We start from the raw sequence: 123441 nt of genomic DNA on the forward strand, positions 1-123441 counted from the left end.
TAGGGAATGTAAAACAGCTCCTTGAGAGAAGATTCTTTTTAAACTGATGCTGTTGGTTAAAGCAAATATTTAAATTCTGTCTGAAAATACTCATTTAATTGGACTTTGCATAAAGCTATTTTGAGACCTCTGAGATAGCACAGACGAGCTGTCTGATGCTGAAAACTGATATGCAAGTTCAAGTTCACATTATTTTGCATGATGTGTTTTAGCTCATGCCAAGAATTATCTTATCTTCTGAAAGAAAGGATTAAAGAGGGAGCTGGTAGCAACTTTTAAAGCTGTTTTACACTTCCCTCTATAAAACATTATCAAAATTCATTAGGATTATGACATACTAGGTGAAAGTAACAAAGATCTCTTTGCACAGCAGAGCTTTGAAATGTGGCAGGTAGCAGCATTTAGTTTCAAAAAGGTGCCTTTCCCTTGTCTTTGCAGATTACACTCTGGCTACACTGAGTTCTGTGCTGTCTGTTTCTCTCTATGAGGTAATGACTTCTCTGTTTGATGTTAAACCTGTGCAGTAAAGTGGGCAGAGGGCAAGCCTGCTGCTGTGCTTCCTAGACTAGGTTAGTTCCCCTGAGGGTGATCAGAAGATAATTCTTAGCATAACACATGTACAATTTCTGCTGCCAAGCCAAACCCTCTGTAGTTAAGAAGTAACAGATAGAAATGCATGTTTACTACCTTTAATCTGTTTCCTTGCTATATGTGTTATTGCCTTGATATGGACGTGAGCAGACAGCTCATGCTTGCGGCCCAGAAGGCAAATCATATCCTGGGCTGCACCAAAAGAGGTGTGACCAACAGAGATAGAGAGGGGATTCTGCCATTTTGCTCTGGTTAGATCTCACCTGGAGTGCTGCATCCAGTTCTGGAGTCCTCATTATAGGAAGAACATGGACTTGATGGAGCGGGTCCAGAGGAGGGCCATGAAAATGATCAGAGGGTTGGAGCAGCTCTGCTATGAGGACAGGCTGAGGGAGCTGGGGGTGTTCAACCTGGAGAGGAGGAGACTTCAGGGGGACCTAATAGCAGCCTGACAGTGCCTGAAGGAAGCCTACAGAAGGGATGGAGAGAAGCTGTTTACAAAGGTCTGAAGTGATAGGACGAGGGGCAATGGGCTCAAGCTTGAGAAAAGCAGATTTAGATGGGATGTAAGGAAGAAGCTCCTTACTATGAGGGTGATGGAGCACTGGAACAGGTTGCCCAGGGAGATGGTCGAGGAGACATTCAAGTGATTGGAGCCCTGGTTAACCAGGGCTAGAGGGGATGTCTCTGCTGACTGCAGGGGGGTCAGACTAGATGACCTCTAGAGGTCCCTTCCAGCCTGGAGCATTCAGTGATTCTATGATAGTGATTAGTTTACTGAATTCTATTCTCCACCCTCTAGCCCCAGTATCTCCACCACACTGTTTTTAAATTCCTTCAGGGGTTTAGATCCCATCAAATGACAGCAAAACACATTGAAGGCAATCACTGATCATCCTAGCAGGAGATATGAGCTGAAAACTGACTTTCAGAGCTCTGAACAAGTAATTTTAAGTGAGTCCCCCTTACCCTGTGTGAGGAGGACTTAATTTTACCAGGGTCTTTAAGTTGTGACGTTTCAAGAAGTCAGACCACAAACAGCTTCCATGGAAATAGAAAATCTCATCAGAGAGCACTGTGTCCACTTCTGGGCTCCTCAACTCAAGAGAGATGTTGAGATGCTGGAAGGTGTCCAGAGAAGGGCAGCAAGGCTGGGGAGGGGCCTGGAGCACAGCCCTGTGAGGAGAGGCTGAGGGAGCTGGGGGGGTGCAGCCTGCAGAAGAGGAGGCTCAGGGCAGAGCTCATTGCTGTCTAAAACTCCCTGCAGGGAGGCTGTAGCCAGGTGGGGTTGGGCTCTTCTCCCAGACAGCCAGCAACAGAAGAAGGGGACACAGTCTCGAGTTGTGCCAGGGGAGGTCTAGGCTGGATGTTAGGAGGAAGTTGTTGTCAGAGAGAGTGATTGGCATTGGAATGGGCTACCCAGGGAGATGCTGGAGTCACCGTCCCTGGAGGTGTTGAAGCCAAGCCTGGCTTGGGCACTTAGTGCCATGGTCTGGTTGATTGGCTAGGGCTGGGTGCTAGGTTGGACTGGATGATCTTGGAGGTCTCTTCCAACCTGCTTGATTCTATGATTCTATGATGCCCTGGTTTGGTCCTGAAGATGCCATCCATGGGCTGCAATCCCTTATTGGGCAGTTGCCCTGGCTGCTCCTCCCCACAGCTGCCACCTCTGCGTTCCTGCCCCCAAAGTGGAGCACAAGTGGAGAACATTTGCAAGGCCTTGCAATGCAGAAGTAATTGACCTGTCTCTTCAAATGAAGAAGAACACTTGTGTACAGTTTAATAAAAAGCATCTCTCCTAAAGATGATGTCCTGCACAGTGTGGGAATTGTGCAAGCACAGACAAGCCAGATTAATTGCAATAAACAGAAATTGTCACTAAAGCTCTCAGCTTATACCATCTAATACTGTGTGAATAAATTTCATTTTCTAATATTATGAAACAGCCCAGAGTATAATAAATCATCTACCTAAGTCCTCTGAGAATTTTTGCATAATTTGCCAAAACAAATTGATTTGAGCAGAAAAGCTCCTAATTTGCATGGGGAGGAATGGTTTTCTTAGTGTGATGAATTTAATTTCAATTTCCCTGTTTGCATGAATTCAGCCCAGCAATTTATCACTGCTAGAATTAAACTACAGTCATGTTTCAGTTGAGCAGGCACATAACTTACACCTGAATGACAATAAAATGCTTTTGAAAGGTAAGGTGTGACATTTGCAAAGGTACCCAGTGAAAAATTGTTGGGGTTCTACCTATCAAAAATAGAAAAAATAAGATGTTTAAATATTAAATATTTAGAGAATTTGTTGTCACAGTATCACAGTATCACAGTATCATCAAGGTCAGAAGAGACCTCACAGATCATCAAGTCCAACCCTTTACCACAGAGCTCAAGGCCAGACCATGGCACCAAGTGCCACGTCCAATCCTGCCTTGAACAGCTCCAGGGACGGCGACTCCACCACCTCCCCGGGCAGCCCATTCCAGTGTCCAATGACTCTCTCAGTGAAGAACTTTCTCCTCACCTCCAGCCTAAATTTCCCCTGGCACAGCCTGAGGCTGTGTCCTCTTGTTCTGGTGCTGGCCACCTGAGAGAAGAGAGCAACCTCCTCCTGGCCACAACCACCCCTCAGGTAGTTGTAGACAGCAATAAGGTCACCTCTTCTCCAGGCTAAGCAATCCCAGTCAATTTTACATTCCTGAGGTCTAACCTTTCTAATAATTCACAGGTTTTTTTAGCCATGATAGGATACTTTCTCATGAAAGAACAGATGTGTAAAAGAGATGAGATTTAACAAGGCCAAGTGCAGGGTTCTGCACTTTGGCAACAACAACCCCAAGCAGTGCTACAGGCTGGGGACAGAGTGGCTGAGAGCAGCCAGGAAAAAAGGGACCTGGGGGTGCTGGTAGAGAGTAGCTGAAAATGAGCCAGAAGTGTGCCCAGGTGGGCAGCAGAGCCAATGGCATGCTGGGCTGGATCAGGAGCAGTGTGGTCAGCAGGACAAGGGAGGTTATTCTGCCCCTGTACTCAGCACTGCTCAGGCCACACCTTGAGTGCTGTGTCCAGTTCTGGGCCCCTCAATTCAAGAGAGATGTTGAGGTGCTGGAAGGTGTCCAGAGAAGGGCAGCAAGGCTGGGGAGGAGCCTGGAACACAAACCCTATGAGGAGAGGCTGAGGGAGCTGGGGGTGTGCAGCCTGGAGAAGAGGAGGCTCATGACAGAGCTCATTGCTGTCTACGACTCCCTGAAGGGAGGCTGTAGCCAGGTGAGGTTGGTCTCTTCTCCCAGGCAACCAGCAACAGAAGAAGGGGACACAATCCCAAGTTGTGCCAAGGGAGGTCTAGGCTGGATGTTAGGAGGAAGTTCTTCACAGAGAGAGTGCTTGGCATTGGAATGGGCTGCCCAGGGAGGTGGTGGAGTCACCATCCCTGGAGATGTTGAAGCAGTGAAGAATGTATTTGCTTTAGCTGTTTTGCTAAATGGGCTACTTTTCAGCTTTTAACTTCCCTTCTTTCTAAGTTGTCCACTAGGATGAAAAGCAGAATACCTCATTGCCATGATCAAGAACTGATTTAATCAGGAGGCCACCCACTTGAGTATTTATAGATGTGTACCCATGTTAAAGTACAGTCATGTACTAAACAGTTAGCTAAAGACAGCATTTAGAATGCAAGTATTTCTCCACCCTATACAAAGCACTTGAAAGGAGAGTTGACACCCTCTCTGCTTAGCATATGCAACGTGGAAATGAATGTCATAGAAAGTAGCTTACTTCTCAGAGGGGAAAGATCCCTACATATATTTATAGTTGATTTGCTTAGTTCTTTTCATCAGCATTGAATAGGATGATGCTGCAGCAGTCTGTATTTACTTAATACTGAACCTGTAAAGAACTCTTCATTTGCATAGCCTTCTCAAAAGCACCAGATGCACGTTCTTAAAGTTATAAATGGCAGTGCCAAGACTTCATTCTTTTAACAAAAAATGAGAGGCATATTATATGGTACAGACCAGGCCTCTATTTCACTTTCCAGACTTTTATATGCTTGACAAGTGCAAAACTCTGTAAACATTCTCAGTTTGAATAAGGAAGTTGAATCTTCGCTTGAAAATGAAATGCACTTTTTTTTGTTTGTGCAGTCTCTCTGCAGTCAAAACATTTGATTTACATATGTTATCTGCAATTATTCTACATAAAAGTATTCTAAGTAAAACTAAAAACTGAAGGCAATCATTTTTACTTCCAACCACCCACTCTGCTTTGCCCAGGCAAGATCTGTATCTGCGCACTGTACGCATTGCAAATGCTTGCGCTGCACGGTGAAATATTCCCTGCCTTTTCTCCCAAAAATAAATGCTTCAAAAATGAAAGGCAAAGGGAAGAGAAAGAAGAAAAGATGAAGAGATTATTTTGTTGAGGAAGCTCAACACAACCTCGAGAGCCTTCTAAAGTGCATTCCTTTTAAAACAAGACTTTTAACTCATTGATTATGCAGGTTGCATTTACCTTTTAGCTCTTTCCTCCCACAGAGTGATTTGGAACTATATGGTCTGTGGCATGCAAGAAGCATGACACTCAAAAGTAGAACTTCTTTATCAAGAAACTGAGCTTCCCTTTAATTAGAAAAGCATGAGAGTCTCATACCTCAGGTTTTAGCAAGTAGAGGCAAAACTCAGCACAAGGAGACCAAATGATAAGGAAATTATCCTGTACTCAGCACTGGTCAGGACACATCTTGAGTACTGTGTCCAGTTCTGGGCACCTCAATTCAAGAAAGGTGTTGAGGTGCTGGAACATGTCCAGAGAAGGGCAACAAAGCTGGTGAGGGGCCTGGAGCACAAATCCTATGAGGAGAGGCTGAGAGAGCTGGGCCTGTTTAGCCTGGAGAAGAGGAGGCTCAGGGGTGATCTTATTACTGTCTACAACTACCTGAAGGGGCATTGTAGCCAGGTGGGGGGTGGCCTCTTCTCCCAGGCAACCAGCAATAGAACAAGGGGACAAGTCTCAAGTTGTGCCAGGGTAGGTCTAGGCTGGATATTAGGAAGAAGTTCTTCACAGAGAGAGTGATTTCCCATTGGAATGGGCTGCCCAGGGAGGTGGTGGAGGCACCGTCCCTGGGAGTCTTCAAGAAAAGCCTGGATGAGGCACTTAGTGCCATGGTCTAGTTGATTGGTTAGGGCTGGGTGCTAGGTTGGACTGGATGATCTTGGAGGTCTCTTCCAACCTGCTTGATTGTATGATTCTATGATTCTATGATTATCAGCTTGGTGTATACACCAAGGATTACAACTTTCCCCTCTGCAACATCGTCTCACTGTGATGACTCCATAAACCTCTAACAAAGTTGGAGCAACGGAACAGGGAGGTTTGGGATTTGGTTTTCTTCATCGTCAGTTCACTGTAGAAAAAAGGTGGACCTGTGAGAATATCTCATTTCCTCCCCTTCACGTAGTTGATTGCACTCCTCCACGATATCTTCGGCACACATCACCAATCAAGACTGCTTGCAGTCTCACCACCAACACATACAAAACATCACTTGAAATCTGTTTGTTTTATGGGCAAATGCTTAAGTCTGAAGTAAGATTTTCTAAATCATGACCTGTTAACTTTAACAGTCGTGTTCTTTGCTTCATCTTGAATGCCTGCTAAATGGATGCATTATTGCCACAGCTTTCATCACCAGCTCCCGCAGTAATCCGTCTGTTTAATGACCCTGATTTAAAAATCGTTACAGTTAACAACTACTGATATTTTACTTTGAGCATTTTGGCATTCAGAACTGCTTAAATGAAACAGTTCAATCTTCTATGTGACAATAATAGTTCTCATTACACTAACCTGCAGGACTTGTATTCTGTTACATTTTGATGTATGATAGCCTACCCTGCTATAATCATTAGCATAGCATTAAAAATACACTTAATCCTTGCCAGAAAGCTCATCAAATATTGAATTTTTTTTGTTTGTAAATGTAGCTTTTATTCCTGGGAATCACTCTTCCTCTCCCCATGTTGGGCATGGGCTGCTGTCTAGTTTGCAATCTGAAGGTCTGACTCCATCATTCTGTTATTGGCAGTGTGTCTGACAGTGTACTAAAACTGCCAATTGCTAGCCTAATCCATGAACTCTACAGATCACACTGTCTTTTGGGAAGCTCTCAGCAGCCTTTCAAACCAGTTCTTTAAAGAATGATGGTAGCAGTGCAACATTTGAAAGTCTCAACCTAAGTGATCCTTAAATTTCTAAGAAGTGATGATTCATTTTACTTGTGTTTACTGCTTATTGATACAAAAGGTGATGCCTCTAACATTACTGAGAGATTAGAAACTATCATGGAATCATAGAATCAGCCAGGTTGGAAGAGACCTCCAAGCTCAGCCAGACCAACCTAGCACCCAGGCCTGGCCAGTCAACTAGACCATGGCACTAAGTGCCTCATCCAGGCTTTTCTTGAACACCTCCAGCACAGTGACTCCACCACCTCCCTGGGCAGCCCATTCCAATGCCAATCACTCTCTCTGACAACAATTTCCTCCTAACATCCAGCCTAGACTTCCCTCAGCACAACTTGAGACTGTGTCCCCTTGTTCTGTCCCTGGGTGCCTGGCAGAAGAGCCCAACCCCACCTGGCTACAGCCTCCCTTCAGGGAGTTGTAGACAGCAATGAGCTCTGCCCTGAGCCTCCTCTTCTGCAGGCTGCACACCCTCAGCTCCCTCAGCCTCTGCTCACAGGGTTTGTGTTCCAGGCCTTTCACCAGCTTTGTCACCCTTCTCTGGACACCTTCCAGCACCTCAACATCTCTCTTGTGTTCTATTTACTTCATTTTCCTATTGTATTTCATACTTATTTATACATAACTTGTTTCATTCCTCTATTTTATTTAATTTTCTACTTAAATCAGGAGGATGGAAAGATTGTTTAGAAGCTGTATTGGAAATCTTACTACATGTGATTATTTTATGTGATGTGAGATAGGAATTAGAAACAAGCTACCCTTGCTGATACGTTACTCTTGGAGCTATCCCCAGGAATAAAGCTCACTAGTAGTAAGGCTCTCTGAAGTTGCCAAATGTTTCATAACCACCAGCCACAAGAAATTTCAGTCTTATTCTCGAGATGGAGCTTACACTGATATAAAAAAAAAGTAGTAACAGTTGCCAATTCCAATTACACATCTCAAAATGAATCTTGCCTTCATATTCATTTCCTTTTCTTCAATGGATCAGAGCAATTTCATTCTCCTAATTATCACTTTCTTCCCAAAGCAAACTGTTGTTTAGGAAACAGATCTTTCCATGCTAAAGTAACAGTGCATCTATACATTAATTTAAATTTCAGTATATTATCCTGTAAGGATCTATCTCACTAAAATTGCAGTTTGGGGCATATCATGTATTGATGTTTAGGAAATTGATTTGTATTCTAATAAAGAAATTAATCTGCTATAAAAGGAATTAACTCATCATGAAGACTGCATCATTGGAAGCTGACTGCAAGGTTAAACCTCCTGCTGAAAGCCTGAAGGAAGACCAAATGGCTTTCAGTGGATTCTCCTCTAGGTTATTTATACTATTTGCCATGTGCCTATAATCTGCCAAATATGCTGTAGCAATCTCAGCTAATTGGGTGTCTGAAATCCAACTTTTTATGGATAAGTCTTCAAACTAAGTTTTTGGAGTGCTCCTCATTTATAGTCAGGCCAAAGCCAGCATTTGAATGGCCTCCAAAAGTGAAGCAGTATTGACAAGCACATTCACATGAGTAAACTACTTGTAGAGCACCACACTGAAGATAGTCGCAGCTAAGTGTCTGGAAACAGCACTAAAACAGACAGGGAGATGTTGCTTTGTGTTGTTTTGTTCAATTAACCAGAGGAGAACAGACACAGATTATTTTTTTACCTCACCTTCCTACATGGATAATCAGGATGATGTCTTCCTTGGTCTCAAGATCACTAATGGAGAATCTTCTCTGGTCTGGGAAGGTTTCTGCAGCAGTACTGGTTAGAAATGATCTGCAGAAACTCAGAAACTGAGTCTAGGGGTTAGCAAGATCCTCTCTTAGATAACTTTCAAACATTTCTGTTGCAAGACTAACTAGAGGAACTCTATTGCCTACAAAAAATGACTAACTTAGAATCTCTCAAATAAAGATAATTGTTTTGATTCACACAGAGAATGCAAACCTGTTCCCTTTTCTGATTGTTTGGGAATGAGTTAATTCAGTGTAGCCTTGAAGGTGATTTTTGCCCCCTCTCTCCTGTAGCTGAAGAGGGCCATTCCTATAATGATAGCAGGTTTGCCATTTCACCTTTCTATATCCCCTAAATATTTACCTGGCCAGAAGACATATCTTCTGCAGCAGAGAATGGAAAGCTAATCAGTAGGCTTGTGTAGTCAGCAAATCAATAACTAAATGTATCTTCATGGAAAGAGAGTGGAAAGAGCTACAAAGCACTGAAGGAAAAATCCCACCTGACCAAAGATTTCCCCAGATCTCAGTACTTGTTTCACTGCTTGATCCATAACTCACCTGTCAATGTTGCACCTCAGGGACAAGATTTGCCCTACAGACATTTAATCAGCAAAGGATGTTCAATGTAAAAACCTGCTGAATATTAAATTCAAATGGCTTCAGAAGGAAACCCCTCACAGCTGCTAGCTTTTGCATTATTTACAGTATTTACATATTGGAGAATGATTGCCCAGGGCAAAAATGAGAGGTCCTGTAATAGATTTTTTTGAGTAGGAGAAAAGTGCAACATTAGAGATAAGAGTAGAATGGGAAATACACACACGTGTTTCACTTGGAAAGACTGATAGGAATGCCTCCAGACAGCTGGGCTAAGGAAATATTCCAGGATGAAACATCACTTCAGTAGAACTAAAAGCAGCAATTCCAAATAGATCTCTCTACCTTTGTTTATTGGCAACTCTTATAACCAGAGTAAAAACTTCTTAGTGCTTTCTGAATGTCATTTGAGTACCTGTCTGAGAAGACACACCCTGACCAGAAATCTTAGGTTTTTTTGAACCTAATCTTACTTCTATTGTTTCTCACCTTCAGTTGTGCTTTGCAAATCCAGAGGTAGGAAGAAAACTGCTTCTCTCATAAAATATCATAACGCCTTATGTTTGTGCAGGCAGCACTTCATTCCATCTCATTACTACAATAAGAGGTTGAAGTAGGATACCTTTGTATTTGTTTCTACCACTTGGAACCTGGGGGTCTTGGTTGATGAAAAGCTCAGCATGAGCTGGCAATGTGTGCCTGCAGCCCAGACAGCAACCGTGTTCGAGGCTGCAGCAAGAGCAGCATGGTCAGCAGGGGTGGGCAGGGGATTCTGTCCCTTTGCTCTGCTTTCCTCAGACCTTGCCTGGAGTACTGTGTCCAGATCTGGGGCTCCCGACACAAGAAAGACATGGAACTGTTGGAGTCAGTCCAGAGGAGACCATGAAGATACTCAGAGGGCTGCAGCAGCTCTGCTATAAGGACAGGGTGAGAGGGTTGGGGCTCTGCAGCCTGGAGAAGAGAACGCTTCAAGGAGACCTTAGAGTGGCCTTCTGCTTTCTGAAGGGGTCTGGATGTTAGGAAGAAGTTCTCTCCAGTGAGGGTGGTGAAACACTGGCACAGGTTGCCCAGGGAAGTTGTGGATGCTCCCTCCCTGAAGGTGTTCAAGTCCAGGTTGGATGAGTCCTGTTCTAGCAGAAGGTGTCCCTGCCTATGGCAGGGAGTTGGAACTGGATGATCTTTGAGATCCCTTCCAACCTAAACCATTCTGTGATTCTATAATACACCACTGACAGAATTATTAGGCTACACAAGAGCAACAGAGTGGTAAATAACTATGACAGCATGTTTTATGGGTTAATCTTGATGTCTGACAAAATGGGCCAATTAAGATAAGATGTATTTTAATACAACTAAGCATCCAGGGGCAGTAAATATAAGCCATAGAAACAGAACAAGAGACTGTCCTGGAAAAGATGTTAATGCTACACTGATCAGGCAATTTACAGTGAAAACCCAAAGGAAATGAATGCAGTAAATAATTTCACTTCTTTACCTAGGAATACTTCATGCAGATTGGATGCTTATATGTTAAAAGCCATGCTTAAAGACTGGAATAGCATCAGAGAAAGACATAAGAGTATTTGAAGGCTGGAGAATAATACTCATAGTGAAAGATTTAGAGCTCAGTCTGCTTAACTTATCATGAAGACTGAAAGCAATTAAAAATGATTACTATATAAGCATACTCATAATGAGAAATTATCAGTTGCAAAAGAGCTGTGTAACTAAGCAAAGAACAGCATAAAGTGAAAGTGAAGGCAGTGTACCAGAATAGTTGGAGCAGACAATTTTCCTTCTCTTCAGGAATAAAGATTGCCTGCCATATAGGAATTCAGCTAAACAAGAGATTCATAGGATCAAGAGAGTGATCTGGATAAGTGTATGATAAAGTGAGGAAGGTGATTTTAGGCAAGAAAGGTCTGCTCCTCTGTAAAATACACATCTGAACAGTCTGAACCACAGATGAGTGGTTGCTTTAATTAATTGATGGACACAAAATATAAACCCAGAAGTGGCCAGATTTGTGAGTGGCCAAAGGGCAAAAATGATTTTGACATCTGAAACCAAAATCACAACTTTCCATGAGGATAACTGAATATTCCCCACTTATTCAACATGACTGGCTAGGGCTGGGTGTTAGGTTGGACTGGATGATCTTGGAGGTCTCTTCCAACCTGGATGATTCTATGAAGATGCTTTTGTTCTCTCTTTGGGGAGAGAATAAAAGCTGTTGTTGTGTTTTGGTTAGTTGGTTTTTGGAGTTTAAGTAAACACCAACTTTAAATTACCTGATCACTACATTCACATTTACAGCTACAGCTGTAAAGCAGATCACCACATGCTGGTTTGGGATTTCAGTCAAAAGGGAAAAAGAAAACAATTAATATTTCTTATTCATATGCTTGTTTGATTGTTCTCCTTGTGGGATTTTCAGGACTGAAATAAAATGAATGCAGACAAAATATCTGTTACAGTGAACCAAAAGTACATTCTTGACCCATCTCAAGAGCTACTACAATGTCACAATTAAGTACTTCAACATATATGTATTATAGAATCGTAGCATGGTTTAGGTTGGAAGGGACCTCAATGCTCATCCAGTTCCAACCCCCTGCCATATGCAGGGACACCTCCCACTAGAACAGGTTGCTCAAGGCCTCATCCAACCTGGCCTTGAACACCCCCAGGGAGGGAGCAGCCACAACCTTCCTGCCCAGTTCGGGCAAGCAGAGTGTGCCAGTGTCTCACCACCCTCACTGTGAAGAACCCTTCTCTAACATCTAGTTTGAATCTCCCCTCTGCCAGTTTAAACCCACTGCCCCTCACCCTTTCATTACAAGACCTTGTCAGTAGTCCCTCCCCAGCCTTCCTGGAGCCCCTTTCAGATACTGGAAGGCCACTATAAGTTGACCTCAAAGCCTTCTCTTTTCCAGGTTAAAGCATCCCAACTCTTGTAGCCTGTCCTCATAGCAGAGCTGTTGCAGCCCTCTGAGCATCTTGGTGGCCTCCTCTGGACTCACTCCAATAGTTCAATGTCTGTCTTGTGTTGGGGGCTCCAGAAATGTACATATATGTGTATATATATATATAACATGTGTGTATATATATATATATAGTGTATATATGTGTATATATACATATGGTATAATGCCAATTCAAACCCAAATTCTACTAGGCTACACTCAGATTGCCTGTCAGGACTATGTTATATTAGTAATTAATTCATAAAGCATGCAAATGCACAGGTTAACTACATAAGAAAGCATTGTAAGACTTTGCTCACAATTCTAAAACATATTGAATAGCTCAGTAATAAAACAAATCAGCCTTCATTTTCCTTTTCTATAACTAGGATTTTCTGAGCTCATAGTTTTTTTCTTTCCTTGTGTTTTACATCCCTTCACTGAATCAGTAAATGCAGTGGCATTTGGTAAATCAGGCTGTAAGAGTGCTGCTAGTCTCCTCTCTGACCTCCTGGGAGCATGGCACAGCTTGGTAATGAAGGTTTCACAGCTCAGATTGGTGTCAGAAGGTAAAAGAAATTTCTCAAAGTACCTTGACCTGCACATTCATAAATAGTCAGCTTCTAGTGCCCAGGTCTACTAAAATTCTGCCATGCCTTCAGCAAACGGGAGAGAGCTGTGCATGTGCCTTAGCTAAGAATAGAGTAGGAGGAAAAGTAACTAACATCTCAGAATAGTACAATATGCATATTTGTGCTTCATTCACAGGGCAAATAACAGACTGCTTAGCTCTAAATATGTGTTCATAAGTTTTACTGACTTCAGGGGAAAGTAAGCTTTAAATCTGATTCACAGTGATGAAAGTCTCTGAATACAGAGCTGAATACTAGACGAAGATGAAGCATTGCATTCACAGCCTGAAGTGTCTCCTATGCATTTGCTGACCAAATAAGAGGTTAATTATTTCACTTGTAGTCTGAATTTCGGAACTGCATATATTTCAGGAAAAAAAAATCCCTGACTAGAAAAAGTGGATATAGAAGCCACCAATAAACACTTCATTAATATTCAAGGGGAAAAAAATAGTACTTTCTTTAAAAGTAAGCAAATGTTCAATAACTGAATCCCATTTTCACAAGGAAATCATAGAACCATAGAATCATAGAATCAAGCAGGTTGGAAGAGACCTCCAAGATCATCCAGTCCAACCTATCCCCCAGCTCTATCCAGTCAACTAGACCATGGCACTAAGTGCCCCATCTAGTCTTTTCTTCAGAATTTGTCTTAATTTTAAATGGAATTTAAAGTTTTGTCCCCTTCCTGAAGGAGTTCAGGACAAGGTTGGATGAGTCCAGGCTGGTCTAGTAAAGGGTTTGCCTGTCAATGGCTGGGGAAGTGTAAGTAGATGATCTTCAAGATCCCTTCTGCCAACTACACCAAGAAATGCCACGGTTCAGAGAAGAGAGATGAACAATATCTCTGTCCAGAGGAGCAAGAGCTGTTCTTATAGATTTCCATGTTGTGAAATTAAGGTGCCAGTGAGACCACAAAGCACCACAAAACTACTGAATGATAAAGCTGAACAAAACAGAGGAAGAGAGAAGGGGAGAGAGAGAGAGAGAAGAAGCAGGGAAGGAAAAGAGCAGGGATTATATTAGCATCAGCCGCAGGTGGGGGAAGAGAGAGAGATGGGTGCATGGCCCAGGGATGTTCTGTGGAGTTCATCAGGAGTTCCTCTGGTGGAGGTGCACACCTGGAGGTCCACACTTTGGCAGGCACTGCTTATGTCTTTTCATAGACTGGCATCCAGGTGCAGCTCCCCAGGGAATCTTCCTGTGCATTCGCCGGGGTCCGGCGGCAGCACCGGGGAGGGCCTCTGCCCCCTCCCTGCTCTGCTTACCTGCCCATACCCCAAGTACACCTAAGCCTCTTCTAAGGCATGCCCATGCTGGGCATTCAAGGCAGGCTGGGCTCCAGGGAGTCCACAGAGGCACTGTCTGTTGCTTTGCATCTCTGAGCTTTCGGCCAAGCACCTCATCTAAGCCCCCAAGGTTAACCAAGGCAATCTTTATCTTTGTTGATGACCAAGGGAGAGATGGTCTAAGACTCTCACACCTTCCAACCTAAACCTTTCCATGAATCTATGAATTGTTTCCAAAAATACAAAAGAATACAGAAGCCAAGCAAGAAATCCCTCCTGATTGTGCATGTCAGGAAGAAGCTGATAGACTATAGATCATGTTTGACCTCTATAATCTCTGATTGAAATTTAAATTATCCTCTGCAGAAATCATTTTATTGTAATTATTTTCTCCAAAGGTTTGTGATTATTAAAATGGTATAGGATAAATCACTAAGTTATATTCCCAGAGTGGAAATTATTGCATCTGAATAATAATTATCTTGCTAGAAACATGAATAGAGAAGAGTTTGTACCAAGTCTGAAAAATCAAACAATGTCTGTGCCTGGTGCTGGAAAACTTTACCTGATTGATCATTGAAGAACACAGCTATGGAAATTGCTACATCTAAGAACTGAAATGTGGAATCACAGAATGGCTGGAAGGGACCTTAGAGATCATCTCCTTCAACTTCTCCACCATGACACTTTGCAACTACACTCAGATGCTCAAAACCTCATCCAACCTGGCCTTGAACATCTCCAGGAAGGAGGCATCCACAAGAGCCTCACCCATCTTGTACTGCAGTTCTTCCTAAGATGCAGTCTAAACGAGGGAGCTTATTCTTCCCCTGTACTCAGCACTGGTCAGACCACACTTTGAGTACTGCGTCCAGTTCTGGGCTCCTCAATTCAAGAGAGATGCTGAGATACTGGAATGTGTCCAGAGAAGGAAAACAAAGCTGGTGAGCGGTCTGGAGCACAGCCCTGTGAGTAGAGGCTGAGGGAGCTGGGGATGTGTAGCCTGGAAAAGAGGAGGCTCAGGGGTGACCTCTTTGCTATCTACAACTACCTGAAGGGAGGTTGCAGCCAGGTTGGGGTTGGTCTCTTCTCCCAGGCAAGCAGCAACAGAACAAGGGGACACAGCCTCAAGTTGTGCCAGGGGAAGCATAGGCTGGATGTTAGGAGGCAGTTGTTGGCAGAGAGAGTGATTGGCATTGGAATGGGCTGCCCAGGGAGGTGGTGGAGTTGCTGTTCCTGGAGCTGTTCAAGAAAAGACTGGATGAGGCACTTAGTGCCATGGTCTGGTTGACTGGCTAGGGCTGGGTGCTAGTTTGGACTGGATGACCTTGGAGGTCTCTTCCAACTTGATTGATTCTATGATTCTGTTATATTATAAACCTACTCTCTTCTCAGCTTCAAACCATTCCCCCTTGTCTGGACACTCTTATGAAAAGTCCCTCTGCCACCTTCCTGTAGGATCCCTTCAAGTGTTGGAAGGCAGCTCTAAGGTCCCCCCAGAGTCTTCTCCTCCTTAGGCTGGAAGCTCTGATTAACATTCCTCCTTTTAATATTATCAAGAACATCTTGATGACTCTTTGCTTTTTTTTTGAACTTTGCTTCTTTGAGCTAGAATCCAAAGAGCAGCAATTTGGCAAGAGTTGCCATTTGTTCCATTGGAGAATTGATATTTATGCCTTTTGCAACATGCAGCAGCAAAATAAACCTCTCTATAATCAAAGAGCCATTAACAGTCTTGATAAATAACTGCTCCTCACCAGAATAGTCTCAGTGAAAGACAAGCATGCATTTCTGATTGTGAAGCAATGTGTCTTTCATTTTCTCATCCATTTGAAGATGTAACAGGAAATCCTTCAGAACAAAATGCTGGTATTAACTGGGGAGTTTAATTAACCTGCTTTTATATCTCTTTATTTCTTCTTCTGTCCCCTCAACTCTGTTATCTCCTATAAGCAGAGCATTAATCCAAGAACTTTTTGCTCAGAGGTCAAAAATGCTTAGTCCATGTCGTCTGAGTGCGAACAAGGAAGGGTGAACATTTTTCTCTTCTTCAATTTATTGCTGCTGCATTTAATGATCGTTACATACAGCATAAAAATAATGAAGATACAATTATTTTGGTTTTAGTTGAGTATGGAGCTTAGAATAATAGAATCAAGCAGGTTGGAAGGGACCTCCAACATCATCCACTCCAACCTAGCACCCAGCCCTAGCCACTCAACCAGACCATGGCACTAAGTGCCTCAGCCAGGCTTTTCTTGAACACCTCCAAGGATGGTGACTCCACCACCTCCCTGGGCAGCCCATTCCAATGCCAATCACTCTCTCTGACAACAACTTCCTCCTAACATCCAGTCTAGAGCTCCCCTGGCACAGCTTGAGGCTCTGTCCCCTTGTCCTGTTGCTTGTTGCCTGGCAGAAGAGCCCAACCCCACCTGGCTACAGCCTCCCTTCAGGTAGTTATTTGTAGTTATTAAAGTATGTAGAGCATTTTTAATAGAAATTAACTGACTCTGCTACAGTGGTAAAATCATATTGCACTCTGGGGAAACAAACACTTCTTGCCCTGCATGGCTCAAACCTAAGAGGTCCTTTGTAAAGGCATTTCTTTTCTGTGCAAAAAAAGAAAAGTGAAGCATTATCAATAAGTCTCTTGCCTTCCATGGCCTCTTGGCTCTTAGTTCAGTTCAGCTATCTATTATCAAGTGCCATTTCACAGCTACAGTCTTAACATTCCTACCAACAATAATTTTGCAGCTTTGCTGATTTCCTTTCTGATGACTGCATTTCACTTGTGAGGTAGCTGAATTTCTGCAACGCTGGAAAAAGTCTTCCCTTGGCACAGCCAAAAAATACAAAGCTCCCAAAAATCTCAGCCATTAAGTTGGAAGTAAGTTTTTATTTCACCTCTGTATAATATATGCTTGAAGTATTTTCATTTTTCTCATACCATGAAGGACAAAAGCAGCAAAATTGCAACAATTTAATGTCTGGCACAGCAGGAAGGAACTCTGCTTCAGGAATTTCTTGTGATTCACCTAATCATAGAGTCATAAAATGGTTTGGGCTGGAAGGGGCTTTAAAGATCATTTAGTTCCAATCCCCTTACCATGGGCAGGGACACTCCCCACCAGCACAGACTGCTCAAGGCCTCGTCCAACCTGGCCTTGAACACCTCCAGGGAGGGGACATCCACAACCTCCCTGAGCAACCTATTCCAGTGTGTCATCACCTTCACTGGAAACAATTTCCTTCCTGATCTCCAACCTAAATCTGCTTTCCTCAAGCTTAAAGTCATTCACTCTCATCCTATCACAAGCCCCTGTAAAAAATCCCTCCACAGCTTTCTTGTAGTCTCCCTTCAGGTACTGAAGGGTTGCAGTAAGGTCTCCTCAGAACTTTCTCTTCCCCAGACTGGATGGCCCCAGCTCCCTCAGCTTGTCCCCTACAGAGGAGGTGCTCCAACCAGTTCCAAATTGAGATTTGGAGTGCCTAATTTCATCACTAAAACTATGGTACTGCATTACCTGAGTCCTCTATTTCACCTGCTTCAAATGACTGCAAAGTATTCTTAGTAGCCACCACTGTAACATTTTTGCTGCTTTACTGTCTCAGAACAAAAAGCATCTCTTAGCTCTGTTTTGTATGAGAAAGCATTCACAGAATCACAGAAATAACCAAGTTGGAAGAGACCTCTGAGATTATCGACTTCAACCTGTTACCTAACCCTTCTAATTAACTAAAGCATGGCACTAAGTGCCCCAGCCAGCCTCCTCTCAAACACCTCCAGGGATGCTGACTCCACCACCTCCCTGGGCAGCCCATTCCAATGCCAATCACTCTCTCTGGGAAGAACTTCCTCCAAACATCCATTCTAAACCTACCCTGGCACAGCTTGAGGCTGTGTCCTCTTGTTCTGTTACTGGGTGCCTGCATGAAGTGATCTACACCACCTGGCTACAGCCTCCCTTCAGGTAGCTATAGACCACAATGAGCTCTGCCTTGAGCCTCCTCTTCTGCAGGCTGCACACCCCCAGCTTCCTCAGCCTCTTCTCACAGGGCTGTGCTCCAGCCCCCTCTCACCAGCCTTGCTGCCCTTCTCTGGACATGTTCAAGCACCTCAGCATCTTTCTTAAATGAGAGGCCCATAACTGGAGACAGGACTCAAGGTGTGGCCTGAGCAGTGCTGAGTACAGGAGGACAGTAGTGATTATCTTTAGCTAATCCCTTTCCTGTGCTGCAGCCTTCCCATATCATGTTAGTTTCAGAACATTGGGTTCAGGTGACAGGAACATGTGTGCTTCAGCTCACAACAGAGGTAACAAAAATTGCTGGTGGCCATGAATTTAAGGCAGTATATAGGGAGCCTTAATCATTCTGATGTGAATGACCATTTGACCTCTGATTTATGCTGTGAGTGGCATGAACATTAATGCCCTTTTCAGATAATACATTAGTCTTATTTTCATATGATGTTTTCATAAATCTTTTGAATAGCTTTGCTAAAGATGAATGACCATGCAGGTTCAGTTGAGGAATTAATAGAAGGTTTGCAAACCAGAGCAAACCAGTGGCAACATCATGAGCCCACATATCAGCTCAGCAATGTTTTCACTAAAATTGTCTGCAGCTGGGTGATTGGAGAGCAATTTATTTTCAAAGGCCATCATTTCAGACAGTTTCAGATGGCTTTTTGTGGACATTAGTGGCATTGCCCTGCACTAATTGTAGGTATTATGTTTACATCTTTTATTTCTGTGCTGCTACTCGTGGCTAGGAAATTACCTACTGGAAGTGTTAGCACAGAATCACAGCCTGGATAAGGCTAGAAGGAACCTCTGGAGATAGTCTAATCGACTCTCCCCCCTGCTTGAAGCAGTATCAGCTATAACAGGTTGCTCACAACTGCATTCAAGTCAGGTTTTCAGTGTCTCCAAGAATGGAGAACCCAGCATCTCTTTGGAGAATCTGTTCCAGGGTATGACTGTCCTCATAGGGAAAATGTTTGTTTTCTTATGCTTAAAAGAAATTTCCTGCATTATAATTTGTTTCCATTACCTCTTCTCTTTTCACTACATACCACTGAGGAGAATTTGATTCTATTTCTCTACTATGCTCTGTTTACAGACTGCTGTAGTGCTAACAATGACCATCAGCAATGTATAAACCCCTGCAGTGGGGTGAGGGAGAAAACAGGAAGAATAAAAGTGAGATGAGTTGTGACAAGGAAATCTTTTACCAGATAGCATTGCTAGCAAAACAAACCCAGCTTGGGGAATTAAATTGATTTTACTGCCAATTAGAATAAATAATTGCTGATTATGGTATGTAGAAACAAAAAGGATAAACGTTTAGAACAAGGATACACAGCCTCAAGTTGTGCCAGGGGGAGTCTAGGCTGGATGTTAGGAGGAAGTTGTTGGCAGAGAGAGTGATTGGCATTGGAATGGGCTGCACAGGGAGGTGGTGGAGTCACCATCCCCAGAGGTGTTCAAGCAAAGCCTAGCTGGGGCACTTAGTGCCATGGTCTGGTTGACTGGCCAGGGCTGGGTGCTAGGTTGGACTAGATGAGCTTAGAGGTCTCTTCCAACCTGGATGATTCTATGATCTATTCCCCACTTTTTCCAGGCTGGATTTTACATCAGACATCTCCCCTCTTCCACTTGTTACTGCCCAGGTCACTCTCTTCAGAGAGGAGACATATGGCAAAGTGGCTGGGGTCAGGTACCTGTTTCTCTTTGCTGCTCCTTGCTTTTCTGCAGTTATGAGAAATATAAAATAATAGTTCTTAAAGTCTCAGCACTGCTGTGAATTACTACAGAACACATCACTGCTGGCTGCACTTAAAGCATCTGACTCATCTCTTGTAAAGCACTTAAGGCACTCGAAGAGTATAAACCCAAATTGTAGCCAGCATGCTTTTCTAGTAATTAGAAATAATATGATGACAGCTGAGAGTGATCCTGGGGTTTTAGGTGTTGGAAGAGGTGATGGTACTACAGGGTTTGAAATATTTAAGCTTTGGGATGTGAAAATTTGAGGAAATGCATTCATTTTCTCCTTTTCTTCTGCACTTTGCTGGAAGCTGACTGACATTGCTGATACCCTAAAGGGTTTTCCTACTCTGCCCTAATGCTCTCTTTCAAAAGTAGTGCCAACACCAGTATCACTCGTGGGTTTTTCAGCTTGGTTTTCTGTCTTCAGCATCCCTTCCTAAATCTCTTCTCCTCTTAGGAAAGGACAGAGTGGATCTTGATGGATAACAGAAGGAATACACACTTCTCCTGTGCTGGGCTTGACAGGATCAGAGGATCACAAGATGTTAGGGGTTGGAAGGGACCCAAAGGGATCATCAAGTCCAACAGACCAGCACCATGCAATCTAGCTCAGGTCATGTAGGAATGCATCCAGACAGGCCTTGAGAGTCTCCAGAGAAGGACACTCCACAGCCTCTCTGGGCAGCCTGTGCCAGTGCTCTGGGACCCTTACAGTAAAGAATTCCCCGCCTTGTGTTGAGCTGGAACCTCCTGGGCTGCAGCTTCCATCCATTGCTCCTTGTCCTATCCCAGGGAGCAAGTGAGCAGAGCCTGTCCCCCCCTCCTGACCCCCAGCCCTCAGAGATTGATAGACATTTATTAAATCTCCTCTCAGTCTTCTCTTCTCCAGACTAAGCAGCCCCAGGTCCCTCAGCCTCTCCTCATTAGGCAGTGCTCCAGTCCCATCATCATCCTTGTAGCTCTCTGCTGGACTCTCTTAAGCAGATCTCTGTCTCTCTTAAACTGGACTGGGGGATAACTGTAGGACCTGGTAGCTGCATGAGACTTGGCAGACATGATGATCTAAAAGCTCTTTTCCAACCAAAAGGATTTTCTGACATTAGAAAGGCAGACTGAAAAATTTGTGTGACTGACAAAATCCTGAGCTCCTTACCACAACTATTTTCCTTAGATCTTCTGATAAGTCTCAATTTACCCCAAGTTTACTCTGCAGAACTATGACAGCACAGGGTTATTAGAAGAAGGAATAGAGCAAGAGAAATAATTTCTGCACAGCTGTATTGTAGTCTACAAAGGAAGCTGAATGTTTGTATCTGAAAGCCCAAACACTTCACATAATGAACTGAAGTTCAAATGCAAATATGCATCTTAAAAGACTGAAATAAGTATCACTGCTCTGGCACATGACAGTAAAGCTTTGAATTTCAGCATTTCTTCAAAGGCATGCATCAGGAAATCATTCTGTGCATATTGAGGGAGCATATACAGCAAGCACCATCACTTCTGTTCTCTGCACCATCACAATGAATTTTAGTCTAGACAGTTTCTTCTCAGGATTAAAAATGTATATTCATACAGTAATTTAGTTTCATATTTGGGAACTTGGTCTATTTCATTTGCATTAAATGACAGTGTTGGTGGCTTTAAAAAGTAAACACTGTACCTGTTTTCTTTATACTTCTCTCTTACAATACAATTTGAATATTTAGGTAGCTATCATTTATAGCTGCTGTCACGTTGGATTTTGGTGCAATTTATCATGCTGCACAGAAGTATCTCTGCAATATCTTGATTAAACAAACATTAAATTGCTAGATTAATCAGAGCTTTCATAATATTTCCACAGAATATTTGTTTGAATTAGGGCTGGGTTGAACTAAGATGCCTCCGTGTTCAAATACTGATCATAGAACCATAGAATTAACCAGGTTGGAAGACACCTCCAAGCTCATCCAGTCCAAACTAGCACCCAGCCCTATCCAGTCAACCAGACCATGGCACTAAGTGCCTCAGCCTGGCTTTTCTTGAACACCTCCAGGGATGGCCACTCCAGCACCTCCCTGTGCAGCCCATTCCAATGCCAATCACTCTCCCTGGCAACAACTTCCTCCTAACATCCACTCCAAACCCAGACACAAACCCCTCTATGACGCTTTGCACAAAGGAGATGCTAAAAGCTTGAGCCAAAGACTCCTGCCATCAACAGAGAACTCAAGTGACTTGGAAAAGCTTTGCATCAAACTCTCTGTAATATACCTACCATAAAAAAGGTACTTGCCAACTGATCTGCTAATTTAAACTTCAGCTATTACCCTCCCAGCCAGCATTTATGATGAAAGCAGGTTTGATAATTAAACTGAATTCTACAACTGGCTCTTTACAGGAGTGCTAATGATCTCTTATGCAGAACATTAAGCTGAAGCTTAAGTAGAGGAGTCCCAGAGACAACTGTGGTGCACTGAAAGCAGTTAAATCAAGATGCCTCCTGTTCCCATGGGACAGAAACACACTTTGTTGAATGAGGAAACATCTCCCAGAATTTGGGTACTTTAGACCATTTTTAATGTACAGTGGCAAAGAAAAAAATCGTGATTTCTATCAGTCCATGCCATAAGTCTGTGCCCTAATGTCCAAATTAAACCTGTTTGTTAGACCAAAGGCAATCTTTCTGTAAATCTCTGGGAAAGGGGCACGTTAAAGTCCCGTTTAAACCCGAATATCACTTAGAGTTGTAATTTGTCCTCTCCTGTCTTGCTGATCCAGGGCAATGTGAAATGTTGCTGGCAAATAAATAATGACAGACGTAGCTGTAGAGCTATTCTGACTGTCATCCATAGATTTCCCACAAGCTTTGAAGCACAGGCAGTGCTGTGCACTCACTTCTACTGACCTAAAGCAAAGGACAGGCTTTTCCTGCTCTTGCTAATGTTCCCACAGGTTCAGATCACAGAGCAGCCCTAGAACTGTACAGTTCTGCTGTACTCATTCATGTTTGGGAACCTTTTTGTTTTTCCCAGAGAATTTATTTCCAGGAAAAATAGCTAATATTTTGTTCAGGGTATAGAACTGACAAAGTGGCTTTAGCTAAGGAAGGGAGATAGTTTTGTAGAGGAAATAGAGGCTTGCAGGAGGTAGTTGCACATATTACAGCTAAGCAAGCCACTGGATGTACTAGCTGGGTGGCACACAGAGACACACCACAGAGCAAGTACTTTCTGAGACCAAGGCAGGGATCTCTTTGCTGATGCACAGTGTCACTTTCCTACAGAAACACATCTGCACGCTCTGACAAGCATGGCTTTGCAGAGAACACACTGCCAGCACTGCCTTCTCCACACAAACTCTCCTATCCTTTGACTTTCTGAGTTAACACTAAACATTTCTGCTGGCAGAAAGGGATCTGGCATTTGTAATAGACAGGAGCCGAATGTGAGCCAGCAGTGTGCCCAGGCAGCCAAGAAGGCCAATGGCATCCTGGCTGGGATTAGAAATGCTGTGGCCAGCAGGGAGGTGATTGTCCCCTTGGACTTGGCTTTGGTGAGGCCACACCTCAAGTGTTGCATTCAGTTTTGGGCAGTGCAATACAAGAGAGATGTGGAGGTGCTGGAGTAGGTCCAGAGGAGGGCAAGGAAGCTGGGGAAGGACCTGGAGAAAAAATCTTATGAGGAGTGACTGAGGCAGCTGGGGATGGTTAGTGTGAAACAGAGGAGGCTGAGGGGAGACCTCAGTGCTGTCTACAGCTACCTGAAGGGATATTGTGGAGAGGCTGCTGCTGGGCTCTGCTCACAGTTAACTGGAGACAGAACAAGGTGGAATGGCCTCAAGCTGAGACTAGGGAGGTTTAGTCTGGACATGAGGAAAACATTTTTGATGGAGAGAGTGGTCAGGGACTGGAATGAGCTGCCCAGGGAGGTGGTGGAGTCACCCAGCCTGGATGTATTTAAGGGTGATTTGGATGTGGTGCTTAGGGCTATGGTTTAAGGCGGATCGTGTAGAATAGGATTGCAGGTTGGCCTTGGTGATGCTGAGGGGGTTTGCCAACCTGCATGTTGCTGTGATTCTGTGAAGATTATTGTTCAACCTAATATTTTTTTAATGTATCTCTTTTTTTGCAATTCATAATACACAAAGAACACAGTGACCTTACCCAAAAATCAGTAGAGCTGGACATTTTTGTACACTCTTTTCAGTATGCTCACTCTAAGTCTAAAACTCATTGATCACTTCCCTATACAGCTGCAAATCATAATACATTTTTCTGTTACCTTCAGTTATATAAGACAAATTTCTAATGAGCTTGAAACTGCTGGTCCTGAAAGAACAGATGGGGAATTTTCTAATGGCAGGATATTTTGCTCTCACAGAAGCAGGAGACATGCACATTTTGGTAGAAAGCCATAATCTACCCACTAGCTGTGGTCAATGTTGGCTGATCCTTAAATGTCTTCCCTACTGTCACTTACTCCACCTGACAGCTGTCGCTGCCTGTTCCTCTGTTCCAGCAGCACAGCAAATGACACAGCCTACATATATTGCTGCCTGAACAAATACCAGGGGAGCCTAGAACTTAAATTCATCAGATATGTCTTCATTTACACAGGAAGTAATTTAAGATACAAGATGTCAGGTCACCATTAAACCATGGCCCTCAGCACCATGTCTCCATGGCTTTGAAACCCCTCCAGGGATGAGCACATCACCACTGCCCTGGGACAGCCTGGGCCAGTGTCTGAAAATCAGTTCAGTGAAGACTGTTTCTCCTAATGTTTAGCTCAAACCTCCCCCAATCTGCCACAAGTTGAGGCTGTTTCCTTGTGAGGAGAGACCAACTCTGTCCTGGCTCCGTCTCCTCTCAGGGAGCTGTAGAAAACACCTGTAGTAGTGGGAGGTGTCCCTGCTTATGGTGGGGGGTTGGAACTGGATGATCTTTGAGGTCACTTCCAACATAAACCATTCTATCATTCTACACACCTACAAGTGTGTAGGTATTATGGCATAAATCAGCTGCTAATACATAATCATGTCAGAAGATGGTGTTCTGGATATGATTGCACAGGTTGGCCAGATCCATCCTGAGTTTGAAATTTGAATTAGAATGAGTATGCACAGAGGAAAGCCTCTGGAAGTCCAGCCTAGACCAAATGAAACTCCATACTCATTGTGTTCACTATCTGCAGCATTTAGGCCACTCAATGGTCACTAATAGTGGGAAGGTACCACCCACTATCAAAATATTTATCTTGATAGTAGTTGGCACCTTCCAGTGACTATTGGAAGCATTCACCAGGTGCCAACCCACAGTCTTAAAGCTCCCTGACACATGCCACAGTCTGAATGACAGGATGTCAGATGACATTTCTCATGTCACAGTCTGGACTCCTGGAAACACAGCTTCGAGGGATGTCCTGGAATCCAGCACTTGCAGAGCTACTGAACTCCTGCACTTTTGGGTTTTCTGCAATTCAGCTTCCCATCTTCTTGACTGTAGGAGCAAACTGTTGCATGTCTGGGGAAAACACTCATGCCCTGCCTTTCAGCACCATGTGGAAGTTATCTCTGGAGACATTCCAAATTCCCCTGGACAAGTGCAACCTGCTCTGGGTGACCCTGCTTTAGCAGAGATGTTGGACTACATTATCCCTAGAGATCCCTTTCAAGATTCACCATTCTGTGATTCTGTGATCATTTAGGCACAAGCTAAATTCAGCACTAAGCTGCCTGCAGAGAGTAGCCACAATAAACTGCTGATGTCCAGCGTATTTGCACCAAACTCCTGTTGAAGAAGTGCTAGAAAAGAAGAGTAGACTGGCAGGCTGCCCAACCCCAATAATACAAAAGCATGGCATAGACAATAAGCTTTCTCTTCTTCCTCCTCACTACAGCTCAAATATAAAAGCTTGAATTCAAAAAAAGCAGAATATGCCCTCAGCAAGGCTCAGCACAAAGGACTGGCACCTCTAAACTTCTAAGGAGCACCCCCAGTCTGCCTGCATAGAGCTGGTTCAGAACATGGGCATTTTCAGGTGCACAGGAGCAATGAACAAAGGGTCCAGGAAGCAGCCTGCTTTGCAGCTGACAGTTTGATGGGCTGGCAAATACTCTTACAAAAGCATTTCCATATTCATGCTACAGTTCTTCCCTGATATAATAATTCACAAACCAGTAACCTGAGAAGTGAGACCTATGGACATACAATTCTAGCTTGGATCATCTTACCTGGGCTTCCACATGGATAAGAAGTGCTATGATAGTTCTGTATAGTGGCTTAATTTCAAACTCACTGAACCCTGAAAGCCTCAAATGAGTTTTCCCTTTCTGAAATGGAAAATAAAACTTCAAGACCCAACTGTTGAAAAGCTTCCCTAAATCTCCTGGGAATCACAGTGCAGTTTTAAACAGCTCTAACACCCATCATAATTTCTCATTATACCACAGCCTTCTATATCTGAGGGTATGTTTTGTGAGCAATTTGCTGTAATCATTAAAAAATAATGTTAAAAAAATTACCACATTCCATTCAAACACACACAGGAAAGTATTAAATGTCCTAAGGGAGCTGGGGTTGTTTAGCCTGGAGAAGAGGAGGCTCAGAGGTGATCTTATTGCTGTCTACAACTACCTGAAGGGAGGTTGTAGCCAGGTGGGGGTTGGCCTCTTCTCCCAGACAACCAGCAACAGAACAAGGGGACACAGCCTCAAGTTGTACTGGGGGAGGTTCAGGCTGGATGTTGTTAGGAAGTTGTTGTCAGAGAGAGTGATTGGCATTGGAATGGGCTGCCCAGGGAGGTGGTGGATTCGCCATCCCTGGGGGTGTTGAAAGAAAGCCTGGATAAAGCACTTAGTGCCATGGTCTAGATGATTGGCTAGGGCTGGGTGCTAGGTTGGACTGGATGATCTTGGTGGTCTCTTCCAACCTGCTTGATTCTATGATTCTATGATTAAATTTTGAACCTGAGGAAGGGAGGACAGATTTTGAAGCAACCCTACCCACTGATGATGTCAAAGATATTGTAAATAGAAGGTGGAAGGTGCCATGCATTATCCAACAGGAGGAAAAAGGGATGACAAGGTTAGACTATTTTTAGAAGCAGCATTTAAACTGAGGTTAGCAAAACTTGGGGGAAAAAAAAAAAAGGAGGGGACAACATAGTATTAAGAAAGAAAGAAAATAAAACTTAAGTGGAAAAAGATTTTCCTCGCAGGGAGCATTAAATACAAAAGTAGAAATCCGCTTAGGTAACTAATGAAGCACAGCCAATAACGTTCAATAAAAGAGAAAAGAAATGGCACTGAAACTAAAAACAAGAGGGGAAAGTCTGAGCTGTGCAGTTACTGGAAATGAAACCAGAAGCCTCTTAGTGCGCTGTAAGAGCGCCAAGCTCCTGCGATATGTAACGCAGCCAACCGCTATGATGTACTGCGTGTCAAATGGAGCTGCTGCAGACATGTGCAGGTGCCAAGTAGGGCAGAACGAGGCTAAGGAGACATCGAGCTCCAGCAGCTGAAGTTCACAGAAGTAAAAGCACAGGGAAGCAGACAACAATCAATAGCACAGCTTGAAGCATGGGAGGCTGTACTGACAACCATCATGGAAAGCGTGTGGCTGTGATCGTTAACTATTACTTTAGGATGTCTTCTTATCTTATTCTAGGGGGGAAAAAATACAATGTCTGAATGTAATTAATCTGAATGACTTCACAGTGATTCCTTCCTGTTAATTCTGCAGTGTTGATTCTGCAATTGACACAATATATTTGAGCTGATGGAATTAAACTTGGTGTGCTCTCAGGAAAATTCTGTAGGGTAGCTTTCCAGTCTCAGGTGTAGGAGCAAGCCTACTGATGTTTTGTCCAATTTTTCTTCTAATCACACATAAATCAACACAGTATTCAAATACTTTCTCTAAAACTCTGGTTATTAGCAGCACTCCCACATAAATAGGAGCACCTGTGTTGCCTTAGGCAAAAGGTCTCTTTAATTGTTCAACTATTATAGCACCAAATTGTTGTTTTAGGGAAGAACAAGGGAAGAGCCAGGAGGATGATCAGAGGGCAGGAGCACCTCTCCTATGAGGAAAGACTGAAGGAGTTGGGGCTGTTCAGTCTGGAGAGAAGGCTCTGAGGTGACCTCATTGTGGCCTTTCAGTATCTAAAAGAAGCTTACAAGAAAGCTGGAGAGGGATTCTTTAGGCTGTCAGGGAGTGATAGGACCAGGGGGAATGGAACAAAGCTAGAAATAGATTCAGAATGGATGTTAGGAAGAAGTTCCTCAGTGTGAGGAAGACGAGACCCTGGAAGATGGAGGGAGGTGGTGGAAGCCTCATCCCTGGAGGCATTTAAGGCCAGGCTGGATGAGGCTCTGGACAGCCTGATCTACTGTGAGGTATCTGCCCATGGCAGGGGGGTTGGAAATGGCTGATCCTTGCAGTCTCTTCCAATCCTGACTGATTCTATGATTTAATGAGATGATTTCATAGAATGGCTTAGGCTGGAAAGGACCTTAGGGATCACCTACTCCAACCTCCCCATCACGGTAGGTACACTTCTCAACTAGACTTGGCTGCTCAAGACCTTACCAAACCTGATGTGGAACACTGCATGGAGGAGGCATCCTTAACTTGCTTGGGCAGCCTGTTCCAGAGTCTCACCACCCTCCTACTGAGGAGCTTCTTACTTACAAAATTCTGTCTCAGCAATGTACTTGGAGGGGTTTCATCCTTTACTTCTCATTTCTTAATGGATTTTTTCACTGCACATAGAAGTCACATCAAAATCCAAACAAATTATTAGCTCCTGTCCTTTTTAATCAATACTAAGGGCTATCAATTGTGTGCCGAGGTGAAGCAAGAGCAGCATGGCCAGCAGGGCAAGGGAGGGGATTCTGCCACTTTGCTCTCATCAGAGTACTCCACCTGGAGTACTATGTGCAGTTCTGGAGCCCCCAACACAAGAAGGATATGAAACTGTTGGAGCAAGTCCAGAGGAGGCTACCAAGATGCTCAGAGGGCTGCAGCAGCTCTGCTATGAGGACAGGCTATGCGAGTTTGGGCTCTGCAGCCTGGACAAGAGAAGGCTTCAAGAAGACCTTATAGTGGCCTTCCAGTATCTGAAAGGGGCTAGAGGAAGCCTGGGGAGAGATTATTTACAAGATCTTGTAATGACAGGATGAGGAGTAATGGGTTTAAACTGGCAGAGGGGACACTGAACCAGATGTCAGGAAAGAGTTCTTCACAATGAGGGTGGTGAGACACTGGCACAGGTTGCCCAAGGAGGTTGTGGATGCTCCCTCCCTGGAGATGTTCGAGCTCAGGTTGGATGAGGCTTGGAGTGAGCTGTTCAGGTCGGAGGTGTCCCTGCCTATGGCCGGGGATTGGAACTGGATGATCCTTGAGGTCCCTTCCAACCTAAACCGTTCTATGATTCTATGGTGCTACACAACTGTGCAAGTAGTTGCTATTACTGTGCAAGCATTTTTAGGTTCAGTAGCAGGCATAATACAATTTTTTTGACTGCATGACAACTGAGCAAGGTGGAATGAGTGATACTAAGGTGCACTGAGGATCTGGCTTTTTGTCTACATAGAAATTCAGTTGTTATACTGCGACTTACCTCAAGATGGTAGTGGCATCACACAAACCTTTCCCCCAGTTAAAGCAGCTGCATAGGCTGAATTTGGTCAAAATACTTAATTTTAACACCATCGATACAGGAATGAAACTACTTCAGGCCAGTGCTATGAAACGTTTTAATTTTGCTTCTCTAATTTACTCTAATGCGAATGTATAATAATAATAATTTGTTCCTGGTGCATTGTTTTGGAAATAACATTTAATAAACTTATTTTCCTGCAGTTCTAACTTCACTTTCCAGAGTCAGTGTTACTACAGGTAGGAAATTAATGGATGTTTTAGTTCTGCAGCCAAAATGTCAAAAATAGAGAGTGGTTTGGCTGGCTTTTAATAGAACTTGAGGGTGGAATGCAGAGAGAGAAAATAGTCAGGCAGCCTGAAATGCAAACACTTATCCCTAAACTGAGTTTTTAATGCAAAAGCACAGCACATGAAAATGAAAAACGGCAAAGAAGTAGTGAAAAAGAAATTTAAGCATGGAGGCTTCTCTTTCATAGAGTATTAGTATTTAACTTGGAAACTGAGAATAATAAGATGCTGACCATTTCCTTACACCTGGAGAGACTCACTAATTTTGATATCAAGGCACTAAACATTTCAGTTGTCTTTCCAGTGGGGTCAGACAGACTTTCCTTATCTAGCAGTAGGGACAACTGGGAAAGTAAGGAATATCATTGCAGTTATATACATCTATATGTATAAAAAATGTATATATGTAAGTTATACAAAAGGTACAAGAGAAAAGGTATCATTTACAGTCAGTTGCCTTCACTGAGCTAACTGGCATCGAAATGACATCTTTCAGCTATTTAATCTATTTTATTTGCTCATTTTCCTTTCTTTATGTCATTAATTCATGTGCCAACAGAATAAGGGCTTGTTTTACAGCAGAAAAAAAATTATCTTGAATGTTTTAATGTTCCAAAATGAAATGCACAATGCAGCAGCATCCTGGAGTCTAATGGGAAATCTCCTGTTAATACTGCTGAGATAAATGATAACACACCTTGAATGGCTGAGCAGGTTCATCTTGTCTTCAAAACTAGCAGTAAGAGGGAATGTTCTAATGTCTACTCAAATAAGTGCTTGAATGGAGACTTGTGTGTGTGTTGTTCATCTCAAGTAAAAAGAGCCATTTGTTCTTTAGTATCTAGCTCCTAAACCTAGAATGCTGAAGAAAAAGAAATTAAGAATAAAATAATAAAAGAGATTATATTGTGCAATGTCAAGGCATTCAGAAGAAAACTGCTTTGAGAGATCTAGGGTTGGCAAGAAGCACCTGCTGGTTTGTTTCATTTTTTTCCCCCCAAGGCACAGAATTGTCATTGATAGTTAATTTTTCCTATGCATTATGCAACGGTGTTCACAAAGTACAAGTAGCTGCTGTGACATTTCTATCTACTACAATGACAAAGACCTAACATTCTTTCCAACCCCAGTATGCCACTGACAGCAACAGTTTTGCATACATGAAGAGTGGACATAATCCCTTAGGATTCCTTCATTTGTGGTAAGGAATATACTTCTGGTGTGCAAAAAACCTATGTGCCAGGGGATGGGACACCTAGGAACAAACACAAGAGATCTAATATGAAATACCTAGGAAACAGCCAACAAACCCAACCCCCCAAAACCACAACAAAGGCAATAAAAAAAACCCAGAACTTGATTCTCTGCCTGGAAAAATAAGTCTCATGGTCATTGATGTTTTCACTGGACACTGAATAACTCAGGAACTGACAATTATCCTGGAGAAGAGGAGGCTCAGGGGTGACCTTATTGTTGTCTACAACTACCTGAGGGGAGGTTGTGGCCAGGGGGAGGTTGCTCTCTTCTCTCAGGTGGCCAGCACCAGAACGAGAGGACACAGCCTCAGGCTGCGCCAGGGGAAATTTAGGCTGGAGGTGAGGAGAAAGTTCTTCCCTGAGAGAGTCATTGGACACTGGAATGGGCTGCCAGGGGAGGTGGTGGAGTCGCCGTCCCTGGAGCTGTTCAAGGCAGGACTGGACATGGCACTTGGTGCCATGGTCTAGCCTTGAGCTCTGTGGTAAAGGGTTGGACTTGATGATCTGTGAGGTCTCTTCCAACCTTGGTGATACTGTGTGATAGTGTGATACTGTAATTTGGTTTTTGAGGAAAAAGCCCAAAATACATCATAACATTTCATAAAGACTCACAGACTTCTGCATAATAAAGAATTAGCAACCTGTTCATTGCAAAGAAGTCTTGAGGGAGCAGCTGTGGAATCTAAATGTAGATCTTCTAAATTAGGACACAAGCCAGAACAACACATTACTTTTCAGCATTTAACTATCAGGGTTCCTTTGTGAGTCCTATCATACACAGACACCTGTCATACCCACTGCTTCTCAGACAGCCCACAAACCAGTCACAAAATGAATCAACCTTTCTAGGAAACTTGAAGGAAGGGTCAAAACACATTTTCCCTTCACAGATCTGTAATGAGGCACACAATCACAACAACCAGCCAGCAGACCGACCGTAATCTTCCACCTAAACCATCTCTCTACATCAATTTCCACTTCATCTCTGTTTTTCACATCTGCTAAACAAAAGAATCAGATGGTAACTGCATCTGCTTGTCAAACGTGTAGCCAACACAAGTGTGGCATATTCCCTGAGAACACCCCTTAACCACTGCCTGAAACTTCTGATAAGTGTATTTCAGAAACACAAAAGAAAATCCTTGTGTCACACTGAGTATCTGGAAGGTTTCATGCTTCTATGCTGCTGTATTTCTGTATTATGATAGATCCTAGGGGCTCTAGGGAGTTGTTTTTCAGCATTGCTGAAGGAAGCAAGTCTTTTCCATTTGAAGGAAGAAGAGAAAACCTTCAAGTGTAACTTCAGAGTTTCACTTGCAATTGCATCTGTAGAAGGCTGGAGTACCCCAAGAAGGAAGAAGAGAAAACCTTCAAGTGCAACCTCAGAGTTCCACTTGCAATTGCATCTGTAGAAGGCTGGAGTACCCCAAGGAGGATCTTGAATGTTTAGGGGGGGGGGGGGTGAAAAATATTATCTTGGATCAGCTACTGATTTACACACTTCCAAACTATTTCTGTTGTGCTATTAGAAGAATCATTTCACCCTAAGAATGTTCCACCTTTCCTTCTTTGTATCTTGTTTGACATCTGTTGTCTATCAGAGAGCATAGAACCTCTCTTACTTTCCAGTTTTCTTATATTCATAGGCTTAAGTCTCATGGTGAAGCTTTTGTTTGCTTGCATCTCCTTTTGAATCTGCCTTCTTAGTCATTGAGACTGTTCTGCCAGTAGCATTTTGTTTTTCTCTAAAGGGCAGAAAACAGAGAGTAAATCCAGGAAGAATCATAAAGGTTATTTTCTGTTCTTTCTAACATATGCCCCAAACACCTTAAACTGTATCTCAATTTGAAAGGTGGTTGGAGAGTTTTTCTTATGGTGGCATGCATTTCCCATAATAAAGACTTGATCTTTTCAGACCATGCATAGATTAAATGGATTCATTCAGAAAATATTTTTGCTGACTTAGGGATGTCTCTGATTTAATTTTATGACAAGCAGCAATAACTCTGACCTCTCATGCTTCTGCTATTTGTCTGGAAGGCTGTGCACAGAGGAGAGTGTGAAGAAGAGAGCTGTGCTGTTCCTCTTGTGATCTTACAAGGACATACACTCCTTCTATTCCTTTTTATAATGCCAAAAAAAGGGAAAAAATGGCTGGAGCCAAGCAAAAAACTTCTCTTTTACTTCTTTTTTGGAAAGTCCTTCCAGTGCAGGGTTCACTGGGAGCTACTCTTCCCTAGGAAGCAGCTACTCCCTCCCTCCCTCCATCTCTTGGGTAGAAATGACCACACCATCTCTCTGCCCTGTCTAGGATTTCTGTGCCAGAGAGAAACCATGACTTTGCAGGGGAAGAACATGATGTAAGACTGAGGTGGATGGATAAAACAGGACATTTGTCACATACTTAATTACATTACTGAAGCAGAGCACTGATGGAGACAGAGTCTGAGCAGTGTGATTGTCATTCTAGGGCCTGCTATCAACGAACTACCAGAGAAGAACAGAAGACTGCAATTATTCTTGCTTTGTGATCATATTTAAGTGTCTGATGATCTCATTAAGCTCAGATTATGACCTTCTCCATGTTTCTGCCCTGAAAGGAAAGCAGTTCAGAGCACAGATTCTCAGCAAGACCCTGCAGCCTTGCATGAACCCTCTCATGACAAAGAAGGTACATTTCCTGATGAATAAATCCATCAGCTTTCTCTTCACTGATTTGAATGCCATAACATTAATCACCAATCACTGCAGCTGCATAGGTGCTTGTACAACACTTGCTGGTTTCTAGTTCCATTCTGGGTATTGTGGGATTAAAAGTTTTGTGTTTGTGAGTTTCTGCTGTCCTGTTAAGGCTAGCACAGTTTGAATCTGCTTATACAGCTGACTGAGCTAAGAAATCTACTCTCTGTTCTCTTACATGGAAAGCAAAGCCAACCACTCAGATATGCAAAATAAAGTGTCCTCTGCAAGATGATTATGGGGACAAAACATACTATATGTAGTAGCTTTGTTAACCTATCTCCCTACAAATCCACCCTGGAAATCATTTTGCCCTGGAAATGTAAACTTCTTATGGCTGGAATTCCTGACTTCAACCAAATCAGCAAAGGCATTTCTCAGTCCAACTGACAGCCTGCATCTAACACATTGGTGCACAGCTCAGATACTCAACGTTTGGTTAAGATACAATTTCCTATCAATTAAATTACCTGATAGCAAATAATGTGAAATTTACAGCAGTATCTCTTATTATGCTGTGGGTTCTCTTTATTTCACAGAGTATTAGGGGTTGGAAGGGATCTCAAAAGGTCATCCAGTCCAACTACCCTGCCAGAGTGGGATCACCTAGAGCAGGTCACACAGGAGCACACCCAAGCAGGTTTGGAATGTTTCCTGAGAAGGAGACTCCACAACCTCTCTGGGCAGCCTGTTCCAGTGTGTTGTCACCCTCACAAGGAAAAAAAAAAAATCGTCCTTATGTTCCTGTGGCACCTGCTCTGTTCCAGCTCACCACCAGTGCCCTTTGTCCCATCATTGGACAGCCCTGAGCAGAGCCTGGCTGTGTCCTCCTGACACTGCCCTGCACATCTTCATCAACAGGAATGAGGTCACCTCTCAGGCTCCTCTGCTCCAAGCTAAAGAGTCCCAGCTTCCTCAGCAAGCAAGGGTTCCACCCCTTTCAGCATCTTTGTGACTCTGTTCTGGACTCTTTCATGCAGTTCCTTGAGAGCATTCTTGAACTGAAGTGGCAAGAACTGGACACAATATTCCAGATGTGGCCTCACCAAGGCAGAGTAGAGGAGGAGAACCTCTCTTGACCTACTAACAACAGCCCTTCCAATTCACCCCAGGAACAATGTCTGCAGTTTCTAATGGTCAGTTAATTAATAGACAGCTTTCTATGTCAATATTCTTACTGATATGCTAAAACTACTCAAGATTACAGATGTTCTATGCATAGTTCTTTAAGCTAAGGTAGGTTCTGTTTCCATATGTGCTTTAAATAATGCTGCTCCAGCTGGGAATGCATGGTTCTGACAACTCCGAAGAGTTGCTTAAATGAAGTTTAGAGGCTAAATTTCTTGTACCTTATTAATAAAAATGGCAACATTATTTGCACTTGCAGCAGTGCAGCATTTTTGCAGCTTTGCTTTTGAAACTAATCCAGCTTTCACTCTACCTTTGTATGTGGTGCATATTAATCATATTATTCTTGGCTCCATTTATAGCTTCATGAAAACTATACAACCTACTTTAGTATTCTTTAGTCTTTAACAAGTGAGACTGGGAATTGAGGAGTAATCAGTAATGGTTATCTGCCTTTCCTATTTAAAAACAATAATGATGTTCAGTCATCCTGAACAAGGCCTTTAATTAATCATTGTAGTAATGCAGACTGAAGTCCCAGTGTTGCTATCACTGATGCATAACAGTAATATAAAGTCCTGTCTGAATGCTTTTGTTCTGTAAAATAAATCTTTACATCTATTCCCAATAATTTAGTAAAATGAAAACATAGCCTCATTATTCCACTCATTACAAAAAATTCAGGCATGCACACTTATTTTTACCATGTTATAGCTGACAGCTATACTTTAGTTAGAGGGCATTCTCTCAGGCAGTGCATAAATAAATGATTTTATATATATATTCAATATATACATTTTTCTTGCCTCTATGTACCTTAATTTTCATCTTTACAGGCCAGCTCCTCCCTCCATACATTTTTTTTCATTCCATTTTCCAGCAGATGGGTAAATTTCACAAAGCATAGCTTAACCACAGGTTTCTTTTTATTTTGTGTTGAAGATTACTCCATTTTAATGGGGAGAACTAGAAAACTGAGTGCATTACCTCAGACTAGTACCCTTATTGACTGAAATATATGGTTCACCTTCTGTTGGAGGATGTTCATCTTTCACTACTAGCTAATAGCCTAATTAGATTAAAAGCTACCCAGTGCACTGTCTTTTTCCAAGTGAATAATTCAAGTGAAATGACTAATTAAATTCTTAAGGGAACCACACAGCTATTTATGATGATAACTTGGAGTTCCCATCAAAGTGGCCATGCGTGCATCTCTTTCTACTGTCAGAGTTAAGTGTATCCCCCTAGGTTGGAAGCAGTGCAGAAGTAAGGGCTATGCAGATGGATTCTCTGGAGAGCAGGGATTTAACAAACTCCAGTTTCTAATGGAGAAAGGCAACAGAACCAGAAGAAAATACATTACTCCAGCAGCATGAAATGCAAAGATAGATAGATAGACAAAATACATATGCAACCACACATTACACAGTGTCATACAATGAAGGTCATGAATTGTAGACAGACACCAGAAGGTTAGAAACCTCTTTTTGGCATTTCTTTAACTGGACTCCATGTAGAAGATCTGGTACTTTTCTTCTCAAGCCTCACCCTGGCTTTACCTGCCAGACCTACTCAAAAAAAAACCCTCTAATACCTATCCTAAATTTTCTGCAATTCTTATGCAGTGCTCTGGTCCTACCAAGTAGAAGAATGAGTCAGCAAGACATAGAGAATGCACTGTTCAAATCAAAACTGAGGGGGAAAAAAGAGAAAAAGCTGAAGGCAAGAGTGTTGGGTTTGTTTAATGGGTGACATGGAACTCCAGAGGCAGGCACTGCCTTGCACTCCAGGCAATTGCGGGCAAGTTTCTTGACCTGCGAGCTTTCGTTATCAGTTTAATAATTGGGGATGCTGACTTTTCCCTACCCAGAGCACCAGGTCACAAACACACACATCAATCAGTGACTAGTAGACACCTTGATAATACAGAAATCAAAGGGATATGTATTTATCAGACAGAAAGCTGATATCAAGCTCTCTGCATGGAGATTGAATCCGACTTTTAATGAGGTGATTTGGATAGGTGGTCTGGTTTTGAACTGAAAAACACTTCCCAAGTATATTTTTGTCCTTTTAATTAGAGTGGGTTTTTTTTTCCAGTCCCTTTTTAACAAGTCTCTGATACTTTTACAGCACTGCCTTTTCAGGGGCAGACACAAAGTGAGGCACATACACTGAACAAGGGGATATCAAAGAACGAATTTCCCCTGTTGCTTTAACCACATGAAAGCTCTCCAAATGTATTCCCTTGCTCCTCTTACTGGTTTGTATAATGAGATCAGTAGAAGTGAGCACTAACATCGCCTGTTCCATTTGCAGCTGCTAGTAGCAGAAGGATAACTCTGCTATGGTAATGCTTCTATTTGAAAAGGGAATATTTGCTACTGCATTCTTTCTTCTTTTTTTCCTATTTTATGTTCTGACAGGGTGCTAAGTTTTGGGAAGGGAAAAACAGAGCACCACTAGAGAAAGGGATGACCCCTGCCTCAAGAATTTAAAATCTGAAGAGAGAAAAAGAGGACAGAAGTAAGTGGTGGCCTCAGAGGACAGAAAGAGTGTTATGATGGGGTAGATAGAAAGGAATGCCTGTTGCTTGCTTATCAGTCCAACTCTTTTTGGAGCTGTGGATGTCCAAGATATATCAGTCTTCAGGGCTGGAAAAACTACAGCTCTGCAAGAATCAGTCAGGATTGGAAAGTACCACAAGGATCATGTGGAGAGATGGAGTTGTTTAGCCTGGAGAAGAGGAGGCTCAAGGCTGACCTCATTGCTGTCTACAACTACCTGAAAGGAGGTTGTAGCCAGGTGGGGTTGGTCTCTTCTCCCAGACAACCAAAGCAGAACAAGGGGACACATTCCCAAGATGTGCCAGGGGAGGTCTAGGCTGGATGTTAGGAGGAAGTTCTTCGCAGAGAGAGTAATTGACATTGGAATGGGCTGCCCAGGGAGGTGGTGGAGTTGCTGTCCCTGGAGGTGCTCAAGCAAAGCCTGGATGAGGCACTAAGTGCCATGGTGTAGATGACTGGCTAGGGCTGGATGCTAGGTTGGACTAGCTGATCTTGGAGGTCTCTTCCAACCTGGCTGACTCTATGTTTCTATGATCTAGTTCCAATGCTACTGCCATGGACAGGGACACCTCACACTACATCAGGCTTTCTAGAGCCTCATCCAGCCTGGCCTTAAACACCTCCAGGGATGAGGCTTCCACCACCTCTCTGGGCAACCCCTTCCAGGCTCTCACCACCCTCATGGTGAAGAACTTCTTCCTACCATCCAGTCTGAATCTACCCATTTCTAATCCAGAGGTCTGTCTGGTTTGGTTGCTTCAGTGAGTTAACTTTTCAAAACCTGCTGGCATCAGAGCATAAGCTAGTGTGAGTGATGTTGAAATACCACCTTGTAACATTCAATTAATTCCCTTTACCCAGGAACCTCTCTTAGCAGTGTTTTGCTCACAAAATCAGAGAAACAAGACATTTAGAAATTTAATAATTCTTCTCCTCCAATTACAGCGTGAGATAAGTAAGACAGGAGTGCAGTGTAGACCTCCAGGGACTGTGACTCCACCACCTCCCTGGGCAGCCCATTCCAATGCCAATCACTCTCTCTGACAACAACTTCCTAACAACATCCAGTCTGAACCTCCCCCAGTACAACTTGAGACTGTGTCCCCTTGTTCTGTTGCTGGTTGTCTGGGAGAAGAGGCTAACCCCACCTGGCTACAGCCTCCCTTCAGGTAGTTGCAGACAGCAATGAGCTCTGCCCTGAGCCTCCTCTTCTCCAGGCTGCACACCCCCAGCTCCCTCAGCCTCTCCTCATAGGGTTTGTGTTCCAGGCCTCTCCCTAGCTTTGCTGCCCTTCTCTGGACACCTTCCAGCACCTCAACATCTCTCTTGTATTGAGGAGCCCAGAACTGGACACAGCACTCAAAGTGTGGACTGAGCAGTGCTGAGCACAGGGGCAGAATCACCTCCCTTGTCCTGCTGGCCACACTGCTCCTGAGCCAGCCCAGGATGCCATTGGCTCTGCTGCCCACCTGGGCACACTGCTGGCTCATCTTCAGCTACTATCTATCAGTACCCCCAGGTCCCTTTCTTCCTGGCTGCTCTCAGCCACTCTGCCCCCAGCCTACAGCGCTGCTTGGCATTGCTGTGGCCAAAGTGCAGAACCCTGCACTCAGCCTTATTAAATCTTATCCCATTGGCCTCTGCCCACCCATCCAGCCTGTCTGTCACCAATGTGGCAGCAGTTGCTACTTCATTTGAACACAGAATTAAAACAGTTTTATTTTAAATAATCTCCTTTTCCCCTGCTGTTTTTTGTACATGTTTGATGCAGTGTGTCATTTTACACAGCCACAGTAAAAAATGGATCAAACACCAAAATAGTTGCTTTGTTTGCCAGTCAGAGAACAATGCCAGCTGTCAGCACTGGAATTATTATAAAGCCATTTGACATGTGTACAAAAAAGCCTATGTGTTCTTGATTTGCCTTGTATTGCATCAGCAAACAGAATTACTTAATAGGATTACTATGGAGCTATATTGTACACTTCTATTCCAGTTACAGCCTTTGTACATTGCCTCTCTTTGTACTTTACACATGTAACTATATTCATAGAGTCATAGAACTGTTAGGGCTGGAAGGGACCCCAATGATCATCTAATAAGGGTTTCTGGCTAGGGATACCCCTTGGGAGTAAAGGGGAAGAAACAAGGGAAATGGAGTTGACCCTAGCTAGATGCCAGCTGCCCGCCAAAGCCATTCTGTCACTCCCCCTTCTCATCTTCAGAGTGGGGAGAAAATATAACAAAAGACACACATCAGGGACAACAACCTTTGGTTGTTGTCTTAATTTTCTTGAGTTCTTCATAGTCGTTGCTAGATCTCAGGGAGACACTAACTGCTGGTAACTCTGTGAAGTGTTAGAATTAGCTTTCTGCATTTAGAGAAAGTGATTTCTTATCTAGGTTTTAGACTTGTAAGGAGTCAATGCACCCAGATGGAACCTGGATCTGTCTGGGAGGACAGGAGAGTGTCAAAGAAGGGCATCACTTCTACCTTTTCTGAGGCAAAACATCAGCAGCACCCCATGCACAACAGCATCAGAGCTCATGCACTGATGACCAGCCCAGGCCAACTAGACTCAGCTCAGGGAAAATTAAGTTAGCTTGTTACAGATCAAATCACAGGAAGATACTAAGAAAACAAACCTACATTTTAAAACACTTTCCCCTCATTTTGGGCTTAACTTCACTGTTGTGAAGGTTTCCTTTCAAAGTGAAAACACATATACTGAAGACATGGTCTGTTGTTTCCCTGTCTAGGGCAAAGCCTATTTGCTCAAATCCACTTGATGAGTAAGTGCACTGTTGGGAGCATTCTCTAAGGACTGACATCTACCCTAATCTTTTCCTGATGCAAAGGAGAGGACAAAACACAAGCTTAAGCTTACCACATAGACAGCAACATAAGTATTTTGCTTTACATTAGTGTTAGATCTTTAATTTAAAGCAAGTTTTGTGATCTAAATTTAGTTAGATTGCCTTCATATTCAGATATTTAGCTTGAGCCCAACTTGTTACTTCTAAGCCCTTCATTCCAGTAACTCATCCAGAAAGCTGGTAATAATAACTACTATTTAAAATTCTTGCAAATAATTTGTTGCAGCTGTAGTGGTTCACATGCATCATTAACTGCCTGGGCACACTCAGAAAAATTTCCTGTCCTTTTTGGAGTTTTTCATAGCTTTTCTACTGTAAGACTTATTAAGCTAAGCTATGAAAAGAACTTCCAATCCCAGTGCATTTCTAAACCCTCCAAGAAAACAAGAATCCAAATGCACCTATTAGAATTCTTCACAGAGGTGAGAAGCAACCAGCACCTCTGTTTACAGGATAGAATTATAAATCATATTGAAATATCATTCAGTTAGAGTCACTCCCCAACACTGGAAGGAGATGGATGGTCTCCAGGGGAAGGTTGTCATAAAAAGGAAAATCAAACCAACTGAATAATACAATGAGTCTGTGTATCAAGCCAGCTCAACCAAGCAGCGATAAGAACTGTGTCAGCCTTTGAGGAGCTGGCTGACAGATTTCATTTGTCTAAGTTCAGATCTTGCCCTAGTGTCATATGTCATATCTTCCCACCATCCCTTTGGTGTTCAACCAGCACCCCTCCAGGTGCTGTCAGGGGATTAGAAGGAGCCTGCTGGTTAAAATGCTTGAATGGCTAAGTCAAGAGTACAAGGAAGGAGCCCATTTCAGTGCCTTTTTTGGGTGGTTTTCTTTCTTCCTCTACAAAACAGACACATCTTTTGCATCTGCTTCTGTAATTAGACTTCAGAATAAAGACATTTAGTGCTGCGCTGAAATAGGACATTCCACATATGTTTAACCAGTAATGAGACTGGAAAAGGAAGATGATTAGGTCTTTTAACAGCATCAAGAGTTATCTAAGTCCTCTGACATCTGGAATCACATAATCTGCTATTACTAATGTCTCTACAATTTAAAGCATAAAGCCTTGCCCCCTTGGAGATGAGACACACCGAGGTAGCTATTATCATGTGTTAGCTACAATGTTTCCAGAGGAAATAGTTTTTAAACAAAGTCCACAGAGAGCCACAAGGGTTATAGAATCAGAGAATGGTTTAGGTTGGAAGGGACCACAAAGCTCATCCAGTTCCAACCCCCTGCCATCGACAGGGACACCTCCCACTAGAACAGGTCATTTCAAGGCCTCATCCAACTTGGCCTTGAACACTTCCAGAGAGGGAGCATCCACAACCTCCCTAGAAGGCTGCAGGACTTAAACATCTCTCCTGTGAAGAAAGACTCAGGGACCTGGAGAAGGCTGAGATGGGATTTTACCAATGCCTATAACTATGTGAGGAGTGGGTGTCAAGATGAAGGTGCCAGGCTCTTTTGGTGGTGCCCAGCGATAAGACAAGGAACAAGAGATACAAGCTGGAACTCAGGAAATTCCAGCTCATGAGGAGACACTTCTTTATGATGAGGGTGACAGGGTGATGGAGCAGGCTGTCCATAGAGGTTGTGGAGTCTCCTTCAAAACTCGCCTGGATGCTTCCCTGTGTGGCCTGCCACAGGTGATCCTGCTTTGGCCGGGAATCAGACTGGATAATCCCTGGAAATCCCTTCCAATCCCTAACATTCTGTGATTCTGTGACTATGGTGAGCATCCAGTGGCACCCTAGATGCACAGCTATCCTACCTGGCTTCCAGCCCTTGCACTAGAAGGGTGTGATTCACAAACATCACACCTGCCATAGCTGCTGTGGTTACGTTGCTGTCTGAAGCAGCAGTAGTTATCTATGCTCTGGCATCTGAATCACAAAGTGTGCCTACACAGCACTGCTCAAAAGCAGTTGTGCTCAGTTTCAGGAAGGTCTGGCATGTGAAAACAACACTCAAACAGTCTAATATGCATTGCCTACTGTTCAACAGAACAAAGGGCTGTGTTCCCATGAGAACAGATGTCTACACAAGCACGCAGCCACACTCCTGACATGGACCATTTGGCTATCCATGCCATGCCAGGGATGAGAGGCACACAAAGAACAAACCTTCAGCTCAGGAATCTCGGGGCTTTGGGTTTCAAGGTCTGGCAGACAACTACTTTCCATCTCATTGTATAGAAGTCTGTCTGTACACAAGATGTACAAAACAATAACAAATTTCAACATGGCACTTATGTTGAATTTCACACATCACACTTCTGATGTGTAATGCTGCTGGAATCTGAAAACTTAATACAAAACACAAAAACCAAACAGCAACTGTTCCAGAAAGCATTCTCTGTGATCATTTGATGTGAAATAAAGGCAGAGGTTGGGCCAGTTTCAAAGTCTTTGTTTATTGGGGGAATCCTGAGAAGAACTGAGGAAGGATAAAATGCAGCTTAAAATTCAGTTGACATTTCTACTTCTGATCAGAAGTGGTTAGGTGCAACAGGTTTCTAAATTCAAGGGAATAAGATTGAAGTCCCACATAATTTACTAGAAATTATCTTTTCATTTGGCAAATGCAATTTTGCATTTATTGAAGTGGCAAGAATAATTATTCTCATACGAGCTCCAGGCTTTTGATCACATACACATCTCTTGACAGAGGTGGTCAAGGACACATGGTAAATATCTAAAAAATTCCTGTAATAAATGCAAAGCATACCTGAGCTGCAGATCAAAAAAGAGAGGAGGCAGCAGTCTATCTGCAGGAAAAGGGAAAAAATAATCCAACTTCCCATTTCACATCTATCCAAGACATAGGCTCCTAGGCTTTTTAGTTTTATTAATTTGAAAGTGTTTCTCTTCCTATTTGTAAGCAAAAATAAAAGTGCATGTGAGTGAAAATATCTGGAGGGGGAAAAAAGAACCCCAGTAACTCAGTCTCCCTTTAATCAGTATCATTCAAGAATAAAATAGCTGTCAAAAAGCTGTTTCACTGTATTGTAGTTATCAGTCCAGCCTGACGCCAGAATGCCTCCAGCAATGTTGTTCTGACACACCAGTAATGCCTGCAACTTGTTAGCAAGAGCTGTATTAAATCATCTTGTCACCACTTCTAGCTTTTATCAAGTTAAGTTAAACAAATTCACCTCTTAAAACAGAAAATATTGTTCTTGGGAAAATAAGTCCAGATACGACACTGTTGAAAGCCTTTTTTTCTTTGTCTGTATCTATCTGGCACTAGACTTAGGTGAGGAAGACAGAACAAAGGGGAAGTCCTTTCTGTTTCTCAACAGAAAAAAACAACCAACCAACCAACCAAAGAAACATTTTGTAAAATGAAATTTTTGTCAGCATTACTTTCTAAACAAGGTCAGTTTTAGCCAAAAAGAGGAAAGAAAAGCAGGTTGAGGTACTAGGCTTAATGAATATTAAAGAGCTTACTACAAGAAACAACAATTTGGAAGGCTTTAAACTTGGTACTGTCAGTCATGTTTTGAAATCTGATGTCTTTAATGCTGTAAGGCTTCAATATAAAATGAAATTAAAAGATTAAATGTAATAGTGGAGTCAAGCAATGCAACAATTTCTTTGGTTGGTAAAGATCATTAAGTCCAACCCTCAATCACCACGACCATTAAACTGTACCCTCAAGTGCCATGTCCACACCTTCTTGAGCACTTCCAGGGACGGTGACTCCATCACCTCCCTGGACAGCTTATTCCAATGCCTGAGCAATATTAAGGTGGCACAAAAAGATCCTGTGATAGCAGTAGATGGAATGATAGTGTGACTCATAAGGCTGTCAATATGACTCAAATATCACAAAAACTTAAATTGTTAAGAGAAGAGGTCTCATGATTTTAAGAAAGCATAAACTCAGCAGCACAGGGTCTCGAATGAACACTTGGACACACCCTGATATGTGTGAAGTATGTGTACTTCCACTGTGGAAATATCTTTAGACTGCTTACCATCAGAGCATTTAATTTCCCTGTAATCAGAGCCTTTAATTTCCCTGTGTCTGTCTGCTGTGCCATAACCAACAGAGCAGCCATGAGAAGAGCAGCTCTGCATCCCAGTCCTCTGCCTGTAGAAGTAGCAGTAAAGACATGGCTACTACAAGTGAGTACACCATACACACTAGGAATCTTCCCTGACTTCAAATTAGAGGTGCAACTCTACCAATAACTTGGAGAGTGGGAGATTAGGTTTTGCTCTGCCTTTAAATGGACTTGACTTAGTTATTTCAGAAATCAGTGGTAAAAATCCTCCCAACAGCTCAATCTCTTCTCAATCACTTCTAATGCTTGCCTGGCTTTCTGAAAGCAAACAAAAAGAGGATGGAAGTGGAAGGCAATAAACCAAGCAGCAAATCTAGATGCCCACTTAGAAGTTTTAATCAATTATATATAAGAAAACAGTCGCTGCTTTTCCCCAGAGAGCTTCATGGCAAAGCAGTTTTAAATTCAGTGAACACTGGGAAAAGATCAGGCTTGTATTTGATTCTACCTAAGCCTTTGTATTACACAAAGGAGTAATAAAACTGCCTAGAACTGTTTCAGCAGTTCCTAATTAAAACACCTGAAAAACACCCTAGCATGTTGCTCTGCATCTCATCCCTAACATCATTCTAATAATCACAGGAGACTGGAAACTGTGGCTAAGATTCTTTTTTTCCAGCATACACTTAGGCTTCCAATTACATATATGTTAGTTACCAACAAATATCTTGATAGGAAATTCAAACTGACTGCTTATTTTTCAACCATTGTTTACTTTTTTCAACTAAATTGGTCTTTTTTTTTTTTTTTATGTTGGGAGAATTTGATTGTGGGACAGGTCACAAGGACAGAAAAATCCCAAGTCAGTAAGGCAAGAGTGGAACACAGCCTTTTTCCAGCAGAAATATGGAGAGAGGGAATTGCTGTATCTCTGAACTCAAGGTATCTGGGTCAAGCATGAGCTTCCTAAACTTTCAAAAAGCAGGGAAAGTTAACACAGCTCTCAGAGGAACAGGCCTTCATATGTTCTTCTGGGTGAATAAACAATACAATTGTTTTGAATGAGCTGTTTTGAGTCACTTGAGTTAGCAGCAGCTCCCAAAGGAAATTTTCCTGCTCATGGCAAATTCAATTGGGATTGCCATGTAAGGCCAGTTTTAAAAGAGAAGCCTGTAACGAGAGCATTTAGGTTAAGAATGATTAGTCCCCGTGTTCTACCCTTGTAAATGGGAAGAGGGAGGGAAATGCTCCTAGAGAAGAGTTGGAAAATAAGTGCAGAATGGCTCTCCAGTAATCATGCTCTCCATCTATGAAGAATCTATGATAAAATGTTACAATTCCAGATGGGGTTAGCCTCTCAAATAACCTTCTTCAGCAGCTCAACTCCTCTAATCAAAGCCTTAGTTCTGAAGGAGATTACTTCCACTGATCACATGTACAGACAAGCCAAATACCCAACTAAACCAAGGTGAATTCTTCCCTTTCCAAAAGAATGAAGTGTCTTCGTAGATCTACGGAAGGGCACTGCAAATTACTCTGACCCCACAACTGAGCTAAGTATTTAACTCTTTTGAAGAGGAAAGAAATCATCAGGGATTTTCTTCTCCATCAAATTCCACCAGTTACCACACAGTACAGTTGGGCAAAATTTAAGCCTCAGCTGGTAGCTTTCGTGATAGCTCTGTGAGACTGACTTACAGGGTATCTTGATTACCAGAGAGTCAGTAAAACTCTTAAAGTTTCATACCTCAGTAAAGTTAGTAAAGCTTTTGGATTTTTAGTAAATACACAATCACACACTCCTGACCTTCTCTCTCTGTGATTTACAGCAAATGCCATGTTCCTCACCTTAAAAATTCCCTTGTTGCAAAGAGAAGTCAAAGCATATGTCAGGAGGTGATTTCAGCCTTGTCTGTCAGGCATTCGACAAGATTGCTGGGCTCTGGGCTGCGTTATCTCTGTTTGGCTTGCTGTAATACAGCTCTACAAAGGAGCTTGCTTGCAGACCAAGCAGCCTACCTGATTCCCAAGTGGATATGCACTAATGGGTTAGATGTAGTGAGCTGAATGATTACAATCTTTCCCCACAAGATCTTCTCGTTAAGTTAATTCTGGAGAAAGGTCAAGGAATCAGTTTGCTATTTCCTCTCTTTCAAAAAAACATTAGAACCATTATCCAGTGGTGTGTTTCTGCAGCTTTCAGCATGAATATAGAAGAGTTCCTCACATTTCAGTGAGCTCTTACCTTCACTTAATTCCTTAGAGCACTGTTGCTCATATACTGTCAGACATCTGAGTGAAGTAGGAAAAATAAAGGGAAAACTGCCTTCACAAGAACAAGCTGAAAGATGTTGGTTAAATAAAGAACTCATTCAAGAATTGCACACATCCAATGTCTATCTGTACTTTAAGGATCCTGTTTATATCCCTAGATAAAGGTAATACAGATTTAAGGAGCCTCAGACTACCTCATGAAGTACAGAACGAGTCTGTTAACCCAAATACATTACAATTTCAGCACCTTAAATAAATCTTTATCTGTAAATGAGAAGTGAGTTGTATTTACATGCCTAGAAACAACAGACAAGGGAAGTTGGATCCAAGTCACACAGGGTTTTCCACTGGGACAGCAATGTACCCTTATGGCAAAGAAGGCCAATGGGATCCTGGGGTGAATTAAGGAGAGTATATCCAGCAGACCAAAGGAGGCTCTCCTCCCTCTCTACTCTGCCCTGGTGAGACCCTGTCTTGAGTACTACATTCAGCTTTGGGCTCCTCAGTTTAAGAGGGACAGGGATCTGCTGGAGAGGGTCCAGCAGAGGACATGGAGGAAAAAAAAAAATGGAATAAAGAATAAATACTTAAGAGTGTCTACTCCACAAAAAAAAAAAAAAGGGACATTTTTCCCATGGATTTCAGTTGGATTTGGATGAGTCCTCAAAATGAATAGTCTTTTAATTAAAAAGCTGAAGAATATTAACAGAGGTATATCATAATGTCTTATGCTTGTCTCTTGTTAAGCAGTATTTGTTCTGTCTGGCAAATGATCTTTGTCTCTTCTGTCCCTTTCCTCTCTGCCAATATGCTAACAAATTTGAAAAGCAGTTCAGAAGGTTTTCATTAACAAAGAGGAGGTCTAGGCTGGATATTAGGAGGAAGTTCTTTGCAGAGAGAGTCATTTGCCATTGGAATGGGCTGCCCAGGGAGGTGGTGGAGTCACCGTGCCTGGAGGTGTTAAAGCAAAGCCTGGATGAGGCACTTAGTGCCATGGTCTGGTTGATTGGCCAGGGCTGGGTGCTAGGTTGGACTGGCTGAGCTTGGAGCTCTCTTCCAACCTGGTTGATTCTACGATACTATGATCAGGAAAGTCTCCAAGGAAAGTTTAGTAAAAGCTTCTTCCTATTTAATAGTAAATATTGATTATTTAGCAGCCAGGCTTCCAGATGCTGCAATGACAAAAACACTGTTGGCTGCAAATCAGCAACCCTGGAACTGTCTACAATGAATATGAAGAAAGAAAAGGGCTAAGTGCAGTAATCTTGGGAACCATTTTACTTCTCTAAGTGCAATGTTTCAGCCCACATGAGGTTTGTTTTTTTTAATGTGTTTTCCTGTCAATCAAAATCTCATTGTGCTAATTCTGTGAAAACATTCACCAACTCAAGCAAACAAAGCTTACATTAATTAAAACAAAAAGAAGTTAATTTCAAAACAGAGAGGAGATACATCATGTGCTAATATGTAATATGACATAATATAACACAATATACTACAACACAACACAATCTACTACACATACTACTATAATATACTACAATATACTATACTATATATTTAGATGTATATTCATTAATATATTTTAGTATCCATTATATATGCTATATATATAATATATAATTATAGACACAGGTATAAAATAGCCTGGAATTAATTTGAGTGAGGTTGTTTAACAAATATTCCATTTCAGTTTCTCTCAGATTGTTCTTGTACATTACTCAAAGAGTCACATATTTCTCATCACCACTCAAAAACCTGCACTGAACATTGGCTTTACCTCTGTTGTTTCATGGTCAGAGTGGGTTTAGAAGAGATACTTGAAAGTAGTGCATTTTGAAAAGTAGCCTACAGTTTGCAGCATGTCAGGAGAGGAGATTATTTAACGTGCTTGAGCTGCAAAATCTTTTCAGCTGGAAGAGATCGCTGGTGGCCATCCAGTCCAGCCTCATACTCAAAGCAAGGACAGCCTCCAAGTCAGGTTTCATTGTCATTACTGTGTAATGATGTGAAAAGAAGATCTCAAAGCCAGAATAGGAGAAATTGCTTTTAAAAGAACAAGATCTAGATCTTGTTCTGCCTGTACAGAGACTGTGAATCTACACTAATAGAACTGGGAAACTTTAGATCCTTTGATGCTTTTAACCATTTTACTATATGAGGGGCAACACTGGTTTTAGATTCCATGTCACTTATGTATATGCTTAGGGCTTTATCCTAACAAACTTGCAGCCTAATACAAATAGTGAAACAAAACAACTGCAAAATGAAATGGTCCTTAGTACAATATCAATTGTGTGAGCAATAAGAAATTGTTACTAAGCATTTCAAACAGAACGTGTAAGGAAAATTGTATCAGGTTGGGTTTTGTTTTGCATTTATTGATGAAAAAAATCCATTTAAACCTAACTTGTTCATTATGCACAAGGATCATGACCTAACTAGTGCTGAACAGCTCCTGAGAAGGAGCCTAATTGATTTCAAATCCCTGTCATTTAGCTGCAAGCCAAAACGATCAGTGATCAGCAGCAAAGAAATGAATATGCTTCCAATCACAACTGTTGATATGAATCTAGCTAAGTGGGGGAAAGCTACCTAAGGGCACACAAAGAATAACAGATGAATGTACAGAGATGTGCAGGGATGGCAGATGTGCACTTATACAGTAATTGAAACAACAGATGTTACAGTAGGAGCCAAAATGCTTCAAAATTAAGATTGTGCTGTGGAAACTGAATTAAACTGAATTAAAAAAAGCTATATGTGTTGTCACCTGTCTTATGTCTTAGAGAGTCCATGGAGTGTTTGCAGCCTGTCCAAAGGCTGACCACGTTCTTGAACCTGACCTTTTGAAGGTTGGCAATCCTGCAGAACAAGTTTGATCAAGCTATATGCAACTAGAGTACCTTTTAAATGAAGTCATTCTTCTCACCCATTTAGAACTGAATCCACCTTCAACAGGCAAGTTAAAGCAATTATCTGTTCAGTCTTAGGTACAGCACAAAGGAAGAGGGACTTGGGGGTGCTGGTGGAGGAGAAGGCAAATATGAGCTGTCAGTGTGCTCTTGCAGCCCAGAAAGCCAACCAAATACTGGGCTGCATCAAGAGAAGCATGGCCAACAGGTTGAGGCATCAAGAGAAGTGTGGGCAGCAGGTTGAGGGAAGCGATCCTTCTCCTCTACTCTGTACTCTAAGACCCCACCTGAAGTACTGCATCCAGCTCTGCAGCCCCTGTTACAAGAGGGATATGGATGTGCTGGAAGGTGTCCAGAGTAGGGCCAAGAGGATGATCAGAAGGCTGGAGTACCTCTCCTATGAGGTCAGACTGAGGGATTTGGGGCTGTTCAGCCTGGACGGAGAAGGCTTTCAGCTGACCTTATTGTGAGCTTCCAGTATCCTAAGGGAGCATACAAGAAAGCTGGGGAAGGACTCCCTGTAAAGTCAGGTAGTGATAGGACTGTGGGGAATAGAACAAAGCTGGGAATGAGTCGATTCAGACTGGATGTTAGGAAGCTCTTCATCATGAGGGTGGTGAGACCCTGGAACAGATTGCCCAGGGAGGTGGTGGAAGCTTCATCCCTTGAAGTGTTTAAGGCCAGGCTGGATGAGGCTCTGGCCAGCCTGATCTAGTGTGAGGTGTCCCTGCCCATGGCAGAGGTGTTGGAACTAGATGATCCTTGTGGTCCCTTCCAACCCTGACTGATTCTATGTTAGTGAGTTTCTGGTAAGTTGGGAATGGTCTTTCAACTGAAAAGGAGACAGATCATTCAGAAAATCTGTACACTTAGCTTATTTAGTCCTTGAGAAACTCAGCATTCAAAGTCAGTACTAAGTACTGTAACATTCTTTTACCACAGGCATGGCTTCGACTTGAAGTATCTGTGAAGAATATATTAGCATATAAAAACACTTGGCCTAGCATCCCTGAAGAGAGACAATAATTAATCATTCATAAACAAATGTTTAAACTTATTAAGCACCAGACTGAGGCTACCATATTTTAGACAGAAGCACAAGATGAGAAATCCCACAAAGCACAGCATGAATCATGGTAACAATAGGCTAGGGATACTCAAAACAGACATCTTTGTACATCATTTACTTAAGTATTATACATAATAATACCAGTTAATAATGTTAATAGTAATGGACTCAGCTGGCAAGTTAAAGCTTCCCCTGACCTGCAGACTTCATTCCTGAAAACAACCCTGCTGAAGTACAGCTGAGTGCCTTCATAACATAACCACTCTAAGCAGCTACATTTAAGACCTGTGTCTTAAACATTACATCAAAACTACAGTGGAGTTTGCTTTTTGAGGAAGGTGATTTTAGGTGCATCTGCTTCAGTTCATCATTTTTTAGAGTCTAAACCCCAAAGTATTTGGATTCACATTATTAAATCTGTTTCTTTCCAAGCCTTTACTGTATTTTTGGTTTCAAACACTGGAAAACTGAGGGAGGTAGCTGAGGTACCATCCCTGGAGATATTCAGTGCCAAGTTGGATAGGGCTGTGGTCAACCTGATCTAGCTGAGGATGTCCCTGCTTACTACAGAGGGGGTTGGAATGGATGACCTTTGGAGGTGTCTTCCAACCCAGACCATTCTATGGTTCTATGGTTCAAATTATATTGCCTACTGGTCTTCTAAATATGACAGCTAAGTGAGATCTGAAGTTGCAAAACAGCTTTGCATAACTTCTAAACAATGCTGAAGTAGAGAGTTCAGAATATAATGCTACTTAAAAATATAGTATAATTTCAAAATATACCTTTCTGTTCATTTGCTTCCTTTATGGCAACCTAGAATTGTCTTCTTGGGCCCTGGCTAAGGGCAAAATCAATTTGCATTAGAAATATCTATTTGCAAGGGAGCATTCTTTCTGCAGAAGTTCTGAATTAAGCCCAAGAAAGTCCTGTTTTCATCTTTCTATATGCTTGGTGACCTTCACTGACACAGCAGCTGGGACTGAATGTGGAGAACAGTATCATGGCAAAAGGTGAACACCTCTATCAAGGTGGTGATTTGATTTAAGCAAAATCACACTTTTCCCATTGGATTTTTATCTGAGGGGATTTGACAGACCAGAGAAGCCATGCAACAAAAAATGAATTCTATAGCTACTTGAAACCTGAAAAGTTCTCTATTTTTCTTAGCCAACTTCAGAGTATAAAAGCTGCTTCTTTCTTCCTTTCCTTTTAATAATCAAAGGTGACTGGCAATGTAAGTTATTGTGATATATAAAGGCTTGGTCCCTCTCAGTCCTAATTCTGTACTCCAATAATTAAACAGTAAGTTCATATGCACTCAGAATCATAGAATCAACAAGATTGGAAGAGACCCCCAAGATCATCCGGTACAATTGTGCTAATTTGAGGCTAGTTGGAATATTTTGGTGAGAAGAATTAGATTATAGGCTGTGAAAAGGAAAACAGTGGTGATGTTTACTTCACTCATAGGTTTGCTGAGATGGATAAAAACAAGAACACAAAACATAGATAACACAGTGGCTCTTTGTTGCAGCTGGTGTCTACTTTTCTCCCTGGTCTGCTTTCTGTGTAATTAATCCTTCTGCTTTGTAACCCCCCTGGGTGATCTTCTAAACTCACCTTGCATGTAAAGCAAACTCTGGGATAAGGTAGAGGGGTGGAAAGGAGATGGAAGGGTGGTTGGGAGTCCCTCCTGGGGACCCTGGTTTCTGAGAGGGCTGTTGTGTTTTCTGTATTACTTTGTCTATTTCTGTCTATAGCTGTAAATATTGTAAATTCCTGCTTGTGTATTGTGCTAAGCTGTAAATACAAAGCTTCATTGCTTAATTTCCAGCTGGCTGAGTCTAGTCTGGGTGATTTCATAAGAGTGGGGGGCAGGTGATACCCAAACCATCACATCAACCTATCACTTATATGCTCCTGTTAGATTTCAGTACCAAAACATAAAAATCACCTTTTAGTGTGAAGTTTAGAGCTCAGAGCTTGAATTAGCTGATAGAATCCATGCTTCCTGAAGTGCCTGAGTTCTTAAGCAATGCAAATACCCTAAGCACTTGGGAATAGCAGTGAAAGTTCAGTTTAGTTTGGGTTTGCAAGCCACTGAGATAATGAAAAAAAAAACCAAAACCAAACCCTTGAATGGTCCCACTTGGTAAGCCCTGCACAAAATGTTCCTTTTTGTAGTTATACATAATTAGGAACTCCAAATTGTAAATAGGAATGTGCTAATACTCAAAACACAGCACAACAATAGGAAAGGGCAAATAATGCAATGTTGCTTCCTTGCAAGAACATCCTTATTCCATGTCAACATCCATGGAATAAGTGTTTCAATACTTTTTATTTCTGATTTTTTTTGCCAAAACCTTGCCTGTCACAGCAGTCAGGGAGAATCCAAGCACAGAGGTTTAGGGAGAAGGAAGCTATTAATTCCAGAATCCTATTTTCCTATGAAACTAATCCATTTCACCTTCACAGTAATAGGGGGAAAAAAAGTTATTTCTAAATGCATCAATAATCTAAGTCTCATTTTTTGGTCATTTGTCACCCTGAATCCCTTATCTTTATGGCAGGCTGTGATATTATCTGTCTCACTGCAAGACAGCAAATAAGAGGGCTGTCAGGGTGACAGGCATCTAAAAGCTCTGGCTTACTATTAAACCAAAGACCCTCCTAGAGCAGTTGGAAATATTTCCTCTTTTTGTGCTGGTTCATATTGTTTTACTTGCTGATACATGCCAATGGAGGGGAAAATAATGTCAAAGTGTGGATCCAATCCAAGCAGTTGCCCTGTTTGTGCTCAGGTTGCAGAGCTGAGGGACACAAAGCGGCAGTGAATCTCTCACGCAGTGATTCCGCTCCCAGAAATAGCATCAGCAATTCCACCACGAGTGATCTCACCTGGACAGGCTGCCAAATACAGCAAGTTTATATTAGCTGCTTCCTGAAATGCAGAAATTTCACAGCAGTAGAAATTCAGTTGCTTAAAAACCTTCTGCATTATTAAAAGAGTTAAGGCAAGCAGCTCACTTGTGCCTTTTCTAATCCTTAGCGTATGTCAGGTGTGATACTTCTCAACATTTATGGAATCATAGAACAGTTTGGGCTGGAAGGGACCTCCAAAAGTCATATAGTCCAACCTCCCTGCAGTGAGCAGGGACATCCTCCACTAGAGCAGGTTGCTCAAATCCTTGTCCACTCTGATCTTGACTATCTCCAGGGAAGGGGTCTCAATTATATCCCTAGGTAACTTGTTCTAGTGTTCCACCACCCTTACGATGCAGAACTTGTTGTTCACATTCAATCTAAATCTGCTCTTCTCTCATTCCAGACCACTGCTCCTCATCCTGTCTCTGCAGGCCTTTGTAAACAGTCTCTCTGCAGCCTTCTTGTAGGCTTCCTTCGGGTACTGGCAGGCTGCTGTTAGGTCTCCCTGGAGCCTTCTCTTCTCTAGGCTGAACACCCCCAGCTCCCTCAGACTGCCAAGGCTTACAGTGCCACACCAAAAGTTCATTGTGCCTCCTGCTCTGTGCTGGTTAACCTACCGCATGACAGAACAAAGCTAGGAGAGGCATCTCTGCAGGTAAGACAGCGTCAGAACACAAAGCATTCTCACCAGGCAGACTGAGCAAGAGACAATGATGACCTCTCCAAGAAAAGACAGGAAAGCAGGGAGTACAGCAAGGTTCTGGGATAAGTACAATCAACTGTGTGGGACTATTCAAGGTTTTTTCCATTGTCTTGAACATCTCATAAATAAAAACCAGCACCTCTCCTAAGGAGGTTTTTAGTAACATAATGTGGGCTAAGAAGAACCCATCTCACTTAATCTACTGTCTTTTCCATCACCTCACCTTCAGAATGAGAAGAAACAGAACCATTAGAGGAGATTTGATGAAGAGATCTAAATAATATGCCAAATTTCCTACATTTTGGTTTGGAAAATTACATATGAAGAAGCTCCAGTACTGTATTGAGAGTCCCCCTGAAATGCCTGTAGATGCTACTGTCAGTTCCATCCTCTGTTCTGTTATTTCCAGGATGGATGATGGTACAGCAGCCACATCTATCTCTGCTGCCATATATGCAGATGCAAAACTAAAGATGCATTCCTTCAGCAGAACAAAGCTCAAGTGTGCAGACTGAAATGTTTTTCTCTGTGGCATACAACCTCTGAAATATTGAAAGTTAGGAAAGCAATTGTGGAAAAAAACAGTGTGATGGTTTGGGTGTTCCCTGCCCCCCCTTACTTTGGAAATCACCCAGACTAGACTCAGCCAGCTCTGGAAATTGAATGAAGCTTATTATTTACAGCTGGCACAATATACAAGCAGGTATTTACAGTATATACAGTTATATACAAGGTAAAAGGTAACACAGAAATACAGCAGCCCTCCCAGAAACCTGAGTCCCCAGGAGGGGATCCTAACTGCCCCTTCACCATCACCCTACCCCTCTCAACCTTACCCCAGTCCCAAGGAAGAATGGAGGGTTAGGAAGCAAGTGGATTAATTGAAGAAACAGCAGTGAGGCTAGAGAGAAATGCAGCTCAGGCAGCTCCCCAGCAGAAGTGCCTTTATGTTTTGATTCTTACTCTTTTATCTCTCAGTAAGCCCATGAGTGAAGCAGACATCAGCCTTGTTTTCCTTCCACAGCCTGTAACCCAGGTCTTCTCACCAAAACGTTCTAGCTAGCTTCAAACTAGCACAACCAGCTAAGGGTTGTGAAAACAAGTGAAATGTTTGACTTGTTCTGACAGATTTCTATTTATGAATTTAAAGAAATAACTTCCAAAATTGCCTCTCAACCCCATCATGTGGTTAGCCAGGAGGGGACAGGAGAGGGAAAACCTACTTAACAAATGTTACAGGCAGCCTACAAAAAGAGACTTTAAAAGAATCTGAAAGGTTCCAAACTGTGAGAACATGATTAGAGGGTTTTTAAATTATCAGGCTGAATTTTTCATCACTCAGTCATGCCTCTAATAATTCAATCTCTTTACTGCCCCTGAAGTACAGTTTAAAGAAATTAAATCTATCTTCTCTGTTTGTGAACAATGGAGCCACATTCTGATACCCTCAGTGTGTTGACTGACCTTGACAGGCATTGCTACCTGTCAGGCTTTATTCTTACCTTGAGTTTGATAGAGACATTTAAGGAGGAATAGTCATCTGCCCTGTAAAGGCTTTTGAGGGATTCATTGGAATTAGGTTATCTCTAAACAGCTTCTTCTCAGATTAAGACACCCAGCTTCTTCCCAAAGAATCAACCAGGTTGGAAGAGACCTCCAAGATCATCCTGTCCAACCTAGTACCCAATCCTATCCAGTCATCTAGACCATGGCCTGGTCCCAGCCAGGCTTTTCTTGAACACCTCTATAGGGTTGACGACTCCACCACCTCCCTGAGCAACCCATCCCAATGCCAATCACTCTGGCAAGAGCTTCCTCCTAACATCCAGCCTAGACCTCCCCTGGCACAACTTGAGACTGTGTCCCCTTGTTCTGTTGCTGCTTGTCTGGCAGAAGAGCCTAACCCCACCTGGCTACAGCCTCCCTTCAGGTAGTTGTAGACGGCAATGAAGTCTGCCCTGAGCCTCCTCTTCTGCAGGCTGCACACCCCCAGCTCCCTCAGCCTCTCCTCACAGGGTTTGTGTTCCAGGCCTCTCACCATCTTCATTGCCCTTCTCTGGACACCTTCCAGCACCTCAACATCTCTCTTGAATTGAGGGACCCAGAACTGGACACAATACTCAAGGTGTGGCCTGAGCAGTGCTGTGTCCAGGGGCAGAATAACCTTTCTTGTCCTGCTGGCCACACTTTTCCATGCTATTGGCAACTTAGAAGCAGATCTGCAGTCAATAGTGAGGCACAATTTGGAGCAGGCAACCAAACCCCAAATTCTCTAAAACTTTTTGTCACTGGTTGAGATGAATCTGCTGATGATATTCAATTCCATGCTGCTGCCAGACACAATGGCCACAGTGATATTGCACCTGATAGTCTGACAGTTAAAGCAGATTTTAACAGGCATCATGAAGAAAATTCCATATTTAAAGCTACATTTAACTTCAAAATCCTTGAAAAACTATTATGTGATTAACTCCTAGTGCTGCAGCCCTACAGCAAACAAATGTGCTCCTGCACACTCAGTACAGTGGTGAGAGGAAGAAGAACTCATCAGGCTTAGAGAAATGCTTCAAGCATTCTCTTTAATGCTCTGAAGGGAAAGTTGGAGCTTTCCATAGAAAGATTAAAGAGCAGAAGAGACACTCTAGGAAGATCTTTCCTCCACTTAGACATGACAGATGATATACCATGTGCTGGTATAATAAATAATTTCTAGTATGGGGAATACACTTAACAGTAGAGCAACAGAGATGTAACTTACACTGTCAGATCATGGAAGTAAGCCAATGAATTAAGAGCACCTAAATAGTAGCAGGGAGTAGACAGAAGCAGTAGTTAAGAATTCTATCCTGTGACACCAGTAGTAGATCTTTTGAAGCCTAATGTGGTATCTCAGATGAAAGCATTGTTATGAATTAAGTTGCTTAATAAAAGCTGCAGAGATGGCAACTGATAAATTATTTAGCTGTCTCACATTTTTAACAGCTGGGCTCTCTTATGATACCTGCATTTTCATCAATGAAGAATCCATGATTCACTGTATGCACTGCACCCCAACCAAACCTAACAGCATCTTTACAGAACAAACTTTACTAGACCAGTGAAGAGTCTGCAAGCTTTTCCATGGACTTCAGTGTGAGAAATACCATACCTCACATAGCTTCAGGTTTGCATTTTAGTCAGAACTCAGTATCTCACTGACCTTAATGTGGTCAGACAGGTACTGTAAGAGGCACCTTGGATGCAGTCCTTAAGAGTATTTTGTTGGTATAGATCAGCCCCTGACATTCATTCTAATGATTTTAGCTGATTACTGCTAGATTGAAGATGCCTCTCCTTAATAAAGAAGTTATCAAATTATTGATTAACAAGTATTTCAGATTATATTGAAATTTCTTATCTAACTTTTTAGTCAGAGAATATGCATGGAAACTTGTATTAATTATAGTTCAGCTAGTCAGAGGATTTTCAGTCATTTCTTTAATTATTTTCCATTCCTTCAACTTGCTTTCTGCCCTCAAGGTTACCTTTTCTGAGTGTGAGCATATCACATTTCTCCTCTGAATGGCAAAAAATGCAATTTGTGCTCCTTCTCCTATCCCTTACCATCACAAACATTTGTTTTCAGTAAAATTAAATCTGTAAATGAGGTTTACATAAGACAATAATTAATTGGTACACACACCTTTGTGATTATTCCATTCCCAGCCTAGCTCAGGCCTTTTCAGCCAAGCGTGCCAAATGTGCTATCCTAAGGATCCAGAACAAGCAGTTTACTTGGTCCTTATTATTGGTGACAGAAACTTTGCAGTTTTAATTGTTTCAATATTTTCACTCTTTACTCCAAATTCTATGAGAAAAGACTTGGATAAAGAAGGCAAAACAGCCTAACCTGCTACATACTTGTATTGGACTCATAGAATCGAAGAATCAACCAGGTTGGAAGAGACCTCCAAGATCATCCAGCCCAACCTAGCACCCAGCCCTAGCCAGTCAACCAGATCATGGCACCAAGTGCCCCAGCCAGGCTTTTCTTGTACACCTCCAGGGATGGTGACTCCACCACCTCCCTGGGCAGCCCATTCCAATGCCAATCACTGTCTCTGCCAACAACTTCCTCCTAACATCCAGCCTAGACTTTCCCCGGCACAACTTGAGACTGTGTCCCCTTCTTCTGTTGCTGCTTGCCTGGGAGAAGAGGCCACCCCCCACCTGGCTTCAATGTCCCTTCAGGTAGTTGTAGACATAAATGAGGTCCCCCCTGAGCCTCCTCTTCTCCAGGCTAAACACCCCCAGCTCCCTCAGCCTCTCCTCATAGGGTTTGTGTTCCAGGCCCTTCACCATCTTTGTTGCCCTTCTCATTAGTCCATCAACCACTAAAGGATTTTCCAGATTTGGTTTCTGTGCAGTCCAGCAATATCACACACATTTTGGGACAACAATAACAAACAAACCTTCATTAACACAAATAGCAATGTTTTACTTTGTTATAGCTGTAGAAGGAAATAGAAGCGCATGAGCTTAGCTATCACTCAGGTGATGCCTTGAATGAAAGCGATGTCTGCGTCCAGTTCTGGGCCACACAATTCAAAAGAGATGTTGAGGTGCTAGAAGGTGTCCAGAGAAGGGCAGCAAGGCTGGTGAAGGGCCTGGAACACAAACCCTACGAGGAGAGGCTGAGGGAGCTGGGAGTGTGCAGCCTGCAGAAGAGGAGGCTCAGGGCAGACCTCATTGCTGTCTACAACTACCTGAAGGGAGGTTGTAGCCAGATGGGGGTTGGTCTCATCTGCCAGACAATCAATGGGGGGACATAGGCTCAAGTTGTGCTAGGGAAGTATGGGCTGGATGTTAGGAGGAAGTTCTTCACAGAGAGAGTGATTGGCATCGGAATGGGCTGCCCAGGGAGGTGGTGGAGTCACCATCCCTGGAGGTGTTCAAGAGAAGACTGGATGAGGCATTTAGTGCCATGGTCTGGTTGATTGGCTAGGGCTGGGTGCTAGGTTGGACTGGCTGAGCTTGGAGGTCTCTTCCAACCTGGTTGATTCTGTGATTCTATGATGTATTGAATGCTTCATGCTTTATGTGGTGCTAATTCCACACTTTGAATTGGAGTTCAAAATGGAAGTAATTCACTAACATGAGAAATTTTTCATTCCCCAGGTATGAGCACTCACACACTTGGATGTGTTTCCCAATGCAACAAAAAAAAGAATACATTTCATGCAAAGAATCCACCTACATCAAATGGCTTTGCCCTGAGGAGCAATACCGAATGGATTTACTTTCCCAAATATCCACCTTTTGATGATTTAGCTTTCTTTCAGTCATCCTCACTCACATAGCTCATAGCCATGATGAAATTCCCACTGTATTCTTGGCCAGAAAATTATCTGTTAGATAGCTTGATAGTGGCATAAAGTGTGTTTGAAAACCTTTTCGCAGCAGCAATTCCCTGTTGCCAGTCAACGTGAAATACTTTTGTCCATAACAATGTCACTTAGCAATTGTTCACATGAGACTTCTATTATAACCTCTTTGGGGGAAACTTGCTATTCTATTAATGACCACAGGACAAGTGGATGAAAAGCCTTCTTACATTACTAGAATCACCCAGGCCTGATATTTTCTCTTGCTTCAAGGACACATCCTCATAAAAGATGGAATCCAAAATCTGCTCAGCAAGGAAAAGGTTAACTCATCATTCACCTCTGCATTTCCTCCTTTTATTAAGGTGCTTTGATGCTGCTAGAAAAGCAGGAAAATTGAACCTCAGGTTGCTCTGGCACAAATAGTCTCTGTACATGCATTACTTAGGCATGTCTTGAATCTCCTTCTGAATTATCTTAATAAACCTGCATCTGCTTAGTCTGCTCATTGAGCCCAGGCATAGTTAATGACTCGGCCTGCAGACATGATGCTTAGGAGAAGCTCTTTTCAGTAGGAATGTGTTTCTATTTGTGAGGAAGAAGTAGTAGCTTTTTGAGAGTGGCTATGGCAATTTCAATGGGAGTTTTGGTCAACCAGGTGATCCTATGCATCTAAGATAACAGGAAAACAGCCAACTGAGGAAAGACATCTAAATTAAGTGTATATTACCACAAAAACATTGACTGGTACAAAGCTGAAAAGAGTATCAACTTGTGCCTCAAGAGTTCCCATGGCAATACCTGTCAGCATTTCCTTTAGAGATTATACTGATGCAAGATTACAGACTTAGAATTTCACACTTCCATCTTCCTTAGCTCTGTCACAATGCATTATTAGTTACAATGCCACAAGTGGTATTTGGGTTAAATTGCAAAGCATAGTTTTGAACTGAGTTGAAATATGTGAAGATAAAAGTTCTCTGAAGCCAAACAGAACACCTGGTTTCTCAAAACACTGAGGGACCTGATCACATAAAGGTACCAAAAGAACATTGTTAGAGGATAGATATATGTGCAGTTGTTGTATTGATTCATCTCTAGATAATGTCCATAATTTTAGTCTATCAGTTTGGGAAACTGTACTGTGAGGATAGTCTACTGGGTGCAGCAATCCCTTTAGATCAGAAATTGTTACTTCCAGGAGAGGTTTATGGTACGCTTAGAGTCATAGAATGGTTTAGTTTGGAAGGGATTTTCAAAGGTCATCTACTCCAACCTCCCTGCAGTAAGCAGAACATCCTCTACAACAGGGGTGTGGAACTCTTGGAGCAAGTCCAGAGGAGGCTACAGAGATGCTCAGAGGGCTGCAGCAGCTCTGCTATGAGGACAGGCTGAGAGAGTTGGGGCTTTGCAGCCTGGAGAAGAGAAGGCTTCGAGGACACCTTGTAGAGGCACTCCAGCATCTGAAGGGGCCTTACAAAAATGCTGGGGAGGAACTATTTACAAGGTCTTGTAATGACAGAATGAGGAGTAATGGGTTTAAACTGGCAGAGGGGATTTAAACTGGATGTTAGGAAGAAGTTCTTTCCAATGAGAGTAGTGAGACACTGGCACAGGTTGCCCAGTGAAGTTGTGGCTACTCCCTCCCTGGAGGTATTCATGGCCAGGTTGGATGAGGCCTTGAGTGACCTGTTCTAGTGGGTGGTGTCCTTACCTATGGCAGGGCTTTGAAACAGGATGAGCTTTAAGGTTCCTTCCAACTTAACCATTCTCTGATTCTACTAGACCAGGTTGCTCAGAACCTTGTCCAGCCTGACCTTGAATATCCCCAGAGATGGGGCCTCAGCTACCTCTCTGGGGCAACCTGTTCCAGTGTTCCACCACTCTCAGGGTAAAGAACTTCCTTCTCACATCCTATTACCAAAATGAACTACAAGGTTTAAAAAACAAAGTTTTATAAGCACTACAGAACTATCTTGGGAAGGTCAATTTTTTGTTGTTGTTCACTAGTAATTTACTGCTCAGCTACTGGAAATTTTACATGCTTGGGGGGGGAGATAAAAAATAATTAATGCAAAATGACTGCAAAATCTTCTTTGGCAACTGTTAGGAAACAGACAAGGAATCTGGCATGCCTCTTAGAACTAACACCCTGCAGGAAATCACTAGCACCTCTCCTCAGGAAAATTAATAGATTCCTGAATGCTTCCTTTCCCCAAAATACTGTTTTATTTTTCCTTCAATGCTTCTCATAGCTTCCTAAGCAAACAATTCATTTATTTTGCCTGCTAAAGGCTCTGCATATAGAAAAGTAGTGGGAGTACACAACCCACTATAATTTACTTTCAGCAACTACATCAGCAGTACATATCCTGTCATTGATCTGCCTGTGCTGAAGTTCCTACTGAAATCAATGGAGACTTCCACAGGAAAAGCAAATAAATAATTAAAGGCAGGAATCTGTCTTCTAATGAACAGACCTAAAGTCTGTCACAACTCCCATTAACAAAACAGACTACACTTCCAGAGTGCTACCAGTGTGAAGCTTACTCCCATTCAGTATGAGCCTGTGAATATGCTCATTTAAATAGCTGCCACAAACCCAGCTTCTGCTTTTCTCCACACTGTCTTCACAGAACATGAGATGTGGCATAGCTTCTTTGCCTCTTTCCCAAACACACTGTTAGCCTCCCTAAGCACCAGATGACTTCCTCAGTCTTGTTCATCCTTAGCATTTCTGGCTGCTCTAAGGAAGGAAACATGTTTGGAATAACAATCAGGTAGAGAAAAGCATGATCACTAACAAGAAAGACCATTAGGGAACCTGTTCATGGAGAAAACACAGAGCAAAACAAACTCTAAGCTCTACATTTATATTTAAGTATCTACTGCTTCTAACCTGTCACAGTGCTTAGACTGTAAAAGGAAGCTTATTCAAGGTTCATTTCTGCAACTGCATTACATGAATCAAAGGCACAGGTAGCCAAAATGAAGTTTCCAGACTCTCAGGGAATGAGGACGAGCCCATAAATTTTGTTACTACTTCACACACTGTCCTGTCCATAATTAATTTAAACATAATTTTAATTATATCATAGAATGGTTTGGCTTGGAAGGGGTTTAAGCTATATAAAATCTAGAGATATAACAGATCATGAAGCAGTTTTACTGGTTCCCTTGCTCCTCATGACTAATATGAAATCAACCAGTGCCATAAGATAAAGCTAGGCATAGAAAATATCTCTAAACAGTCCTAAAAGAGTCCTCTGTTTATCTTAAAACCATGAAAAATAGATTTTAAAAAATGCATTCAGAATTTTCTGAATGCTGCTTTTCATTTTTTTTAGCAGATTCATTATTATAGATTCTTCAGAAAAAAAACCCACAATGCTTTTTCTAAACAGTAAAGCCACAGCTATTGCAGGGTAGGAGAGCCCTGCAGTGAGACCTTGACAAGATGGATGGGTGGGCAGAGGCCAATGGGATGAGATTTAATAAGGCTAAGTGCAGGGTTCTGCACTTTGGCCACAACAACCCCAAGCAGCGCTATAGGCTGGGGACAGAGTGGCTGGGAGCAGCCAGGAAGAAAGGGACCTGGGGGTACTGGTAGATAGTAGCTGAAGATGAGCCAGCAGTGTGCCCAGGTGGCCAAGAGAGCCAATGGCATCCTGGGTTGGCTCAGGAGCAGTGTGGGCAGCAGGACAAGGGAGGTTATTCTGCCCCTGTGCTCAACACTGCTCAGGCCACACCTTGAGTGCTGTGTCCAGTTCTGGGCTCCTCAATTCAAGAGAGATGTTGAGGTGCTGGAACGTGTCCAGAGAAGGGTGACAAAGCTGGGGAGGTGCCCTGTGAGGAGAGGCTGAGGGAGGTGGGGGTGTGCAGCCTGCAGAAGAGGAGGCTCAGGGCAGAGCTCATTGCTGTCTACAACTACCTGAAGGGAGGTTGCAGCCAGGTGGGGTTGGGCTCTTCTCCCAGGCAAGCAGCAATAGTACAAGGGAACACAGTCTCAAGTTGTGCCAGGGGAGGTCTAAGCTGGATACTAGGAAGAATTTGTTAGCAGAAAGAGTGATTGACATTGGAATGGGCTGCCCAGGGAGGTGGTGGAGTTGCTGTTCAAACAAAGTCTGGATGAGGCACTTAGTGCCATGGTCTAGTTGATTGGACAAGACTGGACGATCAGTTGGACAGGATTATCTGGGAGGTCTCTTCCAACCTGGCTCATTCTGTGATTCCACAGTATGCCACTTTAGTCTAACAATTACATTTGTGAGATATAAAAAAGCATTGTGAGATTTGATGACAGCAGATTCTAGAGGGGAATACAGTAACATTCAATTTGAAAAATGATCATCTGGCTTTATACCAGAATAATACAATCAGAACAGATACTTGGGGATAGATACCAAGGAGCAACATTCATAACAAAGTGACCATAAAAAAGCATGGCCATCTCTTACTCCTTCTAAATATGAGACATTATCAGTAAGTGAGAAACTTTTTCACAGTGTTTTCATTAGTACACAGCCCTTGAGCAAAACCTTGGCAAAACAGAAGGCTGCTGAAATCTACTGATTTGGAACAGAAAACAGGAATTTGCCTTATGGGTAAAAACAAAACCAGAAAAATGATTGTTTTTTATTTCTAATTCTTTTTTTTTAATATATAATATTTATTCAGCTTGTCTGAAAAGAAATGCAACAATAGTCTCTTCAATAATTATGAACTTTATAATGGCCACTAGAGAATTCAGAGAGTGTCTCAGCTGACACTAGCCTTCCATCTGCTACCAAAAGGGCACATATGCTTTGGATTTACTAAGCCATTCGTTATGCCAGAGGTTACATTGGCATGAATAGCCACTTCTGTAAATAACAGATAATGTTGGGGAATTCAGTGTGATAATGATTCTTCTGAAGCATATTGTTAAAAGGAATTAAATATTCAACATAATTAGACACTAAATTTTAACTGTGATTCCCAGCATTTTCTTGAGCTGATTTTGTAACTATTTGGGTTTGATATGTGCAAGGTTCAATTAACTTTTTTTTTTTAAGCAGATCTAAAATACTTTCTAGAAAGAAATTGTCATGCAGATGTCAGAATATGAAAATACAGAGCAAAGCTGGAACTATGTAAGTGTAGAAATGGATAGTTGGAAACGAGAGGTGGAAAAGTCTTAAGAAAATCTATATATCCTTTATGCAATGAAGCATGAAGTAATTGCATTGAAAATGTAGTCTCTGATCTTGCAGACATTCCATTTCCCCAGCATAACTTCCAAATAATTTGCTTTCATCTAAGTGAAAACCAGAGGAGCTTGGAAATGAAAGTTCATGCAGTCATAGAACTGAATTTCAAGAGAACTCTTCACCACTGATTTTCCAGGTTCTTTTGTTTTGTAGGTGGAAGCAAAAACTTGACATTAATCAAATACCATAGCTTCTAATGTGTTTGAAAACAATATAAATTGTGTCTAAAACTATCTGTGCTGATGGGATATCAAAATCCTTTAATCCAAACAGATATCTTGTCTGTTAAGTGCAACTTTGTCTCCATCTAACCGATTCCTAGCATCTGACCTCCAAGATCATCCAGTCCAACCTATCACCCAGCCCTATCTAATCAACTAGACCATGGCACTAAGTGCCTCACCCAGCCTTTCCTCGAACACCTCCAGGGATGGTGACTCCACCACCTTCTTGGGCAGCCCATTCCAATGCCAAGCACTCTCTCTGTGAAGAACTTCCTCCTAATATCCAGCCCATACCTCCCCCAGCACAACTTGAGACTGTGTATCATAGTAAGCATTGTCTTGTTCCATACACAAGCTCTGTACTGATGCAGAATTCAGGTATGATTATTGAACTTAATTATTTACTGAGTGAAACAAACTCTCTGAAAGTTTCTTTCCTAATATGGTACAAAATACAAGAGTTCTTTTGCAAGGCAATGTTGAATCATAGAATCAATCAGGTTGGAAGAGACCTCGAAGATCATCCAGTCCAACCTATCCCCCAGCCCTATCCAGTCAACTAGATCATGGCACAAAGTGCCTCATCCAGTCTTTTCTTGAAGACCTCCTTCTTGAATCTTCACTTCTGCAAGACTTTGGGATATTCAATGCACTGTCTTAGAATATGTGCTGGACACTGAGGACTCCTAAGAGAGTATTTTCTTTCCACTTAATTTTTTACTGACTTCTGCTCCTGACAATTTAATTCTGCATCCTCAAACAGCTCCTTCAAGTGCTCTGCAGTAACAATGCCACATCTCAATATACAGGCTGTTAGTGCCTATACAAATGCTACAATGCATTTGTAAGATACACTTCCAGCAAGTATGTCTGATAGAATGCAGTTTCCATAGAGTACAGGATGATACAGGATAAAAAGCTGCCACATCCTTTTAACTATCATTCACATACTGTAAAAAATGATTTAAAGTACCTTTTTCTGTCTATTAATTGCAGTTGCTGCTTTCATAAGCTGCTGAAGGTTGTAGATTTTATTTTGAGCCAGGTGGGGGGTAGCCTCTTCTCCCAGACAAGCAGCAATAGAACAAGGGGTTACAGTCTCAAGTTGTGCCAGGGGAGGTCTAGGCTGGATGTTAGGAGGAAGTTGTTGTCAGAGAGAGTGATTGGCATTGGAACGGGCTGCCCAGGGAGGTGGTGGAGTCGTTGTCTCTGGAGGTGTTGAAGCAAAGCCTGGATGAGGCACTTAGTGTCATGGTCTGGTTGACTGGCTAGGGCTGGGTGCTAGGTTGGACTGGATGAGCTTGGAGGACTCTTCCAACCTGGTTGATTCTATGATTCTATGATTTTCTCTTAATATTATTATCAGGCATTTATTTCCTGAAAATAGGAAGTGTTTTTGTCTCCAGAATAAACAGAGTTGGTATGAAGCCTTACATGCTTAAGATTGTACAGTATGAAGAGATTATATAGTATGAAGAAGTTATGCTGCATCTAGCTACCACCAAGGGGAATGTGTCCACAACTTACTGCCCAGTCACATTGCTTTATTTGGCTGATTTTGAAGGTGAATAATCACAGAATCAGCCAAGTTGGAAGAGACCTCCAAGATCATCCAGTCCAATCTATCCAATCAACATAGAATCATAATATTCCCAAACATTGCTCATGTACTGTAACTCAAAATGTTATCAAGAAACATTTGTCTCTGTGCTACAATCCCAGAAGCAGACAAGTGTTTTCACCATTTTACAAAGCACAGAAGAACAAGTTGAGCAGTTTTGGATGCCACTAGCTTCTTTTTCCTCTCTCAAAAGTTGTTTCCTTTCCGTAAGCTTCATCCTCTTACCCTTTTGTAGGATTTAGGAGTGTATTTAAAAACCTGTCATACTAATCTGATTACCCAGAAAGTGTAACTTATTAGCATAATCCCTATTAGTGACTGATGTTAACTTCAGTGTATGCATCTTAAAGATAGAAAAATGCTCAAAATCACTGACAGAAACTCAGTCAATTCTTATTCAGCTACTACCTGATTAAAAAGACCCAGAGTACAGTTCCCTTAGCTCTGAAGGATACCTAAAGAAACAACTGGAAACTAAATGGTGCTGGGTTTAGGTTTGCAGTCCCAATGAAGCAAAAGAACATAAAAGGAAGGAAATGCCTCTCTACACCCATCCCCTTCCCATTTGGAAGAGGGACTGTTTTTTGTCCTGGAGAGGTAGAAACAATAGCAAGATTATTAAAAATATTAATAGCACTGCAACATTTATTACTGATAGTTTACATCCACTCACTGAAATGATGGCATGGAACAAAAAAACAACCAAACAACTCAATTTCGTAGCAGTCTGGGTAGCAGAGGGGAAGTAATCTGTGGAATAGTATCAACCAAATGAATTATAAGAGAGATTTAGAAGTTTCCTTTTATTTGAGTACAAATAGTGGTAGATGTAATTAAATTACATGTTAAGCTCTAATTAAATTGCATATTAAGAACATCCTTATATCCCTTAATGCTGTACAAATTCACACATTGCCATCTGCCTCTCACATAGACTAATTAGTCATACAAGAATGAAAATCTGTTTCTAATCATGTACTCTGAATTCCAGCTTCTTGGGAGATAAGCTTGCTTTACATGCACAGGGCTTTAGAGTTGGCTATGGTTTTTGAGAGGGAGGGTGTCTGTGGGAGTCACCTTTGCATTCCACTGCCTTTTGGTGTTTAAGTTCTCACTTTGCATCATTGCCTACTCCATAATGTATCTATGAGGGAGTAAAAGCTGTCTGAAAAATAAATGAGTAGGCTAAGCAATGAGGAAAATGGCTTTGGAAAACAAACTAAAACACCAACCAAAACCCTCAGCACATTATCCTAGCTGATTGATTTAAATCCTTCTTATCACTGTCCACAAAATTGTCTAAAGAACCAAACACAAGTGGACAACGAGCACATGCTGTTTGCATATCTGCCCTTGAACCTAGCACCATTTATTTATATTTAAAATAGTTTTCTTTCTGATTATGTCCATCATGAAAGGTGCAAAACTGTATTATTCAAACAGGATAAGCTTCTATTCCTTTAGACATTTATGCTACCTCACCTATCACAAATGTGGAAGCAGTCTTCCACAAATTCAACTCTCAAATCACTTCAGTTTATTTGCAACATATCAAGTTCAAGAGTATGTTATTAGCTTCTTTAATAAAGCACAGAATTGAGAGATGGTTTGGTTGGAAAAGACCTATAAGCTTGTTGAGTCAAACTGTCAAGCCAACACCACCATGGTCTTTAAACCATGTACAAAATTAAGTGGCCTGAATAAGGCCACTCAGATGACTGAGAGAACTACTTTCTGCTGAAACCTAATAAGCAGAGGTTAGTACCTGAAATCTTGGACTTGTTGTGTGTCTTTAGGGTCAGCATGACTGCCCTTTAAATACATTTAAAATGTGATCATCTTCAGAAAAAAACAGCCAGTGATGTTGGAGGGAAAAGTTATAATTTTAGTAATACCTCCTCATTAATCTGACTGCAGTAAAATGTCAATTTGTCTTTTAGGAGTCTACTGCCCCAAGAGATCAAAAACACTGCTTGAAGTCCTAAATTGTGGTTCTTAGTGTTCATATATATCAGCTAAGGATGAGTTCCTCCTCATACCTTACATACTTCACGTTAGCCAAAGTAGTTAAGGATCAAAACTAAATATCTTTTAAAATAAACAAGGTGAACTCAATATATTTTAAAATCAAACCAGCTAGATTGGGATACATCTTTAGATATGTGGCTTATCTACCTATGGTGCACAGAGGAAGGCAGAAGAAAAATGTCCAAAACAGTGGTGGAAAAAAAAAATCTTTTGGAACTTTTCCTGACAACTGGGAAACCAAAGGCACCAATCTGTTGCACTGCCTACCTTCCTTGTATGGAGCTCTGGTAAAATTTCACAGCAGTTCAACATCTGGGCTCCCCAGTTTGTGAGGGACAGGGATTTACTTTAGAGAGTCCAATGGAGGGCTAGAAGGGTGGTGAAGGGACTGAAGCACTACCTTATAACGAAAAGCTAAGAGCCCTGAAGCTCTTTAGTTGAAGACTGAGAGGGGATTTAATAAATGTTTATAAAGATCTGAGGGCTGGGAGCAGGAAGGAAGGGACAGCCTCTGCTCCCGTGGACACCATGATGGGACAAGGAGCAGTGGATGTCAATTACAGCACAGGAAGAGCCACCTCAACATGAGGAAGAGCTTCTTTACTGTAAGGGGCACTGGAACAGGCTCCCCAAAGAGGTGGTGGAGTCTCCTTCTCTGGCAAGTTTCAGGATCTGTCTGGATTTATTCCTGTGAGACCTCTGCTAGATTACACAAGCTCTGCTCTGGCAGGGAGCTGAACTTGAAGATCTCCAGAGATCACTCCCAATCCCTAATATCCTGTGATCCAGTGATCAAAAATTATAATATCTTCAATTCTCCTGCCTTTGAATATCTTTCAGATCTATCTAGATCCATGATGTGTTTATTTACCTTCTGCTCTCTAGCTGTAAGTAGTATAAACACATCCTTGCTTGTTCATGTGTGCATCTGTATATATATTCACATCTTTCTCATAGAATCATAGAATATTATCTGAGATAAATATATTTTGAAGAAGAAAAGCCACTGTGACTGTACTTTCTGATACACAAAGCATCAATTGTTTCATTAGCACCATGCTTTTGTGACCTGTGGTATTTCTATTTGCATCTTAATGAAGTTGAAGGTCAGATGTCACTAATTACGACCTATCCGCTCCATCCAACGTACCACTACTGAACACTCATGAGTGGACCTCTTAATGCCATTATGCAAATGATACTTAAGTACAGAAAGGAATTAAAAAACAGTGGCATCTAAAGTAGCATATTAGCAGGGGGTAAATTAATAAATATATTCAAGAAATTGAAGTTAAAATTATTATTCAACACTAGATTAATCATTGCTGAATAATATGCAAAAGAATCTTCCCCTCTCTCCTCCCTCGTGTTAGTTGTAACAGAATGAAATTTCCAGTGTCTGCCTAAAATGAATTAACCAACAAGTCTGGAAGGATTCCAGCATAGATCTGATTGAGACCATATTGAAATAAATACTAAGTAACCAGCCTGATCAGTCAAGAAGTAAAAACTGACTCTCAAATAATTAGGAAACTAATTGATGTGAAAAACTACGAACAAACCTTCCAAAACTTTGGTATAGAGAGCTAAAAGAAAACAACTATTTACTCTAGCACTGCTATTCTGTATAAAATCAGAGTGTAAACAACTACATAATGTGAATGGGGAAACCATGCATTAAAAAATATGCCTGGAAAAAAGCACTGAAGGCAGACAATTTAGCACTTACAGACACTGACCAGCAAGGAAGAGCATACATTTATTTTGGGTATTGTGGAGAGCAATGACTAGAACCAGACTTCCAAAGCAAAGTTGTCATCTGAAAGAACACAAAGTGATGAAAGAGGTTTACATCATGAAGAATGGGATGAAGGTGCAAAGAAGACAACAGGTCAGCATTTCCAAGACAACAGATTTAGCCCACAGTGTGAACTTGCAGAAGGAATTCTGGTGATATGCAAGAGGGAAGAAGTATAAAGGGTGGAGAGCATCTATGCTATTGGTATTAATCAGGCAGAAAGAGGAAAATTAGTTATACCTGAGAACTCTCAAAGAGCAGAGAAGCATAACAGGTTGAGAAGATCAGAGAGGGAGAAAACACTGATATAGTAAAATGGTAATCAGCTAAAACACTCAGGGGCGAGTTTGAAGGTAACTGAAACAAATAGATTTCCAGAAGAAAAAGCAGTGTGATATTATATAGTAATGTAAAGAGTGAAGCCATAAAATAAAAACACAAGCATAACTAAAAGCCAGCAGAAATGTCCACTTCACTTACACGAATCACATAAATCAGAGCTCAAATTCCATAATTGTGAAAGAACTTAATCACTTTCTGCTGCTCAAAAAGATAATGTACTTAGTGCCATGGTCTAGTTGATTGGCTAGGGCTGGGTGCTAGGTTGGACTGGAAGAGCTTGGAGGTATCTTCCAACCTGGATGATTCCATGATATGTCTCCTATTCCAATGCCTATTATATGATTTTTTTTTTTTCATTCACTTTCTTGCACCAAGATTTTCTTCTTTGGATGTTTGTAAATAAAAGGCTCAGCCTGGAAATTATAAAACTTCTCTGCAGAACAGGCATCAAGTGCAACAGGAGGAGACCTATAAATTTCATTGGGAGGGGGAATATCATCACAGCTTGACTTCACAATGTATCCAACTATTTTTAAGACTAGTGTTAAAACAAGGGTAAAGGCAAGCCCCACAGGAAAAATTCAAGAACTAACAAGAATGCTAGCAGTGTTTTGATGTATGTCAAGAAAGATAATCAGTATTTCTCAAGGAGAAATTTGTCCCAGAGTAAAAATCTGTCACAGTAATATCCAAATTTTGGAAGGACACACAGTGTCTTTGTTTGTGAAAGCAGCAAACAAAACAGATCCTTTTAAAGTATCCCCTAGAAAATGGTGAAAGCACTTTCTCTGGCTACTGAATTCTGCAATATTTACCTGAGCAGTCTTTCAGTTCCTTTTCATAGATAATGAGAACTTTTCTTATTGATAAGGATTTCTTTCTAAAACTTGGTTTCTCTATACATTAGTTGATGCACTCAACAATTCAGCCAATGCTGCCTTTGTCTATTTCAAATGGGATGTTTTAATCCTGAACCTATTAGCTTTTTATCTGTCCCTGTGGATGAAGGAGTCAGGAGTACTTAGTAACTAACTACAGTTTATGTACTTCCGCCCTGCTATGATTCCCATTCTGTAGTTTGGAAAAACCTTCCTAGTTCATAGAATAGAATCATAGAATCAACCAGGTTGGAAGAGACCTCCAAGATCATCCACTCCAACCTAGCACCCAGCCCTGGCCATGCAACCAGACCATGGCACTAAGTGCCTCAGCCAGTCTTTTCTTGAACACCTCCAGGGATGGTGACTCCACCACCTCCCTGGGCAGCCCATTCCAATGCCAATCACTCTCTCTGCCAACAACTTCCTCCTAACACCCAGCCTGTACTTCCCCTGGCACAACTTGAGACTGTGACCCCTTGTTCTATTGCTGCTTGCCTGGCAGAAGAGACCAACCCCACCTGTCTACAATGTCCCTTCAGGTAGTTGTAGACAGCAATGAGGCCACCCCTGAGCCTCCTCTTCTCCAGGCTAAACAACCCCAGCTCACTGAAATATTTTGCTGTTCTTGCTTTGCTTTTGTCTTTCATGTTGATTGAATGCAAGGCAATTGGACAGATGCACTTCATGCAGTTCCCTGGATATTCATTTAAAAAACTAAAAGTGAAAAAAGGCACTGGTTTTCTCAGGTTTTGTTTTCATATGGGTATCATACTAAAAAGAAAAATAGTTGAATAGTTTGTATTTTGTTATCAGACTAAGAGAATATAGTAGAAAAGGTGTTTCATCAACAAATATGTATGAACATTTTAGGAGTGGTAATTTGGAGGATTTAAAATAATGAGCAAAAATAAAAGCACAAAGTCATAGCAGAGAGAATGAGCAGTATGTTTTTAATAAAGAAGATTATTATAATCCTCCAGTTTTCATCTCATTCCATCTGGTTTCAAACTTGGAGGGTTCTCACTGTAATAAAAATATGCTAAAGACTTCCTCTCATAATGTAAAATAACCAAATAACAAAAGAGTAATATTCCTACATTTGTATATTAAATCCTAATCAAGAATTTTTGCTTTTGTTCCTCTACTGCAGATTGTCATCTGCCATTTAATAAGCATAAAACACAAATCTTTTAAGGAGCTAAAACTTTCATTTCCTAAACTGTTTGGTACTAAGTTATACCTTCCTGGACTTCTTTTTAGGTATTTGGTTTGACTTAGCAAAGATCTATGAGCTAACCAAACTGCTTTGAAATCCTCCCTGCAGCATATACACACATTCACTTCTACTAAAATGAGCAACTCCATGATGTTAACAAGGTTTATCTGTTTTAGAAGAATAGACTGACACAAGCTAAAGACACCTTTGCTCCATGAGGCTCTTAAACCTTCCATATGGGCTGCATAATGTTGAATTGAATTCCTTCAGATGCTTTCCTTATACTTCTGGGTCAGCGTAATCCCTAGCACAAATCCAGGCTGAATGGTGAAGAGCTGAGAGCAACCCCGAGGAAAAGGACCTGGGGGTCTGGGGTGATGAAAAGTTCAACATAAGCCTGTAGTGTGAGTGCAGCCCAGACAGCAACCGTCTGCTGGGCTGCAGCAAGAGCAGTGTGGCCCCCGGGGAAAGGGAGGGGATTCTGCCCCTTTGCTCTGCTCTCCTCAGACCCCATCTGGAGTCCTGCGTACAGTTCTGGAGCCCACAGCACAAGAAGGACATGGAACTGTTGGAGCCAGTCCAGAGGAGGCCACGAAGGTGCTCAGAGGGCTGCAGCAGCTCTGCTGTGAGTACAGGCTGAGAGAATTGGGGCTTTGCAGCCTGGAGAAGAGAAGGCTTCAAGGACACCTTATAGTGGCCTTCCAGTATCTGAAGGGAGCCTACAGGAAGGCTGGCAAGGCACAAGGTCTTGTACTGACAGGATGAGGGGTAAAGGGTTTAAACTGGAAGAGGGGAGATTGAAACTAGATGTTAGGAAAGGAGTCTTTACATTGAGGGTGGTGAGACACTGGCACAGGTTGCCCAGGGAGGTTATGGATACTCTCTCTCTGAAGGTGTTCAAGACCAGGTGGGATGAGACCTTGAGTGACTTGTTCTAGTGGCAAGTGTCCCTGCCTATGGAGTGGGGGCATGGAATTGGATGGTCTTTGTGGTCCCTTCCATGCTACACCATTCTGTAATTCTGTACAATCTTTCCATCTCTTACTTCTATAATCACAGCAGAATCATGGAGCTGCTTTTAGTCTGAAAGCACTCAGAAATTAAAATCTTGCCAATATTAGTAGTTATTCCCTGTATCATACAATGGATGACCATAGTCAATCACCTAAAAAGTGTCTCTTTTATAATTGCAGCCTAGAAACATCAGTGCACCTGAATGTATCCATAGCATTTGTGTCATTCTTATGTTAGGACAGAGAAATCCTTTGATGGCTCACTGTGTTTTGAATTACCTCTTATTGTTTACAATTCCACAAGACACTGGCTGGTTTAATTTTAAAACATGAATCCAAGCTTCTTTTACAGTGCTCATGAAATACTCTGAACTTGGAAGTTTACATTTTACAAGTAAATCATTTTCCTCAGTAGTAGCTTTGTTATCATTTGCTCATCATTTGGAGAGCACTGACATATGTCTAGGGTACACTGATGGCATGAAGAGGAAAAGAACTCAAAATAAAGATGGAATTTTAGTGGGAATTTCTTTCATATAGATTTATACAGTTTTGATTTGTTTCAAGTTTGATGATTTGAGGATTTTTTTCTTAATTCCATCTTTGTATGTCATGTGAAGTTTAAGTTTACACACTTAGTATTAAAGGCTTCAGGAGGGATCCAATTATGCCATTCAGTGACATTTTAAGCAGTGTTCTGTGTACTTTTCAAATAGTAAGCCACCCTTGCCTGACTTAATATTTTCTTCCTTCTCAAAGCAAATTCTATCCATCACACCAGATGTTCTAGTCCTAAAAAAAGGAATTTGACCTAGGCTGCTAGAAGTTTTAGAGCTGTTTGGGTTACAGTTAGAAAGTTTGACATCTGAGCAATTATAGCAACCATCCAGGGATATTTTAGCCAAATATGTCTGCTGGGACATCAAAATATTCACTTTGTCTCATCCAAGTATTCAATCCAGGATTCCTAGAGTGGTTTATGTTGGAAGAGATTTTAAAGATCATTTAGTTCCAATGCCCCTGCCATGGGCAGGGGGACCCTTCAAAAGCCCAGGTTGCTCAAGGTCTGATCCAACCAGACCTTGAACACCTCCAAGGAGCAGACATCCACAACCTCCTTGGGCAATCTGCTCCAGTGTCTCACCACTCTCATTGTCAAGAATTTCTTCTTAATGTCCATTCTAAAACTCCACTAAGTGCCATAAAGTAAAGTACATCATGATCCTCCCAACAGCAGAAGCAAGGCAGACCTAAGTACATTTGGAACAACAAATATACTGTCCTAATCCAAACTCTGACCAGCACAGAGCTGCTTAACAGGTACATGCCCATATACGCGACCTGTTTCATCTTTTATTTCCAGGTACCTCTACCTTATGAACTTCAACCCATTCCAAAAAGATCTGAAACTGTAATATCTGGTTTGTGCCACAGGCCAATGTAGACTACAGAATCACAAAATTAACAAGGTTGGAAGGGACCTCTAGGATCATCGAGTCCAACCTATCACTGATCTCTTCTAATTAACTACACATACCCCTACTTCAGAGTGCATCAACAACTTCACTTCAGAGCAAGTGTGACTTAGTGCAGCTTTTCTGGTTTAATAATTTGTTTCCACTATACACAAATTAGGGAAATAAAAAGGCCTAGGAGGAAATAGGAAGCTGCTGAACCTTGAAGCATACACATGCTGGTGTCAGAAAGCAAAGTTGCTGTACCAATCCATAACAAATACTCCAAGTACCTGAAGGGAGGCTGTAGCCAGGTGCGGTTGGCCTCTTCTCCCAGGCAAGCAGCAACAGAACAAGGGGACACAGGCTCAAGTTGTGCTGGGGAGGTCTAGGCTGGATGTTAGGAGGAAGTTGTTGTCAGAGAGAGTGATTGGCATTGGAATGGGCTGCCCAGGGAGGTGGTGGAGTCACCGTCCCTGGAGGTGTTCAAGAAAAGCCTGGATGAGGCACTTAGTGCCATGGTCTAGTTGACTGGCTTGGGCTGGGGGTTAGGTTGGACTGGCTGATCTTGGAGGTCGCTTCCAACCTGGTTGATTCTATGATTCTAAACAGCCTAATAGAGAAAAGAACTGCAATCTTCACTTTACAGAACTAACCCATAGACATGTGATTCATTAATTACCTCCATTGCATCTTTTTTTCATAGACTATGATTGATTTCAGACAGAATGTCAGAGAAAGGCGCACAGAAAAGGGAGAAATTGCTCTTGAGGGCTGGTTATGCTCTCTCAGCTGTCTGCTCCCAGCGTTGTTTTTAAGAGCAGACAGGTATAAACACAATCTTTGTTTATTTCAGTAATTTTGACAACTCACACTATTATTCCCAAAGCATGCTTGAAGCAATTCAAAATAAACTTGTGCGCATCAGCTGCAGGCAATCTTGACAGAGTGATTTCAGAAAGCTTAGTAAGTGCTTTTATTGCATGGTAATAAGAGGAATTGGAGGCCTTGGGGACTTAGTACCCAAAAAAATGAAGAGAAAGATTCTATTGTACGTAACAGGAATGTTTTAAGTGATCACAGTGAAGGCCTAAAGTGAGTAACACTTCGCACAGGTCTTGTGATATAACACTATCAAAGATATTGACTACATGAGCTGCAAAAGCACTGAAAGACTGTTCTTGGGGAACACACAAAGGACCTGTCACTGAAGCAGCTTTTTCTTTTCTCCTTTTCATTTGAAATCAAAAACATTTACATCACATTTCCAACGGTTACTTTTTATAACAGGGCTAAAAAGCAGCACACGCAGCTCTAAACATCTTCCAATGTTTCGCAGCAATGCTAACTGCAAATTGATACTCAAAGTTACAAATGCAGCTTAGAATGGATCCTTTTTATTTAACTTGTAAAGTTGAAGGCTCATTTACTTTTACACTCTCTGATTGAAGGCAATCAGTTCACTCTATAAAGGTACAAAATGACTGAAAAAATGTGAAGGTGTGTACTACCTAACCAGGTACGTGGGAATAAGGGAGGCAGGACTACTGGAAATTGCAATAAATAACTTTTGCTAAGTAACTTGCATGAAGGTTTTCCTTTTTCTGTGTTATGGGTATGTGTTTTTTATTACAAATACTGAAGTTACCTAGCCCAGTTCTTAAATAAAAGAAAAAAGAAAGCCATTACAGTACCTCAGGGTAAGCTGCAAAGACATAATCCCTTGTAATAAATGGATGTATTTAGGGGTGAGGTAGCATGTTAACTCATTATCAAAACACAAGAGAAAGAAATATCACAATTAGACAATATTCTTCATTACTTATATTTCAGACTCTTATATTGCTGAGGTAGTAAATGGCATTCAGTTGCTACAGCCTATAATTTTATATCTATGATGCCAAAAAGCACATTAAAGATTTTGCAGTTTAAGCCTATGAATGCTTTTAACATCCCAGTTCAGGACCAAGATTTTACCTTTCCTTTAGTTATGAATAAACAGAAAACAAACTATCTCACTCCTCACTCAGAAGAGCAACTTAAGAGCAAGTGAGCAGAGATCAATGTTTCTTGACATAGTCTACCTTAATCATAGAAACAGTCAGGGTTGGAAGGGACCCCAAGGATCCAACCCCCCTGCCGTGGGCAGGGATACACTAAGCTAGGTCAGGCTGGCCAGAGCCTCATCCAGCCTGGCCTTAAACAGCTCCAGGGATGAGGCCTCAATCACCTCCCTGGGCAACCCATTCCAGGCTCTCACCACTCTCATGGTGAAGAGCTTCCTCCTCACGTCCAGCCTACCCATCTCCAGCTTTGCTCCATGACATATGTGAGATGATGCCCAAATACTGCTCTTTACAATGCTTTTTTATCTCAAGTACCAAATCAGGAATTTGCTTGCAGTAAAGTTTCTGAAGAAGACTTCTATTGTAAAAATTGGAATCATTGCTTTTTGCAATTAAAATTGCACAGGTGAAGAAAGAAATCTCCACACCAATTCTCTTGTAGTTAATTACAGAGGCTGGTCCTGTTTCTCTAAGCTTTATGAACCATACTGACTGAAAACTAAAGCTCATGGAAGAGCTGAAGGAACATTGTAGCCAGGTGGGAGTTGGCCTCTTCTCCCAGACAGCCACCAATAGAACAAGGGGACACAGTCTCAAGTTGTGCCAGGGGAAGTATAGGCTGGATGTTAGGAGGAAGTTGTTGGCAGAGAGAGTGATTGGCATTGGAATGGGCTGCCCAGGGAGGTGGTGGAGTCACCATCCCTGGAGGTGTTCAAGAAAAGCTTGACTGAGGCACTTAGTGCCATGGTCTGGTTGACTGGCTAGGGCCGGATGCTAGGTTGGACTGGTTGATCTTGGAGGTCTCTTCCAACCTGGTTGATTCTATGATTCTGTGATTCACACTTTCAACAAGCCCTGAGGACAGGGTCAGCACAGATCTCAAAATCCAGAAGAGCCATAGCTAAAAGTCCTTGCTGTTCATCTGGAAAGCTGTAAATGCAAATGGTTGTTGTTTTCCCAGCTGACAGTGCTAATATGCTGTGGGTCAAAATACAATGAGATAGATTTTATCCTTTTTTCTTTTTTAATGTTCAGAAATCAGACACCCACATCAACTGAGTGGAAGATAAAGACAATATTTTGAGGAGTGATTCCCTACTAATAGTTTTCTTTAAGCACAGGATGTAGGAAGCCTTTTCTTGCTCTCCAGATGAAATGCTGCTTTGTTATGTAATAAGCTTCCATGGCATCAAAAAAGGAAATGCATTGGAAACAGACAAACAAACAAAAAATGACTTGATATTGCATGCTACTGTGTAGAGGGATAAGGAGAAATCCAATCTCAAGACAATTTCCTGAAACCACAAAGAAAACAATGCAGCTGCTAAGAAAGCAATCAGCCACTTCTTTATGCTACCTGTCTTGATTTTTAATGGATAGCTCTATCTCTCAAGACACAATGTGATATATGATTATTTTCTTTTTCCCCAGTGCAAAAACTTCAAATTGTTTCTTTCACAATGTAAAAATAAAATAATTTTAAAATGCCATTTACATTTAAGATACTCAAGGAAGGAAAAAAACCCACAGGTATTGAAACTTTGAAATCTGTGCTCTTGCCTCTCTGCAGATAAAATGGATGTTGCTAACACATCTAAAGAATCTGTATTCAAAATTATTCCTCATGCTTTAGTAATCTTTTTGTCTTCTTCCTTTTTGACTATTTACAAGGTTGTGTGATGACAGGATGAGAGGTAATTAGTTTAAATTGGAAGAGTGGAGATGTTGGAGGAAGTTCTTTCTAGTGGGGGTGGTGAAACGCTGGCACAGGTTGTCCAGGGAGGTTGTGGATGCTCCCTTCTTGGAGGTGTTGAAGGCCAGATTGGATGAGGCCTTGAGCAACCTGTTCTAGTGGGAAGTGCCCTGCCTATGTCAGGGGGTTGGAACTAGATCATAGAATCATCCAGTTTGGAAGAGACCCCCAAGATCATCCAGTCCAACCTAGCACCCAGCCCTGGCCAGTCAACCAGACCATGGCACTAAGTGCCTCAGCCAGGCTTTGCTTCAACACCTCCAGGGACAGCAACTCCACCACCTCCCTGGACAGCCCATTCCAATGCAAATCACTCTCTCTGCCAACAACTTCCTCCTAACATCCAGCCTATACTTCCCCTGGCATAACTTGAGACTGTGTCCCCTTGTTCTGTTGCTGGTTGCCTGGGAAAAGAGACCAATCCCACCTGGCTACAATGTCCCTTCAGGCAGTCGTAGACAGCAATGAGATGATTTTTGTGGTCCCCTCTAACCTAAACCATTCTTTGATTCTGGAATCTATAAAAATTGTCTTTATTTTTTTTCCATCTTCCTTTGAAGATGACTCTTAAATGTAAAGATATCTTATATTTTTTTCCTACCCTGTTACCATGAGAGCTAAAATTATCTGCAATCAAGGGGCATGGTGAAAAACATCCGGAAGGCAATAAAATGTCACTGATATGATTCCACATTAATTCCTATCTTGCTTTATTGCATAATTCTAGTAACTGGAATTTCTGGAGAATAATATTTGATTTATAACACTCTGACATTATTTTTATCTATGACTCTGAGAAAGGAATGACCTGTAATAATTTTAGCTTCTAAGGAATCATTAAAAGCCAGCAGTGTGCCCAGGTGGCCAAGAGAGCCAATGGCATCCTGGCCTGGATCAGGAGCAGTGTGGCCAGCAGGACAAGGGAGGTTATTCTGCCCCTGTACTCAGCACTGCTCAGGCCACACCTTGAGTGCTGTGTCCAGTTCTGGGCTCCTCAATTCAAGAGAGATGTTGAGGTGCTGGAACATGTCCAAAGAAGGGCAATAAGGCTGGGGAGGGGCCTGGAACACAAACCCTATGAGGAGAGGCTGAGGGAGCTGGGGGTGTGCAGCCTGGAGAAGAGGAGGTTTAGAGGTGACCTCATTGCTGTCTACAATTACCTGAAGGGAGGTTGTAGCCTGGTGGGGTTGGGCTCTGCTGCCAGGCAAGCAGCAGCAGAACAAGGGGACACAGTCTTAATTTGTGTGAGGGGAAGTATAGGCTGGATGTTAGGAGGAAGTTCTTCACAGAGAGAGTGACTGGCATTGGAATGGGCTGCCCAGGGAGGTGGTGGAGGCACTGTCCCTGGAGGTTTTTAAGCAAAGCCTGGCTGAGGCACTTAGTGCCATGGTCTGGTTGACTGGCTAGGGCCGGGTGGTAGGTTGGACTGGATGAGCTTGGAGGTCTCTTCCAACCTGGTTGATTCTATGGTTCTAAAATAAACAAAAAAACCCAAAACAATTAAAAAAAATCAACAATAGCAACAACAAAAGCCCTAACTGTAGGATTTTCCTTTCACTTCCATAAAATACATTGTTTCTTAATTGTTTTTGTCATTCCTAATTTGCTGTACAGTATGGTGAGTTCCCTGATTTTCCAATAATCTAAAGTAAACTGAGAAAAAATAGTGGAGGTGGAAGGGGCAAGATTCTAGAAAGAGGGCCCCCTCCTAGAAAAGAGAGAGATGAACAGCTTGGCCAGCTGGTGTTTCTCTCAAATGATGTTCCAGCATCTGGCTCTGTGAATATCATTGAGCGATTAGTCTCTGAAGCAACCAGTGGAGAAAGTAACTCAAGCCATTAGAATAGAACTTTAAAGTAGGTGAGCAGCAGAAAGTGTTTTAATAAATGTTTTCTTATTCCATAAGCATAGCCAGGAAATTGCAACTCAATTATTTTTTATTCAGCATGAGAGGCCTTTGTGATTATTCAAGTTGCTAAAATAAAGCCCATAATACCTTAACACGGCACTGAATTGCACGTTGCTAAGTGTCTTGTTGCAGTGGTAGCTGGTACATTTTGAAATGTCAATTATATGGTTCCACACATTTCCCAAATGGCAGAGCAAGTCTATCACTTGTGTTCTTCTTTCTGCATTCTATTACTGGCAACACAACTTGGAAAAAAGGTAGTAATTACCTAATCATACAGTTGTTGATTAATCTGGTTTACAGTCAATTAAATGGTAATTAAGTTCATTTCTTGTAGGTTTAAGTACCCTCTAACAATTAGAATATGTATTTAACATACTTTACTAAACAGAAATGAAATTTCCTGCATTAAATAAAAAAAGGCTCCTTTTTTTTTTCTGTACAGACATAAAAATGCAAAACCACAAAGACAAATGTGAGGAAAGAAAAGCTGTGAACACATGAGAGGCGCAGACCAGCACCAAATACTTCTAACAAAGTCTTAGAATGATCTGGTAAGTATTTTTTTTCCTCTAAAGCAGTTATTTTCTGCAGATGTTTAGCCCATCGCTTTCTATGTGATTAAACTCAAGTAAATGGATACCTAAAAAGTTTCTATACACTGCTTTTGGGTTGGGTTGGGTTTTTTTTGGTGGGCTGGGTTTTGGGAGCTTGTTGGTTTGGATCTTTTCTTTCCATAAATCCTGTCTGCTCATTGCCTACTGACTGTGGAACTGCTGATTTCATGTGGTTTAGAAAAATCTGTGAACTAAATAATGCACTAAGATAAAGCATACAGGTGCTCAGAGTAACTCTCAGGCAGCAAATCAACTATTACATTAGGGACAGCAGCTAAGGTTCAATTCTCTACCAGGTTGGAAGAGACCTCCAAGATCAGCCAGTCCAACCTAGCACCCAGCCCTGGCCAATCAACAAGACCATGGCACTAAGTGCCCCATCCAGGCTTTTTTTGAACACCTCCAGGAACAATGATTCCATCACCTCCTAATGATCTGTAGCAGCAAATCATGATAGGAGACTGAACTCTTAAATTAACAGAATTTAGGCAATGCCTTCCTTTTCCTGTGCATGTAATGGTGAGAAATATAAAGGTAGAAATTACTGATTGCAGGCAGGAAAAACCACATCAGGAAGCATTGCAGGTACATCTTGCCCTGCAGGGCAATGTGCTGTTAACTGCTTTCTCTCAACTTAATTTCACACAAACACGCACGTTGGCAAAGCCCCTTAGGATCTCCAAGTCCAACCTACAACCCTACTCTACAAGATTCATCTTAAACCATACCCCTAAGCACCACATTCAAACTACCTTTAAACACATCTAGGGTGGGTGACTCCATCACCTCCCTGGGCAGCTCGTTCCAGTCCCTGACCACTCTCACCATTAAAAACTTTTTCCTCATGTCCAATCTAAACCTCTCCAGTCTCAGCCTGAGGCCATTCCTCCTTGTTCTGTTTCCAGTTACCTGTGAGTAAGAGCCCAGCAGGAGCTTCTCCACAACGTCCCTTCAGGTAGTTGTAGACTCCCCTCAGCCTCCTCTGTTTCACACTAACCATCCCCAGCTGCCTCAGTCACTCCTCATAAGATTTTTTCTCCAGGCCCTTCCCCAGCTTCCTTGCCCTCCTCTGGACCTGCTCCAGCACCTCCGCATCTCTCGTGTATTGCAGTGCCCAAAACTGAATGCAACACTAGAGGTATGTTCAGTTTGTGGACTCACCTAAGCTGAGTCCAAGGGCACAATCACCTCCCTGCTCCTGCTGGCCACAGAGTTGTTAATCCCAGCCAGAATGCCATTGGCCTTCTTGGCTGCCTGGGCACACTGCTGGCTCACATTCAGCTCCTGTCTATTACAACCCTTTCTGCCAGGTGGTTCTTCAGCCACGCTGCCACAAGTGTGTTGCCTGGGGTTGTTGTGACCCAAGTGCTGGACCTGGCATTTGGCCTTGTTGAAATGCATTCCATTGGTGTTGGCTCATTGATCCAGCCTAGCCAAGGCCCTCTGTGTATTTCTATACAAAACACAAATAGCTACAGTATTTTAAAACCTTGTAAGTCTCAAGATTAAACCAAGTTATGCTGACTCTCAGCATATGAAACTTCTAAAACCAGAGTTTTTTGTCAGGGCTTACAAGCATGATCCAGTGAGGCTCTCACATATGTCTAGAAATGGAGTTGTACACAACTTAGGCTCCCAAGTGTTAACTGAAAAGCTCAGTTTACTGTCACAGTTAATGACATGAAAGAAGCCATTAGTGTCATGAAAGAAGTGCTTAATGCTGCCAGACACTTTAATATTCAAGTTCCTGAACTTGGAGCTATCTCTAGCTAGATCTGGATTCAAAATCAAACCATTACAATGTGAAACTCAAGATCTGAAAGAGGGGAAACTACTGAGCAGGTAATTAAACCGTGGTCTCTCTCCCTCTGAGTACTTTAAGTACTAAGACTACACAATAAACATGAGGATCTCTGGATTCCAACTGAGATTTGTACTCTACACCTGTGTAAAAGAACCCCAGGTTACCAATATTGCAGAGTTCTGTATTCTGCTATGCAACCAGTTACCATCAAATTTGGGCACTGTTATGATTTAACTTCCAGACACCCAAAGCCTGATTAAATCCCACATTTCAGGATCAGAAGGCATTTTAGGTTCAGTCTAATATGAATTTAGCCAACTTATTGTATATTTTCCTTAATAATGTATGGAATTCTTATGCAATGTTTATTTTCATTCTCAGAAAGCTTTCTGTGAATTTCAAATGAAGATTCAACATTACAGTTGCTTGCACAGCAGCTTTAAAGGATTCTCTGACATCCCTAGAGTGCATTGGATTATTTTGGATTTGGTTTTGTTGGTTTTTTTCCCAAGCAGAATGGTCCAGAACATATTAAACACAAAACAAATGCCTGTTAGCAATGAGACCTAGTTACTAGAAATACTTCCTATACATTTTTAATACTAAAAGAAATATACCATGGGGTGAAACTATTACTGAAGCAGTTCACGAGGTATATTAGCATGATATTTTATATCCAGTGTGGAAAATGCTTTAATGTGAGTGTTTAAGAGCACACAGTGACATGCAAGAATGATATTTCATGGATACATTTTAAAATGAAGTGATGTGTGGTACTTAAGGCTCATCTTTCTGCTAACAGGAAGAAGGAAACACAAAGCAAAAATATTTCTCTAGTCTACAGGATTAATATTCAGGTTCTTCAGTGTGGTTTCCTAGAAATTGCACTACCTGAAGCTACAGTTAGTTGCTCAGTTGGGAACTGCATCCTAGTTGTGCACAAGTTAAAAAAAAAATGAAATAATTTCTAAACCCAAACAAACCCAAACCAAACACAGCAAAGAAACTAACCCCCTCCCCCCCCCAGAAAAAAAAAGCAAACAAAACCAAACAACATTTATTAAATAATACAAAGCCACAAACAAATGAAAAGAAACAAAACTCCAAACCAACCCCCCCTAAAAACACAATCAAATAAACCCAAACAAAACCCAAGCCAAAACCAAGCAATTAAAAAATATCTAAGCAAAAGCAAACAAACCCCAAACTACCCCCAAACAAATGAAAAAAAAAAAACCAAACTCAAATAAGATCCCAATCAACAACAACAATAAAAGGAAAGCAAAACTAACCACCCTGATTTGGACCAGGTTTCCTTTGATTTCTTTAATACCCTCAGTTTAAGGATGCAATTTCATTAAGCTAATTAAGGGTAAATAAAGCAAAGTAGCTGGTTGATTCTTGAGATATTAAAGATAGCATTCACCAACATCTGCTTTTTCTGCTCTAATGCATAAACTTCTCAGATGTACATTTTTTTTTACTTCTCTGGCCTTAAAACTGGCAAAGCATGCAGATAACAACTTGGAAATATATAATGATGATTAAGTGTCTTCAGCACACAGTAGTAGGGGGACATCATAGCATTGCCATTACGAGCACTAGAAAACTCTCTATGAGGTTAACTAATACACATGTGCACCAGTGGATCTGACTTACTATAACCAAAGGGGGAAAGAAAAGATAATTGTAACATAGAAATACTTGAGAAGGTTACAAAATTGCAGCTATTATTCAGTTGCCAGCGTTCAGTAAGAGTCTGATCCTCAGATTGTTGCATATAGAATTCACCAGCTACACTGATCATTATCATATCTCCTCGGCCAATGAACACCACAAAATATCTTAGTAAAGGACACAAATGTGGCATCTGCACGTTACTTAGTGATGACTATTTACATATGCCTGAGGGTAGCAGGGTCTGACATTAAAGCTTTTCATAATTTATGAACTACCAGAGCCACTGCCATAAAAATCTGTTCTACTGATGATGCCTCAATACCATTAGTGGTACAGTTTGACTTAGTCTTCCCATTTATTAGGAATATTAACCAAAAAAAAATAACACCAAAAAAGCTAAGAACTCTGAAATCATATAAGCTATTCTGTTTCCAATGTGGTTTTATAGCTCTACTTTGTATTTCTCACTCCATGACATTTTACATGTCATATGGTGCATTTCCTCAGGGAAAGTAAATCAGCTTCTCTCCTGGAGTGCAAGCTTCCTAATACACAAAAAAAGTGCCTTGTTTGAGAGCAAAAGTACTGCACAGTTGTTATGGTAACTGCATGTTAAAAGGAAGTGCATAGTTTTGAGGGGCATCTGCTTAATTCTCAGACAGATTCTTCACCCCAGCTGCCCTCAAAAAAAAATGATTTTTAAATCAGTCTTTTGCAAGAAGAGTGACTCCCAACTGAGAAGATTAGCACAGCTCCCACTGGCTCAATGAAAAGGATGATCCCTTTACTTCAGCTGGAAAAGTTTCTGTTTATGAGCCGCAAGAGCCCTTGCTTACGTCTCAGTTCTGTTAACTTAAAGGGTGAATGCATTGCAAGTCCAGCTGAGGCAGTACTCAGTCACTACAGTGCTAGAAAAATGTATTGTTTCCTTTTGTCTTCTTGGATGCACATGTGAAAACTAATTACAGTGCCAGTATAAGGTCCTGTAGAGATAAGGAGAAAGCAGAGATGGAGATTCATCTAGCATGTGTGTGACAGGGGCTAGAAATGCAAAGGTGATCATGGCTTGCCACTATACTGTCAGAATCTCTCCAGTTTTAATTACAGAACCATAAAATGAGTTAGGTTGCAAGGAACCTCAAAGACAATCGAATTCCAATCCCGTGCCACAGGCAGGAACACTTCCCACTGGAACAGGTCACTCAAGTTCTCATCCAACCTAGCCGCGAACATCTCCAGGGAAGGAGCACCCACAACCTTCCTGGGCAACCTGTGCCACTGTTTTACCACCCTCACTAAAAAGAATAACATCTAGTTTAAATCCTCCCTCTTCCAGTTTAAACCCATTACTCCTCGTCCTATCATTACAAGACCTTGCAAGCAGTCCTGTAGCCCCCTTCAGATAATGGAAGGCTACTACAAGGTGTCCTCCAAGCTGTGCACTAGAAAGTTAGGTTCTTTAATGTTTTGAAGGCAAATCATATTAGATTCATCTACAATCAACAACATTGAGCTGCACTGTTTTTTTCTGCTTGTAAGTTTATGCCTTTTCAACAGCAGCATCACATAGTTGTGGGTTTGTTGGTTTGTTTTGCTTTTCTGAAGCACACAGCAGTTCCATGTGCAACATATATACACATATGGACATAATTACAAATTAAGACTATCGTATTTGTGAAAGATTATTCCAGGAATAATAGCTTTGTATGGGAAAAAATAGAAGTAAATGACATAATAATTAGAAAATACTCAGAACTACAGCTAGACTCAGATAAGATTCCTAATGTTACAAGTAATACACAAGTAAACTAAGTAGTACTTTCAAAGGAACATTTGCCATCATACACAGACTGAAGTAAAGCAAAGTAACTGAAAGGCATTAGACTAGCTTGAACAATAAGTAACTGTCTTCTCAAAGCTAGTTAAGTCTTCACTGAGCAAGAGCCTGCATCTCCTTGACACACAAGTAACTTGAAGAAAAGTTTAAAATATGATCTAAACCCAGTGAATTTCAGCAATCAGAAGTGGAAAAAAAACTAAATCTGGGTTCAACAACAAGGAGATCCAAATATGAGACATTTAATGACATATTACACTGTAGCTCTAAAATACATCTCTTTTTCACCTGGTATTTGTTGTGAGAGCAACGTTTTTTGTTTGCATTCAAAAATCTTCAAGTTTTACCAACTGCAAAGTACTTAATAACAGTGATGCTTTGCTATGATTTTGTAGTGATAAAAAGGAAGAACATGCATAAATAAGCCCAGTAGAAAGCATTATTTAAAAGGAAAAGGGCATGGAGCAGCCATTTAACTTATTTTAACTGTGTCTTTCTGCTTTCAAGGCTGCTTTGAAAGATGGGCATCAGATGGCTGTTTATACACATAAACAATGTGCATCTTTAAAAACCTCTAAATTATCTCTAGTTTGCAAACACTGCCAACTTTCTGCACCTGCAGTGAATCAAGGCAGATTTTACATAAGGAGAAATTGGATATCCACAGAGGCATCTTAACATTAAAGTCCATTTCACTTACATGACCCTGGAGCGTTGTCCAAACAAGCTCACTTGAGCTTCACCCAGATGGTGGCCATTTGCTTGGGCTTCATTTGTTACTATTCCCTTAAGTTAAGGCAGGCAGCCAGCTGGCAGAGACTCACAGAATTTTGCTGTAGAGATTACGTCTTCATCACTGCATGGTAAACAAAGGAATGACAGTTATAAATGTGCTAATGTTTGCATCATTTTCTTGTTTAACCTACTGTACACAAGCTTGCTCTCTGCCTGAAAATACATGCACAGACTAATAGACACAGTCATGAAACAATTACAGCAAGAGCAGAAAGGAAATACCCTGAATGAGCAGAACATCAGTGCTGCTAAGCCTTAAATGAAACTCCAAACTCAAAGAGAGCCTAGTGCAGGATAAAAGTCAAAAGTATCAAAGATGAGGATGTTAGGAAGAAATAAGTAAGTTCTTCAGCAAATTCTTGTTCTAATTACTATAAGTTGATTTACACAAAGCTTTTTTCACTCTAAAATGTTCTGCCATAATAGCATTAGTAAACTGATGAATGAAATATACCTGCAAGAGTTCTTATCTAAATTTTCCACAAGGTTTAGTATTCTGTATCTCAGTATATATGCAAGAAAAACGAATGTTGTCTGCATGAAATTAGCACCAAAGTCATCTGGGTTCCTGTCAAGTTTAAGGACAGTTACAGTTAAGCATATATTTAAATTCTTCACTAAGCCCAAGTGCTTGTTAATGGTTCTACTGATCTGGGGATGTATTTGTCAGAGCTTTGCACTTAGTCTAGATGTCATCAATTTTAATACTTAGTACCTCTCTTCCGTCAGAAACAGTGATTGCAGTAAAATCATTGTCATAGTGCTGCTAAAAATATATGACTGGTGTGCTCTGTTTTGGCCTCTATCTCTATCAATGCACTAAAGATAGGTGAAATTGTCCAGCCACAGCCTTCCTCTTTCCTCACTGATTCCACAATTGCTGGGGAGTGTCTCTTTCCTCATGTTCTTTTTCATACATCTGTTTAGAAACTTCGGCTTCTTCTTTCCTTTCACCAGTAATGATATTTATGTAATATGTGGGTTCTTGTACCAAGTAAGTTTCAGAGCAACAAGCACTCAAACGGTCTTTGTTTTCACTAACTACAAATTGATTTTCCTTCCCTGAGCTTTTTTCCTCAAGTCATTTTGACCCCACCTGTACCACAAGTGAAGCTTGTCAATACGAGCAAGGGCTGGAAATGCTTCTAATCTAATCTTTGTTGTTAATTCCTCTACTACTGGTAGATTGTTTCCTTTTTTTTTTTTTAATCTTTCTTCTCTCTCCTTTTCCTTCTCTTCCCCCTCCCCTTTCCTTCCCCCAGTTGTAGGGAAGAGTAAAAAAAAAATATCATTCACGGTTTCTAATTGCATTACAATTCTCAGCTGTTGTTAGTCATATATAACTAGTGAAAGCTAATTAGATTTGTTACTTTAACAAATTGCACGTGGATTGATAATTAGTTTGCAGCCTCAGCTGTTAACTTCATTACAGGCAGAACTTATAAAGGCTACTACCCTCAGCAGCGTTTTAAGACTGAGAGCCAGGGTTTTGCTGATGTCTTGTCTGAGAGAAGGTGAGTGTTTATTTGTTAGGGGGCTTTGGCTGGTGTTTGTTTGTATGAGCATTTTTAGTGAACCTTGAAGGGTTTTCTGTTTTGCTATAGAATTTTAAGCTTTTATTCGGTTTTCATTGAGAATTTCAGGCTTTTGTTCAGCTTGGTACTTTTTGTTTTTTCATTGTTGGATTTCTGGGGCTTTAGTTGTGTCATTGGTGTAAGCACTTTTGTAACATCACTGGAAGTATGGCACATACATTTCCACTGATGTGATAACAGCCCCAGAGGAATCGTTACCATCACATTCCAGGCACTGGAGCTGTTACAGTGTCAATGAAGTGTCTCTCATACTTCCATTGATGTGGTAACAGCCCCAGAGGAGTCATTACAATGTCAGTGTGTGTGTCTGAGTGGTTATGATGTCAATGGAAGTGTTATTTTAACACCAGCTAGGACGGTCGTGCAAAATTCCATAACAGTGATTAAGAGAATTTGAACAGATTCTTTTGGCTACTCAGTGTAAAGAGTGAAGATAAGCCTCAAAAGGAGAGGGTTTCTGCATTCTCTTAGCTGTGTGATTTGATATGCTGAGAAAGGCAAAAATTTCTTAAGGATTTGCAACTTCTACTGTACTTTAAAGTATCAACTTGCAATAAAAGTAAGCCACTATGTATTAGATGCAGTAGACTATGAACTATTGCCCTCGTTGCTTTAGACAAGTGGTGAAAACACCAGCTGTGACACAAAGTGATATTGGAAGCAATATAAAAGTGTATTTCATTCTTTATTTTGTCTGGGGTAGGTATAGAGTGACTTCTCTTTAGTTCATGTTCAGGCAGTAATGGTCTTCCACAACTATCAAGAGAGAAAACCAAAATCTTTTCCAAACAGTGACATATAGGAAGAAAGAAGTTGAAAGTGAGCAAGAACTGAGGACTGTGACTGCCTAGAAATTAGCAGAACATTCTTGTAAGGGATTGTATCAAGGAAAACGTTCTCAAAGTTACAGCATGGCAAATGCTCTGGTGTTGTTTCATGGTGACCTTGCTATGCTATCAGCGGACCACAAACATAACTTCTAACTTCACAGTTTCATTAGGTGGTGGTCATGTCTGTCACAATCTTCTCAGATGTGCACAGTCACTACTTCATGGCTGCAGAATTCCTCATTCTTTCATGGAGCCATGAGAGTGTGTGTGGGGGTTAAAACAGTGGTTTGTGTTGTTTCTGACAAGTATAAGCCAATTAGTGAGATTCTGCATCCCAAGTATTACAGGCTTCTCTCTTCATCTTGATGCCTTCCTGTGGTTTGAACAAAACAGCTTAAAGTTGTGTTGTGGGAATTTGTCTGTGCTTTATCTCTTTTTCCATGGCTGAGAAGTATTTTAACACTGCTTCTTATTTAGTTGTGGCATATTTCACTTACACTATTTACTGAAAGCCCCAGGGGCAGCAAGTATATGTTATTAAACATTTGTTTGGTGCTGATTGAAACTAGCAGTTGTTGATTGTTTGGGATACGCTTTGCTCTGGAGGGCTTCTCTGAAACAAGACTCAGAGAAATGAGCTGCAGTTCCTTTAAAAAGGAATAGACCCTAGCTTGTATAATTGTTTAATTTTATCAGGACATTCAGATCACTCTCATTAGGCAGCCAGCATAAATCTTTGAAAGGAGAGGTCTAGTTGGGTAGACAAGTCACCAGTAAGTTGATTATTCACAATAAGGTCTTAAATGAAGATGTCACAGAAATAAAACCTAAACAACAATAATAGAGCTAAGTACACTAGGTGAGTTTAAATGTGCTTCTAAGAACATGTAGGACTCTGCTTTGTGGAGCAATGGTTCTTTCCTTGAATGCTTCAAGGGCTCGCTCTTAAGACATATAACAACTGTCTAAGTTATACTTGTCTTAAGTGTGCTGTCCTAGTAAAGTTCCCCTGTTCATTCCTCACTGGAGATATTTCACTTCACTACTATCTTAACTTTTTGTTTTCAATCATCTGCTCACTGTGACTCTACTTCCACTTTGCTCCCCCCTCTTTAAAACACCTCACATCTTGCAGTAGTGAGCCTTTATGTGCCTTAGCTTTGGATCACTGAGAAGCACAGAGCTCCCACAGCTGCTCACTTGTGTACCTGCCTTTTAACTGCCAGACTGTAAAGCTTTGTTCTTTGGGTCTGGTGTTGCTCATTGCAGAGAGGTGCAGTTTGGAGTGCTGTTTTCCATAACTGATTTAAAGCCAAATAATAAACTACTGTTAAAAATGTTTAACTTCGAGGGAGAGCGGTGGAAGTGCTGTGTGGGGAAGCATAAGGATTGCTATGTTTTGTGACTTCATTTCATAGAATCAACCATGTTGGAAGAGACCTCCAAGCTCATCCAGCCCAACCTAGCACCCAGCCTGGTCCAATCAACCAGACCATGGCACTAAGTGACTCAGCCAGGCTTTGCTTCAACACCTTCAGGGATGGCGACTCCACCACCTCCCTGGGCAGCCCATTCCAATGGCAATCATTTGCTCTGGCAAGAACTTCCTCCTAACATCCATCTTATACCTCCCCTGGCACAACTTGAGACTCTGTCCCCTTGTTCTGTTGCTGCTTGCCTGGGAGAAGAGACTGACCTCCCCACCTGGCTACAGCCTCCCTTCAGGTAGTTGCAGACAGCAATGAGGTCACCCTTGAGCCTCCACTTGTCCAGGATAAATGACCCCATCTCCCTCAGCCTCTTTTCATAGGCCTGTTCTGTTGTGGAACCTCAGAAGTCTGGGCACAATGGACATAGAATTGCATTTCTGCTTCAAGTCAACCATAAACATAAATGTGAACAAATGCTGCTGAATGACCTTAGAGAGGGATGCTTGAGGCACTGAGCTGTGGCAGCTGACATCAACAACTGTGACTGTTATGCTTGGGTCCTGGAAAAATCAGACTCTAGAGAACTGTTTGGCAGGGGACAGCTCATGGGTGTCATAGTCTTTCATGCACTCATTGTGATGCTGTGTACGTGCGATTGTGTGAGAAGAAGAAAGATCTACCTTGAGGCATATCAGGCAGTCTAGCTGGAGGTATTAGAAATCTTGACAGAGTAAAGCAGTGTATTAAGAGCTTTCACACTGATGATCCTCTTAAAAATGAGACTTCAGAACATCTACTGCATAACATGATCCATCTAAGACATCAAATAACATATGTTCTTAGCCTTTGACTTCAATCTTATCACTGTTTCAGCTGAAAAATAAGCAAGAAGTTTCCAAATAACCCATTTCTCTGCAATATTTTTTGCCTATACATTCTGTAAAGATATTGGTTCCTGTAATCAATCATTGAATCAGGAAATTGATTCGTGGTTCAAGTCACTTTCAAGATAAATATTTTGTCTTTAAAAACAAACAAGCAAACAATGTTTCTCACACAGAAGATTGTGTGAAATTGAACATCAATCCCTTCTATAACATCTTTGGATCTGTTATGCTGGATGTCTTGTCCCTGTTCAGAAGAACTGTTTTCTTTTCCTTACCACTGTGCTGTGAATCCCTAGCAGAGTAAGTTCTCATAGAGGCACATGCCTGTGAATATTACCTCTGGAGTTCTCCATCTTCATTCTCTCTTGCCTTCAAGTATAGTTTCTTCCACCTTTTTTCTCCTCATTTCACCCAGTATAACTGTCATGTTTGTGATTTTTAAGTGCTAGCATATAACAGATAGTAGCAGAATCATAGAATAAACCAGGTTGGAAGAGACCTCCAAGATCATCCACTCCAACCTAGTACTCAGACCATGGCACTAAGTGCCTCATCCAGGCTTTTCTTGAACATCTCCAGGGATGGTGACTCCAGCACCTCCCTGGGCAGCCCATTCCAATGCCAATCACTCTTTCTGGCAACAACTTCCTCCTAACATCCAGCCTAGAATTTCCCCTGGCACAACTTGAGACTGTGTCCCCTTGTTCTGTTGCTGCTTGCCTGGCAGCAGAGCCCAGCCCCACCTGGCTACAGCCTCCCTTCAGGTAGTTGCAGACAGCAATGAGCTCTGCCCTGAGCCTCCTCTGCTGCAGGCTGCACACCCCCAGCTCCCTCAGCCTCTCCTCACAGGGCTGTGCTCCAGGCCCCTTCCCAGCCTTGCTGCCCTTCTCTGGACACCTTCCAGCACCTCAACATCTCTCTTGAACTGAGGAGCCCAGAACTGGACACTGTGCCTCAAGGTGTGGCCTGAGCAGTGCTGAGCACAGGGGCAGAAGAACCTCCCTGGTCCTGCTGCCCACACTGCTCCTGAGCCAGCCCAGGATGCCACTGGCTCTGCTGCCCACCTGGGCACTGCTGCCTCATCTTCAGCTCCTCTCTACCAGCACCCCCAGGTCCCTTTCTTCCTGGCTGCTCTCAGCCACTCTGCCCCCAGCCTGTAGCTCTGTTTGGGGTTGTTGTGGCCAAGGTGCAGAAGAGGACACCTGCCTGCGTGTGGTAGTCGGAGGGATCCCAGGCCTGCCTTAACAAAGCCACAGGACAGAGGCCCGTGCCAGGGGAAGGCCCTGCTCGCCCCTGGCTGCTGTAACACTGTTCTAGTCAGTCTTGCAGTGTCACAGCTTAAGGGGCAGTGCCTGACTGCCCTCTCCTCCTTCTCTCTCCTGTCTGCCTTCCCTTCGCTCCTCTCCGGGAACAGCACATCCTTACCTCATGGCTCCTGAGAGAGATGGCTCCTGGCCGGCAGGGAGTTGAGGTGAGTCACTGTGGCCTGCAGAGGCCTTGTAGGCCTCGGCTGGGGAGGGCTGTTTTGGCCTACCCTCAGTCTGGCTGAGGGCGGCAGGGGTGGAGGATTGCAGAAGGGCAGTTGGGGCCTGGTGTGTTTTGTGCTTGCTCTGCCTGATTGCCTTTTGTATGTATGCTCTTGTGAGCGGAATCTCTTTGGGGTTCCAATCGGTGTGCAGTATCCTCGTTCTTACCCTGGAAAGGGGTAAGAGCCACTTCTGCCCTGCACTCCTGGGGCAGCTCCTGGCCCCACACTGGGGCACATCTTGCCAATTGTTTGGGTTTGGACCCTGAGAGGCAGACGATGCAGAGATTCTGTGGCAGTGCTGAGCAAACACTCTGAGTGTGTGCATTTGTGCTCTGAAAGCATTACCATAACAGTGGCACTGGACTCTGGATTGAAAGCATTTCATAACTGCAGCAAGGGAAGCCTTCTCTTGCAATAAGCCAGGGCATGCAGATGGCTCTGGTACTTGTATTCTCTGACTTCAGGCAGCAGCATCCTGCAGATGCAAATTTCTTTGCCTCTGCCTCCAATCTTTATCTTCACAATTCTTTATCAATTCAAGAGAGATGTTGAGGTGCTGGAAGGTGTTTGGAGAAGGGCAGCAAGGCTGGGGAGGGGCCTGGAGCACAGCCCTGTGAGGAGAGGCTGAAGGAGCTGGGGGTGTGCAGCCTGCAGCAGAGGAGGCTCAGGGCAGAGCTTATTGCTCTCTGCAACTGCCTGAAGGGAGGTTGTAGCCAGGTGGGGTTGGCTCTTTTACCAGGCAAGCAGCAAGAGAAGAAGGGGACACAATCTCAAGCTGTGCCAGGGAAGGTCTAGGCTGGATGTTAGGAGGAAGTTGTTGGCAGAGAGAGTGATTGCCATTGGAATGGGCTGCCCAGGGAGGTGGTGGAGTCACAATCCCTGGAGGTGTTGAAGCAAAGCCTGGCTGAGGCACTTAGTGCCATGGTCTGGTTGATTGGACAGGGCTGGGTGCTAGGTAGGACTGGATGATCTTGGAGATCTCTTCCTACCTGGCTGATTCTATGATATGTATGCAGGTTTCTTCCCATGGACTAAAGCCCTTAGAGTAAGCCTTTAAATGCATGACCAAGTGTAACGCTCTAGGTTGAGACATGAACAGAAATTGTGAAGACAGAAACTTTGTCAATATTAGTCAATGCTCTGGGTTTTTTGGTCAGTTGACCTATGATGTGGTAAGTACAGGCTGCACCATCAAATCCTGCTTCTCTGCATCCTTAGGGCATTTGTAAGGGAAAGCAGAGCAATGAATATGTCCAGATTTTTACAACACCTGGCATATTTATAGCAATTAGTTCTGGACAGGCTGTATTGCTGTCATGCTAAATTGCAAACTCCAAACACATGCACAAAGTGTGATTAGCAATGATTTAGTCAATGAGTGAGCAGTTCATCTTACTCACTTAAACAGTAAAGCTATCAAACCTGACAGGTCTGACTGTTTTGATGCTGTTCTCTTTGATTAAAATGAACTTTTTTATAAGTTTTAAATCCCTCAAGTAGGTGCCAATGTGAAGCAGTTGAGGTAGACATTGTTCAGTAAGATTTTCTTTGGATGGAATACCTTTATATTGATCAGTGAGCCTCTGATAAAGGAGTTCTGATTTAAAATATACATGTCATTGTAAAGCAGTCCTCAAGAAATAAATAGATCTGTTTATCCTCATTTAATCAATAGGTATGTTACAATATTTAAGGCTACTCTTGCAGTGGGGAAAAAGGTGTTTGGCTGTGGAGTTTTTGCCACTTCGGATATGTGTGTGGAAGTCAATGTCAATATCATCCTAGTAACAGTCACTTGACAGCTTTTACATTCAACTTTTAATGATCTTGGAGTGTATTTACAAAAATTCTTAGCATTTCTTATGCCACAAATAAGTCATCAAGTACTTGGCATAATAATTACCTCCAATTGCTTATTTCTGGCATAACTTTTTTGACACCTAGGCCATAAACCACTATTATGTCCATACAGCAAAGAGGAACAGTTATAATATAGACTTTAGAGTACAGAAAAATTCAGTCAATAATGGAAACTTCAATGAAAACTGCTGCAAGAATTTGGTATGGGAAAAATGTAATCTGTAGTTCCAAGTGTGGTATATTAATAGAAACATCTATATCATCCCTCTGGTGCTCTGTGGCTTAGGAATCTATAAAATATTGCTTGGCTGCTTGTTGCCAACTTGACACAGGAAGGAAATCCCAAGTTTTAACTCTGTCATGCCCCTGGTACGTATGTAGGTGCATCCCTTCAATAGTGGAGAATGCAAGCCTACAAATTCATTAGGACTTATGAACTTCTTAGAATTCATTTGGGAGCTAGCAGACCTTTTGTTGATCAAAAAATGTGCTTGTTGAAGGACAGAATGAAGGCATGCATCAGGTACCAACTCACACTGATAGTGATTTTCTGCTTGAAATGCAAGCTCTTAGTTTCTCTTGTCTTTGAAATGCTCTCTCACTGTTGTAGTGGTTGGTTTCTGCATTTCTTGTGAGCTGAATGCATATCTTAAAGGGTTTTTATTATGTCTTTCAATGCTCAGGAAGGGTATTTAATTAGGTGTTTCCACTAATCTGTGCTTTACATTTAGTTAGCAAAGATTTACCATGCCCAGGTCACCTTGTTTGTTATCTTGGGCAGTGAGATTACATTGGTTCTATCTTTCTGCATGCATTATAGTTGAGACTAGCTGCCAAGCTGTGCACATGAGGGTTACAGAGCATACATATTCAAATCCAAATTGGAGATGTGGGAGAAATCAGGTAGTATAAACTAGTCAAGAATACTTCCTCAAGTTTGCTGCTCTCTTTTTATAAACAGGTGGTTCCAGTTTGTCAGGAATTGAAGTAAAATGTAAAGCAAAATTTACTTGAAAGCTTTTCTCTGATCCCTAGACAAAGACAGCCTTTACTGTGTGACCCCTTCCTGTCTGATTTTCATAGTAAACTCAGGGAGAGACAGAGAAATTCGAATGTAGCAGGTTACCTGGAATGCTGAGAAGCCTTCTTTCCAAATGGTGTAGTTCAGGGGATTCATCATTTCAAATGTCACTTTGCACACTGGACCAAGGCAAACTCTGAACAGAAAAGGAATGCATTATCTAGTAACAATGTTCTAACACCTCTCTTCTCATCACTTCTGTACCTTTTGCTTTTTAATATGAGAATGTAAGAATTGTACACTTCTGACTCAAATCAGAATAGATGGACTGGATTCCATGCAGCTGTTGTCAGCTACTAAAGCATTGTCGTGTTTAGGTAGAATTTGAGCATAAAATACTCATCTATATTCTTGAATAGCAAAGGTGTTCAAGGAAAGTCTTAACCTGTCTTTGAAACCTTAATCATGTTAGAGCATGTAATAGCAAATTAACATCAGAAGAAATAGGTAAATATATGGTCCATGTGTGTTGCAGCTGTTATTCCACACTATACCTTTCACTCTTTAAGGTCATTGGAATAACACATTTTACTATCACAGTTCTATACCAAGCAACCTCCCTGGCCTCCAAACTGAGAGATGGAACACTTCATGCTGTGCAGAGTGAAACTGTTGTGCAATGAAAAGGTTTACACATAAACTGTAAATAATTTTGTTCAAGGGACTATGCTCAAAAGGCTTCTCTCTGATTGCCCTTTGAGGCCAAATTCCGTCAGAAGTTAATTTCTGCTCACTTCTGTCTGAATGACTTTTGCAGCTAACAGAAACCGAGTTGGTTTTGTTGAAGTCAATAGAGTTGGTCTAGGTTAGCTGAGAATATTGAACTGCTTAACTTTTAATTCCTGTTTTGAAGTCATAAGAATTTTGTACCCTGAAATAAGCTTACACAGTAAGTTAGCCAAGAGATCCAAGAGCTTTGAAACAACAGCATACAGAAGATGCTAAATAAATGCATAAGTTGATTGAGTTTTCCTGTTTATAGGTAATGGGCTTTAAATTACAACAACCTTTTATACACGTGATGCTTTTAAATCTAAATTGGTATAAACAATTGGGAGAATGCTTACAGAAAACACAAAAAAACTGTGTTGCATAGGGTCTCCTGTGATAAAACAGCTGCTAGGAGAGGGATAATCCTTCCAAGGAAATCCCTAATGAGCAGTATTTTGTCCAACTAGATGCTACCTATTTCTATGCATTGTGCATACGTGAAGTAATTATTTCCACTGCAGTTCCTAGGATACATAATGCAGAACTTGATGTGTGTAAAATCCTTTAATGCTGTGGGGTAGTCATTTATAGTTCTGTGTGATGCTAAGGTAAGATGCTCCACTATCAAATATGGTGATTAGTCCCTCTTGAATATAAGAGAAGGATTTCTGGCAGCAAAACTCTATTTGACTGTAAAACCTAGGAGGCTGGAAAGAAATCCTTCATACAAAAAAAAGAATGTCTCTATATAGTTGCTCATACACCAGATTCTAAAAAGAACCTCTAAGCTGTCAGGAGCTACAATATGATAAAAGCAGGAATGATGAAAAGGAAACGGCACCTTGCAGCTGACCGTATAAAAGCATAAATTCCTCCTGGGACTTCTGCATATAAAAGATAGGTTTCACTACTTTCCTAAGAACACTGGATCACATTAACTTATTCAAATGGGAGGTCAGATCACGGTGTTTAGGTTTAAAGCTGTCCCACACAGTCCTTGATAAGAAAAAATTGACAAATCACACTTCTGAATAAACTCATTTTAATCCTTTTCTTCCTTTTGAAGTAATAAAAATATCCCTGTCATGCAGTTGCCATTGCATTTAATGGCTGTCATTTAGTGAAATGGGAAAAATGATATCTGAACATAATGCCTTCAAATATGGCTAATAGCATTTTACATGAGGAAAAATACTTTTATTTTACACGAATACGGTTGTTACTCTGTGATTACTATTGAAAATGTAGCTGCCTTGCCTATTGCAGCAGAGTGATAAGAACATATATGGCTTTTTCCTGCCTTCCGTGTAGAAGAATAGGAAACTGCTTTCTTTATGTCTGAGATAATTGTCAGAGCTCAACAAATTCTTTCCCAATTATCACTTTATATATTTTCCTATTGCTATAACAAGCCAAATATCGCAAATCACTCAGTGCCATGGTCTAGTTGACTGGCTAGGGCTGGAGGATAGGTTGGACTGGGTGATCTTCAAGGTCTCTTCCAACTTGGTTGATTCTATGAAATTGTTATATTTCAGAATGATGCAAAGATTCTGATTTGGGGTTTGTTGTCATATGCTTTTATCACAGAGCACATCACTCTTGTTGAGATTTAGGACAATGTAACCATGTGAATCATCATTCATTATTGTTGTAAAGAGTTGTATACAGAGTTAAAGGTGACTTCCATGTTGGTGTCAAATGAGTTTCTAGTGATTAACTTCTACTTAACCATGAGTGTGGTGGACATAAACTGCACAAAGTCTCTCAACTGCTATATGACTAATGGGGAAGAATTTCAACCAAGGGTGAAGAACATTAACCACCTAGTTCTTCAGTTAGTGGGAGCTGTGGTTTAGAATCTTTCTGAATATAAGCCTGGACACAGCACTAAATACTTCTTTTTGATACTCGGATATGATTTTAGGCATCATTTTGATATCCTGTATCATTTGAATCAAAGGTGAACAAATAACCGTATGCAAATAGCTCAAATTCTCCTTATATATGCACTTTGCTATTTGGCTTTATGGTTCTCTGTGAAACTGATGAGGCAGAGATGGATTTTTTTTGTTTTTGGCAACTGAAAATTTTTTATCCTTTCAAAATCAGAAATTCATAAGCTGTGTAGTATGAATTGAGAAGGTGGTCTGCAGGTTTGGAAAAAATGCCTGACTAGGAGGTGATTAACCATACTCTGATACTTGGTTGGGATATAGATAACTTTTTAACTGCACAAATTAAAACATTTCTCTGCCTTTCTCATTCATCCGGTGACTCCAGTATCATTATTTTGCTTTTAGTTGGTATGATGCTATCCCAAAGAACTCCAAGTGGACAGTCAGACTTCAAACATTTAAAATCAGAATTGGTAGCATGCCTTTTGAAATACTAGTAGCATCACACTGCATTAAGATAAAAGTTTAAGGTTGGAGTTTGTGTGTATGTTTTCCTACCTGCTTGTTTCAGTGTCACAGCTGCCAAATACAGAACTTTTAGCTATAATACTGCTTCGTAATGCAACATGTTGTGACTGCAACTATGGGATAAAAGGATTTGCTTTTCATCACAGGCCAAACAAGATTTTAATTGCCTGCAAAAACACAAATGTCAAAAGCAACTCTTCAAGCCAGGGTTGTGATCCTTTGTCATTTGATGTTATGTCCACATTTCCAAGTGTTTTCTTCACTTCAGGCATGTTGTTCATGGAATATCCTGAAGTTTTGTTTCAAAACATTCGTGTAACTCCAAGAGAACTTCTGGAAACCTCACGTCTCCTTTTGAAATTCCAGGGGTTTCCTATGTTTCTCCCTGTCCTATGTGGTTATCAATGGGACAAATTGAGGCTGTGGCCAACCTCATCTAGGCTAGGGTGTCCCTGCCCATGGCAGGGGGGTTGAAACTAGGTGATCCTTGTGGTCCCTTCCAACCCTGACTGCTTCTATGATTCTATAAAAGACTGTGATGTAATAGATAGGTACTGAACAGTGTTGTTGATAGAAGAAGATGATCTCAATTTGTGTGTCATATCAGAAACTGCCATGTTTAATATGTCAGGTTTTTTTGTATCATCTTGTAAGTACCTCAAATTGAGCATGTATAGCTTGTTAAATTGTACTCCTGGCATGTCCAGTTTGCATGCAGGACTCAGGATTGCCTGTGGAGCAAATGGGAGCTTTCATACTGAGTATTAACCAATGAATATTCACTGCTCTTAATTCTACATGCTCTGGAATTGACAGGCTTCTTTTGGCTTCATTATAATTTTTACATATTTCCTGTTATTCCAAGCTGTCTTGAACGTAAATCCTCCTTCAAAATCACTATTAGGCATATTGATCTTCTAAATATAACTCGGTAGCTGTTCAGTACCAGAATGTGCTGGTTCATTTTTATCTCAGCAAAAGAGGCACTTGAACTGGAGCATGTTATTTAAAATGCTCTTTACTGAAGCTAAGAGTGTGAAGAAGAGGAGAATAGTAGAGATCATCTTAAATGCTTCAGGTACTGGGAACCCTGACTCTCCAAGGAACAAGCTATAGGACAATAGGATATGGCCTCAAGTTGCAGCAAGGGAAATTTAGGTTAGATATAAGAAACTTCTCCATTAAAAGTGGTCTCAAACACCAGAAAAGTCTCTCCAGGGAGGTGGTTGAATCTCCATCTCTGGAAGTGTTGCAAACATACAGATGTGGTGCCAGGGGACATGGTTTAGCACCAGACTTGATAGAGTTAAGCAATGATTGGACTTGATCCTAAAGGTCTTCTCCAACCAAATCAATTCTAGGATTCTGTGATTTGTGCAACATAGGAGAAAAATCTTTGATCAGAGCACAGTGTTCTGTGAGATTCTGTTCATAAATGATAACCATGTTTGCGTCTTCAGAGTTTTCATAGGCCTTTTTTTGTTGCAAAGTCATCTCCATTTATCATGATATTCTTTCACCTAAAACTAGTGATTGCTGAATAACTTCTTCAAGCACTTCATAGACTAAGGCAAAAAAAGGATGCAAATGGTGTTGTCACTGATATCAAATTGGAGCTGTGGAGACAGATTCCTGTGTTACAGTTGCTCTGAGTTTATGCTGCTGACCGAGTGTAAGCACAGCAGTCCACTGTCAGTTCATTGCAGCACAGGCCTGAAGACCATGCTACACATGTGAGTAAGAGTGGGCTACACTGCATCTGTGCATCAGCTCCTTGATGTACAGTGGCCTTCAGGTTGGGATTACCACAGCAGTTATGACTTCAGTGAATGGGAAGAAAGAAAAAGAAAAGGGATATTATTTTAACCTCTGTAGGAAAGCAGACATGGAACATAATAACTTTGTTTCATTCAATTATCATTCAAATATGGCATGTAATTGTGAAACTTACAGAGCTATGGAAGTGGAAATTTATAATGATGCAGTTTTAATTTTATTAATTTAATCCATAAAGCAGATATTGCACCAAGACAGATATCAAATTGAAACTCTCAGACTCTAATTGACATTAGAAGTCTCTTATGTCTAATTTATATGGCTGTCATAATTAATTTAAATACTGACTCCAACCTGGTCATGATGCAAAGAAACTCCACTGAGTAGCAACTATTAAAGAATTGTTAAGTGGGATCTCATTTAGTAACCAAGCTTGAATTTATAGCAATATGGCTAATTCATTGATGGGATTTGGACAATACTAAGGTACTTTGCAAGCCACACCATATACTATTGGGATTAGTTGGGTTGTCATGCAAAAGCAATGCACTGAGTTCTTTGTTCTTTATAGTAGATAATGTCCATCATAAGAAGGACACAGAGATCTTGGAGTGAGCCCAAAGGAGGCCAGAAATATAAGCCAAGGGCTGGAGCATCTCTGCTATGAGGACTGGCTGAGAGTGTTGAGTCTGGGGAAGACAAGACTCCAGAGCTCTTTAGAGCTGCCTTCCAGTATCTAAAGGAATCCTACAGGAAGGCTGCAAAGGGACTTGTCATCAGGGTGTCTAGAGACAGGGCAAGCAGGAATGGTTTGAAGCTGAGGGAGAGCAGGGTTAGACTGGAGCTGAGGAAGAAGTTCTTCAGTATGAGGCTGGTGGGATTCTGGAACTGGTTGGCCAGGGAGGTTGTGGATGCCTCCTCCCTGGGGATGTTGAAGGCCAAGTTGGATGAGGCCTTGAAAAGCAGAGTCTGTCTGGGAGCTGTCCCTGTCCATGATGGGGAGGTTGAAGTAGAAGATGTCGAAGGTTGTTTCTGATGTAAGCCATTCTGTGTTCCTATGACTCTGGTTTTTGAAAGTATTCTTAGGTTGACACAATGAAGTTATGTTTTTTTTCTCTTAAGTTTTTAATTTGGGAAGGTACTGCTCTTCTCTTTCTTCTTCTAACCCCAAGACCAGGTACTGAAAGGATGTAAATCATGTGAAGTGAAACAATAACTTGTTGATACATGTAGAATTTAGTTGTGCTTAAATCTAGTCAGACATTTGAAGCTTTGGGTTTTGCACATGTACCCTGCTTAATCTAGCCCTCAGACTGTCTTACTGGGCTGCTTTGCATTGCACCCTCAGCAGATGGAAAACTGTCTTCAGTGACTCATATAACTGTCAAGTACCACCAGGTACTTCTGAATGTGGAAATAACAAAGCAATAACTGGCAATGTTTTACTCTGGTTGTTAGATACTCCACAAATAACTGTGCCAAGTTTTCCAGCACTTTTTGAACAATTTTCCTATGTTTATGTAATCTTTAAAATACTATTATGCAGAACTCAAGCTAAATGTTTGGAGGTTTAGGTTTATGTTTCAGATTAGAGATGCTCAGCTGCATCCATACTTCTCATTTCAGGTCCATGAAAAAGTAATCTGTCCAGCCTGAGTTCATTGTAGTCTTTATAAAATATTTGAATCTTTAAAAACTGTAAAAATCCTTTTACCTCTGTTCTTAAATGAGGGAGAAAAAAATCTTCCTTTTAAAAGTAATTGTACAGTGGTGGACTAGGTAATTGTGTGGAAAAGAGTTTGGAAAAGCCATGACAACATAGACAGTCCTATAAGATGAATTATCATCATTTTGGCATAAAATAGCTGTCATATTTTCCCACTGAAAATATGGACCCTAAACATTCAGAATAAAAGACAAGGGGAAAACAATAACAGCTCCAGAAGCATGTAAAAGCCATTTCCTTTCTTGCTAGATATAATAAAGAGCTTGCATATGCGCAGTCATTCATCATGTAAATGAACAGGGCAATTTGTTAAACTTATTTCACAGAGTGAAAAGAAGTTAAGCTCTCTTCTTTAAAGTTTAGATAGGAGGTTTTTTAACTTCTTTGTTTTCTCTGAAACTGCTTCCTTTCTGGTGGGGACAGAGGAAATAATCTATTCTCACGTGTTGCAGTTGACATCGTTGGTAGAATACCATTTTATGTTGACTCAGCGTCTGACTTCAGATGAGAGAGACATTTTGTGCTGTTTGTCACTCTGAGTAACATGTCAATAAGCATTGTGTCTAACAACTAGTATGAATGCAAGCTGGCATAGAGGAATTTTGAGCATGGAATAGTCCTTAGAATCATAGAATCAACCAGGTTGGAAGGGACCTCTAAGATCATCCAGTCCAACCTAGCACCAATCGCTATCCAGACCATGGCACCAAGTGCCTCAGCCAGTCTTTTCCTGAACACCTCCAGGGATGGTGACTCCACCACCTCCCTGGGCAGTTCGTTGTAGTGCAACATCTAAATATTTGCTAATATTGAACACATTTCTTCTCAGTATACAAACTAATTTTCTCTCATCTATGTTAGCAAACACCTTGAGAGGAAGAATTATTCAGATTATTATTCAGAATATGGTTCTGGATACTATAGAAACAGAGAATGGTTTAGGTTAGAAGAGACCTCAAAGCTCATCCAGTTCCAACCCCCTGACATAGGTAGGGCCTCATCCAAGCTGGCCTTGAATACTTCCAGGCAGGGAGCAGCCACAACCTCCCTGAGCAACCTGTGCCAGTGTCTCACCACCCTCACTATGAAGAATTTCTTTCTAACATCTAGTTTGAATCTCTCCTCCTCTGTTTTAAACCCATTGCTTCTCACCCTGTCATTACAAGACCTTGTCAATAGTCCCTCCCCAGCCTTCCTGTAGGCCCCTTCAGATACTTGAAGGCCACTATTATGTCTCCTCAAAGCTTTTTCCAGGCTGCAGATCCCCAACTCTGTAGCCTGTCCTTGTAGCAGAGCTGCTGCAGTCCTCTGATTGTCATCGTGGCTACCTCTGGACTTTCTCTAACAGTTCCATGTCTTTCTTGTGTTGGGGGCTCCAGAATTGCACACAGTACTCTGTATTTGCATTGGGGTGAAAACCCCAGCATCAGAAAATGATGCAGGATTCAAATTCCTTTCAGAACATCAGTGACACAAATTCTACTTTGCTGAGAAATAGCTCTTTGCCAAATATTGTAGACTCAAGTAAGGAGCTAGGTCAAGCTGGTGAGGTATAGAATCAACCAGGTTGGAAGAGACCTCCAAGATCATCTAGTCCAACCTAGCACCCAGCCCTGTCCAATCCATCAGACCATGCATATGCACAATGAGGCTCAAGTTTCTACAACCCAGCAAGCCCTTAAATCCAATAAATGCACAGGGAATGGATTTTTACTGCAATGATAGAAGTAGATGTGTTTTGCTGTAGCTGCCACAAAAGTTGAGCAAGGATCTGATTGCCCGAGTGGGAGGGATATAGGAAACAAGTCACAGTTGTTGCAGTTAGCAGGACAGCAGAATAGAAAATGGTAATAATAAATAGATGAATAAAGAGGAAGTGTTGGTCCTTGCTAATTGATTTTTACAGGATGATTGGATGCTTTTTGTGGCTTAGTCCTAAAGCATACAGAAAACTGTAGCTCTTTTGTCACTGACGTGACCTTTCCAGGCTCAGTATTTCAGAGTTGGATAACACTTCAGTCACACAGTAAAAAAAAGTGGAAGTAGCACATGTGAAGCTCCTTTGGGGTAGTCCTGCAACTTCTTAACTTCAGTGGCACTGCAGTCTGCATTGTTACACTTGTCATGATATACATGAGAGGAGTTCAGTGCAGGATCATTGGGGGTCATGGCATTTGTAATCAAAAAAGGAAAAAGAGAAGAAAAAAAATGAGCCAAAAACTTGTAGAGGGAAAACATCTTGTGAGCCTTCATATATCACTAGAATAAAAATGTAAAGTTAGAATTAAACATAATATTGTGAATGCAGTACTGATTTGGAGAAATAGAAATGAACACATTAATATTTCACAGTCACAGGCAGCTGCTCCCATCCATGCTGTAGGCTTTTGATTTTGGTTTTATTAAATTGTTTATTGGTTTAGAAAAACAGATCTAAATATTTAAATGCTCAGCCTGTCTTTTCATAACATTTGTGGCTAGGTTAAAATAAGGGCACAGAAGCTACTTACTGAGTAAACTGTGGAGAAAAAAGGATGGACTTTGTAGGAAGGGCTATGCTTGTCTCACAGTTGCAGGTTTTAAATGCAGATCAGATGGAAAAAACCAAAGAGAATATCCTTTCTGAGTCAGTGGTTTAGTGATGTGCCATAAGTGCAGTGATTTGCCACTAGATGCTGCTGTTAGAAGGAATTAGCCTGGATTGTCCACAGCATGTTTAGACCCTTGTATTGTGTCCTGGGTTGTTTTTTTTAACCATAGAGTGGTTGAGGCTGAGGGAGACCTTTGAGATCATCAAGTCCAAACGCTTTGTTTATTTATGATTCTGTAGCCAGGGCTGATAAGACTTGGGTTTTGTTTTTTGGTTTTTTTATGAAAGGTTTTTCTCTCATGAGGTGCTTATGAGCTGAAAATGATCTATGGAAGGGATCATCGTTGATAGAACATTCACTGCAGCCCTAGCTGTGGTTTGGGTTCTGGTTGTAGCCTCCAAGGAAGTTTGTAGTCTAATCACATGGTTGTGACCATATTGGGAGAGCTTCAGATGTTTCAAGTCAGTCACCATGTGTATTAGCCCAGCACTTGCAAACTCCTCTTTGTCAAGGGGCCTTAGGCAGCTGTGTACAAGTTACTAACTGGCACAGGAAAAGATCTGCCAGTGTCAAGCATTCAAGGGTCCTGGCCACGAGAATGCACGGCCGAACCTGAAAAGCAAAACCAGCAGTGGGTAAAATGTGAATATTTCAGCTATCAACACAAAACCAGTGATGAGACTGGGGAAAGATCTATCAGCTCTACTCAGTGGCAGCTGAGATGATTCCCAGGAAGCACAACTTACGTCTCCAACGCAATTAAATCTGTTATTCTCTGGATTTATTCTCTCTGGAACACTTAGAGGATTTTACCACACTTCAGCACAAGTTGATGCTTAAAAACTGCCCCAGAAGATGCACATTTTTCTTCAGCCCAGTCTATCTACTTGAGACACCCTAGGAAATCAGTAAGAACGCAGAGACTTCATAAAAGGTAGTGCTCAGAAACAGGAAATCATTTCCCATTGTCTCAGGATGGAACATCTGGTTAAAGTGCAAATTGCATTCATATTGTCTCTCAGTTCTGGGAGCTGTACCTGGAGGAAGGGAACCAGCCTGGTATGCTTCTATTAACATTCATTTAGATGCCAAGTTTGCCCAGACAAGTCCTGAGCTCATATCTTCCCTCTACAGTCTAATGCACTGCCTGGAAGCTTTTCTTCTGAAAGCTTCTTTTGCAGTTGCCTTTAGCTGTGTGCATGACCTGGAATGCTGCTTTCCTTGGTGCTTCTGTCAAGATCTGAATACAGTCTGGCATGCGGTGAAGCTGTCTTCTGTCACTCACAGATCTCAAATCTTGTTCATTTCATTGATGAGGCATTAGTACTTTAATTTCATCAGAAGCTTTTATGAATGTTGTTGTACATCCATAAAAATCCTTCTTAAAACAAACAAACTGAAACAAAACCCATGAAAAGCCAAACAATGCATCGACATAAAAAGGCAAACCATTGAAATCCCACCAAACCCAACAACTGCTGTTCTTGAGACTACTCTAAGTCCTGTGACTGGTCTTTCAATCAGGCTGCATCATTTTCACTAGTCACAGAATGTTAGGGGTTGGAAGTAACCTCCCAAAAAATCACCCAGTCCAACCCACTTACCAGAGCAGGGTCACCTAGAGTAGGTCACAGAGGAACACGTGCAGGCAGGTTTTGAGCATCTCCAGAGAAAGAGACTCCACACTCCCCCTGGGCAGTCTGTTCCAGTGCTCTGTCACCCTCACAGGGAAAAAGTTAACTCCTATTTCCATGAAACTTCCCATGCCTCAAGTTCCACCCACTGCTACGTGTCCTGTCACTGGGCATCAACGGAGCAGAGCCCAGCTCAATCTTCTTGGCACTTACCCTTTACATCTTTATAAATATTAGTGAGGTCACCTCTTAGTCTCCTGTTTTCCAAGCTCCCTCGGTCTCTCCTCATAGGGAAGATGTTCCACTCCCTTCATCATTTTTGTGTCTCTGTGCTGGACTCTTTGTCACTATTGAATATCTGGTGCCAACAGAATTTTTGGCATGCCCCCTTGAAAGAGTAATAGCTGGAAAAAAAAAACATACAGCAAATAATAGTGTAAAATGTTATAGAATCTTAAATCATTTTTCACAGTTTGCAAATATTTTTGTTAATATTTTAAAATTTATTTTTTTTTCCTTTTTTCTCTTCTGCTTTACCTCCTTGTGTGATGGTTTGGGTGTTCCCTGCCCCCCCACACTTTGGAAGTCACCCAGACTAGAGTCAGCCAGCTCTGAAAATTGAATGAAGCTTGTATTTACAATTAGCACAATATACAAGCAGATAGTTACAGTATATACAGAAATAGACAAGGTAAAAGGTAATACAGAAACACAACTCCTCTCCCAGAATCCTGAGTCCCCAGAAGGGGCTCCCAACCACCCCTTCACCTTCCCCTTACCCCTCTCAACCCAGTCTCAAGGAAGAATGGAGGTTCAGCCAGGGGGTTAGGAAGCAAAGTGGATTAGTCACAGAAATGGCAGAGAGGGGTGAGGTTAGAGGTGCAGCTCAGCCAGTTCCCCAGCAGCAGAAATGCTATCTATGTTTTGATTCTGCTTTTATACATCTCAGCAAGGCTATGAGTGAGGTAGACATCAGCTTTGTTTTCCTTTCACAGCCTGTCATCTAGTTCTTCTCACCCAAACATTCTAGCTAGGCTCAAACTAGCACACCTTGTGCTTACCAGCCTTAAAGTATCGAAAGAGAGAATTTGGATGACAAGAACACAGTGCTCAATTCCCTTTCAAGTGGCTAAAAAAATAAGAACCAATATATCATTAGAGACAGAAGGTGACAAGTGCAGGGAATTGAATAGTTAGGAATATAAAAGTAGCTGGGAAAAAAAATCAGATGCTTTTCTACATTGTATGAGTGTTTTGAGTGTGTCTTAAGAGTGTCCTGATTTTTTTTCCCCTTCTAAAGTTATTTTTAATCTTTCTATATTGCTGTTTTACTGCATTGCTTTTACAGATCTCTCTGTGGTCTGTAATTGTTTTCAGGCTGATGCTTTAACTGCTGCTTCTCCATTGGTTATGGTTACATTGAACCTTTTGAGCCTCTAGTTTCATTTGAGTGGGATCAAACTCAATCATCTCTTTGGGTCCTTTCCAACCCCTAACATCTTGTGATCCCATGTGAGTGAAGAGCTGGTGGCTTGTGAGAGACCCATGTACTGCAAAACAAAAACATGTGGCAGGTTTTGCCTCACATGCTGCAAACAGACTCAGTGTTACTATACTATGATTCTATAAGTTTGTTTTCTGCTTGCAATATTCTCATTGACTTCAAATAGGAAAACATAGGTTGGGTAAAACTGAAGAATTAAATCAGTAGATGGTGCTATGATCTTAGTTTTAGCTTTTAGTGCAACAAGCCTTGACTTTGTGGACTTTTCTTTTTTTGATTACTCTTTTTGTACCTGTGAAAAAGAAACTGTTCAATATAAAAATGTAATCAACACAACGTTGTAAGTATTTTGTTTGACATTTAAAGTATTTTAACATGATACTTGCTCTGAAGACTATGCTATATTTGGGTACAGTCCTTGATGAGAATCTACTGGACAAGCAAACAAGTATGTGATGTGAAGAAAATAAAGATTTGAATGTGCCCACTGTGGCTTCTTTCACAGCTGTGCATTGAGTTCGCTTTGCTTCAAAATGGCACAACTCCCAAAGGTTCCCTGTTGAGCTGAGAGAAAGAAATCTGTTGTTTCTTTTGAGAGTGCATGTCTCAGTGGAACCCAAGAGATCTCTACGTGCTCAATTCCTCTTTCTTTTTCTTCTGAAGGGGTGAAGGGAGGTGGGGAGGGATGGGAACAGGGGAAAAGGAGAGAGTATTTCCTGGAAGCGTGGACAAAGTAATCCGATGCTTCAGAGAGGCTGCAACTGAAACCTGTTGTGAAATGACAGTCTGAGGAAGGGAGGGCAACTCATTGATCCATGACCTGTATGCCATAACATTACTGACTAATATAGATTTAAATATGTGTAGTTAGAAAGAGGGGCAGTGATAAGAATTCACTCCTCATTAGAAGATGGATTCAGAACTGATGAAAGAAAGGGAAGTCTGATACCCACAGCAAGCATCTGGTAGAGAGCAGCTGTCTGCTTCCAGAAGACTTATCCTGAATAAGCAACCCTTTATCTAGCATGAGAGCTATGAAAGGTAGCACAAGCATCATCAAGGCATAGTAAATGTAAACTGAAAAACAAATATTCCTGGGATCTTTCTGTGCTATAAAAAATAAATCATCTCCCTTCACCCTGAGACCAGAAGGCAGATATGAAGCAGAGCAAAAGCTGCAGGTGCAGACATGGTACCTTATCGTTGATGACCAGCAAAAACGGGTTGCTTCATACAGAGGTCAAGGAAGTTTCTGGCAAGAGCAGGTTCTGTCACAGTGTGAGCTCCACACATACATTTCTCTGTACACATTTGCATACGATTCTCTACTTTCCTCCTTTATCACCTTTTGCATGAATCCTGCACTGCTGCAGCCCCTATGAGTACTAATACATACAAGTAAACAGTAAGACACACAGCATGGAGAAGACAACACATTTTCTGCACATAATTGGGTTGTGGGAATGTAGAAGACTTCCATAAGAATGGATTACTCTTGTTTTGGTAGCAGATGGTGTTACAGTTGAAACTACTCTGGCTTAGTCTTGCATTGCTTCTCTAAACCTCTTTCTCTCTTACAATTATGGACTAGGTCGTCTCAGGCAGGCAGGGCAATGATAATTTGTGTAAGCCTCTTTAAGACTAGATAAATTAAAGCATATTAATAACAATTATGAATGCAGTTATTTCATGTGCCCTGGAGAATGAAACTTAAAGATCTCAGTAGTTCATAGTGGTATGTGAGTGTGCTTGAAAAGCAATTGTTATGGAAGGGTTACTGCTATCTTGTGTCAAGTTTCTGGTTTGGAATTACCAAAAGCTCATGTTCCTGCATCAAGGAAATCAACTAATGTTACTAGATCTGGAATGGATATTTCCTAATGGGAAGCTATTGGTAGAGCAGCAGACAAAGCATTTGTTGCTGGTGTGCATCAAAAGTATGTTGTCTTCTGTCTAAAGCACATGTAGGAGTTGCAGGAAGTCTGAAAGAAGGGATGATGTTTAGCAGTCTAGTACCTTAGCTTAGTAGCTGTGTGCTTGAACAAGAAATGTAGTTTAGAGGCCCTTTGTGGGAGCCTTACTTGTGACAGTAGGCAGAGGGACATTGTAGTAGTTCCAAGTACATTAGATTGTGAAAATATCTCAGGTTTTGCACTGTGATGTGAATAGCTGCGGTAGATACAGAACCATTTTAACAGTGGGGGAGCCTGAACGCAGCACTAAATGGTCAATGGAGATCTTCATTTATGAAGCCTTTGTGAAGTTTCATCTGCTCCACTTAATTGGTGAAAAGACTTCTGAGGTCCCAAAAGCAAGGATGCACTATGAAGTACAAGATTCTTCTGCTCAGGAAGGTCATCACTTGTGGAAAGATTCTGGAGTGAGCTGTTTTACGAGTGAGCATGTTGTTCAGACTAATTTTGGCTAAGAAAACAGAGGCTATAGGTGCAATAAATGCATTACAAATCATAATCTGTAAAGTTTAATAGTACATAACTTTGGTCCTTTGTTTTATGCTGCTGAGAGTGGTTTCCTTTATGAGAGTTCCCAATTGCTCCCAAGCAAAGTTGCCCAGCAATAACACAGGAGTGCATTGCATTGTTAGGAAGTGGCTCATTATAACCTCATCTTATCATATAAACCACCAGCTCAGGGATGCATTAATGCACTTGGAATGTGCCTTATGGGCCTGCACAAGAAACAGATTAATGCTTGTGAAATCATATTTTAATTTTTAAATATTCTTGCAAGATGAAAGGAATCCTCTTAGCGCCATGGGTAAGCAATATTTTAAATCTGTGTGATTGTAATGTGGTTATTAATTTAATGTATTGTTCTCATACAAAAACACGTATCGCCCCGGGGCTGGTTTAAAGTGACAACGTTGCAGGAGCTCCACATTCCTCTTTTTGAGCAAATGTGGTAACACAGTCAATCAAAACCAAGCTATTAATTTGGTTTATGTAACAGCATCCATTCCTGATGGACTGGCAAGCTCTAAGATGTTGTTAATGTAGTGTATTTATTTTATCTGACACGATCAAATGTCAGAAGCTCTGGGTTTTTGGGAAGGAAAAATCTTTGAGATCATATGGTGCAACTATTCATCTTCATCCTGCTTGTGAAAGCAAAAAGAAACTACTGAAATACATTATCCTTGTTACAAAAAATCCAAGTGTGTAATAGATGCTTGTATTTTTCTCTTTCTTTCTAGAATTATCACTCTTAAATCAAAATACATTGTACCAGCTCCTAAATCCTGACACTCAGTATTTATTTGGAGCATTTTAAGGTGTTGCAGATAGTCATCGAATCAACCAGGTTAGAAGAGAACTCCGAGCTCATCTAGTCCAACCTATCATCCACCTCTGGCCAATCAACCAGACCATGGCACTAAGTGCCTCATCCAGGCTTTTCTTGAACACCTCCAGGGATGGTGACTCCACCACCTCCCTGGGCAGCCCATTCCAATGCCAAACACTCTCTCTGGCAACAACTTCCTCCTAACATCCAGCCTAGACCTCCCCTGGCACAACTTGAGCCTGTGTCCCCTTCTTCTGTTGCTGGTTGTCTGGCAGAAGAAACCAACCCCACCTGGCTACAGCCTCCCTTCAGGTAGTTGCAGGCAGCAACGAGGTCATCCCTGAGATTCCTCTTTTCCAGGCTGCACACCTCCAGCTCCCTCAGCCTCTCCTCATGGGACTCTGTTTCAGGCCCCTCACCAGCTCTGGCACCTTTCTCTGGACACATTCCAGTATTTTAACATCTCTCTTGAATTGAGGATCCCAGAATTGGACACAGTACTCAAAGTGTGGCCTGACCAGTGCTGAGTCAGCTAATGCCTCCATTCCTTGCAAAGAAAAACAACTACCAAGAAACAACTTTCTGAGAACTGGGAAATGGTTTGAAAAGATGCACAGGGAAAAAAAAATTCAATGGCTAAACTTTTAATATTTCTAAGTTACAGCTGTCTCTAGATAACCTGTCTTTTCTATGTTATTCATAGAAGGATACAACTTTATTCACTTGTCTGAAGCTGTAGGTAAGAATATAATGATAGAGGTGATAGCATTAAAACCAGAATTATTCCTTCCATTTAAGCCAAAGCAGGTATGGAAACGGAGTTTCTTGATTGTGTTGTGTAGATCCTGACCAGGATCCTGTTGGTCATGATTTGTCTGCAGTAGAAATTCAGCAACCAATTGTATTCAAACTGATAGGAACATCCTAGAGGTGCCTTTGAAATTGAAACAGATACAAGTGATACTTAACCACAATAAAAATCCTCTGTTACTACTTCATAATGTCAGATGGCACTCGTGAGAAAAAAATGTTTACTGTGCAAACAGAAACTTGTTTGCCTACATTTTGTAGTTGAACCACTTCTGCTAGGAAAGAGGAAAAATAAATACTTGTGTTCTCAGGGAGCTTTTTAGTCACAAGTTTCTGTGTGCAGTTGTAGTGTCCTTCCACATGCTGGAAAAGCTAAATAGGAGGGAGGTTGTCTTTATTTTTCTTTCTTTATTCTTCCAAAAGACCAGGAGAATCTGACTTGGAATTTAGACATCAAATCATTCTTTGAAGATTAAGAGACAGACAAGTAGGTTTAGCTCAGTCCCATTTTCTGATTTGTGTGCTAGCAAGCAGAACTGTTCATTCTCTGGTGGCATTTGTGCTGGCAAGAGACTCGGAAGCAGCACGCACTGCTGTAAAACTCAGCAGTATCACTGTTGTGTACTGCTTAGGGAATCAATTTGCTGCGTAATTTGGATGTAGGCAACATGCTACTTCTGACAAGAAAGTGAAACTTGCTGTATTTGGAGGTAGGTTGTTAGGCATAATTAATGAGTTTGGCAGGTCTTTTGGTCTCAGGATTATTGTTCTGAAAGGTCTGGCTTTTCCCCAATTAAAGTTTAAGAGCAGTTGATCACACCAAGAAGCAAGTTGGATACAAATGCTGGGAGGCCTGTGTGGCTGGACAAGATGCTGCTGTCAAAACACACAGAGAGACTATTCAGAAGGTGGGAGAAAGGTCAGGTTATTAAAAAGAACTTTCTTCATGCTTCTAATATTTTCACTGGAGAGCTTGTAGGTTGATTCTTCAGAGTGATTTGCCATTGGAAGGGGCTGCCCAGGGAGGTGGTGGAGTCACAGTCCCTGGAGGTGTTCAGGAAAAGACTGGACGAGGCACTTGGTGCCATGGTCTAGTTGACTGGATAAGGCGGAGTGCTAGGTTGGACTGGCTGATCTTGGAAGTCTCTTCCAACCTGGTTGATTCTATGATTCTGTGAATTCATATTTGAGTGTTAATTGTTATGGAAAACTATTTAAATTGGCTGCTACTTCCACCTTTAAACTGAATTCCTGTTAGCAGACTACGGACTGCTAAATACGTGCCCAGTGACTGCTCTGGCTTTCCAAACTCACTGTAGAGGTAAGTTCATCCAAAGGCAAGATAGGAAGTAAGAAGTGAAGCAGGGGAAATCAGCAACTGACTGGAGGGGAGGAAAAAAAAGTGGACCATGTTATTTGAGTGTCTTTATCTCTTTCTAGTTCTCTTGTTAAAAAATTAATGCAAGGTGACAGCTTTCTAAGTTGGAAGAAGAAATTATTGGCATCAATCATCTTCAAAACCAGAATCTAAAATCCATGTTTTGAAAGCAGTGGTCTTGCTTATCAGGTTCTAAGAGACTTTTCAGGGTTGTATATTGCCAGAAGCAAAGTTGGGGTGTAGGTTGTAGTGATCCAAGCTGGAGGACCACCCTACATTGGGAACTCAGTGGTTCATGCCCAGTAATCTGAGCAGTGAAAGGCTAGAGTTGTACTGTATGTATTGCATGACCTTCAGACCTGTGCTGTGCTGCAGACAGCTCTTGGCCAGAGGAAGTAAGCCAGTTAAGTGTAAAAAAGGAGGCTGTAGTTTTGTGCTCAGCACTGATGGTTCCACCAACCCTGTATCACTGCCTTGATCTAAAAGTACAGCAAGGAGTTCTAATGTGAGCATGGGTTTTGTTTGACATAAAAAATGAGCAGACTCATTTTGCTTCTGACAAAATGCTCTAAGAACACAGAGACCAAAATGGCTTAACCTTTACCCAGGCAGGATCTGCATGGCGTGCTGGAGCCTGGTTGGGGGCGCATTCAGTGCCATCCAGCTAGAGATTCCCAGCCTCTGAAAGGATGTAAAATCATCTGTGCTATCATAGCTGTCTTCATAGTGTGAGCTCCATTAATTGGCCTTCTAATTGATACTTTGCAGAGCCCGAGTTCCTTTCTTACAGGGATCATAACAAGCCAGCACCTCCTGGGACAAAGCGAACGTATGGCCTATACATAATGCTGAGCAATTAGGACCATACTTGATTTACTTGTTTCTAATTTAACATTAATGTGTCACTTACTGGCATTCATGATATTATTGGAACCTTCTTGAATGTCCTTAGCTATTTTAGGCAACTACTCAATGAGAATTCCTTTCAAAGTATATCCAGGAGATGTGTTGTCTCCTATCTTACTATGAGAAGTTCATTAGATTTTGCTGTTTAGACATTAATTAGGCTACTCATTATGAATTTAGTGTTGGTTACATACAGGAGCTTATTTTACCCAGGTGATTGCCTAAAATGACCATAATTAAATAGTTAATTAGCAAACTAAGACTGCATATATAAATAATCATTCAACAATGCAGTAATCAAAATACTGAGCTCTTCTAATATAAGAGAAAACAGCAGGAAACAGAACAGGGTCAGACTTCTTTATCTCTTTGTAATCAAATTTTCCTGGCTTTGAGGCAGGCTGTGCTGTGTGTGCCAAACTCTGCTCCTCAAAGGAAGCTGAACCATCAAATTGTCTAAGATTGCCATTTTGTTCAAGAATGTCCTGATCGTTGTTTCCAGCTGCTTTGTTGCAAGATTTTGTTATGGAATGATAGAATGGTTTAGGTTGGAAGAGACCTCAAAGCTCATCCAGTTTCAACCCCTTGCCATGGGCAGGGACACCTCCCACTAGAACAGGTCACTCAAGGCCTCATCCAACCTGGCCCTGAACACCTCCAGGGAAGTTGTGGAGTACAGAATCACAGAATGTGATCCACAACCTCCCTGAGCAACCTGTGCCAGTGTCTCACCACCCTCATTGTAAAGAACCCTTTCCTAATATCCAATTTGAACCTCCCCTCTGCCACTTTAAACCCATTACTCCTCATCCTGTCATTACGAGACCTTGTCAATAGTCCCTCCCCAGCCTTCCTGTAGTCCCCTTCAGATATTGGAAGGCCACTATAAGGTGTCCTCAAAGCCTTCTCTTCTCCAGGCTGCAGATCCCCAGCTCATGTAGCCTGTCCTCATAGCAGAGCTGCTGCAGCCCTCTGGGCATTTTTGTCATCTCCTCTGGACTTGCTCTAACATTCCCATGTCCTTCTTGTGCTAGGGGTTCCAGAACTGCACACAGTGCTCCAGGCAGGGTCTCAGGAGAGCAGAGCAAAGAGGTAGAATCCCCTCAGTTGCTCTGCTGGCCATGCCTCTCTTGATGGAGCCTAGGACATGGTTGGCTGTCTGGGCTGCACTCACGCTGTCTGCTCAGGTCGAGCTTTTATGCATCTGTGAAGTTGTAGAATTTTCCAGACTATCTTCTGAACTATCAACTTTTGTACAGATTAACAGATTTAAAACAAAAAGAGAGCTCTCCTGTAACCTTGGGCTGTATATGCAGCCACTTTTAAGTGGAACACTAGCTTATTTCTTAAGATACGTGAGCTTCATAATTCAAGTTATTGTCTGCACTGTTGTTAGAGGCTAAGGAATGTAGAAATAACCAAATCCCACCAAACTGTATTGTTCAAATGATTTTTCTTTTCCTGAAGAGAAGTACTATGGGAAGGCTCACTGTTAAGATTTTAATCCCATTTTTTCAGAACAAAGAAAGGCAGACAGGATTTTTCCTCTTACTGCAATTATCTGATTTAAATCTTCATATTGTTAACATCAGCAATTGTCAATTGTTCGAGTTCAGTTCTCCTGGGCAAGGTACTTATGGAGGCAAAAGTTCTGCAACATGGCCTCAATTACTCATTCAGCTTTAGGCACTTAGGTGTGGTCTGAATCTGGGAGCTGACAAACACTTCACAGAAGCACAGAAGGTTAGGGGTTGGAAGAGACCTCCAGAGATGGTCCAGTTCAATCCCTCTGCCAAAGCAGGATCACCTAGGACTGGTCACACAGGAGCCCATACAGATGGGTTCTGAAAGTCTCCAAAGGAGATTCCACAGCCTCTCTGGGAAGCCTGTTCCAGGGCTCTGTCACCTTTACCATAAAGAAGTTTCTCCTCATGTTGAGGTGGGACTTTCTGCGTTCCAGCTTGTACTCATTGTTCCTTCTCCTATCACTCTATGTGTTAATTTGAGACTAGTTGGCATAGTTTGGTGAGGAGAATCAGATGATAGGCTGTGAAAAGGAAACAATGGTGATGTCTACTCCGTTCATAGGCCTGCTGAGATGTATAAAAATAAGAACACAAATATAGATAACACAGCCACTGTGTGTCTCTGGGTGCCTGTACTTTTCTCCCAGGCCTGCTGTCTGTGTAACTAATCTTTCTGCTTTCTACTTTCTAACCCCCATGGCCAATCCTCCTAACCCCCCTTGCACATAAGGTAAAGTCTGGGATAAGGCAGAGGGGAGGAAGGGTGGTTGGGAGCCCCTCCTGGGGATTCAGGTTTCTGGAAGGGCTACTGTGTTTCTGTATTACTTTTTTTTTCCACTTGTATATTTCTGCACATGGCTGTAAATATTATAAATGCCTGCTTGTATGTTGTGCTGAGCTGTAAATATAAAGCACCATTCCCTTAACTTCCAGCTGGGCTGAGTGTCTGGTCTGGGTGATGCCATAAGAGGGGGGTGGGAGGGTGGATAACACCCAAACAGTCACACTGGGCACCACAAAAAAAGAGCCTGGCACCTTCATCTTGACACCCAGCCCACAGACAGTTATAGATGTCAAGATGCCTTCTCAGCCTTCTTCTCTCCAGACTGAACAGCCCCACATCTCTAAGCTTTTCTTCATGGGAGCAATGCTCAAGTCCCCCAACCATCCTCCTAGCTCTCTATTAGACTCTCACCAGCAGATCTCTGTTCCTTTTGAACTGGGAAGCCCAAAACTAGACACAGTATTGCAAGTGTGGTCTCACCAGGACTTGCAACTCTCTGCAGCAAGTCTGTCCATTAAATAATCAAACAACCTTGCAATGGACAGCAAAGTTTATTCAGACATCAGATAGCACATCTTTAGTGTTTTGCTCCTGTAGCCTGAATAGAGGCTTTAGGATTGAAGCCATCCAATTAGACTCTCAATACCTTCTTGATTAAGCTTCCCCCTTGGTGAAAACCTGCACTTTGGTTGGTAGAAAGTTTTTCAATCTTTTGTGACTTTGTCTGGTGATCTTCAGAAGTTTGTAGGGATGGCAGTTTCATTTCTTGAATAATAGGAAGAAGTCAGGCATGCAAGTAATTAAAATCCAAATGGATGTCTCTAGTGAAGAGCACAGGCAAGAAATGAGGATATTTGTTTCAGGAGGTTTAGGGGCTACATCTATTCTTTAGCTGCAGATCTAGGCTGTGGGTGATAAATCAACCATCAACTGTTGACACAAATCAACCAGTGGTGTCAGCTTCTCTTGAGCATCCCAGATGCATTTCTCATGGATTTAAGAATTTTAGTTTTCTTTACATATTTTCATCTCACTTTTGTGCTACTACTTAAAATGAACAAGCTTAATTGTAGCCCATTTCCTTCATCAAATTCATTTCTTTATTATTTCTTTTGCCTTGCAATCTATTCTTCATTTTACTTCACTGTGCTTGTCTCACCAACCTGATCTCCTTTTATGATCAGGTTACCCACCTGGTGAATGTGGGGAAGGCTGTGGATGTAGTCTACCTGGACTTCAGCAAAGCCTTTGACACTGTCTGCCACAGCAAGCTCCTAGCCAAGCTGGCAGCTCATGGTTTGGACAGATACACACTCTGTGCTGCGTCAGGAACTGGCTGGATGGCAGAGCCCAGAGAGTGCTGGTGAGTGGTGCCACATCCAGTAGGCAGCTGTCACTGGCGGTGTTCCCCAAGGATCAGTGCTAGGCCCAGTCCTGTTCAATATCTTTATTGATGATCTGGATGAGGGGATTGAGTCCAGCATCAGTAAGTTTGCAGACACCAAGCTAGGAGCAGGTGTGGATCTGTTGGAGGGTAGAAGAGCCCTGCAGAGGGACCTGGACAGGCTGGATGGGTGGTCAGAGGCCAATGGGATGAGACTGAACAAGGCCAAGTGCAGGGCTCTGCACTTTGGCCACAACAACCCCAGGCAGCACTACAGGCTGGGGACAGAGTGGCTGAGAGCAGCCAGGAAGAAAGGAACCTCGGGGTACTGGTAGACAGTAGGTGAATATGAGGCAGAAGTGTGCCCAGGTGGCCAAGAGAGCCAATGGCATCCTGGCCTGTATCAGGAACAGTGTAGCCAGTAGGGCGAGGTAGGTTATTCTTCCCCTGTACTCATTGCTGTCTACAACTACCTGAAGGGAGGTTGTAGCCAGGTGGGCTTGGGCTCTTCTCCCAGACAACCAGCAATAGAACACGGGGACACAGGCCCAAGTTGTGCCAGGAGAGGTATAGGCTGGATGTTAGGAAGAAGTTCTTCATGGAGAGAGTGATTTGCATTGGAGTGGGTTGCCCAGGGAGGTGGTGGAGTCACCATCCCTGGAGGTGTTCAAGAAAAGCCTGGCTGAGGCACTTAGTGCCATGGTCTGGTTGACTGGCTAGGGCTGGGTGCTAGGTTGGACTGGATGAGCTTGGAGGTCTCTTCCAACGTGATTGATTCTACGATTCTAAGAATATTAGCTTTTTTTTTCTTTTCACAATTTTACTTCAAATTGACATATTAAATGTATAATTTCCACATGTATCACTTAGATTTTCCCTGCCCTTTTTTCATCTTGTTCCTAAAGGGTTTTGTCAGCAAAACCTGAATTGATAAAGATGGACTCACGTACTGCTACTAATGGCCCAAATGTTAGCCTGTTTTGTCAACAAAGCTCTGTTGTTGAAAGCAATTTCTCTCACTGTGTCAATATAGATGCCATGCTGTGTTGATATTAATGGGTCTGCCAGGGAAGGCATTTAATTAATCAGTTTCCAGAATAAATTCTGTCAACTTCAATTTCCTAGCTAACAGTAATGCTTGGGCCAGTGTGGAGGGTCAGTCAACAAATGTTGTAATAAGTTAGAGTCGTCTTGAAAAAGCTTTGGTTCAGGACCTAGAAATAGTGCTGAGGTCATTTGTTTGTTTCTTTCTATCTGCAAACAGGCTTCAGCTGTCTGACAGCTCTGACACTTGCACAAAGAAAGAAAAGAATATTCTGCTCTGTTCCAACAGGTCACAGCCTCAAGAACGTTTGGCAAATTCTGAAGGAAAAGCAGCAATACATTCAGTCACCTGTGGAGCAACAAATCTATTTATTACAGTTTTATTGTAGCTAATAGTATTCTGTAACTACAGAATTATGCATTAAACTGTCTACAGCTACCTGAAGGGAGGCTGTAGCCAGGTGGGGTTGGGCTCTTCTCCCAGACAACCAGCAACAGAATGAGGGGACACAGTCTCAAGTTGTGCCAAGGGAGGTCTAGACTGGATGCTAGGAGGAAGTTGTTGGCAGAGAGAGTGATTGGCATTGGAATGGGTTGCCCAGGGAGGTGGTGGAGTCACCGTCCCTGGAGGTGTTCAAGAAAAGACTGGATGAGGCACTTAGTGCCATGGTCTGGTTGACTGGCTAGGGCTGGGTGCTAGATTGGACTGGCTGATCTTGGAGGTCTTTTTCCAACCTGCTTGATTCTATGATCCTAAGGTTGCAATAATCCATAGGGTTTAGTAATTTCTTTAAGAGGTTCCTAGCTGAAAAGAACCCAACAAAAGAACTCCAGTCACCATGTGTCTGCTCTTGAAAACAGTTGACACCACAGGTAATTTTAGAGAAATTTGGAATGAAACAGAGCATTTGGAGGCTTTCTCTATGCAAGGAATGCATGCCTATTTTGATCATATGTTTATGTTGTTTTCATATTACACATAGGTTGTAGACAGTAGAATGGCAGAATCATTCAGGTTGGAGTAGAGCTTCAAGATGACGTTGAGTGACCTCTTCTAGTGGGAGGTGTCCCTGCCTGTGACAGGGGGTTGGAGCTGGATGATCTTTGAGGTTCTTTCCAACCTAAACTATTCTATCATTCTCTAAGACCAAGTGCAACTGTTAACCTAACACTGTCAAGTCTGTCCCTAAATTAAACAACTCCTCCCCCTTCCCCAAAAAGCCCAACCCAAATTTTCTTTCTCATTCTTATCTGGCTGTTCGTAATATCTAAGGCTTCTTTTCTCAGGAATTGCAAGCAGCAGATTCTCTTGCAAGTGCAGCAATGAACATATTTGTGGGACCTGGGGGCATGCCTATTGTTCTACCAAAATCTGATATAAAGTACATTTTGCTCACAAAATGAAGTAATAAATGAAATTCCCTGTCTCTTGGCTTTTATTCCCTCCAACGAGTACATTATTTATTGACAGAAAGACTGAATTAAATGCATTTTATCAGCAGAATTACAGATGGGCATTGTTAAACTGCAGGGTTTTTTAGCAAATTAAATTAAAGGACTCACTATGGTTTGTATTGATAGAATGTAATAAGAACTTTAATAAAACTGTTTTGTTAACAGACTAAAGTAAGAGATTTCCTGAGGGGGAGAGAAAAAAGTGGTTTATTGACAAAAGAGAGGCAACATCTCAGAGGAAAGTGCAGGTTAACAGTGTATCATGCAAGCCTTGAAAACTCTTTGTGGTGAAAAACTGTCCCCCTAACTTGTTAAAGCACTCTGCTTGGTGTGGTGACTTCATTTAACAACCTAGAGTGCCCTAGATCTAATTGACATCAACACTGCGGTTCACATGAAGCCAGTAAAGCCTAGTCAGCTTACAGGACACAACAATTTGCCTGATTTAGTTAGTGGAGATTTAGATTTTTTTTATTCTTTCTATAGCATATTTTTTGCAAGGTTCAGAGCCATTTAACAGAGAGAAGAAAATATGCACCTTGCTTTCATAGAGTCAACCAGGTTGGAAGAGACCTCCAAGATCATCCAGGCCAACCTAGCACCCAGCCCTATCCAATCAACTAGACCATGGCACTAAGGGTGTGCTGCTGATAGTTCATATAGCTTAGTTTTATCTACCTCTAATATTCCAAATTAGAGTAGTTTTATTATACAGACCTACAAACTATTAGAACAGGATTCAAAATGTGGTTGTTTTTTTTCTTATGGAATCTGTTGTGGGGTTTAATGTTGTTGGCTTCATCTTGTTCTGCTGTGTCACAGTGAAGGGAGCACACTATAGAATGGGATGAGAATGTCTATCAGAAGTGGCTTTACCATTTGTAACTCATTTCTTCCAATACTCAGTGAGGAATATGTGCATTGAAAACATATGTTGTTATTGTAAAAGATGGCTACCCCAATGTATTAGATACTAAAGGAAATGGCCTTAAGTGGCCTGAAGTGCCCTGGTGAGACCTCATCTGGATTACTGCGTTCAGTTTTGGGCTCTTCAGTTTAAGAAACAGGGATCTGCTGGAGAGGGTCCAGTGGAGGGCCAGGAGAATGATGAGGAGACAGGAGCACTGCCTGATGAGGAGAGGCTGAGGGACCTGGGGCTGTCAAGTCTGGAGAAGAGAAGACTGAGAGGAGATCTAAGAAATGCATTTAAATTTCTGAGGGTGTCAGGAGTGGGGATGGACAGGCTCTGCTTACTGCTCTCTGGAATAGGACAAGGAGCAATGGATGGACGCTGCAGCACAGGAGGTTCCACCTCAACACAGGGGGAACTTCTTTACTGTAAGGGTCGCAGAGCACTGGAA

General features: G+C 41.8%; 1 long non-coding RNA gene across 3 annotated transcripts; it reads right to left on the minus strand.

The window, feature by feature from the left end:
• Window positions 1-29593: 29593 nt before the first annotated feature.
• On the minus strand, window positions 29594-89158 carry LOC135184184 (uncharacterized). Of its 3 annotated transcripts, XR_010305884.1 has the most exons (4): window positions 88627-89158; window positions 88366-88479; window positions 87817-87972; window positions 29594-31027 (listed from the first exon to the last, which is right to left on the minus strand). It is a non-coding gene; the product is annotated as an uncharacterized LOC135184184 (long non-coding RNA). The 3 variants fall into 3 exon arrangements; XR_010305882.1 differs by having other exon boundaries at window positions 88366-89158; XR_010305883.1 differs by lacking the exon at window positions 29594-31027 and adding an exon at window positions 86212-86262 and having other exon boundaries at window positions 88366-89158.
• Between the last annotated feature and the right edge of the window lie 34283 nt (window positions 89159-123441).

The sequence above is a fragment of the Pogoniulus pusillus genome, chromosome 20 (genome assembly GCF_015220805.1).
Source record: "Pogoniulus pusillus isolate bPogPus1 chromosome 20, bPogPus1.pri, whole genome shotgun sequence".
Taxonomy (NCBI): Eukaryota; Metazoa; Chordata; class Aves; order Piciformes; family Lybiidae; genus Pogoniulus; species Pogoniulus pusillus.